This window comes from Erithacus rubecula (genome assembly GCF_903797595.1).
Source record: "Erithacus rubecula genome assembly, contig: SUPER_Z_unloc_1, whole genome shotgun sequence".
Taxonomy (NCBI): Eukaryota; Metazoa; Chordata; class Aves; order Passeriformes; family Muscicapidae; genus Erithacus; species Erithacus rubecula.
This window is the reverse complement of record NW_027635590.1, coordinates 4,279,100-4,404,163: the sequence shown is the minus strand read 5'-3', so window position 1 is coordinate 4,404,163 and position 125,064 is coordinate 4,279,100. Positions and strand designations below refer to the sequence as shown.

The 125,064-nt window shown below is 39.3% G+C and overlaps 3 protein-coding genes across 5 annotated transcripts; 1 reads left to right on the top strand and 2 right to left on the bottom strand.

Annotated features, from left to right (window-relative positions):
* Window positions 1-3,530: 3,530 nt before the first annotated feature.
* MOB3B (MOB kinase activator 3B) lies at window positions 3,531-84,055 on the bottom strand. Of its 3 annotated transcripts, none has more exons than XM_079330899.1 (5): window positions 83,926-84,055; window positions 73,172-73,316; window positions 45,839-46,447; window positions 18,766-18,968; window positions 3,531-7,614 (listed from the first exon to the last, which is right to left on the bottom strand). In XM_079330899.1, the coding sequence occupies exons 3-5, from the start codon at window positions 46,254-46,256 to the stop codon at window positions 7,585-7,587; spliced, it is 651 nt and encodes a 216-aa protein (XP_079187025.1). In that variant the 5' UTR covers window positions 46,257-46,447; window positions 73,172-73,316; window positions 83,926-84,055; the 3' UTR covers window positions 3,531-7,584. The 3 variants fall into 3 exon arrangements, with proteins under 3 accessions (XP_079187025.1, XP_079187026.1, XP_079187027.1); XM_079330901.1 differs by lacking the exon at window positions 3,531-7,614 and adding an exon at window positions 17,548-18,688; XM_079330900.1 differs by lacking the exons at window positions 73,172-73,316; window positions 83,926-84,055 and adding an exon at window positions 48,782-48,845.
* IFNK (interferon kappa) lies at window positions 75,675-78,901 on the top strand (the record flags this gene model as incomplete). Its single annotated transcript, XM_079330808.1, has 3 exons — window positions 75,675-75,808; window positions 77,382-78,052; window positions 78,890-78,901. The coding sequence occupies 2 exons, from the start codon at window positions 75,675-75,677 to the stop codon at window positions 78,046-78,048; spliced, it is 801 nt and encodes a 266-aa protein (XP_079186934.1). The 3' UTR covers window positions 78,049-78,052; window positions 78,890-78,901.
* A 20,827-nt stretch (window positions 84,056-104,882) lies between the features above and the next one.
* Window positions 104,883-120,269, bottom strand: C9orf72 (C9orf72-SMCR8 complex subunit). The gene is made up of 11 exons (XM_079330898.1): window positions 120,134-120,269; window positions 118,220-118,704; window positions 115,222-115,281; window positions 114,239-114,334; window positions 113,447-113,511; window positions 112,571-112,643; window positions 109,584-109,700; window positions 108,661-108,896; window positions 108,142-108,199; window positions 107,537-107,646; window positions 104,883-107,454 (listed from the first exon to the last, which is right to left on the bottom strand). The coding sequence occupies exons 2-11, from the start codon at window positions 118,661-118,663 to the stop codon at window positions 107,268-107,270; spliced, it is 1,446 nt and encodes a 481-aa protein (XP_079187024.1). The 5' UTR covers window positions 118,664-118,704; window positions 120,134-120,269; the 3' UTR covers window positions 104,883-107,267.
* Between the last annotated feature and the right edge of the window lie 4,795 nt (window positions 120,270-125,064).

Here is a 125,064-nt window from a genome sequence, read left to right as displayed (position 1 = left end):
GATCATGCACTGGTGATACTAAAAGTCTATTTTTTTGAGTCACCTCAGACTCATTCTTCAGTTCAACCTTCCTCCCATTTTTATACCTGTATGTCATGTCCAAGTAACTCTGAGGCAGTAACACAAACTGGGCAAGTCTGATTTAATTGCCATCTTAGAAGAAAATGACCAGTAGATTAGTTGATCAATGTGCTGCAAACACCACTACTAAAACAAGACACTACTCTTTGTGCAATTTTCTTTTTTCCATACTGGTTTTTTTTTCTGCTAGGAAAATCTAGCACAGGAATGATTAATAAAGTATGTCAGTGAAACCTGCTTATTTAAGGAAATCAGCTCTCCTTCTGTCTTAGTTTGAAATGCTAAGGAAGGCAGAAACCTCTCTTGAAATGGAAATGGAAAATGTAAACCCTTTCCTTCCAAATTATTATAATTTTGAAATTAAGGGGCTCTCAGGCAAAGATATGGGAATGTGAATAGCATTTTTTTACTAGGAAAATAAAAATATAATAATACAAAACAACAAAACACTGACAGAGTCAGAATAAAACCTGACACACTGTCAGTCAGGGTGTTGGAAACAGTCCCATTAAATGGTGGCTGCATCCTCCTGCAGTGGCAGGTGTGGTTCAGCTGAAGCAGTGCTCCTGTAGAAGGATGCAGTTTTCCTCCCAAGGTTTTGTGGTGATGACAATGGGCCTGGTCTTGCTCTGAGAATCCAGTGGAAAAAGGCTGCTCTGATATTCCAAATCTCAGATTTTATCTAGGTAGGAAATGCTTGGCTTCTCCCCCTGGGTGGAGCATCTCCCAATGGAATAATGTAATTTTATCACTTTTGCAGTGGGACTCGATGGCCCATTAACAGAAGATATATTCCTGGACAAAGGATGGGTCATGAAAGAGATAAACACTGCTCCACCTGGTTTCAATAGATGGTGATAGAATACATTCTTCTGGTTACATCTTTCATTGCAACCTATGACACCTTCCCAGGCACATGTACTCCCTCAGAAATTTTTTTATAAAATCATAGAACCATAGAATGATTTGGGTTGGAAGGAATCATAAATGTCACCTAGTTCCAACCCCTCTGCCATGGGCAAGGTCATCTCCCTTTAGAGTAGGTTTCCCAGAGCTCCAACCAGTCTCTCCTTGGGCAACCTGTTCCAGTGCCTCAGAAAGCTCATAGAACCTGCCTTCTTTCAGTTTAAAGTTATTATTCCTTATCCTATCACTCCAAGCCCTTATCAAAAGTTTTCTTGTAGGTGCCCTTTAGATATTGCATACTATCCTGTTTGAGGAGGACAATTGCTGTAGGATTACTTTGTCACAGTTGAAACATTATAAATGCCAAATTTCCTAACTGGTCTGATTTTGGCTTTATGTTGTTGTGGGTTTTTTGTTTGTTTGTTTGTTTTTAAATTTTCAATGGATGGAATGTGATTACACCAAGAAAACCCTACTGTTTATGCACCTCCCCTCCTAACCACTGCTACCCTTTGTGCCATATTTATTACTGAATGGTTAGTAATTAACTACAGTATTTCTTTTAGGGGTGTGAGTAATGTGTGGCTTTTACTGTGCCAGAATGGTTCCACTTCCCAAAATGCATGCACAGGTGGGTGACACCTTCAGATAACCTGTCAATTTGCTTGAACTGCTGTGACATATTAAACACAATCTAAGGTTTCAAACCATGAGTGCCATCTGTTCTGTGTCAGATCTACTTTTTTAATCAGGAAGATCTGCTTCACCCCATCACCTGCTGACTTTGCCTCACTTTTCTTTTATGCTCTCTTCAAGAAGAGAGCTATGAAGAGCAGTTTGGAATAGAAAAGGGATGCTTTGCCATCATACTGAGCAGCAGCAGGAGAAAACTCATCCCATTTATGGGATGACACAGCTGAGACAACTCGTGCAGGCAGCAAGGCATGTGGGCTGCAATAGCCAGTGTCATTTCTACCCCGCTCCGGCACTTCTCGGCTGATGCAGGGAGGTGCCTTGCTCAGCTGCCCAGCTTTCACTGCTGTATAGAATCGAGACAGAGAAAATTAAGGAGGCATGCAACAACGTTCTGTAGGAGGGTTTCCTACAGTGCTTTCTCCTGACAGAACAGTCACTTCTGGCCTCAACAAGGGGATTGCCAACGGCAGACTGAAGAGCCTCATCACTGCTGGACAGCACAGATAGGCTGCTGTGGTCACAGGCCCACCACACCACTGATCTGCAGGCACTGATGGCAGTGCCTAGTCCAATGCCACCCCCAGAGCAGGAGTTTCCTGTACATTGTGTCCTATTGCTTCTGCCATTGGATACCACTGAGAAAAGTCAAGTTTTCTTCCCTCATTAAATGTTTATACATAGCGATAATATCCCCCATTGGCATTCTACAGGATAAACAGTCGCATCTCTTTCACCCTTGCCTTGTGTGAGACATACTCTAGTCCATTCATCATCCTTGTGGCCCTTTTCTTCATTCCTCCAGTGCATACTGTCTCTTGTATTGATGCATTCAAGAGTGGACTTAGCACTCCAGGCATGTCACATTGGTGACAGAAGGACTGTGAAGGTGGTGCATTGGCAGTGATGGACTTCACTCACCTCTGAGTCCAGGGAGCTTGCCAGGGAATTCTGCTCTGTGGTATGAAAATCATATGCATTCTTCTTGCTGAAGAGTTAGATACCAAATAACTTCACAATACTTCTGCATTGTTATGGTAATTTTATTTATATTTGTATTTCATTGCTTCATCCATTAAGATTGGTTTGGAAAGTAAACTTTGCTTTTCTTTTAATGACTGCAATGGCTAATGTCAGTCTTCCCTTACACTTGAACAATTATTTAATAACAAACAGAACTAAAAAAGAGACAAACATGACAAATCATTAAAAAAATTAACATACCAAATAGAGCTGATGCATGGAGGAAGAAAAGGAATCAACTACTTATTTCTTTGAAAGATGCATTCCCCTTAAAAATTACCAAAATTAAAAAAAAAAAAAGTATTTTATGGGAAAGAGCAGGGAGTGTACACATGCATGTGCTGATGATTCCACATCCATATCCCCAAACGCATATACACACATATGTATATATATGCACACATGCACATAGACAGACCCACATGTATTAGACTGGAAAAGTAATATATATATATTTTCCTAGGAGAAAATTATTATAACTTTTAATTATATTAATTACATCTGTCTTTAAACTTACTAAAACATAGAACAGAATCTGTTTTTAAAAGCTCTAACAAATTCAGCTAAACCTTGGAAATCACTGCCTACTTAGCATAAAACATTTATAAAATCAACTTCGATAACTTTTTATTTAAATGTACACCATCACCATGTTCTTAGTGTTGATTTGGCTTGCTTGGCCTTTGGAATAGTCTCCATAATTATTAAAAACGTATTTTTAAAAATTTTCTACCAATATATAGAAAAATGTCTAAATACTGACCACTTGTCTATAGTGGGTGCCCCCAGTGTTATCCCCTTTCTAAAGCCCATAAAGAATGCTTTACTATAGAAATCATATTTTTATTTTGCATGCAGGGACTCCTGTTTTGCTGTCTTCCAGGTGCCTCCTGCTCTCTTGCTTTTGTTTTTCTGAAGAGATGATAAACAGCCAGCCCTTGATGGTCTCTCTTCAGAGGGCGTAGGTCAGAGGTGTAGCCCTTCTGCAGGCACAGAGGAAAGTGAGACAGCTACTTTTTGTAACAGCACTGTCCTTGGGGAAGCAAAAGGCATACTGAAAGGCTGGCTCCTAGGGCTCCCACCCAGAAAATGAAAAGCCTCAAGAACACGCAGAGAAGCTGAAAAGTGACAGGAAGCAGTAGCTTTTTGTGAGAGGGCTCCAAAATGTGTAATTTATTTAACCCAAGGGTGCTCAAAGATCCTTTTAGTCTGTTGTTAATAGAGACCTGCAAGAGTGGCTTCCCAACTACGAAGAGTATCCTTCTCTGTATCCTCTTCACAGATAAGGAATTTGTGATTACCAAGGACAATGTTCACCTATTAAGTTTCTGCATATATTGAATTGTTATCTGTAGGTCCCCTAAAGTTACATGTTACTTGTTTTCCTCCTCTTTCCCTGTCTTCTTCTTAATGAATACATTCATCAGGAGAATCAAGTAACTTGTTTGATGTAAATTTTGGTGCTTTAGGGCCTGAGCTCTTGGAGAAAACTAGTGAGTTTCATAAGTCTTCTGCTTCTCTCAAATCTGGTAGAAATCATCAATTTTGCTGTTGGGGATTAGTAAAAAAATCCCCACCCTTCAGAAGACCTTGGACTCCATTGTTCACAAAACCTAAAGGAAATTATGTTCAGATTTGTTTCATATTACAGTTGTCACTAATCTATGTTCACACAAAACTGAAGTTAATTACAAAATCTCTTATTACAGAGACAATCAATGGAAACTCTTAAGTCTTTAACCACTAAAGTCAAGTTTGGTGTCATAGGAACCTTTCACAGCCTTTCATTACTTGAGAGTAATGCTGAGTTTCAGTCAGTTGAAATGATTCCTCGATAAAGGCACTAAAAAGTGCCTTGAAGCTTAACACAACAGCATCCTTAAAGACAAATATCAGTGAAAAAAAGTTAGGCAAAAAAAGCAAAACCCGACTGAAAAACTAGAAGTGTGATTTAAAAAACCACAACAAAACACAAAAAATTCCAAACAATAGCCTCTTTTCTCCCTCTCCTCCCCCCACCTTTTCCAATCCCAGAACAATATGGAATGTGGGCATTATTAGAAACATACATAATAATAAGATCAAGTACAAAAAACATTAACAAGCAAAACAGGATTCTGTCTGTTTGTGGCTCTGGGCAAATTTACTGATTAAGCTGGAATCCTTGATCACAAGATTCAAGAGGAATCTGCCTTTTTGTCTCTATGGGAAAGAGTAAAATGATACATTTATGCAGTGATGCCACATTCCAAACATGCAAATTTGTTTATCAGCTATCATGGAGTGGGAGAGGAGAAACGGCCTGTAGTGTGTAATGGCCAGGTGGTGACTGAATAGCTGTGCTGCAGAAGCAAGAGCACCTGTTGGGAGATACTCAGCAGAAGGCCACGCCTTGTCATGTGGAGGAAGGAAACTCCATGTTCTTCCTAGCAGAATGAGCAACCAGAACAAGTACCCTTTTCTCTCCTTTGCAGCTCATTCATCTCCTGTGTAATAGCAAGCTTTTACCATTACAGGGATTTTGGCCAGCTCATACACAAATCCTCTAGGGTTCAACTCTGCATTTCACTCTTTTGCCTTATACAGTGTGCCATACTAGAAAATTAAACATACGGGTTTCTGGGGAAAAAACAGTTTAAAAGAAAAGAAAATCACTCTAACTGGTAAGTTTTGCATTCACAAAAAGGTAACAAAAAATTCTACCTAATCTTCAGACTGAGGTGCAGTGAATAGTCTCAAAACACCATACGGTAAGTAGTGTAATAAAATGAAGACTAAATTATGCATAAAACCCCATGTTTTTCTATTTGTGTAGTGATTTGATCTTTATGCACAAAATTCCACACCTTTGCATCTTTATGTTAATCTTTCAAATACAGTGCTGTCCATACTGAGAACATCACATGGCAACTGTCCACGGTGGCAGTGGAATTCAAGTGCGCTGCACCAGCTACAGATCCATCTCAAGCAGTGCCACAGCCCAGGCACTTTGGAGGAATTCAACAAACCCTTTATAAGCAGTTGGAATTGTAATTCCAGGCAGTCGCCAGCTACGTGAACCATGCCAAAGAATTTATATTTTTCATCTTCTTTAAAATGAGACAAGCGCAGGAGCAGCTGTGGCAAAGAATTCCAGAAGTTAGTTATATCCTGCAGAAGTGCCAGCAGAACAGAAATCATCTGCGTTCAAATCCCCAAAGAATTAACCTGATTACAAGGACTAACAAAGGAGGTAGGAACACTTAGGTCCATCCCCTTTAAAGCAAAGCATAATGCTGCTTGTGTAGAGATGCAGAAAAGCTCCCATCATAGGTACACACCAAATGTTCAACAGACAAAAGCACTTTTTTCCAGCAAGAATGTAATCACTGACATTTTACAAGCCATAATTTTAAGCAAGCAGGCAAGTAAATCAAAATGTGCTACAACATTGAGCTAGAAAATACTTGCTGTTATTCTTTAGTGTCTGCTACCCTTCTATTTCAAATGTTCCAATCACTGGAACTCCATGAGATTTTCTTCTGTTTCTGGCTCAGAATATGTAAACATACCTAAACTTATTTGAGGAGAAGGCAGCAACAAGGTTAAGCATGTACGCAGGAAAAAGTAACTTTTCACAATAACACAAGTGTGCAAAAGTCATTACAAGGCACAGAATACATAGATGTGCTCCACTTGATTCCCAAATATTCAGAACTATTTCACTTGTGATACCTCTGTTAAGTATCACTTTCATTTTTTAATTTTTTTTTTTTTTTAAGAAAGCCTCCTCAGGGCATATTTGGCGTAGAAGACTTAATTTTCTGTAATGGATCCTTCCAGATTGTTCATACACGGGTTAATTAACTTGGATTGAGTTCTAGAAAAAAATATTGTGTTAGCCCAGGGTAAAAAGCAAGTCACATGGCTGGGCACTGTTAAGCTGCAACAGAGACCTTCAATTAGTCCCTCCTGATCTAATATTTTTTACTACTCATCTTTATTGTATCTCCCTGAAAGTTACTAAAATTAAATTTATTTTCTCAGAAAAGATGAAATTTTAGGGTAATAGAGAGCAATCCTTTTTCCAGGGGGATAGAAGGATATGAAATTACCAGACAGATTGGTGTACTTCAGTATACTTCAGTAAATTATGACTGCAGCTGATTTTTTTACGTAATACAGAGATACTGAGAACATTTGATGCCAGTCACAGCATTAATTCAAAGAAAATACTTCAGCACTGCAGAGCTATATTTGGATCCCTGTTCATGCAGTTGAGATCAGAAACCCTTCCATTGTCGTTAAATTATGAGTCACAATGAAGCATAAACTGCCTTTTCAGCTGAAGGACGTGGCTGTCTTCCCGGAAACACAAGGCTTGCTGGCATTTGGGAATGGTGGCCAAGCCTTGGGTGGCCTGGAGCGGGGTAGGAGGCATTAAGGGCTAGGTCTTATTTGATTCCAGAACCTCTTAATAGTCTGCTGCAGTTAGGAAAGAAAGCACATACCAAGAAACAAAAGAAAAAGAAGGCAAGGTTGCAGATTTCATTTCAAAACAAGTAGTCTGGAGGTCAGCCCAGAGACCTGAATTTCAGTAAAGCTTTAGCAGCAGGGGCACTGTCTGCTGTTGTTTATGGCTGAAGAGATTCTTATCCCTGATAAAGGAGCTAGAACTGATAGGATTCCTCCATTTCCCAATATTCCATGTTGCTCAGATGAGGTTCCAAGCAGCATATTTAAGGTTAACAACATTGACACTGGAGAGAAGCAGTGGTGACAGTAACTGTGGCTCCCAACTTTCCTGCTTTCAGGGATTAACAAGCAGGCTCTGTCCATGACAGCTGTCATGTTCTTGAACTCTGCAGTAGGAAGGAAATTGGACTTCGCTTTTCTTCTTCTTTAGTGACACATCCTGCTTGTCATCTCTTTCTGTAAAACAAGAAGGGGAAATAAAACAAATGGCATTTGTGATAAGGTGTGCACAGGCCTCTTCACTGTTAATATTTCTGCAACTCTGCAAATTCATGTGGTTTTATATGGCACCCATGTTTCTACCCCTCTCTGTCACTTTCAAGGACAATTAACCTAACTGGCAAGTAAAATAAAGCATTTTGTCACTTCTGGCAGCTTTAATAATCTAGTAAATGCCTAGCCATGTCAGGTAAATGGTGCTACATCCCCCTGCCCAAAGAAATAAATCAACCGCAAATGCCAGAAACCTTTTAATTTAATGTAAGAAAAAGGATTCAAATCATTCTCATTGAACCTGCAGCCAGCAGGAGTCACAGATACACCTTCTCTGCCTAGTTATTTCTGCTTATCCACAGGCACAAAGGGCACAGGAACACAAACCCTGAGGACTTCTAGGATGGGGTTTTGGACCATTCACAGACTCCATTAGGAACTGGGGTTTGGGATCCATGTAGAATTTTATTTGATGTGATCTATAAGCACTCTGATACAAACTCTGGTAACTGGCTGCCCCATTCTATAAAACTTCATATATGCCAGCATATTTTCTGGAAAGGCATTATCTGACCAACAGCCATCCACGTATACCAGACCACACAGCATTTACCCTGGAAAATCAGTTGAGATTTACCAAGTTATCAGAAGTCCCTGAAAATTTTCTTAGTTTGATTGAATAATTTGCTTTAATTTATAAGGTCAGTAAGATCTACTGCAAACTGCTTCATGACAGTTTTGTAACTCTTACTCTGTGTTTAAATAGATTACTTTTCCATCTAGGATCCTACACATAAGCTTTCTCCTCCCTTTCCAAACTTTTAACTAGTTTTTCTTTCTTGTATATTTATCTTGCATTACTTGTTATTTTGTTGGCATGAGTGTAACATAATGGAATGTTGTCATTTATTATAAAGACAATGATAATTAGTACAGAAATTTATACAGTAATATGTGATCTCCATAGTGATATATACAGTAAGGTAAACTAGCAGTGGCTTCTCCTCTAATTTGTTAGAGATGACGAAACTGACTGTTCATAGCAAAATCTGCCTCCTTTTCTCCTTAAATGTTTTATGGCTTGGTTTTTTTTTTTCCCCATTAAATAGCTGTGATTAGGTTTATTTCATTAGAGCAACAAACACCAAATGCAGAACTAAATAAAATTCAGCACAGTGTTGGACAGCTTCCTACTGAAGATTAATTAGGTGTTAATGTGTTTCAAGGCAGTTTTTGTCTTTGGTGGCTCCTAATTTTGCACATACTCAGTGACTGAATGATCCTAGTTTACTTCCTATAATCACAACTGATAGACCTGTGAGGTAAAACACTGCAACTTCCTTCTGCAACTGCTGCTGAACAGTGATCTTCAGTCAGTCTGTATCATCTTACCCTGTTAGAAAAGCAGTCCAGGGAGTAATGTAGACCATATCAAAGCCATTGCAAACTGGGCCACCCTCCTTCAGACACACTAGGAGACAAACTGCAGTAGCATCAGAGGTGGAAGTCTAGATACGGATCAATGTGTCCAGGAAAAGGGCAGAGTAGGAACTTAGATGATCTATGCATAAGATGTAAATTAGAGGGCTTTAAACCAGTTCACCATGACAGCCATGAAGCACGAACTATCACGACATTTCTAATTTCTCTCTAGAGGCAGAATTAATTTTTTATAGAAATACAGTTTCTCCCAAAGCTTCTCCCTGCCTTAATTCTGGATTTTTTTAATTTTATTTTGGGTTATACAGTTACATCCACAGTCTTCTCCCTAGATCCTACTTCCTCACCCTGTGAGTAGAACATTGCTGCAAATGACTCTGTAACTTCTTCCCTGCAAGGCCTTCTCAACAGCTGCTTGGCTTCAGTTTTGGAAATCTCACCGAAGTTGTAAAGTCAGAAGAATGTTTAACCTTAAAAAACATGGACATCTCTGATGTATAGAAACATTCTCTGTATTGATCTATATTGTTACTGGTAAATGAAGGACACACAAGTACAGTCACATTGTATTCCTGCACATATGTGCTTGAGCTTTTACTGATTTCACCCAATGGCAGTTAATTAGATGCGCTCTAAAAAAAAGAAAAAAGCGCATGATTCCTGTGATAATGAGTTGGTGCAAGTTTTGTGGGAGTGATCCACTTTTACTTGTTATTTTCTTAGAGGAATTCACAAAACAACCTGGGCACCGTTTCTCAAAGAGGCTGATATCATTTGGACTCTGGCACAGAGGAAGTTATCTTCACTCAAAATGCTGGTGAGGAGGGGAAGGTCATGCCCTCAGTGTCCAATCCTGGCTGGGCGGCAGCACGAGACACGCTTCCTGCTGCAGAGCCTGCTGCTGAAGAAGCTGCTTACTGCCCCCTCTGAGATGCCTGCTTTTAAACATTAGCCACCCACTCTTCACAGAGCTTGCTGGCATATCTCTCACTGATTCTGATGGGCACCAGAGAATTTAGCACACAGTCCCTCCTCAACTTAACTCTGCAGAACAATCCCCCTCAAACCTCACCAAAGATCTGATCCTTAGTTATTCTGCTACTGCACAGCCTTAGGTGAGCACTGTCTTTAACAAAAAGCAGAATATTCTTCAGTCTCCTGAAGTCTTCTTGGGTTTTTGCTTCTCTGAAATGTCACTGTTCATTTTAAGCCGGGAAAGGTGTAGAAATATGCTCTTGACTAACAATTATCAATTAAAAACACATAAGAGTATTTCCCAAACATGGCAAATGACAAACAGCTATCAAGTGACTCTTCTGAAAAGGCAGGAAGACTGGAAATGCTCTCTGCCTTAAGGTACTGTGATACCCAGTCCCAGCTGGATATTGAATGAAATATAAAGGTTAGACAGACAAGGGAATCAGAAAATCGAATGCAGAGACACAGATAGGCATACATGAACACTTGAAAACATACTGAAAACTTTGAAAGTCCTTCTGTGCTTGTTAACAGAAACTCTCTATACCAGAGGTTTTGATAGCAGATGCACTTCTTCTTGGAAATTAATAACAAGACACTCCAGAGCATTATTCTGCATTGCTACATTCATACGTGTTCCTGCTTTCAATTCTGGATTACACAGTTAACCCAAAAAAATGAAAGCAATGAAGGTTTTTCAAATCCAAACCAGAAGCCCAGACCCATTGTATATGTTGAATATGCCCAAGACCAGTAACTGAGGAGAATTTAACACAGAACTCACTTCTAAGGAACACAAAGAGAAACATTCACTATTCTTTACCAAGTCATTGAAGTATTTACCTACTCTCTGGAATTAATGTAACAAGCCGCTCTGTAAGCATCAGGGATCTATCTGTTTTGCTAGTATTTTTGATTTCAGGGAAGGACACATTCCTGAATGTTTTTCAGGGAGTACCAACTTGATTTAAGAGATGAAGGGAAAAAAGAAATATTTCAAAAAGTAATCAATATTTACATCTGAAGAATGTCTGGTCCTCTCCCCTCCATAATACTCCATCATAAATTTCAGATGCATTCAGCACATAAATCTGCACCTAACTATTTTAATTTTTACTCTTCATTTCACCTTTAAATGCAGCAGGAGAAAAATGGAAAAAATGCAACATAGCCTGAAGTAGCTGAGGAAATCTCTTTTTAACATGACATATTTACCTGTGGTAAGATATTGATTGCATCTGAATGGATTACAAAAAGAATGGTTTTCTTCTAAGAAAATTTTGCTTCTATGCTTATGCAAGTATAATATGTATCTGTCAAAACACAAGGCTAAAACCCTTCAAACAAATATCACCATTGTACCTGTGTATAATAGAAGCCAGAGGCCCCTCCTGTGCCAAAGCTGAATAGAAAGTAGATGAAGTGAAAAAACAGTATAAACCTAGTACTCTATAAGAACACCAGAAAAAAATAATAAATGCAGTCATGACCTTCACTAAAACCAGCATTATTTTAGACTCAAATCTTCCTTCAGTGCCTGGGTCCCATCCTCACTTCCAGTTCTACAAGCTGAAGAAAAGCATGGCTTGACATTCACTCCCCTTAGCTCCTCCTGCTGCCAGTTAGCAAGCCTAAGGATGATGTGGGAACATCTTGTTCTAATCCTTTGACAACTGTTTTAAATGTAGTGAGGTTCTTCAATGCATATACAAGTGTGTCAGCAGAAAAGTGGACAGAAAAACGGCATTACCTGCTGATAGGCAGGGATACCTCGCCTGGAGACACCCATCAGCCTGGAAGATCTGACCAAGTGGCCAAGAGCAAGGACATGACAGCAGTGGACATCATGCCAACTCCACTTACCAATCTTATGGACTCCAAAGGGAGCCACTCATGTCTCCAAATACTTCAACTAAGAAAACCCCAAAACTATTGCCCAGCATTAACCACATTCTCACAGGTAAGGAACTTAGAATCTATTCAACCATCCTGTGAAGCAATGCACAGTGTTGGGCAGAAAGGCAATACACAAACAGGCCTCCCAGTTTATGGACCTGTAACAGTCCAATCCAACCTGATCTGAGTTCATGACTAGAAGGCTCTGCTGAGCAAACGCAAGCTTCACTGGGACACACCTTTCTCCTCCCTCCTCTCATGGACAGAAAGCAATCCACAGCCACAGGGAATGCTATATGCACACAGAGAGGCCCAGTGATGCACCAATGCAGACAGCTCACAGTCTTTTTGTAGTTCAAATAACAACTGCAGATGTAGATGAGAAAGATATGTTCTTCATAGCACAAATGACTATGACATCTGCAGCTTTTTCTTGTTGCTTTCTTCACAAACCTCTTAATAGTTAACAAATAATTAACACGTGGACAAAGTTCTTTGTATCCTGATGGCAAAGCTGTTGACAATGGGAAAAGCACCGATCAGGATGATCCTGTGCTACACAACTAATCTGTATTCTACCAAACTCTTGTTTCTTTCTTTCATTTTTTTAATGGACATTTTAGTTAGAACCATGCCTTGAATATTAATTTAGAAATTGTTCTCTCCAAAGTTTGTGCCAAAAAAAAAAACCCCAAAACAAACATATATTCTCTACTTCTTCAGTTGCCCCTCTCTCTGTATCCTGACTGAAAAAAAACCCCAACAGACTGGTAATTGCTGTCCAGTGGATACATTGATTTCTTTTGTTAGGTTTCGTGATGTCTTCCACTTGAATGAGTCTCAATTATCATGATGCACAGCATTACATAAATCTCTCAGACAATCTCTTTGGTCTGAGGGTAGTTATTTTGAAGCTAAGGACAGGCTGACAGTAATCCTATTTGGTTCATCCTAAATTTGTTTGGTGATGTTTGCAGGACACAGATAATACTCCTGTCTGCAAGTGTAAACCATTATCACTGATGACAAAGGTGTTCTGCAAGCAGGAACAGGATCAGGAAATTACCCTGCCAAATACACCTGTGAGTAGAGTTAGACCCAGACAGAGAACATGCACTTGGATGACTGACTTGCCTAAAATTGCCTAAAATATTCCAAGGAGATATTTTCACCTTCTGCAAGTTTTTGTCTTCTGTAACAATAAAATAAGTTTGAGTTTAGTGTACCTTACCCATTAAATGGACTTTTCACACTGAAGTAATGCAGAGTGAATAAGCAAACACTATAACTATATTTAGCATAAAATTTTGCATAACATTTATCAGGAGACATGTTAGTTCTATACTATGAACTACAATTTTGTTGCTTATTTTATTTTATACACTAACAGATCTAATTAAGTGGGACAATAAATATCTCTTTCCTCCTTTCTTTTGCAGAATTTCTAAGTTCCTGTGACATGAGATTTTTTTTCCTTTGTCAATTAGAAAAAGTGGATTAGCTGTTGCTCAGTTTTCTGGATCTTGTGGGTTTAGAGAGAAAAATAACAGTCCAATTCAACACTCAATAAAACTAATAGAGTCACTCAACAAGTATGGTTCAAATTAAGAAAACACATACTTTTAGTTAAGTAACATAGTTCTTCTGAAATTTCTTCTTAATACCATCTTCACAATTCTTTTATGACAGCTAGACTACTTGAGGGAGCTGTTAAGCTGTTTAGTGCTAAAGAAAGAAAATCATAGGCATGTTTATAACAGTTAACCAAAACTGCCCTAGGAAAGTCCTTCTGTCTTCAGTTCAGTGCAAGCAAAGCAGATGATGCTGTAGAAATAGTCACTAAAAATGTGTGCCAGAAATTATGTCTTCAGAAAATCCACCATGGCAGTGCACGCCAAGGCTTTGCTTTCTTCAAGCATCAGAGTTGAGAATTCTAGTTTTCAGAAATGTTAAGTCCTAGAGTACTAAATTTCCTTCTAATTTTCTGCAAGACATGGAAAAAGACAGCATTTATCTATAGCTAGTTTCTTCATATCTTAGTGATCAGATCCATTTCTTGAGAAATTCCCATTGCTTGTACAATATAAAGAAAATCCTGTTGGATATTAACACCATAACTGGACTGGGGGCAGGAAATGCTAGGTTGTTTGGGTTTTTTGGTTGTTTAGGTTTTTCTGCATTTCTGAAAGCAAGAAACACCTGTTTGCTAGCTGGCAGCAGTGACTGAACAAATCTGAACAAGATTAAACCTTATATGTTACCTGTCCAAAGCTTAAGCCATCCAGGCAGCACACACAACACACTGGAAGGATAAACAGCTGGAGGTATCTTTAAAACAGTCTTGTTATTACTGTTGTCTTGCTTCTTCTAAGTGAGATAACACAGGACACCTTGAAAAGATCTGAAGGGCAGTACTTTGATGGCACTGAGCAGCACTACAAAAGTAAACTGGGTAGCTATAAAGGAGAGTGACAACAAGAACACAGCAGCTATAATGAAATTAGTTGTCCTATACTCTTTAGTTAAAACTGTTCTCTGCTGGCAAGTAATTTGTATTTCAAACTCTACTGATTTTTTGATACCTTTGATACCTTTCATGAAGATTGTAAGCGGATATACAAAGATTATAGACCGGAAAAGTGCAAGTTTTCATTTTCACCATAAACACAAAAAATAACTAAGCAGAAAAGCAGCATTTTGGAAGAAAACTCCATTGAATTAAAAAGGAATACTTTTATTTTAAAATATATACTTGAAAATTTTGGCTGCATAAAAATATCTACTAATCATCCTGTTTCACTCAGCTTCATCTGAGAGCACCTGTGTCAAAATGGCAGCATTTTGCCATGTCTTGCTAAACCTGCTACAGCTGAGTTTTCAGCTGTGAGTGCTGTATGAAGCTAGTGCCTTAAGTGTTATGTTTATAGTATGTCTACTACATCTATGGCATTTCTGGCAATGAACTGCCTGATGAACAAACATTTTTTTGTCGTATAAACAAAGATGCAGCAAAACTGCTAATTATTTAGTAAAAAGACATAATTAGACCTATACCAGTAGTTAGTTTGGTTTCATGGACAGAGACAGAGTGACAAGAGTTACGGAGCTGGGGGACTGATATTTAGGAGGTCTATAACCTTGGAAAAACAAAAAAGCACAGCAGAGAAATTCTAGTGTTACCTGAACACTATATGACTACAGTACTGTTAATTGGTCCATCCTGAAACAGAGAGGAGACTTGGCAGACCTAGTGTGAAAAGAGACTTCTTGATTTGGTATCTTGACTTCCATGTTATAATGACTTTTATGCAGCTCCAAATATCAGATGATAGTGTTTTCAGAAACGGATCATGCTATATAGCTAATAGAAGCTTTTACGTTGAGAATAATGAGGCAAGAAAATACTAATGTCCTTGTTTATCCTGTAGATGAAGTCCATGCTCATGGAAGCAATTACCAGCTTCACCATTTTTACACATTCAGTTCCACTAATAGTTATCACTTCCAGCCCCAGTTGCTAATGTGGCTGATAGTCTCTGCATGAAAATGAAATCACCACTTCAAAAGTAAGCAGAACAGTGCACGTAAGCAATAGCTTTCTCTACTTTTTTCATTCAAATGTAATTACTATTTTTTCTTATGGAAAAAATGTTTATAAAAATTACTTTGAGAAAAAGCTCAGTGTTTCCATAGGATATGATTTATTAAAAAATTACTGAGAAGAATAAGCGAAGCAGATTACTGTATTCTGCTGTCTATTATCCCTGATCTCAGAAGAAAGTTTCACTACCATCAATAGTTTCCAGTTATTTGGGAATCTGCAGGAAAATGAACTGATTTGCACTGCTGTCAAACTGATATGGTTGGACTGAGGTTTCCCTCCCCCTAGCACCTTTAGTTTAAAGGCCTCCTCACCAGCTTGACAAGCTGATGGCTGAAGATGCTCTTCCCCTCCTCTGACTGATGGACCCATCTGCCCACACCAGGCCAGGTTCCTAAAAGCTTGCTCACTTAAGTCCTAAATACTGTAGATAGAGTTCATTGTCAGAGAAAAGGGATCACTGTAAGGAGGTATAGAGGGGCTATATTTGCCATAACTGTGCTAATGTTTGAACAACAAATTGACATGCTGAGGCAGCTGCATAAAGATTCTCACTAAAAAGTATATTTAGATGCTGCGTTTGACAAGCTGTCATCTACAAAGGCTGAGGGTGGAATGGAGGTAATAGACACCCCCATGCCCATGGTGTTTTGGCCATTGGAAGAGGCTCAGAAGTGAAGAATCGGAAGCGGGAAATAAAGCTGGCCACACAGGGAAATGGCACAAAACAACACATCTTAAAACTAAGTATGTTTCCCCATAACATTCCCATGGAGGCATACTTTAAAGGTCTTCTGAGAGCTCTCATGGTGCTGCCTTGTCTGTCTGTTGGTTGCAGAAAAGAAATCAGTTCTTTTTCCCTAAATTAATCAGTTGGACATGTGTTTTTTCCTCAGGACTCCCTATAGGGTCAGTGACCATGTTGGCTTCCTCTTTTGTCACCATATAAAATAACTCTATGGAAGACTCCAGAATCTGTCAAATTAACCTGCTGATGGATATGGGAAAATGACACATAGCATTTTAAACTATAACCACCTCTTTGACTGCAGAAAGGACAAGTTATGCAACTCCCAGATGGGAGGGAGAACCCTGTTTGAATTATTTGCTTCCTTTGATTTTATAACTGCTGCACTGGGTTGCAAAAGACTGATAAAATCTATTTTAAACATAGAGTATAAGTCCTACAGACAATATTATGATTCATCTGCTGCCAACTTCACCAATTATTCTCCCTTCTTAAAGTTCTGTTGATAAATCAGTCATCTTCCCATTTATTAAAGCAGTCTGTTTATTTAATCATCTCTTGGCTCGTTTTCTAATTAAGGGAGATAATGCAGGCTCGTTTCCTGTCAATGACGAACCTGGCAGTCCACAGGTTGAACTCAACTACCACATTAAAATTCAAGACTATTTGTATCCCTGCTTCGTTTGGCAATTCCCTTCCTTCTCCTTGCTCAGCTGAAGAGAAAAATACAGGCATTGTCTTTTTTTCTGCATTTCCACACTGCTCACACCCACCCAAGGGCAGGAAGAGGGAAGCAGGTAAAACATTTACTTGGGAGATGGTCAATCCCAGCAAAGTTAATAGTTATACTATGATCCCAAGAATAATTTTTTAAAGGAAGCAATACAGAAGGAAACCACACAACAATTGGAGCATATTCCTATCTTCCTATCATGCTCTGCTACTGGACGTGAGTAACCTCCACTCTGGCCCCAAAACTTCCTGTGTCAGCTTTGTGCAGGGGTATTGATACCCACTAACTGCAGCAGTAAAAGCATTAAACCATTTTTGTCCCCTCTCTATTCTAAAGCTCTTATAACTGACTTAAGATCACCTCTATTCCTATGCCTGAGATATTCTGGTTTGTATCTTGCCTATGATTCAAGTTCAGTATTTAATAGCTACAGGCTAACCTAGCATCACAAATCTGGCAGAAAAACTCTCTTTAGCAGCCTTCTATCTCTTAGGACATATTTATACAGCATATGCAGAAAAAAAAAAGATACATTTCAGCTTATCAATACATGCCAAATGACATGTCTTTCAGTGGGCCTTGCAAATTGCTGAAAACACGATGACACATTTTTGTCTTACTTCACAGACTCTCCTCCAATCAGTGCAAGTATATACAAGAACCACACCTGCAACAGCTCCAATTCCTGCAGAAATGCAGGCACACATCACTTTGCCACACTTTCAGAATTGTTGCATAATCAACTATGCTATACATGGCCTTGCAATATGCCTTTATGTGAAATAACTAAAGCATGACATGGTCCTGGGTACCCTTTCTAGGTGACACAGGGACTTGGACTACATGATATCCACATGTGCCAGCCAATACCTCAGCTGTCCTGTCATCCTGTGTAAAAAAAAAGAGAAAACATAAAACCCAGTGATTCTAATTGGCTGAACGATATAGTATATTTCAAATTCTGACCTAGGGAGAAATGTTCTCTTATCCCTTTGAAACGTGGCTAAATACCCACAGTGAGGATTTGAACTGCTTTCTGAATTCTCCTTTATTTTTCCTTCTCTGCTTGTACTTTTTTTATTTGTATTTGCAGCCATTTCTGGGGCCTTGCTTCTGGAAACAATTATTTTAATTTAAATCTATTTCAGTCCACAAGGAAGTGTCTGGTTTTGTTACACTGCTAATTATCTGAACCTCTGTCTCACTTTATCTATCTCACTTAGATTCAGAGTGTGCTCTGGATCAAACACGCTTAATACCTTCAATAACACCTATTTAAAGAATTAAAAAACCTCGAAGTTCACCTTTGCATAGACAACTGTTCCTTTTACATGCATTTAAATGACTGCTGTGAGTTATTGCCATGCTGTTACTGAGCAGTGAAAACAGACAAAATAAAACCATATATTTAATATACAGTACAGGAAGAAACAGAAGACAGAAACAGAAAACTTCTATTTTCAAATGCCAGGATTTTCCACCTTGTATTTTTCCATACAGCATACATTGCACTTTTTCTATAGAGCCTACTGAAGATTTTACAAATACTGCAGCAGAAGGAATGGGTCTATGCAGAGAGGCAGAGTTCATCCCTTTAGATTGTTTATGTAGAACAACTGACCTTGTTTCTCAAGGAAATTTACTGCAACAAGGATGAGAAAGTCGGGGTGAAGGGAGGAAGAAAATTTCCTAGAGCTTTTTCCCAGACCCCACACTTACCAAAGGCTCTAGTTCTTTGCGGTCTATGAGGTTGAGCTCTGTCACAAAATAATAAAAATGCTTGTAACAGGTGTTGACATGGGCCTCAGCCCCCATAAGGATGATACGGTCAAAGTGATGGATGTAGACATGAACGAACACACGAAAAAGCCGACAGAGTATCTTCTTGCAGATCTGGAGGAAGTTCTTTGGAAAGGGAACACCTGTGAATAGAGAAGGCAAGGTTGGCATAACCATCCTGTCATCCTCCCAAGACAAAAGCTTTATTGCCAAGTGTGAGGTTGCAACTGCAAACTAGGTCATGACTTCTTAGCCCTCCTTTCCAACCCGGAAGATTACTTTATGGTTACATTTATTTGACAGCTAGCACCAAAGATAGCCAAATACTTAAACAACTTTAATGGATCAAGACTGACAGGAACAAGCTGCTTTTTTCCCGTGTATAATTTAATGAATACATCTGGTATTGTAACATTCAGAAAGGCGATTTTCACCGCAGTGCACAACAGCCTATTCCTAATCCACATTAGTGGATTTACATCATGCAATAACTGTTCCTCAAAGTGATACATGCAGAGGACTTCCTAGAAGTAACACAGTCTTCCTGCTCATACTACTCAACAGTGGGATTTGACAGCATCAAATTTAATAACAAATTTGAAATAACTGACAGAAGGATCCCTTAAGCTTTCAATTTCCTCCTAGTTACAGACACCAATCTGATTGCTCCTTCAACAGAAAATCTTTTGAAGAGATACAGGAATGACTCGTTCAAAAAACGTTTAAAGTTACACTACTTTGCGGCTGGAGACTCCAACTGCAAAAGCACCATTTGCTAATAAACTGACAGGCATCAATAATAGGGCACAAATAATTTCTTCAGAACAGCTCTTCATTAAAGATTAATCTTGCATGGAGTTATGTGCAACTAAGGTGTCTCCAAAATCTTAAAGTTTCATCTTCTTCTAAGATTGTCTCTCAGACATAATGACTTTAGTCCCATGCTCACAAATCTATTTTTACTTTGCTTTGTTGCAGAGTCTGCTGATTTTTTAGTTATCTAATTCATGCTTTAGTTGGATTTGAACCACATAAATGCAACTAGTGCTTCTTAAAAAAAAAAAACCAAAAAAAACCACCTCACAGCCAAGCATTTCCATACTGCCTAAAAGCCCAGTTCATGCTCTGAACAAGAGAAACATTTATTATTGGCAGAAATTAACACTTCTGCAAGCTTTCTAGTTTTCAAACTTCAGTTTCCTGTTAAATATTGCTCAGCACTCATAAGAGTGGTGAATTAAGGGACAAAGTGCCCAGTTTCACTGAGGGTGATGTGAGGACATACAGAGAGAATTTCCATACCAAACCCAGATTTATCAACTACAGCTGTAACCAGTCTGCATCTGATCAATCTGATAAATATGCATCTTATTTTGGATTCTCTGACCGAAGAGTTACCAGGATATATCCATTGTGGATATGAACACTAGTGTGTCCATCAGCATGTGAGGAGTGAAACACACTGCAGAAGTATCCCTGAGTTGCTTCTACATTTGCCACTGCTGAGGTGCAGATAAAGTTGGGAAATGTCTTGAGTTTTTTTGGCCTGTACTGGGTTCACCAGATATTTTAAAATCCATTTGAAATAATTTTAAGTAGCTTGTAGAGATGCAGTGCTGCCCTTCTTATTCCTGATGTACAAACCAAGGATCAGAAAAATAGCTGCATCTATCAAAACACAGCTACTTTATCTTCTTAAGAAATACTTGCTTTTTTTCATCCATTAAAGTGCCAAAACTATTATGGAAGGTCACTGAGGAGAAGGCTTGAATGCTCAAGACATGAACGGAGACATGGTTAAATTATAGAAATGACAGTACATAGAGATGTCTTGGCAATGTCTAAATTGCAACTCCACACAATTAGCCAAGCACCTGGAATATAACAATTGTTATTTCCAAGGGCAAATAAACATAATCTATCAAAAACATAATAGGAACCCCATGTAGCTGCTCATGTACCAGGGGGACCACATTCACATTCCAGCCATCAGAGCATGGCTAAATTCAGAAATGGTTACAGCAGCAATCTGCTTTACTTTTCTGTAAAATATACCCACACCAGAAATTTAAAAATATACCCCGAAAAAAAAAGTCAAGACTTAAAAAAGAAGGAAGGGGAATAACTGGCACTTTTCACTACAAGCTGGTTTGCTGAACTTAGAGATGAATTCTTGAAAGCACTGTATTCTAATCCAGAACAGATATGTTCCAAAATGGAGAATAATTAGTTTTAGCTTCCAAGGGCTGACACATAATTCTTACTGAAGAATGTCAGTGTAATGAAGACATTCCTACTTCTGTATTAACTAACTAAAACAATCTGAATATACCAAGCTGAAAAATCCTTTAAATTCTCTTCAGGCTATGTTCCCACTTCACAGTTATAGGCAGTAAGTGCAAAAGCCACAGAGCACTGTTTGTGCTCCAAGAGAGGACTTTTATTTGACTGTTTTCTAGATGCATTACACAGTCAATTTGAGAACATATAAACAACATATTTAAAAAAATAGTTGGTATAGAACAACCTAGGATTCATAATAAACTTGCAGTATTTCCCCCTGCTCCTCATGTGAATCAAGATTTCAGACAAATTGTGTAGCTTCACTTGCTGTTGCAGAATTTCTCCTATTTTGTGAAAATAGGATTCTGATTCATTTACTCTTAAATAAACAGTGAAGCATTGCTGCTATCACAAGTATATAATTTGGGCACAGCAGAATTGGTAGTGGCTCTTTGATTTCTTTCTGATTCTAGTAAAACTGATTTACAAACTAACACAGTATCCTAAAGAGTTAAAAAGCATTTCCTAGTATCACTGAAAGCAACTGATAACTGTGTAGTGAGCTACCTACACTCCTCAGTCTTGAGGAATCTGTCAGCTTGTCTGTTTGTCCCTGGCACACAGAAGAGGCTCAAAATCTGGTCAGCCCCAAGGTACAAATGCATATATTGATGTGCCTGCAGCCCTATTTTGAACATACACCCTGCTGCTCTTTGTGCTCAAAATCAGATAAAAGAGAACAGATTCTGACCTCAATTACAATAGAATGAACTCAAAGTAATGCTATCAAAATTGAAAGAAATCAGAGCAAAATGATTCTAGATTTATATTCTGAGGTCAGAATTTGGCCTAATGTTTTGTTCCCATTGCAACTCTACAGTTATAAATAAATCAGCCACAGAACAGAGTAATTACAAGTGGCTCTTGGGACTGGACTAACTTATATTTAGACAATTTGATTTGTTAAGAAGCTTGTTCTCTGTCCTTCATCTCAGCCACAGCAGTTTTTGCCTTAAAATCATCAGAGTTGGAAGAGACTTACAAGATCATCCAGTCCAACAGTCCAACCCAGAACTACAACTGCAGTCCCTAAAACACTAAATCACACCACGATCACCAGACCCAGGTGCCTCTTGAACACTTCCAGGGATGGCAACTCCACCACAGGCAACCTATTCCAGTGCCTGACCACCTGGCAGTGAGGTTTTTTTTTTTTTTCTAATTACTGATCTGAGTTTCCCATCTCAGTTTAAGGCCATTTCCTTTTGTCCTCTCACTTCAGGCAAAGCAGGATCAACCAATCCCCACCTCCAGTCAGCTGGAACTTCTCCAGTTAACCAGGACTGCTGACAGATGACTGACAGGGGTTTGGCAAGTTCTTCTGCCAGTTCCCTCATTACTATGGGGTGGATCTCATCAAGTGCCACAGACTTGTGTCTAACTGGCAGAGCAGGTCACTAACCTCCTGGATTATTTGGACTTCACTCAGCTCCCTGTCCCTAACTCTAAGCTGTGGGGGCTGCATGTCCTGAGGACAACTGATCTTGATATTAAAGACCAAGACAAAAAAGGCATTAAGTACATCAGCCTTTTCCTCATCCTTTGTCACTACACTACCCTCTGTATTCAACAAGTGATGGAGACTCTCCTTAGTCCTCCTTTTCATGCCAATGTATTTATAGAAAGTTTTTTTCACTGTCCTTAGCTGGAAACCAAATCAAGTTCTAGCTGAGCTTTGGCCCTTCTAATCTCCTCCCTCCATGGCCTCACGGTATCCTGATAGTTCTGTGAAGTTACCTGGTCCTTCTTCCAGAAATAACAGGTTTCTTTTTTCCCTAAATTCTAGCTGAAGTTTTCTGTTTAACGAGGTCAGTCTTATTCCTGACAACTTGTCTTTCTACATGTGCCTGCTTCTGAATATTTAACAATTCCTTTCTAAAATACATCCAGCATTCCTGGACTACTTTCCTCTTCAGGGCTGAGTCTCAAGAGATTCTTGTCAGTCAATCTCCTAGACAGGCCAAAGTCTGCCTGCTGGAAGACGAAGGTGAAGGTGCTGCTGGTGCCCCTCCTGACTTCACCCAGTATTGAAAACTAACATTTCATGTTGCTATGCCCAAGACAGACACTGACGACCATATCACCCACTAGTCTTTCTTTGTTCACAGTCAACCAATCTAGCAGGGCACCTCCTCTAGTAGGCTCATTTACCAGTTGTGTGAGGAAGTTGTCTTCCACACACTTCAGGAACCTTCTAGACTGCTTTCTCTCTGGTATTTCCAGCAGACACTTGGCAAGTTTAAGTTACCCACAAGTACTATGGCTGGAGAACGAGAGACTTTTGCCAGTGCTTATAGAATGCCTCATCAGTCTGTTCATCCTGGCTGGGTGGTTTAACAGACTCCTGCCACCTGCCCTACTGATCTGTGCCCTGATCTTCACCTATAGGCATCAACCTTGTCATCTTCATCATCATCACTTTCAATACAATCAAAACACTCCCTAATGTACAGTGCTACCCCACCCCCTCTGCTGTTTTGCCCATCCTTTCTGAAGAGTTGATAGACATCTATTGCAGCACTCCAGTCATGGGAGGCATTCCGCCAAGTTTCCGTGATGGCAAATGCATCATAGCTGTCCTGCTCCACAGTGGTTTTCAGCTCCTCCTGTTTGTTATCCACACGCATTGGTGTAGATGCACTTCAGCTGGGCTGTCCATTGCAGCCCCAAAGCTGGAATTTCACCTTCAGGCTCATCTCTAAGAACCTGGCCTTATCCCGTTCCCCTTTCTAACCCAGTTAAAAGACTGACTGTATTACTACCCACAACGTGATCCTGTAGAGGCAATGTAAACGCATCAAACTAGACTGCTTAGTTATGGTTATTAAAAGACAAACAAAGATGTTCCTGAAATTTTTGAGCTAGCTGATTCTTTCTGAAAGAAGTATTTCTACAAGAGAAATGGCAGCCTTGATTCAGAGCTGTCATAATGGAAGAAAGTAACAAAAGGATTTTGGTAAACATTTTGGTTAAGCTGGTGTTCGAAGCCCTAGAATTCCCCAATATGTCCCAAGAAGGTCCAAGCAGCTTCTAAATGTTTTAGTCATACTGCATAAGTTCCTTTAATTCAGAATTACATATGCAATTGGGAAATAATACAGTGGGGCTTAGATAGGCATGGTATTAACCAGCAGCACACAGAGTGAATATGATTGTATACCTGTAGTTCTAAGGGGTCATACATGCCACTTCTGTACTTAGGGATGATGTACTCCTGCAGAAAAGCTGCACCCATGTGCTTTGGTGACATCACAGAATCAGAGAATTGCTAGGGTTGGCTGGCCCCAGCCTTTATGTTTTCAATTGGTACCTCCTTGCTTGTTAATACAAGGTCCAGCAACACACCTTTCCTCACTGGCTCCTCCGTGACTTGCATAAAAAAGTTATCTTCAGTAAATTGCAGGAACTTCTTAGAGTTTATTGGAGATAAAGACTCTGCTGGGCTGTATCGTCCCTTCAGCAATACCAGGGTGGTTGAACTCCCCCAGGAGAATCAGAGCCTGTGACCACAAGACTATTTTTAACAGCTCACAGAAAGCCTCATCAACTTCCTCCTTCTGATCATGGGCGACTGATGGGCGACTGTGCCCATCCCTCAATTCTTGCCCATAAATTGTCAGCTGGGTAGAGCTCCAGTCATGATTATGTGTCAGTATAACTAATCTGCCGTGGAAGATCCATTTTCACCATAATAACAAAATTAAGATTGTTGTATCACTGCATTTAAGCAAGTCTGTATGGCTTACAGATATATATATATGTATTTATATCTCTTCTAGGACAGAAAATATAGTCGCCATTTGGCAGTGTAACAACTTAGGAAGAGAAAAGAGAGCATATTAACACATTGATGAACATAAGGAAAAAGCATGTAAGTTTGTACAACACTGGAGATTGGCCAAGCTATCAGTAGAAAAGCATTTCTTCCTACTTGTAAATATTCATACAATACTTGTCATTGAACTGACAATTTCTGGGAAATTATGTGGTTTTGGCTTTCCAAGGTGAATGTAGCATAGCACAGCTTTTACTTTCCTTAATTCCTGATCTCTTCAGTAACAAAGATTCTGGTCGCCCATTAATTTCACGGGACACTGGAAAACACATGCTTTTCTAAGGGCCCTTCTCCAGAGGGGCTGCAAGAGGCAGCAAAATGAAACATTATCAGAAGCAGCAACCAGCACAGTGTTGGTGATGCACTAAGAACCAGACCTCTTGTCTGCACACAGATATTCCAGCAGTTAACAAAAAACACAGGCCCCACATCTGACAAAATTCAGCAAGACATTAACAAGCAGCTGTAGTTGACAAATTAATATCACAAAAGAAAACTTTGTTCTTAAGATTATTACTGTACTAAATTCATTTTCAGCAGGCCATTAGAAGAAATAGTCAGGCAACTTAACTCCTCCCACTGCAGCCCTCATGTCCTCTAATGCAATGTGTGCTGCCTTAGGAAGCTTGTATGTATATGAGAATATTCTCAGTGCATATCAAGAGATGATTCATAAAAGGAAAGCAATTTCAAATTATTCTGAAAAGGAACCAGAGTACACAGAACTTTACACTCAAAGGTGACAGCTCTTTCAAAGAAATTTCAGGTTATATCAGCAGATGCGCACACCACACACACACCACACACACACACAAATTCACACATAAGTAAGCAGGGAAGGCTGAAGAAAAGCTATCATTGACTGATAGCTTTTGGATTCAGCATAATTCCAAACCGGGAACAAAACCATATAAAGAGAATTTGAATATTTTTACTGCAGATGCTCCATAAGACCTGTGTATAGGCCAAAGATGCTTGAATTTACAAGGCACTCAAAATCTACTCCTGTGCAAAAAGAGCTACTATAATTTAAACAGATTATCCCACTATGTCATTAATAGATAAAACCTGACTCTTCAGATGCCATGGGGTCCATCTGGTACTTGGAAATCAAAGAAAGCTTAGCTTAATTTAATTGAAAATGAGTCTGGAAAATCAATAAGCAAAAGTATCTTACCTCTTTAAAAGAAAAAAACCTAAGCAGAATAATAGTATATTAATGTCATTAGCAAAGGACAGTTACAGAAACAATTTCAAAAGATGCAATAGCGTGACCTACACCAATGGCTTTTGTAAAATACAGTCACGGCTAAGTAAAATTTTGAAGAAAAATAAGTAAAATATACCAAATGCAGACCTGGATCAGAAGGTTTGGAAGAGAACAAATATAAGGGTTATTTTAAGACAAGGGTTATTTTAGCTAAAAAATAAGTTGATTTCTCTATCATCAAATTCAGCTGAAAAACAGAGGCACCCTAATTTAACTGGAGTAAATTTTTCTGGTCTAGGGGTTAATTACAGGGCTAATACAAACTGAGTTCTTCCCTAAGCGGGCATCCACCATCCAATTCTAAAGTAAGGCAACAGTAAGAAAGTTAATTGTTCCATTCCCTCCAGTAGCACCTCATTAAAATGAATGCTTGGATTTTTCTTGGATGATCAATTTCAGTGGTCTCTGAAGCTACACTGTACTCTGAAGAGTAAAATCTATTCCAGCTTTCTCTGGGTTCTTGCTTGTCATTCTTTTAGCTCACCCACTCATAACACCTTGGCCTGCTTGACTTTCTTTTGCAGGTATTCATTTGGCAGTTTAGCCATTTTCTGCTATTTCAACTTAGTGTTCAGGTGCATTGCATCACCAAGAATAATCTGCTGCCCTCAGTGTGTAACTTTCATAAACATGTCCTCCAACTTTCATGATCACAGAAAACTCCTAAAACTTTCCCACTGCCCTTTACTTTATTCCTTCGGGCAGTAAAGTTTCACCACACTCTTGGGAGTTAATGCTGTATATGGCCTTAGACTGAGATTGTCCATTGCCCTGAATCATGTGCTGCCTCTTACACATTCCCAACATCCACTGTAAGGCTTATCCAAAGAATCTTGTGTTTCTGTGATGCACATTGTCACCTGATCAAATCGTTAATAATTTCTGAAAATTTAAAAACTGTTCCAAGCTTTTCCTTTTTGACCACCAACATTAAAAAGTTTCATGCTTCTGTTTAAAAAAAGAAAAAAAAAAGGATGATGTTAAAAAGCAAGTGAAATAGAAATTGGAAGCTTTGTGGCTATCTCTCTTGGAATAACCATGTTAGAAATAAAATAATGTGGAGTTCAAATGTGGTATGCAGATGATAAGTTTAATAGGTATCTTTAAGCACCATTAGGTAGTTTTACAGCTTGTCCCTGGCCAACAAGGGGAAATAGGACATTAAAGATGCAGTACTAAGGAAGAGCCATCTGCCAAAGCCTGCAGGGGCTGACTGGCTGAATTAGTGGCTGGGGTCTGCAGCTGAGAGGTCTCACACTCATGTCTTTTTCTGTCTCAGTCAACAGAAATTAACAATTGGAAGTTTAAAAAAGAAAGCAGTGTCCATTCACTCTGGAAAGAAGTACCCCCTGGAAGACAAACTACTTGCCTTTTTGGGATCATATTCTGATCAACAGATTGTTAGTCAAAACTTTAGTCATTAGGTAACAGAATTGGTGGTGGAAGATAACAACTTCGAGTTCCTATCTTTATAAATCTAGAGCTATCTGAATAAATCTAGACCAGATTAATATATACATTATAGAGGAGAGTGCTGGGAATATATAGCAGCCAAGAAGAGAGAAAATATGAAGAAGAGAAAGATATCATTTGTTCTATTCTAGAAGAAAATATTATGAAGAAAAAGAAAAGCAAAAATAATCTGAAACTAGTAAGCCTGATCTTCAATATTCTAGTTTTTGTAGTCAGCCATTCTACAAAGAAGGCAATTTTCAGTTTTTAATAATTTAAAATTTATCTGTAATTTGATTCATAACCTATATTTCTATCCTATTTTTTCTCTTTGTTTACAGGGCATATCATCCACATTATTTTATTTTCTGAATACTTATTTTCTGAATAAGTAAGTGTGTATAAGTAGCTATACTCTGAGAGATTTTGCAGAAATGGATTTTGCTTGCCACACCTTCTGTTATCCCTCTCCAGAGCCACCTGCCAGTGTCTCCAGCAGCTGTCAGCTACACTGCCTCAAGGGGTTTAGGAAGAAGGAGGTTGACATCTACCAGATACAGCAGAGAACATTTTGGCAGGTCAGATTCAGGCTAGCTTGCCATCTAGGGTCATACCACAAATGCCATTTAAAATGTAGTTACATGCACATCAGGAATTGTAACACTTGTTCTAAGTGACGGCATTATAAATGTTGATGGAATGGTTAGAGGACTGCAATGAGGGGATGCAGGCTTTTAAGGAAAGAGAGGCAGGCACAGTGATGTGAGCATTTGAAATCCAAACAGGTCTGCCTTGGGACAGGACAGGAGTCAGAGAAGAGCTTCTGCATCAAGATTAGTGGGCAGACCAACATGGTGGGAATGTGCCATGGTTTTCCTACTCAGGAAAATGTTGGTAATGCCTTCTGCAAAAAAGTGGAAGTTTAAGAGTCACAGCCTTTGCTCCTCAAGGGAAGCCTTAACACCAGTAATATCTACTGGAAGGACAGTGCAGCAGGACTCAAGTAATCCAGGATAAATCTTGAGTGCACTGCAACCTCCAGGAACACACAGTGGAGGAGCCAAGAAGGAAAGGTACTCAGCCAAGTCTGATACTTAAAAAGATGGAAGAACTGTTGGGAAGCACAGCAGCTAGAGGCTGTCTTGGCTGCAGTGACTATAAAGTGGTGGAGGACAGATCCTAAAAGATGATAGGAAGCCAAAAAATTAAGACCACAGCCTTGGAGTACACAAAAAGCCATTTCCATCTCTTTGGGGGGTCTGCTTGGAAGAATGCCATGGGATAAAATCCTGTGGAGAAGAAGGTTCCAGTAGGACTGGATGATATGAAAGGATCACCTCCTGGAGCACAAGAAAGGTCTGTTCAGACAAGTATGAAATCAAGCAGGATAATCTTCCAGGAGGCCTGCATGAATGTGCAATGAGCATATCACTCCTAACAGGAGCTGAATCTTGGAAGGTACGTGAACAGCAACAATAAAGGATTTTACAAGAAAACAAACTGCAAAAGAAAAACAAAGGAAATTATTGGTCTGCTACTTAATGAATAATGCAAACTGGTGACAAATGACACAGAAAAGTGAGTGCCTTCTTAGGCTTAGTCCTTACTAATAAGACTGGCCTTTAGAAATCCAAGACCACAGGGAAAGTATGGAAAAAAGAATAATTACACTTTGTGGCGGAGAACGGACTTAGAGGAAGGTTAAGCATATTTGACATGCATAAATCCATGGGACCTGAAGGGATGCACCCAAAAGTGCTGAGGGAACTGTTACTGCAAGGCCACTCTTGATTCCCTTTGAAAGGTCATCTGGTTGAGGGATGTTCCTAGAAACCGGGAAAAAACAAAGACCACTTCTATCTTCAAGAAGGATGAGTTGGAAATGTGGGGAACTCCAGAGCCTCACCTAAGTCTCTGGGAAACTGTTGGGGGAAAATCTTCCTGAAACACGTTTTCAAATACATGAAGGACAAGATGTTTATTGAGAGCAATCAGCATGTATTTATGAGGGGAAAACACACTTGTCCCACCTGATGACTTTTACAATGAGGTCACAAGCTAGGCAGTTAACATGCGGGGATTAGCTGATGTTGTTTACTTGACTCCAGCACAGTCACTCTGTGTCTGCCATCACAGACAAGCTGACAAAGTGAGGGTTAGAAAATATGACAATGACAGGGATTGAAAATGGGCTGAGCTGCTGGGTCCAGAAAGTTGCTACCAGTGGCTTGAAATCCAGCTGGAGGCAAGTCAGTACCTGTGTATCTCAAGGCTCAATACTGGGGCCAATACTGTTTAACCTTTTCACTGATGACCTGGGATATTGGGTCAGGGTACACTCTCAGGAAGTTTACAGACGACACAAAGCTGGGAGGAATGACTGATAAATCACATGGGTGCAGTGCTGTTCAGAGGGACCCAAACAGATTGGAAAAATGGGCGAGAGAACTCTCATTAAGTTCAGCATGGGTAAATCCACAGTAATGCTCCTGGGGAGAAACAACTGAAGCACCAATACATTCTGGCAGCTGAGTAGCTGGAAAGCAGCAGCTTTGCTGAGGAAACATTTGGGTTCTGGCAGACCAAGCTGCCCATAGGTGAACAGTATGCTCTCAGAGTGAAAAAGGCCAATAGAATCCTCGGCTGCATTAGGAAGAATAACAGCAGCAGGTCAAAGGAGGTGATCCTTCCCTCTACTCAGCCCTGGTGAGGCTGCACCTGAATGCTTGGTCTTCAGTAGAAGAAAGGCATGGATTTAACTGAACAGTGTCAAGTGCAGGACCCCAGAGATACTGGCTGGAGTAACTAGAACATCTCTCATATGCAGTGAGGCTCAGAGGTAGGACTTTTCCCTTTGAAAATAGAACACACCAGGAATCTTATGTATGTGTGAGTACCTGATGAGAGAGAATGAAGATGAGAGGGCAGATTCTTCTCCATAGTCCAGCTGGCAGGACAAGAGAAAACTGGCACAAAATAAGACATGAAATACCACCAGGCCACAACAAAATGATTTTTTGCTCTGAAGGTGGTCAAGAACTGGAACAGGTTGCCCAGCAAGGTTGTGTAGTCTCCATCCATGGACTGAACAATCGGCTCTACATGGCCCTGTTTTGAGGTCTTTTCCAGCCCAAATTATTCTGTGACTCCCTAATTTTGTCCAGTACAGCCCCATATATGAGGATCAGTGCCAGAGAGCTCCGTGCCTCTGAGCTGTGGTAACACTGCACTCATAACCTTTAAGGAGCACCTTCATACCAGAGCTGCTAGGGTGTGATTTAAACATGATCACTTAGGAGTTGAGGAGGCCTGATCCATCAACCAACCTGGATTTGTACTATACAGCTCCCATCTGGACTTGTACGGCTATAGGAGTACTTAGGTACCAGACCTAGACCACATGCTACTGATTACAGGTATCTTGACAGGTTCACAGAACAATTCCCTCCCCAACAGCAGGAGAGGAATGGACACACTTGCACTTCCATCCAACAGCAGAGCCTAGAGACTGGAAACAGATTCAGAGATGCAGACAGCTTAGGTACATGCTCAACCAGGTACCTTGGTGAAGGCAGAATATGTCTGACACTGGACAGTTTGTTTTCTCATTGCTGGAAGAGCAAAAGCCAGTTATCACTGGAAACATTTGTAAATATCTATCTTGTAGCCATAAATTTATCAGGTTGACAGTTTACATTATTACAATGTGACACACAATAAGATTGAAAAGGACTTGTTTGGTTTGAAAATGTAATATTCCAAAAATCAAACTATTAAAAGAAATGGGGACTCTGAATTCTCTACAGGAACAGTGTTTTAATAAGACCTCTGTGGCCTCCATAGCTATATATCCCCATGATGCTGAAAGGAGCTACAGTTCATTAGCTGTTGCAATCTTCAGTGAGCTTTTATGTGTTTAACTGCAGGATAAAGCAAGAGTTGAAATAGCTCTCAAAAGCAGCTGTATTATTTTTCCATGATCTCTGTAACTGCCTGACACAGAACTTCTTGCCAAAGCAGAAATCCAGTTTTGTTGTCCCACACATAAGCAGGGTTTGGTGCACTACAGTAGTGCTGGTGTACATCAGAGGACCCCACCTGTTCAAGAAATTTTCTATGTCTTTAGGACAGTTTTGGCTAAGCAGTCACTCAGCCAAAGTGCTAAGTAGCACTAACTGCAAGTGCTGGAAGGAACTACTGTGGGTTTTTTCATTTATTTTTTGTTTTGGCCTACATACTCTGAAATACTTCCAATGACAGAAATCATTAGTTTAATGCTCCCAGTTATGCCATAAAGAACCAGCCTATCTTAAAAAGGGTTTATAAAAGATTAAGGTTTTAGATTCAAAAATCTCACTGAAAGTCAATGATATTTAGAGCCTGACTCGGCTTCCCCTATATTTATGAAATCAAGCCTGATGATAAAAAATACCAGAAATTGCACTACCAACAAAGCAGGATCCTGATACAATAAACACAGCTTTTTAAAATTAGTCCTATAAAAATACACATACAGAAAAGCCTGCTCAAAAAATTGAAGGAAGGTCCTGTTGTCACCAGGATTCACTTTGAGAATTAAAAGATTTTTACAGTTTATTTAAAGAGGAACCGTAAAGACATATTGCAAATGGAATAAAATGTTTTGCATGCTTTAACAGCTGAGGTCTTGTAATAGGACACATGCTAGAGCAAGTTTGGGCAGATGATAGGAGAGATGAACAAGGAAAACCTTCATTTTAGCTAAGGCTATATTCTCTGTGATAATTTTTGCATCTTGAATATATACATTGCTTGCTTTACAGTCAAACTTCTCAGCTCACACCCTAGCAGCTGAATCTTTAAAAGACATCCTCAGTGTCCTCTCCTATCTGTGGAGGCACAAACTACACAAACCCTAAACTTTATCACAATGCTGGTGGCAAATGTCCACATGAGTGAATAACCCTAATTTTTTGAGTCAATGAATTTCAGTGGTGTTTGGGTCTTTTCCTTCTTTTCTCTTTTTCTTCTGTTGGTTTCTCAGAAGACAATTCTATTACTATACCTTTCCTTTTTCTTTTTTTTTTTTTTTTTTTTTTTTTCTTTTCAATTTTCAGCTTCTTGACACCTTTTGCCATACCTTGGAACATCAACAAATGTTTGCAATCTCTGTGGCAAAAATATATCTTGTTAGTTAACTGATACTCAACCAGTGTCAGGTAAAATACAACCTTAGTACTAAACAAGCATTGCTTTTTGATCAAAAGTTTTGGGTCTGGATGCAACTGCTACCGTGACATAAAACGTTTTCAACATATGCCTGTCCAAAGACAATTTATCAACTGCTCTTTTCCTTGTCAGGAAAATTCAAAGACAGAAGTTCTCAATGCAGCCCAAAACAGTATAAAATTGAAATGCATAAAACGAAGAGTCATCATGAAGATAAGACAGTAAAATCATAATTTGTGAGATTTTCATCAGAAATCTTCTACCAGAATCTTCCGAGCCAGAGAATATTTTGACATCTCTGAGACACTATCTATCATGTGAATTTCTGGAAACTGGGAAATGGCATCTTTCCCTTTTCTTGCATTCTTCTCCAATGAACATGCCCTGTTTGGCTGAATGAACCCTTGCTCTGACCTTTACAGCCTTCCTTCAGCAGATTGTGTGTTTAAAAGCCAGGGATCTGGAATCAAATGTTCAAAGTAGTATAATCTTGTAGGTTCTGTGTAAAGCAACAGCTAGGTAAAATCTTTCAGTTTGATATTCAGTTTTAATTCCCCTAGAAACTGCGTAACTGTATTCTCCTAGAGGGCTAGAAACGCATGGGATTGGGAGTCTTTCTAAAGCCTTTCAGTTTACATTTTCTTTACTCTAAATGCATATACAGAGCAGGGAGTTTAAGAACAGATCAAAAGTACACTTGGCATCACTGACACTAGTACCAAGTGTTTATGAACCGTTTCTGGATCCACAATCAAACAACCATGCAAGTCAAGAAAAATAATTTTTACGTAGAATGTCCTACCTGAACAGCCACTTACATACTAAGCAGACTTCTTTGAGAACCTGAGATTTGGCCTTCAATTTGACAAGTGAAATAGTAACATTTATCATGCCTTACAGGGGTCTTGAACAACTACACGTCCTTAAAAAAACCCAAACAAAACCAAGCCCTAAAAATCCAGAAGAAAGGCAGTCATGGTAGACAACTAATTTTAAAGTATATAAATTCTAAACAGATGTATTTTTATAATGCCTAAATATTCATTGGCACTTTTCTAAAAGGTATGATGTCATCCAACATGTGGTTTGGATAGGTTTTTGCTGCTAAGTGCAATAGCCAGTTTCAGGGATTTGTCTATTACAGCACTAAGTTTTTTCTGTTAATTCTGGTTAGAGTCAATGCTGTACAAATAACAATCATTATTATTTCACTATGCTAATGTTGACAGTACACATTTATTGGTAAACTACAATGTTTCTCAGTTCACCTGAACATCAGCTTTTAAAAAGAAAAGATACCTCCTTCCATATCCAGATGAAAGGTTAGTCTATGAAAGACATGGTGTTCATTGCTCTCTTTTTTCCCCTCCAACTATTACTTGACTTTGATTATTCCCTTCTTGATTATCTCTGATTCCTGCTGATTACTCAGCAATCATCCTTTTGTTTCTAAATGAGCCAAAGTGCCACTGATTCACATTATGAGAAGAAAATACAAATTTCACTGTATATATTCAAGCATCTGAAATGGCACTGCCTTCCTGAAATTCCAAGACATGATTCACTGTGAGATGGAAAGAAATTAAAAATCCCCAATGTCAGCACTGTCAGTAAAGCATGTTTCACTCCATGGTGCTGCTGAGATGCTTGAGCATTTGTCATGTCTTTTCTAAACTTTGAGTTTCCTGCTCAGTCATACAAAACAGTCACTGAACAGGTATCACACATAAGCCCTATTCCAAGGATTCTAAGCATGACTCAGAGGATTTTCCAAGTGAAGCAGACCTCTGGAAAGGGAGACACATGAAACACAACAGAGATCTGCGTTTCTAGGAAATTCCTATAGCCATTTGCACATCAAGGACCCAACTGCCATGATAAATCATCTGCTGGACAGCATCTTGGGCGAGTCTTCAAGGAAAAGGGAACAATTTAGGCCTTGGCTTTCATGGTTTTTTTCCACTTGGAAACAATTATTTTAGGTTAAATGTGTAATCAAAAATGTGTAATGACTTGGGATTTCATATAAACAGTGTCAGGCACTAAAAATTATTTTTTATTTCCACGGCCAATAATATATGCACATGTAGTTTTGTTGCACTGTAACTGAAGAATTTGTGCTGTAAGGGTTGTTTATTCCTGTGACACAGAGCTTACAACTCAGCCCAAGAATGACTATCAGTCTGCAGAGCCTTTCTCTGGGGAGTCTGTCATTCATGTGAGTTCAGCGTAACAACAGTCACAGCTTAGGCACATGGAGCTTGCATTAAACATCAGGGTAGAAGAACTAAAGTTTATTGCTTCAGTATAGCTTGTGCAGACCTATCCACATGGCTTGCAGAAGGTAACAGAGAAGGCAACTGTTTACATAATTCCTTTGATGCATCAGATCTGTTTGTCAAGCACTTGTCCTCTCACAGATACATCTGTAAGATTGGCCTTTATCTTTTGGCCTTGAATGCCAAAAGGTATATGCAGGATGCACATTTTGTTTCCTGTTTCACTGCAAGCAGCTTCTGGAATGTGTTGGCTGATGGGTTTCAGTTAAAACTGCTCAGCTTACAGTCAGTTACAACGTAGAGAATGAAAGAGAAAAAAAATTAAATTCCAGATTCTGTTGTATATCTGTACAATTCCAGTCAAATAGAAAATAGATTTTTGTGGGGATAACAGCTCTGCACAGAGGTAACTTAAGGGCAGATTGGAGACTGTAGATGAAGGTCTACAGGGCTTAAAAACCATGACCTGTAAAGCTGTACACGTCCCATGAACAGTCACAGAATGGTTGTTTAAGGAGAAAGCAAGCAAGTCAAATATAAAGGCCTGCACCAGTGGACTGAGAAAACACAACTCACAATTATCAAGGACTCACCTCCAATTAACACTCGCCACCTACAGACATGCCTTATATTGGTCATATTTATAGAAGTGTTTGCATTGCAGCTCTGAAAAATCCAAGGTTTCTGCTTTGATTTTTCTGAGACACTGAAAAGGTACAAGAGCATTTTATGCTTTCTTGGATAGATCCATAGAAACAGGGAGGAACAACCTACCAAAGCTTCTACATTTTGTTTAGGTTTTCTCAAATCAGGCAGTTCCCCAGCACACAACAGGTTTCCTTGGTAGAACCAGAGCAAACAATTGCCCTATCAAAACATGAAGTATAAGCTGGCCAATATCCATTTTTGTTGAGTTGCTCTAGTGTTTTCAGTTACTTTATTTTCTACCACTCAGTGTGGATCTATGTATGTACTATGTGTGGATCTGTGTGTGGATGTATGTATGTATGTACTTCAGAAACTTTCCTGCTATTTACTTTTTGAAGTTTCCATTAGCTAGGATGCTGTAGAAAATATGTCTTGGGAGTATTACAGTACAACCAACTAATATGAACAGTTCTATGCTCAAAGCCCATTTTTGATAGGAAAACAAATATCTATTTGCTCATTACTGCAACATTAAATGAAGAAACACATTCTACAGCAGTGTCACTAGTATTTGAGTACACAGCACCAGATGTAAATCCTTTGTGGTGCTGATAGTTTGGCATCTATGACAAAGGTATGAGCAAGCTCTTCTTTCCATTGTGAACCAATGATGACTCGAACCTGCTTTCAAGAGTAATTCAGCTTTTCCTGAAAGTTGCACATAAACTTATATCTGTTTTATTTTAATGAATGGCTAAATTATTCCATCACAGTCTTGTGGAACATACATGGCAAGCCTTGGGCCCCCTTGCTAAGGACAAAGAGACAGTGAATAAGCAGGAGGTTTGCATGTACCATAGAAAAGTTTTCTAACAAAATGAACGTTGTCCTTAACAGTTCAAAGATTGACCATGGTGCGAGACTGATGTCTGTTTTTTCTTCTCCTCTACCTCCTAAGCAACCTTATATGTTAATGCTCAGGGTTGCACGCATTTATATTTTTCAAAAACAAAAAAGGCAACTGTTGTCCTTCCAACTTAAAGTTATCTGTTAAGGTCCCAGGCCTTTCACAACCCTTAATAAGGAATACACTAAAAGATACACAGCTATCTTTTTCAAGATCACATCATAGTCAAGATATCAAGTTATCTGCCTCAAAGTACTGAGTAGCTAAGAAACAGAGTACTTACAATCCTCTGCATGGTCTACATTGTGTTCCACATACCACAAAAATTGTGAATACAACACAGACCTAAAGGGAAGCCATTCAGAGTCTCTGAAATAAACTCTCTTCAGAATGACGCCCATCTTTTGGTATGGCCTTAACACATGCAAACACACTCATGAAGAAAAGAAATATGTAAGATGCAGTCATGTAGACAAGGACTAATCATGTCATGTGCAGCACTACCAATGAGTGTTCAGCTGAAAACACTGACAAAACTAGTATGATGAACAAGAACCTATTCTAGCAGAAACCATACTAAAAAGCTTTTCTCTGGAAATTATTTTTCTTCCTGTAATCTCTCGCTTTTTTTTCTGTGAGCATGTAAAGCTCCTTAAGGCAGAGAGAACTTCTGCAGAACTAGGCACAGAAATGTACTAATAGAGTTGTATTTTAATGGTAAACACACAAGTGACTTAATCACACTTATAAATAATAATAGTTTGGTGGTTTTTGGTGGCATTATCAGAATGAACAGTGTACTTACAAATGTTTCAGGTTATCTGAGTGTATAATCCTTGGCTTTGTGTCTACAGATAAAAAAATAATTAAATCCTTTAGGTTTGAAAAGATCCTTAAGATCAAGTTGAATTGTAAACCTAACACTGCCAAATCAATTACTAAGACGTGCCAGAGTGACTACATGACATCTACATGCCATTTAAATATCTCCAGACGACTCAACCACTTCTCTGGGCAGCCTGTTCCAATGCTTTTCATGGACAAATTTTTCCCAATATTCAATCAAAACTCCTCCTAGCACAACATGTGGCTATTTCCTCTTGTCCAGTCGCGCTCTGTCTGGGAGCAGAGGCTGACCCTTGCCTGGCTGCACTCTCCCATCAGGTGGCTGTAGAGAGCAATGCCCCTCTCCTTTTCTCCAGAGTTATCACTCCCAGCTCCCTCAGCCCTCCACATAAGGCCTATGCTCCAGACTCTTCACCAGCCTTGTCGCCCTTCTCTGAAATTGCTCTAGCACCCCAATGTCCTTCTTGCAGGGAGGGGCCCTGAACCAGGCACAGGACACAAGGTGGGCCACACCAGTGCCAAGTACAAGGAGAAGATCACTGCCCTGATCCTGCTGGCCACACCAGTTTGGATAAAAAGGCTCCCACATGGCTTTTAGCTGCACAATGCTTTTTTAATCCATGTATTTCTTCAAAAAAAGAAATGACATGAGAAGCTAATTTAAAAACAACTAATAAGCTTTCTCTCTCCCAAAGTTTCTTATTTTGATCTATTTACATACTGTAAGTGAATTTAGAAGGCAAAAAATCCTATTTGAAAGAGGATGGAGAAACTTAAAAATAGTATTGATGTTTCTGTCTGAAGCAAAGATTCTCTCCTGGATTTAGGCCTTCCAAAAGTTCCCTAAGAGCCAGCTAAGTGGCACTCTAGCCATTCAACAGTAAAGTCAAATTGAGATTGCAGTTTAAACAAATTAGGACTAAATTATTTTATTTTTATGCCTCTATGACCACACTTCATTGTGATAATTGTTACCATATATCTGGTGCAGCTGATGATGCCCTGTCCTAGATCTCTTCCCTTGTCCAGACTGTGCATAAAACATGCCCCGAAGTAGCAGTGTTGTCCTCAGAAGATTGACCTTAAGGATGAAAAAACATTTCTCAAAGTTTCCCATAATATTTCTATTTCCTATAATATTTCTCAGCTTAAACAACAACTTCAGTTTGGCAAAAATAAATAAGCAAAAAGTAGTCACTAAGAAAATTGATTCCTGTGAATCTTATTTTGTTTGTGTCCCAAACAATGAATCAGCAAAGTCATTATGGTATGTAAATTCTTCTCCTACACACATTCTGCCTTGCAGCTTGTGACAAAAAGTCTTTATTTATAAGGTTTCATATAAGAAGCTATTCTTCTTCTTCATCAGAGAAAGGAATTCACACACCACTGCAGAATGCAGAGTACTCAGTTCACAAAAATTCACTTTCCAAGGTAAAGCATGTTCAAGGTATCACATTTCCCACAATTTTTGAGCAAGGCACAAGCTCAACCCCAGCATGCCTATTTAAATATTGTAGACACTGGCTGTGCTGTGAAGGTGGGTAAAGAGAAGAGGTCATAAGTTCAGTTAGGGTAGAAGTTGTAGTCATGGCATTGCTGATTCTCTGAGAGATTAATTTAAGTAATGACAATGTGCTGGAAAGCTGAATCCCTCAAGAACAAGGAAGATGGCAGATATTGGACAGACCACCCTACTTCCCACATGGAATGCCACTTCTGGCAAGTGTTTGTACTTCTTTCTTCCTCCACAAACAGCATTGGACTGAGCAGAGGTACTGAAACCTCTGCAGAATCAGTTAGATCCCTCTGCTCTCAAGTTTTCCCTCCACCACCATTCATGCCACCACTTCAGCTGATTTATTTTTTCCTTCCCTCAAGTTTAAGAAGGGAAGAATGGAGGAAGAAAGCCCTGGAAACCTGCTTTTTAGTCTGCTAGCAAAAGTGCTTTTTAGCCATTAATGACTATCTTAATACTGAAAATACATCACACAAGGCATCAGACTCCTGGTACACATTCTCCAGGTGACACAGCATTCCTTCATACCACCAGTGCCAAATCCTTCTCATGGAAAAGCAGGGAGTACACTAATAGATTTGCACTTATTTTCTGCACATATTTTCTTCTATGCTCAGAACTAGACTGAAGAATGGGCTGATTTATATGATCTGGCAGAGGACCTTTATGTACCTCAAATGGTACACTTACCAACAGACCAAAGGGGTGCACTGAGGAAGGCATGTGGAAAGGTTAACAATGATATGACTTGGGGACTGTCTAAACTACTCCCAAGCTTCAGTCCCTATTCTTGTATAAGTAGAATACCTAAACTAATCAAATAATTTTAGATATCAGATACAAAAAGGGAATCAAATTCCTCCAAGACAATCAGTCAGCAAGAAAGTATTACAGTGCTAAGAAGACCAGATAGTTTAGCTTCTAAATTGCATCACCCACCATCCAGATGGACGTAATTCAACTTTCATCAATCTTTTGTGATGATGCTCCCAAAGCACACTAGGTTTGTGGGCTGGTTCATCTGCCAGCTTAGGTTACTTAGAATCACCTGTTAGATCCTGAACCACAGGGACAGAAAAAACGTGCAAGGAGGACGAAGCTCAGAAGTGTAATACAGTAGTAAAATATCTACCCAATGTTTTCCAAGCACATATATTTCAAGACACCAAACTCTCTAAGAGGATAGCTGTGCTGGTGCTGTAACATTCCTATAAGCATAGAATTTATAAAGTTTAATGACTGGATAAAAGCTATAGCCATAGAACAGTCTGTCTCACAGAATTTTCTTCATTTCATTGACACAAAGATTAATTCAAAGCTCTTGGCAGGCACATCCATGTTGAAGGAGTGATTAAGAAAGGGCAGCAACAGGGGTGAGCAGATAAGCTTTACAAAATAAGACACTTGTATAGACCAAATTCATCAATAGTGTGACTACTGAAAGATCAAGCTGAAAGGATTGTTTGAATTTTACATTAGTCTTCAGATGGTAGACTACAGCTCTATGCATCCAGCACTAGGTGACTGAATTACCAGTTCACAACCACTAATCTTACCCCTTACTTTGATCCTTGGCAAAGCTTTTCTTTAAAGAAGGAAACATACCAGCTACAGAGATTGTGTATTTTTATTGGGTTGGTGAAATGAAACAAAGGCAGCTCCTAGACAGTGCAATTACAACAGCTGCCAAAAAATAAAGAATAAATATATGCAGGAAATGCCAGCAAACACCACTTTGCCCACACTGTGGACACTTCCTCATACTTCAGAAGAGGAATAAGACAGATATAACTGTAAGAAAAGGTCAGTGATGTGAAACATACTACCCACATTTCTACAGGCTGTATTGTGAAGAGATCATTGCTCAGAAAAAGTAGCTGAGCATTGCCTGTTCACATCCACCTGTCATCTGTTCTTCTGCTGCTTCAGAGGACTGCCTCAAGCAGTAACCACTATTACTGGATAGAGATCCAGAAAAATTCCACCACAATACTGGTAGGAAACCATAAAAAAATTGAATCATGTCACAAGGGCCCTCTAGAATCTTGGTCTGCATTTTTAGGTGCATTGTGGTGACATGCTGGCTCCTTTCTTTGGAAGCAGCATCACATACATGCTCTGTGAAAAAAGTGAAGCTGCTACCTACCGAAATTTACTAATCAAACATGGAATGGCCTAAGTATTGATAAAGATACATTAATTTTTCAGCTGAAGTTCTAGGCTTTAAATATGTTGGTTTTTTTTTTTAATTTTGGTCACTCACAACTAGGCTATTTGATTACATTAATAACTTTTAAAATCCTCCTATACAAAACTTTAGCATAAAAGTAATGTTGTACTTTCTTTAAATGTCAAACTGTGGTTTCTTAAAGTGCTTAATCAGATTTTAATCAATTTAGCTCTTCTAGTTCCTTAGGCAGCCTGGCAGTGCTGAAATTGGAATTAAGAATCACAGAATAATAAAGGCTAGCACTGATTTTGGGAACCCTGCATTCCATCAGATCAGACTGCTCAGGGCTTTATTCTCCCTGGTCTTGGAAACGCTGAAGGATGGAGATGGCACAACCTGTGCTCTCTCTCAACTATTTACTTGCTTCATTAGGAAAAAAACTCATTATGTCAAGCCAGAAAAAAGTCTAATTTCTGTTCATTTCAGCAACATTTTCTATTGTTTGACCATCTTCTCATTTCAATTTCTGGACCTGATGAAGTAATCATGTGGTGATGTTATTTGGCATGTGTTATGCTGGAGTTCAGATTAGAATAAGTGACATAATGCCCTGTGGCCTTAAATATCTCATCTCTTTCCCAGTGACTCTTACAACAGAAAACACCTCAGCATTCCATTCACTGAAAATCCAAAGAAGACATAATTACTCTCATTTTAAGGCTGCAATGAGTACAGGAAAGAACATAAATTAAATTAATTCATAATGTTTGGGAATCATGATTTAAAGGGAGCACAGAAGAATAGAGCTGCTTTCTTTCTTAGCTCCTTTTTTTGACATTGCCAAAACTCATATGCTGAAAGCTGACAATCACAGCTCAAGAAAAAGTGCATCTGTTCCAAGGATCTACATCTTTCCACTCCAAAATATTTCTTCAGACTGTTTACTAAAAGCTGAGGAATATATTCCTTGAAAAATATTAAACAGTGAGACTAGGTATTAGTCCCTATGGAGCAGTTAGTGAAGAATTTACTCTAAAGCTAAATAAACCACAACCACATTACAAAAATTCATATTGGGGATGGATAGCTTCACTGTAGCGGCTGAGCAGGCATACAGACTCTCTTCTCTTCTATTACTGCATTCTCACCCACTGAGAACTGAGACAGATCTCTACGTGGTTACGTACAGAGCTTGTTTCCAGAGCTGTCAGCTTCTTAACCAACTTAAATAGATAAAGAAATTAATAATAATGGAAATAATATCAAGAATATAATAATGTCTGCAATCCTTTACAGACTGTGAGGCCATTTTACAAAAACAGTCCTTCAAGTTTTGCAATGCAAAGAATTGGTCTTGATATTCAGCAATTGCTTTTATCACCAGCACACAATTCTTGACAGCTCTGTTTCCATACCATGAGCTTCCTGTAAGTGTGAGAGTGGCTAAGGGAAGAGGCTCTTTACCAGAAAATGAATAAACCAGAAGGACAGGGGAAAGCAGAGAGGAAATACCAGACCACAGATTGACTGGTAAAAGGCCAGAGACCATTGTGCCAGTATAAATACTGACAAGGTTAAATACATCATTTATAACTATTTATAACTCAATGGCATTTGTGGGGTTTTTGTTTTTGTTTTTAAACCACAGAGGAACACCACCATCACAAAATGAAGCTCCCACCAAAAATGAAGATCCCACCAAACCTGGCTATCCCTACTCTGAAATTATTTCCCTTGAAACTAGTTCCTCAGTGAAAGCTGCACTTAATCACACAATCACAGCTCTTGAAATCCCTCTTGAGATAGTTTCCATCAGATATAGCAAATGAGAGAAGAAAAGTTTAATAGGATTAAGCCGAGAAAAAGTGCGTTCAGTGTTTCTGTGAACAGCTCTTACTAATATAATCTCATCATCAAACTTATTTGCTAATGGAAAAGTCATCCCAAATACCATCCCTGCACACGTATTTTTCTTCTCCAGAACTATTATGTTTAGAGTAGAAAGATTCAAAGCAATGAAGCTACTTCTAAGTTACAGCCACTCAACACTTTAAAACTGTTGTCCTGTTAGCAAGGTCGTACATAAGCCTGTTTTCTAAGTATATAGTCTTTCAATATTTATTTCAGCTGCTTTGAAGAACAAACAATTGTCATATCATGAATGGAAATAGAGATTGTAATTAGTACTATGCCTATGGTACATCTAACCAACGGCTGCTGCAGAACAGGCAGGAACATACAGTAACTAACACAATAATACAGGTTCCCTCTCTGATCACTTGTGAAATGCAGAACAGGTAACAATACATCTGCTCAGTGACTGCATTTCATTCAAAGCTTTATAAGACTACTCAATAGGTTGACAGGCAGTATCACATCCAAATATGGGACTGATGTGAAAATCAATCAAAAATATTCTTTTGAAAGGCAACTTATTCCAGGAACAGATCAAAGCTTCCCTCTGACTGTTTTGAGTCCCTAAGTAGGGACTTTCTCACATAAGAGATACTCAGAACACCAAAGTCAACATAGCATATGTCTGTTCCTGAAATGAAAGATCTAAAGCCTCCCAAACAATTTTATCAGCAGTTTCATACGAAAAGTGGCAAATCAAACAGATAATGAGAAGAATGCAGGAGGCCAGCACAATATCTGCAACAAAGGCTGAAGAGGAGGCGAGAATGGAATAGGGGTACAAGTGCTGCTCTAATATTGCTCTGAAGGTATCTGTAGAATCTCATTATGGGACTGTCCAATCATCTCAGTCTGTAATATGAATATGGCACAGTCCAACAGTCAATTCAGGCTGGGGCAAAGATTTTAATGAAATTGAGCTTTCCTGTTTGGACTTTTATCAGAGTCCAGCATCATTTTAGAGACCAGAAGTCTTTCCCCTTCTTCAGTTTCTTCATGTTCAGTTTAATCGACAACAGCAAAAGCTTCTGGGAGAGGAAGTAGACTGAGAATATTTACTGATTTCATTATTAGCTTACAATAGGTAAAGCATCAGGATAAAAGTTCCTTCAGAACTATCTTATTACAAATATAATGGGGGTGCATCTAGGGCAGAATGCTTGTGTGTTAGAGATTATAAATTGATTCAGTAAAACTCATCAGCACAAGAGTATGCTACCTGCTCCCCATATCTGTTGACAGACAACACCTTCCACATATGCAAACCACAAGAAAACAGAACAATATTGGAATACTCCAAGGTAAAATTTGGTATAACAAAAGCCTGTAGTAATACCAGTGGAAGCAAAATCACCTATTTCTCTGCACCTTCAGCCAATCTTCAACTCCAAAAACTATTTACCCTGAAGAAACAAAAAGCAACCAATGCTTGAGGAATAAAATAAAATTTTCACAACATAAAATATATGATACTATTTCCTCTGATATCCTCCTTCTTCTGGCTGTGTTGTCAAAGTCCAGATTAAAAATGTAATTAACACATCCTTTCTACCTGTTAGAGTAGCACAGAAAAGTGATAGAAACTATGAAACAAACCACAGGTTTGTCCAGATAAATAGCCATCAAGTCCAACAGTAAGGTATTTCAAAGGTCTGGAAACACTCATAGACACAGCCTCCTGATGTATCATCTACCAATTACTCACAGGCCCTAGCTGCCTATGAACTCCAAAATATTGGGTTGAGGTAATATAACATATAGCATTCTTCTTGTTTGTTACTCATCTGGGCCAACTAATATACTACTTGCATTTCTTACAGCAAACTCCCAGCTTTTCCATTTGAAAGCAGTAAATCAGGAGCCATTAATTAAAACTGCTAAAAATCATGCAAGTACATGACATTTTTAAGGTATAACTTCCTTTGTTGTTGTTGTTGTTGCACGCAGCCACAGCTAAAAGTTTATGTTGTCTACAGTACGCAATGCACTCTTCTGCTTTCAGCAAGGATACTTCAACCTACTTGTGCCACTCTTCGGAGAGAATATTATAAAAGGAAATTTGTGAAGCTGTTAAAGGCTCTCTCATCTGGACTGTCTGCTTAAACAATAGCAATGCTTATTAGTTATATGTAATAATACTGAAAACAATACTTTGGTGAGTAATTCACTTCACAGCTTGTGAGTTTTGGATGAGAAATCAAGAGAGGGTGGGAGGGCTAAGTTCACTGCATTCCTGACTCTCCACTGTTTTGTACATAGACGTACACACTAGGAAAGCACTCTGACTACTTTTGCTTTCCATCCATTCTGCATCTGTCTAAGTAGCTGGACAAAGTGCAAAGTCATAAATTTGATTTGCTTTCAAGAAGGTATTAATGCAATGTTGATCACCCTCAGTGATTAACCTGACAGGCTCATCAGGGACAAACACTTACGGATAACAAACACTATCATAGCTAGCAACCACAGTTAACATTTCATACACTGCATACTATTTCTGATCCCACCTCCTCCCCACCTGCCATTCAACAGCTTTAATGTTCCTAAATATGTGGGAAGAGAATATGCTTAGTACAAGAATGAAAGGCAGTTTACGCTTTAGGACTTCTTCCTTACACTTACCTACACTTGTAGGAAATATATCCTCATTGTTGATTTGGACCTCGATCCAGTCCATGAGAAGATTCATATACTGGGGTGCTGGCAATGCTGTGGGCTTCTTGTACTTCAAGTCATCCTGCCACCGGTACTCATACTTGGGGCCTCCAGACATCACTGGGCACGTCCTCTCCGTGCAGAACTCACAGACAGTTCCATAAATGAGGTTGATCCTATTGAAGAAGTCAACAACATGAACAGCCACCCAGTCATTCTGATCTTCTCCAATGGGCAGCTGCACAGCTGCTTTCAAGTCCACGCCTGAGTTGAGAGATGCTTGTGCTCGTTTGTGCAGTTCAAACCTCTGGGTTCCAGGTTCAAACTTGCGTTTTGGGCGGAAAGTCTTATCTTTATTAAAGACTTGCTTCAGTGCTATGGACATGTCTGCTAATCTTCTGCAGTGCAGCAGCTGGCAGGAAAGCACGTCTGAGATTTAATATAAGTATCTGAAAACAGCTGCTCTCTATCAGAAGCTTTCCAGGCCCTGCTCTTTTTCCCAGAGAAGCTTGTATCAACTTCAGAGCAATTTATTAGCTGTTCCTCTTGAAAGCCTCCCTCAAAGGCTTTATTTCCCTAAGGATATAAAAACAATACACATCAATGGCAAGCTCAAGTCTGGTTCTGTCAGTTTGCTACTGTTTTACCAGAATTTTCTAGCAATTATTAGCCTTAAAAAATGCCCAACCCCTAACGTGAAGATTTTTTTTTAAAGTGTCTTATTTTTTAAGTATTAAAAAATTAACTTCTCTGTTCTTTTTAAATATAGAGGCTCTTAAATTATAAAGATGGGAATTAAATAAATCTTGTATGATCTTCAAATTTCAAAACCAACTTTTTCACTTTGCTACATTTTTACAGTCACTGTGTAATATTCAAAATGTACATACAAGTTCAGTAGAAAAAATACTATGTGACAATTTAGAATTTTTCTCTAAGTGTTCCTAGAGCTACCAATGGGGCCTCTAAGCTTTTGCCATAGATTCAGTGCTCATCTCTGTGGGAAAAAGAAATCAGCAAGCAGAAATTATCCATATTTATTTTTTGTTTTAAATTAATGGGGTGTTTGCTTTTGCAAACCACACAGAACCTAGTAATAAGGATAAAGACGGTATTGCACATAAATAATTCCTGTTTCCCACAAAACTGTATGGACATTGCTACTTTTATTGACCCACCTTTAGAAATTCAGTAGTGAACTTAAGATTTAAACTGGATTGTGTAGAACTATTAATTGCGAAGCAGCCACTTTTTATAGCTCTACTCATCTTCTTTACAGAGGAATACTTGGCATTGTTCTTATGAAAGCAAGACTATGGATTTAGTGTTGTTCCATCTAACCTAAGCTGGCAATGGAATGGTTTCAACAGTGAGCTTGACTGAACAAATAAATTACAGCATTACAGTTTTTTGCTCTTTTATATATATACATGAAAATATTGTATTATCACTAAATGTATACACTTAAGAATGACAGGATAGATAGATACCATTTCAATTGGGCTTGTTTTTGTACTGAAGATGTTATTAATAAATTAGAGAACAAACATTTCATTCAGTGCAATACTTAAATAACACAACATGTTTTAAACCTACACAGCAATACAAAAATCCTCCCCTACCAGCGGTCAATTCTTACGGGATTATCTGTCTTCCACTGTTCTCCTTAACAGAAATCATGCTTATGAAAATTTTACTAGGCAGTGTGTGCCTAGAACTAAATTCTTCTTAAGACAGTTGCCTGAGGCTTTGTTGAGGGGCGAAAACAAAAAGAAAAAGGTGCTGCTTTCTTCTTAATAACCACAAGAATGCAACATCGACGTTAGCAAAGTGAAATTTGGTGTTCTAGACTCTGTGTCCACATAATAGGATGTAAGCACCATAAAAAATCCTGTGAAAGACTAGCATGCAGGCTAATTTGCTAGCAAGCAGCAGTCACACAGAATCAGCAGAGAAGTGCTTGCTTTAACTTTTCCTGATGGCATGATGGAGGGATATTCCAATTATGACCTTATAAACCATCATTCTTTTCCATATCTGCAAAATCCAAGAAGTTTTGCAATGAACTCCAGGGAGATCACTGTCATATCTGACATGCCCCATAAGTAATATTCAAAGACTGAGATCCTGAATATTCCAGTATAGAAATTCTTTCCCTGACAAAGAGACAGGGAAAGAAGACTTTAAGTAGCCTTGAAACAGTTAAGTGCTATTGGCAGGAAATAGCCAACTTTGCCCTACAATTTGTTGCTACTAAGATCCAAACTTACAGCTCTCAAATACTCTGTGGCAGCCATCTGTTTATTTAGAAGTCCTTAAAAATATAGGTGAGTACTGTGGCACAAACTTAGCCTGTGACTGACACACTTGGAGATGGCATGGAGCCAATGTCCCAGTTTGCAATAATAAGCAGGTTAAGTCCAGAATTTTATAGCTCAGGTAATTACTTTCTTCCCCACATTAATACACCTGGTACTCTTATGTGGTTTGACTCCCTTCATCATCTGCAAATATTCACCAGAGCATGGAAGGAGTTCTATTTAAAATAACAAGCTAAGCACCAAATAAAACTCATCTTCAAAAGAGACATTTTGAAGCACAGTACTCATGACAATTAAAGCTTCTTCAAGAAAAAAAGAACACGTATTTCATTTTCTATTAAATACACAAACAAAATTAATCACGTTAAATAATATTTCCCCCTCCTCTCCATATATTCAGGAAATCTTCATAAAATCAATTAATTCAGAGAAAATTCAACCAAAATATTCAGCAAACAACTCATTAGCTCAAGTCTTATGTTAGTGATGAAGGTCTTTGTTGAAGCACACACACATTCTAATCAAATTCACCTCAAACACTCATCCAGAAGATTACTGTGCAGCCAGATGAAACTGTTCTTTAACTCACCAGGGCAGAATCAGAACAAGCAAGAATTTCCTATATGTTTTGTGTCTGGAGAATATTCTGTTCAGTGTCCTGCAATAAAAGCCTAGGCTTTTATTTTTTCATCTTTCTGCAACTTTACAAAATACAAAAACACAAAGCTGGATCATATATCTCTGCTTAACTTCTCTTAAAAGATACAGCTCTGCTAAGAGCTTATTTTTTCCTTTTTTCTCTATTTGTAAATGTGACTGAAGGCTGTGCAATGCTAGGGGATGAATATACTTGCTTTCTCATGTATTCCCACATGCAGAATGCAGAATAGAAAAGTGTAAGACCTGACCTTCACAAAAATACTGCAGTGAATCAGCCCTATGAAGTAGGTTCTTGGTGGTATATGCTATCTAATTAACCACTGCCTTTACTCAAAAGCTAACAGAAATTAACAAAGAAATAGGAATTTAGGCTTTTCTAAACATTTACAAACATCCACTACTTCCTTGGAATAAAGAAGCTTTCCCCTTAGTCACAGGAGACAAAGGAACAGGCTCACCTATTTTCAGTAGAGATCAAACACAGATGTTTTAGGTTTGGATCCTTCAGAGGCTAATGGGAGAACTCTAGCCAAAGTTGTTGGGCTCTAAGAGAATCTTTTCTGCTTAGGCAATAAAGTGGCAGGTGTTAATGATAGGATGGGCCACTCCTTCGCTAGGCCTGAATCACTAATCCGTTGCAGGAACTCAATTGCTTTTAGACTTCCAACACTTCTTGCACTGTGTTTGAATCAACAGTCATGACAAAAGGTTTTTCATTTCATCCCAAACCACATACTGTTCATTAAAGCATATGGGGGAACTTAAAAATCAAAGCTTTTGCTTCGAAATTGCGTAACATTAGCAAGATGAAAACTCATCAAATAGCTTCAACAGCAAATAATAAACAAAATCTCACAATTTTAAAAGCACTAAGAATATAACTTGCCTTGCCAGTCATCACAATCACTTCTAGGACAATTTTCAACTTACAAGAATGAAAAATGCTTCAAATTTCATTATCTCAGTTGGTCTTGGGAGAATTGCTTCAAAGCTGAAACACTGTGAACAATGTGGTATGGGTCAGACTGAATCACAACTCCTTGAAACCTGTGGTACAGTTGCACCCATCCTCATTCCACATAAAACTAAACTTGCCTCTTGATAAGAGATATTTCGCAGTTTACTGTTACAGTAATTCCAACAGAACTGCTCCTGTATATACTTGCACCAAAAGTGATAGAAACTGCCTTCTAATCTTTTATAATGCTCTAACTACACAAAGGCATAAAGAATAACATTATCACTCATAGTATTTGGCTTAATAATAGACTGGAACAATGTCCTGCTTGTCCCTCTGAACTAAATGACTGTCCCACTCAGAGAGGTAATTCCTCCCAGTGATTCAGTTTCTCCTTGTTTTTTTTCAGAGCAATATATTTCTGAGACAGTCACCAACATCTCTTCCTGATGGACTATTTCACAGCATGTATAATGCAGCTAGGTGAATTCCCTTGTTGGCAGAGCCATGCCTGAGAATGGTAACAGATGTGGAGATGATCTCAGGACAACCAGATTTCATAAGCTTCACCCATGGCATCAGCACCACAGTGATGAATATTGTCCTCCAGTTCATGCACAGAGACAGAAACTTGGCCTAAAATCAGGCATACCAACATCTGGAAATAATAAACCAGTCATAACCATGCAGACACCATTAAAAACCACCCACAACAAACAACACACCGTGACCAGCATCATATCAGAGTCACTGAGTTAAAAGCATACTATATCATTTCCCCGAGTATTTTCCATTAAATCACAGGTAACAAGAATGTTAAATGGCACACTGTTTATAGGCACATACCTTTAATCATTATGTTCTAGGAAGAGCTACGCAAGCTTTAGAGGTCTGCTGGGAAGGTAGCTGATATAAATCCTGTTTTATTAAACCAAACAGTGAGGAAACATGACTTCTCTAACAAAAATCACACAGAAATGTCTATCCAGCGATACACAATATGAAAACCAACTCTGCATCAGCTGACTTCTACATTTTTATATTTTTCTTTTTAAAATCTTAGTCTCCATTCCTCATTCTTTCAGGAATGATACTGATTGAGTGGCAATTTCCTTTTCTCTAAAGCTGCTGGGATTACTTTCTGCTAGTAACTGCAATAACAACACTGCAGACTCAACACACAGAGGTGAATTAGAAAGAAGCCTTCTCACCATCAGAAACATTTTTGACATATAACAATATCCATTTATTTGACATGCAATTACTACCCTTTGCTTTGTCTGGGCATGGGGAAAAAAAAAAAAAGGAGCATGTAATTTTGCAAGACTAAAAAAAAAAAAACCACAGTTGTAAGCAATCACAGGAATCAGCACAGTGTTTCCATAACCAAAGTGTTAGGGGCCAATGGAGGAAATATAAATAATCTTCAATACTTTTCTAAGGTAAAAGACTGGAAAGGGAAAGCAAGATACAATGGATAGCTGTCTATAAAACTGTGTGCTTTAAAAATGAATGCAGCTATGCAATATGAGATAAACAGTGGCTAAATTGGATCAGCTTGAAATAAATTATGATTTATGATTCTGCAAAATTACTGAGGTTTTCATAAGGATAAAACTGAAAAATGATAATTGGCTAAAGAATATGATTAAGTAGGAATGGCTTGTGCTTTGTTCAGGGTACAATATATGACATTTGTAGTGATTTTTAGATTAATGCCCTTAAACATAGCATCGTATTTTCCATGAGATGAATTTAGGTAGAACTATTGCATTTATGTAGCCAAATACTTTATTTACAAATATTTAATTCTGATTCTTTCAACAAAGTTTATTTCTATACAGATGGAGAAGCCCTTCTTTCCTTTTAGGAAAATTGGTTATACAAAACAATTAGAAGGTGACTTGAATAGCAGTCATTTCTATGATGAAGAAGTGCATCAGCTGTTCAACAGCAGCAGAATCAGGTATGAGTGTCAAATCTTAGACAATAAGTGCTGCTTAATAATACAGATGAAGCATGTTTTTTCTTGATAGGGATAAATGTTTATGTTTTAACAGAGGACTGGCCACTCAACTCAAGTATATTTCTAGTGCCTTTTACAAGTCTTAAATCCAATTTATACCTTATCTGCAGTTCTGCAAATGTACACGGATCACCACAAATATACTCTAAGGACCCTGACATTTATTCACTACAAGATTATATTGGTTACAGGATCCATGGCATTCTAGTTAGGAATGTGGACCTCTTGTAGCATATAATTTAAGATAAACTGAAATAAGTATCTCTCAGTACTACAGTAAAGAAACTACAAAAAACACATGACTTAGATGACAGTGAAATTCAGCTTATGTTCCCCTGTTATCTAGGAATATGAGGTCTTGACCCATTACAGACTAATAGTCATGCAGGGGCATGTATGGCTACATCATTTTTCCAAAAACTCAGTCCTGCTTCCTTTTCTTTCATGTTCCTACCTTCTTGACATCTCCCCTATGATACTTGGCCCAGGCATTTATACATTCCCTTGCAGGGAGCTGTATGAGACCCACAAGTAAACTGTAATAATTTTTAAAAACATGGATTTTTTTATCCAAATTAGCTTCTCTGATCTTGTTTGGTCACACAGAACAGGGAAAGGACAACGTAAGAAAAGGTGGAAGGCAGAGGATGAGACAGATTGGACTAAAACCCATGGGAGTGGTTATTTAGCTATGGCCACTTAAGTGAATTACAGTGTTTGCCATGACAATTTCATACCTCCCAAATTTCAAGCAGATTGGGAACTCCCTCAGCTCAGGCAACTACTGACAGAGCGACAGATCACAGCAAAACATATAGTTCTGACATTCCCTTTGAATAGTTTTTTTTATTGCACACAGGTTTTTCCAGCTCTCTCTCTGGTTAGCAGGCTCTTTTATTGGTCTGAGCTGTTGGTAGCACACGTGCAAGCACAGAGAATCCTGTGCCACTATTCCTGAATCACTAAACCACATTCTCCAACTACACAACCAGACTCTGCTTTCAGTTATCAAGCCCCTGTTACCTGCTACATCCTTCCACTACCAGTAAAGTAAAGCCTCTACAGCTGCACATGCCTTGTTTCACCAGCTGCTGTTACAATCACTGCTCTGTACACAACTGACCATACTGTTGGACTGGGGGGGTCAGCTTACTAACTGCAGTTTGAACACCAATAGAACCAGCTCACTAACCCTGCTTCTGCCAAAATCTCTTGGTGTCTGTGGACAGAGACTTCACGACCACTCTGGATGGATGGCTTTCATAATAGGCATATTGCAGCATTTGCTGCAACAGAGAACAGTTATCCTTCATTCCTTAAAAATCAGTATACTAAGATCAGGTGGAAAGAGTAAGAGTACTTTAACAGCCTTGTAGAAGAAGAAGAAGAGGACACAAATTAAATTACATTTTGATTCTCTATTATAAAATAATGTTTGTTTCGCCCAGCTTGCTTAATTTCTGATTCCAAGCCACTCCTGAGGATGAAATGTTGACTAAGCTGTGCTCAGTGGGAGCTGTGATAATTAATTCAGAAAACAGAGCTAAATTTTTACTGTTACACTCTGAAAATTCCACTTTACAAAACAATAAGATGTCCGTATCAAACTGTGGTTGAACTTCAAAAATCTCCCTGTTCTGTTCAGCTTCAATCCTAAATCTACATTCTGGCTTTTTAAAATACTGGCACAACTGAGTAAACTCTGAAAGAGTTAAAGTCCTACCCTCTCCAACACTATTAGATCATCCACAATTTCCATATGAAAGCCTAAAACCAAGTCCACTCAATTCCATTGAAAAAATGCTGGTCAATTGATAAGACCTATAGGGAACAGAAAAACATGGACACACAAAAATGTGATCTGGGACCTCATGTCAGGGCCTTTCTGTACAAGGCCTATCTGCTAGAAGCCAGTAGCGTACATGCCCTAGAACTTCAAGGCCCTAGTCTGCATGCCCTGGCCAAACTCAAGTTTTATTTTTGGTCTAAATCTTAGCCTTAGGAAACCATGTATGTGTTCTGCTTTAAGAAAAATGTCTAAATCATATGTTCCATCTCAGTGACATTTCAATTAAAGCCACTCATTTTCTTGTCTAAGCAAAGCATGCAAAAACCCAGGGATACAATGGCAGAGTCAAGTTACAAACACTGTGCTGGCAGAGACAAATAGCTAAGGCTCCATGGTGAAAACAGCACTTCCCACAAGCAAACACACTGGAAACAAGATGTAAAAAGTTCGGCTGACACCCATTCAGACACATTAGCCTTAGTCTGGCTTCTCTTACCAAAGCACAGGTTAATGTGGCAGGATAGACAGCAGAGACACACTGTTGGTGACACAGTCCTAAGAAATTCATATCAGAGGCATTTTCCAAAGCAAGGATCTGCAAGGAGGCTAGGACATTCTTAGTTGGAGCACTGCATCCTTTCTTAACAAACACTGATAAATCTGAACATGAACATGATGATTTTCAGTTACAAAAAAACTGCCTTAACTCTGTGTTGCTAAGAAACAAAACTCACCTAAAATCATGTGGGAATCAGTGCAGCCCTTTGAATAAAAGGCAAATAACTCAAAAGTGATAATTTAATTGTGAACATCTTCCAATTATTTATACCATAAATCTCTAATCTTGTCCTGAAATGGACCTCCAGCAGCTGTAGGACCTAATCCATTAACTATAAAACACAGTTTTGCATGATTATCAGAAAAGCTCAGCATATGAAATAACTGCAGAAGTCTACTTTCCATGGTTTAGATCAAAGCACTCAGTATGGCAATACAGAGTGGCAGCTGATTATCACAAATCACTTGAGTAGGAAGGGACCCATCAGGATCATCAAGTCCAGTTCCTGGCTCTGCACAGGAGATACCCAAGAGTCACAGCATGACCCTGAAAGTACTGTCTAAACACTTCTTGAGGCCTTGGTGCTGTGACCACTTCCCTGGGGAGCCTGTTCCAGTGCAAAAACACCTTCTGGGTGAAGAACCTTCTGATATCCAATCCAGACCTCCCTTGACACAACTTCAGGCCATTCCCTCAGGTCCTGTCACTGTCACCACAGAGCAGGGATCAGTGCCTGCCCCTCCTGCTCCCCTCACAAGGAAGTTGTAACTGCAGTGAGGTCTCCCCTCAGTCTTCTCCAGGCTGAACAGACCAGGTGACCTCACTGTCCCTCACATGGCTTCCCCTCAAGGTCCTTCACCATCCCCATGCTCTCCTTTGGACACTCTCTAACAGCTCAATATCTTTTTTGTGTTGTGGCACCCAGACCTGTCCCAAACACTCAAAGCAAGGCTGCCCCAGCGCAGAGCAGAGCAGAACAATCCCTTCTCTCACCCGGCTGACGATGCTCTCTGCCGGATGCATCCCAGGAAAGACATTTTCAAACTTACATCAAGGAGACAAAAGCAAGGTATTTGTACGAGTTTCTTTTGAAGAAGAATTCACAGATTTATGATTTCATATTTTTATAGGTCAAGGGCATGGTGTAGTCATAACCTGCAATTTGGTAAGTGATGTGATGCTTCAGCAGCATGCAGTCACATGGCATAACCTCTGCAAGTGGTGGTGGGGTCAAAATTGTCTAGTTGCAGGATTTGTGCTTTCAAAATTCAAAGAAATAAATCATCCACAGTGTTGATTTCTATATTGGTCTTAACTCGCAGGACTGAACTGACTTGATGGTCAAAGAAATTTTTCTCTGCAGAATAATTCTGATCCCCACCATGCAACCTTGAGCACATTTGAAGTGACCATTTGGCCAAAGACCTACTACCATGCATAGGGGAAATAAGAGATTCTGCTAGATGGAAACAGAATAACTGCGGTGGAGCAACTATCTGCACTCCAGAGCTCTAAATCAGCAGTCTTGAAGGACTTGCTTGGAGGAAAAAACTTATTTTCCTTGCCACCCATGATATGTGAAATATGAAAGCAAGTAAACAAAGTCAGAGACATCATATATCAAAAAGCAATATTAGAAAGAACACATTATAACTACCCCCTCTGAGGAATGCCAGCCTCCCCTCCAATGACAATACAACTAACAGTTGCTGTAACAAGGATTTTTCACCAGGGGAGAGTTTAGGATAACAAAAATGTACTGCCCTTTAATGCAGTTTAGCAGATAGTAACCAGCCAGCATTGTATTGACAGCATAGCTCTGCACAGACCGTAGGAGCAATGCCCTAGCAGAATGCTCCAGGAAACAACTGTGGAATTGCCTTGTTCCCCCTACAAACTGAAAAGTAACTTCCCAGTTTATGACTCTGCTTTACCTTTCTAGTGAACTAAACTACTTTGAAAGACTTTTCTGCATCCTGCTTAACTTATGGTGTGCTTTAGAGGGAATTTAACAAAGCAAACAAAACTAGTTACAAACTGATCCAGAGTAATGTTTTTTATATAAATTTGTCCCTGGGGTAAAGTGCTTTATAGGCAGAAGTACATTATTTGATTACTCTTTATAGTTTGCCGTCAGAGCAACTGTCACATAGTATGATCTCTCCTTCTAACCAGGCACACAAAAAATTTACTATAACAGAGCTATAGCACTATAAGTAGATGAAAAATACCTTCACTGCAAGTTAAGGATCTTGTTTTTCAAACCAAGTTGCCCACAGCTGTGGCCAATACCCAATCCTACAAAAGATAAAGGAACAAAACTCATTATTCATACAGCATTCAAACATAACCAGCAAGAAGGGTTGAGTTCTTTCTCTTATGTCCATAGGAAGCAGTTTAGTCTGAAGCAAAATAAATTAGTGCTCCTTGTTATCTGTGTGGCTACAGCTGCCAGCACACAGAGAAAGCATAGCTGACTGGAAGCTGAGCTATGGAAGGTGCCATCTGCACTACAGCCTGGCAGTGCTCTGTTTAGCTCTAAACAAGTCAGTTGTCTCTTTTTAACAAAAATTGACCATAAAGTCAACTCCCATTTGAATGCAGGAGTTGTCAGATGGCTAAGCTTCCTCCTACAGAACTCATTTATGCAGCATGCTTCCTACATTATTTCCCAAACAATTTCTGACCAAGAAAAAGAAAAGCCTGGTAGCTTCTAATTTCTACTTGTATGTTTGTGTGCAGCACATGCTGTGACTCAACAGGAAGGTCTTTGTTCTTGGATCCCAATCAGAGTACACCATTAAAAACTTGTATTTGCACTCCAATTAAAAGGTCATTGGGGGGGTTCTGTGGCGATGTTTCTTCAGGAACCCTTGAAACCTTAAGGTCACAGAATAATTTTAATGGGAACTGCTAAAAGCATTGAAATTTTGGCACTTTCTAAGACAGATGCTGGAAAAATATCCTGCAAAAGAGGCTATCTTTTCAAAGGTACATCCAAACTAAAAGGTGATTACTGTGATTACAGCAGTGGAGGAATTCACTGCATCTTCAGTATATCACTAAACCATGCATTTAACCGACTCACGAGTAAGATTCCTATTCTCTCAAAGTAAGATTTTGTAAGACTGGCACACTCATATGACACTTAAAGACACCAGAAGCAGAGGTTGGTTTAAAGTAATCATAGCAAAAAATACCCCAAACCATCACCACTAAAACCAACAAAAAGCACCAAAACCAAACCAACAAAAAAACCCACCCATTCAAGACATTGTCTCCCCACTCCCCTTCCAAAGACATTTGTCTCCACCCTCCCCCCTCCAAAAAAACAAACAAAAACCCCAACCTGAAAAAAGTCCAAAAGCTAGAAGATCACCAAAAAGAGAAAACATGTGAGATCAGCAGGAAAAACCATCATAATGCTGGAGAAGTTGTTGAGGTAAACAGCCCACTATTTGCACTCCCTGCAGTCAGTCTGAGTCTTCAACTTCATTCTTTTATCAAGTCATCCCCAATCTGAGAATCTGAATACATGGCACTTTATTATGAGTTAATACTCTACAGGTGAAACACTGAGTTAAAGAAAAGCCAGGATGGCTTCAAAATACAACTTCTGCAGATAATTTGGAGAACCTTACATAAATAATAATTTATGCATTCAATTTAATTTTATTTAGATGTAGAAAAAGAGCAACAAAGAATATCCTCCCAAAACATCACTAATTGCTCGATTAGTGCCTGAGGTTTCTACATTATTGCAGTCCTCTCCTTACTTCTGTGCATTCTTCCAAGTGGGAAGCACTCGGATAGGTTTTTCACCCATTCATCCAGACCATGGCCTAGATGCATGCCCTCTCCCACAACATAACAGAAACAAGAGTATTTGTTGTATTGTTGAATGTCCCCATGCCCAGGTTCGTTTATCTCCTTCCCTCTCCTACTTCCTTCCAGAAACACACATTATTCAACACATAAAAATAGTGGTACTAGATCTTTTTTCACGATATATTTAGCACTTTTGCTACACAGCTGTATTCTATTTATTCTAACATTTTATTTTATCCATTAGAATTTGGTGGAATCTTAAACAACAGTGAGGATACTGATTAAATTCACACAGATTTTAGCACTTGTAATTTATTCCTGAATTGGCATAAACTCAAAAGCAACCTTAGATCTACTTCCCTCTAGGATGCTTTCATCATTCCAATTGCTACATAACAAATGATTAGGAAATTGCATTCCTACCTTGCTGTTCTTTATCCCATTTCAATTACATCTTTCGCCACTCATACATTCCATAGTTTTATGGTTTTGATTCAGTCCCAAATTATTTGAGTATACCCAGCTGTATCACACACAAGATCTGCTATTAGAGAGGCAGATGCCATCAGAATCTTTGAGGCAGCAATCAGCACATATCCCAAGAGTACTTCCAAATAATAATACACCTGTTCTTTGAAAAGAATGCCACCCAGCTGACTAAATAAGAAGAGTAAATCCCCATCCCATACAATAGGGACTGAAATCCAAATTTTTTTTAAAAAATGAGTGAGAATCCAGTATAAAAAGCCACAAAAACAAGTTTATAAGCATTCAGTTTTTTGAGCCACTGTCACTGCCCTGAAGATCATCACTCTGGTGTCAGCAAGTCTGGAAATTTCAGCTATGGGTATTTCTTTAGGAGCCACTGATAACACTTAAGTACCAAGGTGCAAAACATGGGAGGTATCTGCAGTTTTCATGATTACAGCCAACTGGATGGTAATGAATAGACACACTGCTTCACACACAGAAAATACACATCTCATTGATGCTCTAAGATCAGGGCAAATTCTGAAATGCTTTCCTCTATTGCTCTTTGCAAAGAACTTCTACACCTTCTACTCCTTTCTTCATTTCAAAACACCCTCTTCAATGCCTTAACATCTTTTTTTTTTTTGTGTGTCTTTCTTCTCTTCTTCACTCACCCAGAACTGCATCAGGCTTTGGTTTAAGCATCAGCTAAATGGCAGTTCTGAAGAATGACAGGCAGACACTGAAGCAAAGGCTGTTGGCCACACCCCACTTTGTCTCTATTGAGTTTCTAACCCTAGGTTCAACTATGGAAAAGAATGAGGCATATATACAAAGATAGTGCAAACCACCTACATTTGCTGTCCTTTACATAATCATGTTCAGACAGGTTCAATTATTAAATCATTGCATGTATGTGGGAGTACATGCAATTAGAGGATAATTCTTCTTGTGGACTTCCTGTTTTAACAACAGGACAATATACAAGTTAGACAGCCTGTAAGATCAGAACCTGTCATGCAATTCTTCACCTGCCTGTTCTAAAATAAAAGTACATTAGCTCAATTTAGGTCAGAGACATGCTATTGTGGCATACATGTGAATTCAAGGTAAAAATCACTACTCATTCTGTTATTCATTCTTTAATATACCTTCTTAAACTGGCATGAAAAATATAAGTGATATGTGAATTTACAGAACACTATAAAGGAACAAAATAAAATACAGGACAAGCTTCAGATATTGAATATACCAGTTATAACTGCAATGGAAAATCTACTATTGCCAGAAAATCAGAATTTTCCAAATTCTGCTAAGCATCATCATTCTTCTGTTTATTTCTGCTCCAACTTATTTATTTTATAACTAATATGGATACTGACACTGTATTTTTCACTACTTATTGAAACAAAAAAGGAGGCAAAACAACAAACAAAACTGCAATGTCCTAAATATGGAAAAGTAAAGACTTAACTTGCAATGCAAAAACACACTCAGATTCAAATATATGTCAATCACTGTACTGAACAGAAGTAGACAAATAAGGCTCACAGCAGCAAAATGATATCTATATTTCAACAAATGTAATTTTCAGAAGACCCATCTAATGGGTTAGAAGGGATTTACTTTATAAAGATACTGATAACTCTTGTGAATCAATAAAAATGTAAAGTAAGGGTGCTTCTGGAAATGTGTAGGCCCTATGCAAACCCTATCATTACCTTGGAATTACCTAGTGAAGCAGATTCCATCTACAGAGACTCATGCAGATGCAGCCATGTAGCTGTTCCATCCCAAAGAGATACTACAGGTGCCTTTCAATTCTATAGATTTCATCCAAAGCTTATAAATTTGATGTAATTTTAAAAAGTTTTTCAGGACACCCACCCATGGAAATAGAAAGGAAACCTTGACACAGGTACCCATCCAACACCCCTAAAGCCAAGTGACACAATACCTTGAAAAACTCCACAGAACAGATGTCATCTGTTGGACACATAAAACGTATCTACTGACAGCAGTCTTCGGATAAACTGACTCATATTTCATCTCCATGGCAGAGACACCATACCTAGACTGTGAAACTGCATACTCCATGCCTGAACTGTGCCTTTCACAAAAGAGATTTCAACATACAGCTGCTAAAGGGTAAGGGGTAACCTTATATGCTCGCTTCTGATCTCTCACATCCCTTTGTCATTAGAACTGTTAGATTAATTGCATGGTTTATTCCAGCATCAGACAGATGTTACAGAACAGCTTTACTGAAAAAAAGCAGGAAACCTTATGTCAAGCTTTATGCTTCTTGTCCGCTTAAGACTTCATAATATTTTGGTTTCTACAACATTATAATACGAATTAGTCTAGGGTGCAGATGGTGCACTGCTGTACTACTGTTCACAGGAGCATTAAAAGATGAGACTTTGATGGAACATATTTCAAAGTGCAGGCAGCAAGCCAAACAAGTGAATTGGTTCAACTGCACTTCTTTTTATGTGTGAAGGTATGATGAAATGGAGTGAGGAAAGGAGACATCTATGGGGAATGCAAGCAATCATCTTACTAACCCAGGCCCCAGTACTCCAGACAACTAAAAATGATCCCTACTATTATCCTACTGTCTATTTTTGAGTTGAAACACTAGTATGCACACAGAGATCTTCAGGAATAAACTCTGAGTATAAAGACAACTTATTTAGGTTATAAGTGCTTAAGGAACTAAGGTTAATAGGAATAAGAACTGAGGTAAGCTTTTTATCCCCAAGACAGAGGTAAAGAGAAGCACAGAATAACACAAAACTGTCTCATGAAGACTAAAACTTATGCCCTAGTTAACACCTGAAAGGAAAGCAGATGTCTTTTTTGTGTAAACATGTTCCCACACCTGATAAATTTCAAAAGAATCTTCTGTTTTTGTTTTTGCAGACTGTGTATCAGTCTTTTCTGCTATCATACCCATAACACATTCTGTCATATTTACAGATCTGCAAAAAATATTTACTAGCAGTGGAACATTTTTTTTCTGAGGAAAACTTGATGACTCTGTGGAATGTAAATAGTAACAGTCCCTTTTTTCCTACTTTTGTTTAAGGAAAAAAATAACTCTGGAAATACTTTACATGTCATTACCTGTCCTGAGATGTAATGGATGTTAAGGACTTCCTAACTATGATGCTTTAAGAAATAGTTCTAGATTTAGCATTTCAGAATTGCTCACAATTGCTTCTTTTTATAATAACATTCTAAACCAATCCCCTAATTATAATTTTACCATCTTCTTTCTACTGAACATAAGAGATAATAGACTAGGCTGCAGGGCAAACAAGGATATGACCTTCCAATATGAAAAATCATGGTAAAATGTATTTTAGGGGATCTGATTTTTTTTGTGGGCTTCCCATGAAGCGCTTTTGAAATAAATCTTGGAATTCAAGAGTCTGAGACATGTTTAAAAACATTCTTTTCATCAGATGAAGTATACCGGACCTTTGCACTTTGTACTTTCTACCTTCCTCTAGTTTAACTAATAAAACTAGTCTGACGTGTGGAAAAAGAAAATTAGCTTTGATAATCAAAAACTGAGCTTGTGGTGAATGTAGGACAAATGCCTGATGGTATTACTGCATCTATATAAAAACAATCATTAGGACATAATTAAATCCCACAATTTACAAATGAAAGGACAATATGAACGACAGAACAATGTAGTATCCATCAGCTTAATTTACTGCATTGCTCAACAAAAGTCCATATTATGAGCAGCTAATGGCCCTTCCTTAGAAATATAACGATTACAAAGAACAACTCAGCAGCTCTTTCTGGACTATTTGTCAAATTGAATAGGATAATAAACAATCGCACAAATTACAACAAATAAATGCATGAACAACCTCCTAACATCAGCCCCAGAAACTCTCAATTATCTATCAGTATGTTAATTCAGCAGGAAACCTTCATGAAGAACAGAAAGTAAGACAATTATGCTTCTGGACTGAAGTGGTCTAAAATGGACGAAATTCAGAAAAGATATAGGACTGAAAAAATTTTGCTTGTATGATTTGAAGGGACAATATTACTAGCCAGGTAGACAATTCCACAGTGAACACAGCCTGATCACCCAAGTCAAGTGACCCAGCCAGCATTGATGCTTCATTACTGCACCCCTAGGACACAAAAATGGATTGGCTTTCTGGGTACAGCTCAGTCCAGCCCATTTCTCAATGTGTCACTCCATTTTGCTCCTCAAATAATGAAAACTGGGGAAGCCTTCTGGCCCTTTGGAGCACACTAGTCCAGCAGTATGTTCCAGCTAATCAATGCTAATGTAAAGCATTGGTGGCTCTGACACAAATACTGTAGTCCAGCATGACCAAGTGCAGCTGCCACTGCCATGACTTGAACATAGCAAAAACTAAAGCTTTTATGCAAGCTATGTGGGTTATTTTCATAGCAAAGTACATATTTATTTCTTGTTGAATAAAGCATTGCATAGTGGTAAAATAAGGGGATTACAGAACCAAGGCAATTAGCAGCCTGAAATTATCTTATGTGGTCTGCACTTGCGCCATTACAGGCTCCTATCAATCATCTTATTTTCACTGTATTGAATATGCTGCTATGAGACACTAGGCACTAAATTCTAACCAGTTGAATTCAGACTCTCAAAGCTAAATTCTTTATCTAATAAATCATATATACTCCCTATTATGGTGTGGAGCTTTCTACTGTGGTGTAAAGAAACTTCTTATACCTACCTTACTTTTTCTTAGAAGACATTGAATTATAACCATCTATATTGGATTTCCATGGCCTGGTTTTGGAAATGGCAGGGGAAGGGAGGAAGGAAAGGGAAGGATTCTAGGATGGCTTTTGTGAGGAGATGCTGGGCACTTCTTCCATGTCTTAGAGAGCCAGTTTCCTGGTGGCTTCAAAGACAGATGTGCCTCTGGCCAAGGCTGGACCAATTAGAAATGCTGTGTGTTAACATATTTAGGAAGAAAAAAAACCAAAAAGGGTTTGTGCAGGGCCTGTAAGGGCTGTAAACGACTTGTAATTGTGACCAGAGAAGAGAAGACTGAGAACATGAGAGAGACAATGCTGCAGACACCAAGGTCAGTGGAGAAGGAGGGGCAGGAGGTGCTCCAGGCACTGGAGCCAAGATTCCCCCGTGGCCCTTGGTGCAGCCCATGGTGAAGCAGCTGTGTCCCTGCAGCCCATGGGGATCCATGGGGGATGCAGAGATCCACCCACAGCCCATGGGATCCATGGGGGATGCAGAGATCCACCCACAGCCCATGGGATCCATGGGGGATGCAGAGATCCACCCACAGCCCATGGGATCCATGGGGAATGCAGAGATCCACCCACAGCCCGTGGAGGAGTCCCATGCTGGAGCAGGTGGGTGCCTGGAGGAGGCTGTGACCCTGTGGGACACCTGTGGAGAGAGGGGCTCTGCTCCCAGGCTGGAGCAGCCTGTCCTTGGAGGCTGCACCCCGTGGAAGAGTGACCCACACCACAGCAGTTTTGGGAGGGGCTGGTGCCCGTGGGAGGGATTCAGATGCAGCAGGTGATGCTGCATGAGATGCACTGATGCCCATGAGATGGAGCTGCATCAGAGAAGTTCATGGAGAACTGTCTCCTGTGGAGCCCAGGGTGCAGCAGGGGAATGACTTGTCTCCCTGAGCAGCAGGAGAAGGCTCAGGTGATGAACTGACCATTTCTCCCCACCCTGTCTCCCTGTGCCATGGGGGTGAGAGGTAGAGCTGGAAAGAGGGAAAAGAGGGAAAGGTGGATGGAACATGTTGTTAAGGGCTCATTTTACTTCTCATTATCCCACTCTGGTTTTGTTAGTAATAAATTCAACACATATCTATAAGTTGAGCCTGTTTTGCACGTGACATTATTTGATGAGTGACCTCTTTCCTGGTCCTATTTCAATTCAAGAACCCTTGGCTGAATTTTCTCTCCTCTGTCCAGCTTTTGAAGGGAGTGATTGAGCAGCTTTGGTGTATAGCTGGCATCTGGCCAGGGCCAACACATGGCACCGTCTTTAAATCCTAACTACATTCCTATGTAAGAACATGAGTAGCACAGACTTTGGAAAACAGAAACGGTATTGGTAATGCACAGCTTTCTCTTAGGCCTTTATTTATTCATTCATTGTTAAAATGCTATTTACAGTATGATGCAGAATATAGTACATTGGAAGGAGGTAATCAGTTACTGAGGTTATCACCAGATACAGAGCTGACTCTGATGCCTCATGCCATGTGGATTCTGCAGTCTCTGGAGATTCTGCAGGACACCTACTGGATGAGAGGGAGAGCTGGGTTCCACAGGCATCTCCCAACTTGTGCTCCAGTTGTACTGCTAAGAGATTGATTATGAATAATTTGCAATTCTGCCTAAAAAAATGTGACCTGGGGATTGCATTTGGGTGATTGTATTTTGTAAAGGAGCACACACCAGAACTCAAGATTGCTTGAAGCAAAAAGAATGGAAGTTCTGCACCCTTCAGACTCCTCATAAAAGACAGAGAAGCTGCTTAGGTGTGCAGTCAGGAAAGAATGCAAAATCCCTTTACTTTCAAATAATTTTGCAAGTAAAAAACACTAAAGAAGAACACTAAGGGAGTTAAACCATATACCCCCTGTGCTGTACCCTACAGATAAGAGCCATGGAGTTAACTTTGATAATCCTTGTGGGTTCCTTCCAACTCAGGATACCCTGTGATTCTGTTTTTTCGCAGCTTATCTATTATTTTCCTCCATTCCTGGGGACAAAATCCTTCAGCAGAAGGCTTATCAGCCTTAGCACTTTCGTTGCAAGACAAGATTTCTTAAAATGTGAAATCAAGATTTTGTTCAGGGATTACAGTGGAATGCCAGCAATATCTTATGTACTATATGTTACACATCTGTATTCTTTCATTCCATGCATCCCAATGGAAGCACACTACCCTTGAAATCTGCCACATTTGATGACACTGCAGAAACCAGTACATTACTAATGCAAAGCACTAGAAAAACGTAGAAGAAATTACACTTTCGAGCATGTGATATACAGTCTAAGAAAAATTTTCTTTCTTTATAATTGTATAAAAGTCATTAATGTAAGTAAGTTGTGTTTGGTAGCTTTATCAGTACAATAAACAAAATAAATCAGATTATGAAAGCTACTTTAATAGTGAAAAATCAGGTTTTCTAATGATTCCTCTCTTTGCTACAAGATATAACCACAAAATTCTTATCAAAACCACTGTCTCATGTAAAAAATATTCTCCTCAAGTGCTTTGGCAACATCAGATGAAAGCAAGAAATATTGAGAGGAAGTCATTTGTCCAAGGTCATACACCATGCCAATAGCAGAACAAGGAAGGAAAGCACAGTTGCCTCATTTGGAGTTGCCATCTGTTCATAAAACTAGACTCCAAACACATTCTTTAAACAGATTTGGCCCCTCTGTTTAACTCAGCTTGAACATGCTCAACGAAACAAAAAATATCCCAATTTCCACTGGATAATGGAGTCCCTGGCATCTAATAAGTTCACAGTGGAAATGAAATGTCTGAACTTCAGGATGCCAGAAAAATGGATAGCACAAACTTGACATCTACACATACATTCTTTATTCATCAAGGGTTTTAAAGCTGTCCTTCAAATACTTTGAAATAAGCATTACAGTGAATGAGTTCATGGCTTCAGTGCATCAGAAGTTCCTATGTTCAGAAGATGCCCAAAACATTGATCTGACATGTGCAATCCTCTTCAGTTGCCTGTCATGTGTGGCTAAGCAATTTCAAAATGAGCATGGGCACCAATGACCAGTTACTAATGTCACAGGATTAAAACACTCGTGCCAATTCACCAATTCCAAAAGTGATATTCTCCCATATAGTCCAACTATAGTCTTTAGTCTTACTTAGTCTTACTTTAGTCTTTACTTAGCAAAGAATACGGGCTTAGGAACCTACCTAAGTTCTAGGTACTGTGCAAGCTTTTCCACAGACAGACTTCTGCAAAATTCTAAGTAACAAACAGGACAGTACCAGTGATTCTCACACTGGAGTCACAATCTACACAGCAAATGAACTGAGTATCACTGGATTCACTGAGGGTCTTCCAACAGGAAATTCGAACTGTTTCAGATACAGTGTGAAGGGGAAGTTGGACCAGATGTAGGACCCAGTGTGGTCCCTTCCAGCCTTACCCATTCTGTGATCCTGTGAGAATGGATGGTACTGTAGGCACTTCCATGAACACAGGAAAACAGATACAGTCATATTTTCATGGGGCTGCATGAGCTGTTCCCAACCTAGAATCCATCCTGTTACAGAGACCTATCTGATCACATTTTCCAGGCAAGGTTTATGAAAGCCTTCAGAACAACTTTGTTACTGGGTAATAGATTAACCACAGAGAGAAGTGTTACTGCAACCATTTAGTATCCTTTAGCCAAGATCAATAGCAAGGCTGGCTTTTAGAATTGCTGGTAATGTCTCTTCATATATGACCAGTCCCCCAGGGGAAACAAAGCTAATCTGAAACACTAACATTTGAGGGAGGAGCAGGACACAGATGCAAATGACACAATGAGATGTGTACACAAGAAAGAAAAAACAAACAAACACAAAAGCCCCAAACAAACAAAACAACAACTAAAAACCCCAACAAATAAGAGAAATTTGGCAGTTATTATGCCTGTTGTCAAATCAAGCTGATGTAAATATTCTTGGTTCCCACCTTATTTTACAGTTTTTCACAAAAGTCCACAGCAACAATTGACACTTGACACTTGACACTTGACTTGCTTAGACTTGCTTAGTTCTCTATGCATGCTATAACTTTTAAGAACTTTAAAGAGAGAATATTTAATTATCTCTCTATCACATTTTTTACTTAGATTTCTTAGAAAGAGCCTCCCAAAAAAACCCTCAAAAAAATCCCATCAAAGGAAACTCAGTCTTCCAGAGCACATAAAATTAGCAGCTGACTAAGGCTGAAAACAAGCCCACTGACCAACAAAGGAATCATAGAATAGCTTGGAATGGAATGGACCTTACAGACCAGTCAGTTCCAATCCTCCTACTATGGGGAGGAAACCTTCCACTAGATCATAAAGCCCCATCCAGCCTGGTCATGAACACCTCTAAGGATGGAGAGGTCCACAGCGTCTCTGGGCAATCTGTTCTACCTTCACAGTAAAGAGGTTTTTTTCTAGTATCTAGCTTAAACCAGCCTTTGTTTAGCTTCAGGGTATTCCCCCTTGTCCTATCACCACAGGCTTTTGTGCAAAGCCCCTCTCCAGCCTTCTTTTAAGTACTCCAGGTACTAGAAGGTGTTATAAGGTCTCCCTGGAGCCTCTTCCACTCCAGAATGAACAGCCCCAACTCTCAGCCTGTCTTCATAGGAAAGGTGCTCCAGCTGTGTGATTGACTTAGTGACCTTTCCTCTGAATTGCTCCAACAGGTCCACATCTTTCTTGTGTTGAGGCCCCCAGAGCTGGATGCAGTGTTCCAGGTGGGATCTCACCAGAGCAGAACAGAGCAGAGAGGAAGAATCAAACCCTTCACCGTATGCTGCTCTGGATGCAGCACAGGACATATCTGGTTTTCTGGGATGTAGGCACACACTGCCAGGTCATGTTGAGTTTTTTAGGCACAGACAGCCTTTAGTCCTTCTCTCTAGGGAAACTCAATCCATTTTTCATCCAGCTTGTATTTGTGCTTGGAACTGCCCTGACCGAGGTGCAGGACCTTACATTCGTCCCTTTTGAACTTCACGAGGTTCAGACAGTCGTCCCCCCCAATTCTCTGTCAAGTCCCCTCTGGATGATAGCCCTTCCCTCCAGTGTGTTGACTGCACCACTCAGCTCGTCAGTAAATGCTGAGGGTGCCCTCAATCCCACTGTCTTGAGTAACCAACAAAAATATTATTAAGTGGCTGTCCCAATACCAACCTCTGAGGAATGTCATTTATCACTTTCCACTTGGACCACAAGTTGTTGACCACAAGTCTTTAAGAGTCAGCCATATATTATTATTATATACAGCCAATTTTTTATCCACCAAGTGGTCCACCCACAAAATCACAGAATCTCAGAATATTTTGAGATGGAAGAGACCCACAAGACCCATCAAATCCAGGTCTTAAGTGAATGACCCACAGGGACTGAACCATGACCTTGCAGTTATTAGCACCATGCTCTACTCAACTGAACTAATCTCAGGGTCAAATCCAAGCCTCTCCAATTTAGAGAAAAGGATGATCTTTTTCTCTGCACAAGTCCAGGGAGGTAATGTCTGTTGCTTTTCTCTCATCCATCATTGTTGTAACACCACAGAAGGCTGGAAATTTGTTACACTATGTCCTCTGCCCTACCTTCTTTGACAAGGCACAAGGAAAAGGTGTGGTGAATAACAAGGAAACAAGCAAAAGGTGTTGGGAGAATAAAGTGAAAGAGCTCAGGAACCTCATTAGTTCATAAAATAAAATGTTAAAATCTATAAACATGCCTGGCACATATCATGTGGCACATTCACCTCACTATGACAGTGCAGTTCTGTATCACTATTTAGCTGATGGTCTCCTTACAGCCATTCTGCATTAAGACATTTCTTTAAGACAACTGAACTGTCATGCTGACATAAAAAAAAGATTTGTCAGCAATACAAAGATTTTCTCATCATATCAGAATAGTATTTGCCATCCACTCAACCTGAGTGACCACAAATTATCCATAATTTTTATTATGAAGATGATAAAAGGTACCTTACAGAATCACTGCAAACATGTACTGTGGAATAAAGTTATGTTTATGATGCTAATATGGAATAATATATAATGGAATAATATTGATGCACATTTGTAGTCTGTAAGAGTCATAGAGGCTAACATACAACACAAACTGACTTGTATCTGCCCTTAAGCCTTTAAGAAAGAGGTCTGTAGTACACATACAGTAGCCACGAGTCTCAGGTTAAATTGTTATGCTTTTTAGCTGTTTATTAGTTTGATTTTAGAAGGTTTTGTTCTGCTCCACATTCTGTAGCCAGTCTCACATCCAAGTGCTAGAGATGAAGAGCTGAGACACTTTGCAATACAGCTAACACTTCCCTCTGAGAATGACAGGATGAGACAAGATCACATGCGTTCTTCAAACTGCCTTCTACACAGCATAGGCTCCTCAACTCAGAGTTCCAGGTTTCTAGCCTCTCTTTTAAAAACAGATTCTGCACCCATACTAACAGACATGTTCTTCTGGTCTGGTCATCCCCATGAGCCACCTGTGAGCTTTATTCTGATCAGCCAGTTCAACATAGAAAAACAGGCAAGAAATTGTTGTCATTGCCATCATTCCTGCCTAGAGAAAGGAAAGGTGATTAGCTTTCCAGTCACACTATTTTTTCAAGTTGAAACAGTATTAAGGCCAAACAGGAGAGAAAAAGGACCAGCTCTTTGGGTAGGAGTTAACCATTAGATCAATTTGACTGCGTGCAATAAAACTTCACTCAAAGCTTGGGATCATTCATGTCCTGATAGAGGCTTGTTCCCAGGAGTAATTTGGCTGATCAAGATCTGTTAAAATACATTCAGTGTGAAACACTTCCTCTGCAGTTGGGGGAAAACAAGTCAGTGGACTTTCCCCATCACACTGATTGGATTCTGTGATTCAGGCCTAAGGATTTTCCAGAGGAAAATTAAAATGATGGATGCACTCTTCCCAGAAACAAAAACACTGCTCAGCAGGAAAACTAAGCAAATCTAGTCTGGCATTTTGGTTTCTTAGTTAACCACCAGACGTCTCAACTTAACTAGACCAGAACTATCTCTTGAAGTGAGAAAGTATTAGGAACTTTTTATCTCCTATTAGTGGAGTAGTGTCTTCACTCTTTCACTAGCTGCCAAGATGTCCTTCTTACAGACAGTTGAACAATAACATTAATCTAACTGTTTATGACAACTGATTGCAGACAGATGAGAACATTAGTCACAAAAAACTAATCCAAAGAGTCGGACAATGGAGCCAGATGGAAATTCCTTTGGAAAGTCAAACAGTCCCTCATCCAGAAAAATGCTTAGAAATTGAGTTTATTGGGAGGGCATAATGCTCTTCAGGTCACAATAGAGAAGTGTTTTGACCAGCTGCTATTTAAACATGATCAGTCCTTTTTATCCCTCTATTTTCACATGCTTTTTCCTTCCCAAACAATCCAGTTCTATTTCTCTCCCTGCCTTTGGTTTCTCCCCTGAGCATCCCATAATAAGTCCTCTGTAATCCTGAAACAGTCTTCCTCTCTGTACTGTAATCATCCATCTCTGGGCAGCAAAACCAGGAAGTCTGTGAGGTGCTCCAGGACTGACTCACGTTGATGCATTTCTCTCTCATGCCATGGGGATGAGGCTGCCCTAGGACAATGCTGGAAGGGGTTCTTCCTCAAAATCTGTACATTGTGTCTCTGCCTGCCATTGTCCCTTGTGCTGCTCCGGGTTTGAGGAGATGGGATCCAGTGATGGGGCTGGGAGCAGCTGCAAAAAGGGTTACTAAGGCTCCTCCACACCTGCCAATGTTTCTCTGCACTACCTTGTGGAGCACAGGCAAGTTTTTATCACTATTACTTCTTAAGCAAGAAAAAGAGGGCAATGCTGAGGGAAACAGACAATACGGGAGCTAAAGGAGCATCTCTCTCAGAATTTAGGGCTGTCCAAAATCAAAACTGGTTTTCAGGCCTCAGCCTATTTTTTTTCTGTTTTTTTCAGCATTGTTCAAAATGGTTTCTGTAGACAATCTTGACAAAGAGCATGGGTAAAACTGTGTAACACTCCCAAGACATGTAGGACTAGCTATATCTACTTTGTAAAGAAAGATGTAGTTAAAATACAGGAAAACAAAGAAACTCTGAACCTAGGCAAATTCATTTAGGTGAATTCAGATCTGGGATCTCAGTTCCATTCAGCTGACTCTTAGTCCTTTTTACTAGACCTTCAGCTTTATGCTCTGGGTTTTCTTTTCAGCTCCCACCTGAGCTATAAAACATTCATATCAACATCTGCTTTGGCAAAAAATGGGATCCTCAGTTCTTTAACCTTCACTGAAACATGACAGGCTATGTGAGCATAACTACAATACATGTTGATGCTCACATTTGTTACAGACATACAAAATCTGTGACAGAGAGATTTTTAAAGTTATTATTATGTTGTTATTGTTGAGAAAAACAAACCACAAAAGGAAGCAACCAAAAACCCAAACCCAACAACTTTATTCTATCTCACTAGACAAAAAATCAGTTCTTTCAGCAACTCTTGGTTCATCCATCAGACTTCAGAGAAGTGTTTAGGAGGCAAAAACACAATGAAATGCAAAATCCTGAAGCACTGAAACCTAAGCACAGATGCATAGCTTCTGTCTTATTCAAGTCACTCTTCTTATTCCCACAGGAAAAGTATTTCCTAATTTACAGGAAGAGATAAGGAAAGGGCCAGTGTGAGGTGGTTGGTCACAGGGTAGATGGCTTGCACTACAAGGTAGAATGTGTGTATCTCTGTTTTCAGGGAAGAAGAGTTCTGATTTAGAAGATGATAATCTCTATGTGGGTCCTCAGATGTCTTCAAATTAGGGAGGTTATGCATAATATTAGGTAGACACAACTCAACTACTCTGAGAAGCAAATGTCCTGACTTGTCCCTAGATAAGCTGCACAAAGCCAACAGGTATCTGATCCCAAACCCTGACCTGAAGATTCTTACACAGTATATTCTCTCCTTTATTACTTACAATCATTTCATACTGCTTAATCTCCCCTTGAAATTTTAATTTTTTTTCACAACAATTAAATATTTCATGGGTCTTCTATGAAATGACAATGGAAGGAAAAGAGGGATGACAGTGGATAAAAAGAATACAACCACTGAACAGTGAAGCAGATCCACCTTGTCATGCAGCACTAAGCTGTTTCTCATGTTGTGTTAACAGATGAAAGGACTGGTTTACTTGATTTAAGTCCATGTTCCATTTAATGCAAAAGATCCATACACATGTACACCAAATTAAAATTAAAATGACATCTGGGGCAAATCAACTCACTAAATCTACCACATCCCTCCTGATTCTCTGTCCAGTCTTTCAAACACAAATCAGTCTTTCAAACACAAATCCATCCCTACCACAAATTTAATTAATAAACTAACTTCTCTGAAGACCTCTGAGTTCAGATAATTTGTGACAACACTACAATATAATTGCAGCCTTAGCATCAGCAGAAGCAAAAAAAGGCTAATTGTGGGAGAGTTCCTATATTACTAGGATACCACTGAAGTAATTCACTGGTTTGCTAAAGAAACTGCTTACCAATAGCACTCTTCCACTCTGTCAGATTATAAGAGGCTTTTCCTTTAACAAAATACTTTCTTATCTCAAGGTTATTGTGAAATTCCTTCACTGCTTGCATCTGTCATGGTTTAACCCCAGCTGGTAACCAAGAACCACACAGCCACTTGCTCACTCCTCCCCCTTCCCCAGTGGGAAGGAAAATCTGAAAGTAAAATATATAGGTTTAAATAAAAACAGTTTAATAAGTGACACAAAATGTGGTATCATCATGACAATGATAAACAACAACAACCACAAAAATTGATAAAGAGGAATAAAACTCAGAAAAGGAAAGTGATGCACAATACAGTTGCTCACCACCCACTGGCCAGCAGCAGATCTGCAGCTCCTGCACAGCTTCCCTCAGTTTATATACTGGGTATGATGTTCTAAGGTGTGGAAGATACCTTTGACCAATTCAGGTCAGCTGTCCTGGCTGGGCTCCCTTCCAGCTTCTTGCGCACTTGCTCACTGACAGAGCACAGGAAACAACAGTCCTGATGGCAACAGACAAGTGATTAGTGTTTTATCAGTACTACCCTCCTGCTGAATCTAAAACACAGTATGCAATTGGGAAAAAACTAACCCCATCCCAGACAAAATCAGGACATCAAATATTTCCAAGCTTATACATTTTCCATGTTCTTTTTCAAATATTCCTGTAATTATGTAGACTGTATAACATAAAGGTAAAATTACTTTGGTTCACACTTTTATAATTGGCAATTCATACAGATTCCCACAACAACAGAAGCAAATCTTCCTGCTAAATACTTAGTAATTTTTGCTTATCTTAATGTTCAACTCAGTCTTGCTTTTCAACCACCAGTGACTTCCGACATTGTGATTACAGGACCTAATTCAAAAGGCTAGCACCACACTAGAGGAAGTCAGTGATACACAAGAAACATGGCACTTTGTTAATGAGTATTCATAAATCAACCAAGCATTTCAATTTCAAGCCACAGTGCTTATGTGTCACTTTTTTAGAACTGTCATTATCAAAGGCTCAGATTGATTCAGAAATTCACAATTCATCCAGTGGTGGCAATCTGCAGTTCTACAACCTGGCCCAAAGACCTGGTAGTCAGAGAAGTACATCAGCCAGACCCTAGGAGAAAAATTTCAGCATTGCACCAGCTGGAGTAGTCCTGAAGATAGGACGTTTTGCTCAACACAAATTAATTCAGTCTCCTTGAGACCTTGTTTTCATAGGAGTGACGTCCAGGTATTAGAAAGATTAATTACTTGCCCATCAAACAGTCTTGTTAAGGTTTAAGGCTTATCATGCTTCAGTCATCACAGACCTAACAGGACGTTAGCAGAGCAGGGGGAGAAGGATGCACCACTGAGAGTAGACACAAAGAATGCAGAATTTATAGACTACAAGGTCATTTGGCAGAATTCCCAAGATAAAGAAGTGAAAAAGCCAACACTTCAACTGGGTAAAGGGTAACTCTGGCAAGGAAAAACAATGTCCGCAGACTCAAGAAACCCTCTAACTGTAAGAAGATAAAGACTGAGCAAGCAGACTAAGAAGCAAGGGAAAAATTTAACCAAGAGAAGTCAGAATACTAATTAATATCACACTTATGTAACTTTTAACAAATGAACATTAATCTCTTTGTTTGCTAAAATGTAGAAATAGTAAAACGTTTTGATAGTCTGTGTGCTGGGTTTGTGGGTTTGCCACCTAGCATGCCCTTCTGTGCAGAACTGTAAATAAATCCAAGTATCTCAGCTCAGTGCATGGACCAGCCTCTTGCATTAACAGGTGAAAGAATTAATTTTAAGAAACAATCTTGGTGACCCAAATGGGAGCTGTAAAGCCTAACCTTGTCTGTTTAAGGAAAATCAGCAAAGGCAGCAAAGGAGAATCAGATCAGATAGGATTTGGATCAGTTTGATTAGAGACTCCATCAAATCCTCTCCAGCATCAAGCTGGTGAGCAACTCAAAGGTACAACACTCCAGAGGTATTTGAACAAGGGCAAAAGTGGTGTGGATTTCTGGACTGCTGAGTATCAAATTTCATTGTGTTGTAACTTATCAGTGTGACCAGTCCTGGGATGACCAGTGGGATTAGTAGTTGAAAACTTCAAGCTCTGTGTAAATTGGGTAAGGAGGTTTTGGAACAGTGACCGTCACCGTACACAACAAAATCAGTGCATGAAAGAGGGGAGGTATCCTCCTATCTTTTCTGACACAAGGTCATAGCAATGTTTAACTAAGAACAGGGGATCAGAACCGGGAAATAAATGCATGCCTAGGTTTTAAAATTGTTACATGCAGAACTGTGTAATGGGAGAGAGTGCTTTTCCTTTCTCTGACAACAAGGAGTTGGAGCAGAGAGTAAAAAATAGTTTGTGCAAGCGGTCTGGAACTAGGGATAAAGGAATTGGACAACTAAGTATTGGCAAACTAGCCCGCAATTATACCCTATAGCTCTTGGGGTTTTATTTTGAAAAGCTGGAGTAAGCTAGGGAAGATCCAATGACTAAAGATAAAATGCATACATATTGTAAGCAGTGGTGGGCACCTTATAAATTGAAGAATGGGGAAAATGGATTTTTGTGGTTTTATTTTGGAGTTGGTGTTTTGTTGCTGACTTGGTAAATGGGATCAGTTTTGGTTCATGTTGATGCTTCTATGATATTGGAGAGAGACCCAGGTATTCAGAAAAAGTGTATGTTGGGAGGAGATATGCTGATGTCATGCACTAAGGAGAAAGAGAAAAAGGCAAAGATCATGTGTTGCAGAGGGGATAAGGCAGAAGATTTGTGTTATATGGTCTTTTGACATCATCTAACATAGGAGAGGGGATGGATGAAGAGAATATGGATCAAAATAAAGAGCATATGGGAAGTAAGAATTTTAGTCCTGTTGCTGGCCAGACTCAGGGAAATAATCAACCAGTAAAACAGGCATTTAAAAAACAAGTAAAAGGACCTGCCAGGTTTTATAGAGGTCCTTTTTTCATATTCCATATTTTTTAAATTGGAAGTGATCTGTTCATTTGTATTGAGAGAATCTAGAAGGAATATATCATCTTTTGGAAACTGTTAATTTTAGGTTACCCTAACTGGGGGCATACTTAGGCTAGATTGATGACCATGTTACTGTGGAAAGAGACTGGCATTACAAAGGTGAGAGAAACAAGCAGAGGACCTGAGGCCTGAAACACCCCTACATTCCCTGCAGAATTCCACTTTTGGCCTGAAGGCAGTAGGGGCAGTAAGGGTCATTGAAAAGAAGGAAATATTATGATGCTGGAGAATTTTTTACAATGAGTGAGGGTACCAGGGGAAAATATCAAGAAATCCCCAGGAGACCTTCTAGTTCCAGTAAAATCAGAGAAGCAATAAATTCTTTATATATTCAGTATTTTTTATATTAATATATTTTTTATACATTACAGATAGGAAAACTATCTGTAACAACTAAGTAAAGTTACAGCACTGATGCAACTTAGAGTGGCCAATTGGAGGTACTGACTCATGAGTTTCTATATGCCAGAATGTTCCTGCCCTTTGTAGGATGAGATTTATTATGCAAGTTAAACGCTTGAGTCAGAAAGCTCTATATATCTCACAAGAAAAGGCACAGAAGGCTCAAATCTGTTTACTAATGACCCAGACCTCAAAGGAACAAGAGTCAGAAGGAGAAGGATTTAAGAGCAATAAACCAAATAACTGTGGACAAATACTTATTTGACTGGTTCAGATTTAAAATATGATTTCTTTTGCATTTCAGTGGATGAGCAGAGCCCGACACTCTCACACAACAGATGAAAGAACCCACTTCAGGACAAAAGGAGGATGCTTCAGAACAAGAGTTTTATTTCTTCTGAAATGGAAGGAATTCCTCTTTTCTTTTTTTTTTTTTTTTTTCTCTTTTTTTAAATGCAAAATCTAAAAACTGAGGCTGATTCATCAAGCGGTAGAATAGAACAAAGCTTCTCCAAAGAGTAAACTATCAGAGGTTTTGGAGAAAAAGGCACCCATCTTAAGAGTTGTATATACTTTTTTTTGGCCAATATAGTCTTAGGGGCAACATGTGCCCCTAGTTAGTCAATGCTTTTGTCAACAACAAGGTTATTTTGCTAATAAAACTGAAGCTGTTGCCCAAACAAAACAATTTTTCCTACTAAAAAGACATTTTTTCGTAAATTAATAAAATTACATCTTGTTTTGATCACATATCTGTTAGCCAGGGATGTGATTATTTTTCACTGTCTTTGCCAACTTAAGCATAAAAGTAAAATTTCTCAAGCAGGACTGCCTGTTTCAGTAAGAATGAAAGAAGATGACATGCTCTTACCACATTCTAACTTGCTAACCTGTCAATATCCTCTGAATCACCAGATTGGCTGATTTACTAATTTTTCAATTAAATACAGCCAAAGCAGAAATGAGCAAAACCTTTGCAACTTTGTGAGACTGAAATAAACAGCAAACTTTGGCAGGATCATAGTTGTTAGAAAGAGCAACTCCCACACAGTGAGTAATACCCAGATGAAATAAATTCAGAGATGTGAAAGGAAAGCAAGTGAGCAAGACAAGACAACCAAGGAACTGCAAGCTTGCCGATCTGCAGAAAGGAAAAGGAAATTGCGCTGACTGCTTCATCACCACGACCATCATGGTTCAGAGAAATTTACTGCAAATTAGCATTATACTGGCATTGTATATCAAAATCTCACGTTCAGTTTGTCTTTTCCAAGGAAACAAAGTGAACTACCATATCATGAACTTTCTGTGGAAAATGGGTGGTTATTTTCCTCAGCAATGTCTCAGCGAAATAACTGATTTCAGATTCCCCATGGAGATTACCAAGGTCACACAGAAGAACATCAAAAGGATCACCTATGAGTTCCTTCAACAGATCTTCCAACTATTTAGCAAAAACCTGCCTGTTGATGTTTGGAATACAAGCAAAATTGAGAACTTCCAAAATGGAATTCATCATCAGATTGAAGAACTGGAGACATGTTTGTCAGAAGAACAACCAAAAGCAAGCAGTTTTCAAACATGGATCCTAAAAAGCTCAACATACAGCATAAAAAATTACTTTCAAAGAATCACCAATTTCCTAAAAGATAAGCAATACAGCCATTGCTCCTGGGAAGCAGTTCAAATGGAATTGAGAACAAGTAATATAATTTTGGACAGTCTTTTGAAAAAAAAAACTACATAAAGAGGTAAAATCTTCTATTTATTTTTTTTAAATAATACAATATTTTCCCCCTTCTTGATAAGTTTTTATTTCCACGTTTTAATAATTTTCAAATTGAGAGTTGGGGCTTGTTTTCAAAAAGCATTCAGTGCTCTAAGTTAAACATGTAGAGTACACAAATGAAAGGGCACTTGATATTAGTGCTTCTGTAGAAGGTCTTTAAAAATACAAATGAATATTGCTCCTGTATTGTCTCTGCACTATTAAACTATTTATAAAAAGGTTTTGTGGTCTTTCCACATAAAACAACAGTTGCTTTAGAACCTGAAAAATTTGCATAAATTACTGCATGCATAGATTTTTGCATTACTTCACTAACTTGGGAAAAAAGTACAAGATACAGACAGGCATATGGAAGACAAACCTTCCAGTAGTCTTAGAAATGATGAAAATCTTAAATTACAGAACAGTTGAGAATTTAATATGACCAAGACATTTTTAAACTCAAAAAATATTGACAAATAGTCCTCCCAACCAAAAAAAGAAAAGTCAATTAAAGCTTTCATCTTTATTTTGCAAGTTTAATTGTCTCCATAGTGTATGGATATATCTATCTATCTATCTAGATAGATAGATAGATACACACACACAGATTTATATATAACTTTCTAAACAGCATATTGAATAACTACAGTATAGGTTTTCAGGATATGTCAATTCACAACACTATGTAAAATATGTATGCATTCAATGTGCTTCAAGTTCATAACCAGACAAAAATAATCTGAAAATAACTACTGTATGAACACAGATATTAACAAATTTCTTCCGTTTCTCTTGTTTCTTTCTTTCCTTCATTCAGACAGAACCAAGCAAGACTTCAAGTTATCATCTTCATCAATTTAGCTGTTATTCAAGACATTTTAAATACCCTGTGATCTCCCTATACATTAGAAAATTGAACAACTTCTGACATGTTTTTTTCCACCTCAGATTTCATACATTTCATTCCAGAGTATCTCACTTCTCATGTACTTTTATTATAACTGGAATGTGTAAAATTTGAACGTAAGAAGAAAAGAGTTAAAACATGTCCATGACTTCTGGAACTGGGGAATAAAATATGATTATTTTGACCAAAAAAATTAATGTACTGTTACCATTATCTAAGGACAGAATCTCAACATTTTGCTAAGAAGTTTGAGGGCTGGACTGTAACTCGGGTTGCATTCCTTTCCTTTATTCAAATAAAATGTGTATCTAAAAATCCCTCCCCACTCTAGGGGAAAAACAAACAGACAAAAAAACCCCAGCTTACTCTGCGTGCAGCTATTGTAATGGATTGGTACAATTCATTATTCCAGGAATGCAACAATAAGGTATTTACAACTACTTAATTTTAGGCATCCAAATTAGACACTGGGCTAGTGAGATCAGGCCCAGCCACCCCCCTCTCACATGCTCCTGCTTTACAGAAACAGGGGAGAAAGAATGGGTTTCAGACTCCTGAATGTACTCCTGTTTTAAATCACCAACAGCAGAGCTCAGTTCTTAACTGGTTGTATAGGGAACATAAGAGTTTGGCATATAGATAATGTAACATTCCCAGCTTCATTAGTCAGTCTCTCCTTTATTAATTTAAACACTTTGCAGCCATGTTGACACTGAAGTGATGTTTGATGTCTGTAAAATACATTCAAGTACACTAAATTCTGGTTGGCTTTTTTTTTTTTTTTTTTTTTTTTTTAAATTTGCTGCTTTTATTGTGTGGTTGCTGAGGGGAATTAATGTATCAGGCAAGACAATGTAAGGTTGTAGTAATGATAATTTGGGGTATCCTAACTGATATCAGCTAAGCATTTATAGAGAACACAGCTGTTTAAGAACTGGCTATGTAAAAATCTGTGCTTTTAGAAGTTGAACTTAACTGTATCTTATAGTAGAAAAAAGAAATAAAGAAATAACTGTAACTAATATTATTTTCACATTTCTATACCTGGAATTCAGTATTAACCCTCTTGAGGAAAAAATATGCAACTTTCTACTCTTGTGCAAAGAGTTGCATTTTCTGAAACCCAATATGGTCTTCTACTATTTGAAGTTAAATAACTAAGTCTTGACATTTTTGTCTCTACATGAGTAAGGAAAATGAACTATTCTTAACTACTGCTGTTACATTTAACTCTTACAATTATACTTTTTGTAACTTTTTAACACTGCTGTAACTGTAGACCAAAAGAAACAAAACCACTCCTGTTTGCTCAGGTTTTTTTAGAGTATTTGCTTTGATATATGTGTGAATAGACATCACTTAAATCTATATCTTAATCAAGCACTCTAATATCATGCCAGTGGGTACAAGAACAAAGGAGAGGGTGGGATACACTAAAGTAAAAATAGTGCAATAGGACAAAGTGAAAATAATATTCTATGATTTATAGAATTAGTAACAATTCCAAAGCCACTTAAAATTTCTTCTAAGGAAAAAAAAAAAACAAAACCAAACAACTACATTTCAAGATCCTCTTGATTTTTTTCCTGGTTAAAAAAGAAAAAGTGAAAGTTCATATTCTGCAGAGAAGCATCATCTGAAATGACTGCTGCTTGTATTTATAGTATATTGTACTGATCAATGAAAGGCTGGATTAATTTGACATATAGACAGTAGTGAGCTGGAAAATATAAACTGCAATTTGATGAAGATGAAGAACTGAAATAAAGAATGAACAACAAAAGGGCAAGAAACCAGCTCCCAGTGACACTTTTCCAGTTCTAGCACACTGGAAGAATCACCCAAGTGAAGGCCTGATATCAGGGCTCATGAAGCTGCCTTAAACACCTGTTTAGCACCCTCTCTAGTTACTGATTCAGAAACTGCACTTTTCTATCTCCTAGAATTTGCTTTAAAACTTTAGAGTGACATATTTTTATTTTTTTCTATATCTGAATAGTAGTAAATGCTAAATTACAAAAACAAAAATACAACATACAAAACTAACATTCACTACAGTGGAAAGAAGGTTATTTGTAAGGCAGAAGTGGTCATCTACTACCAACCAACTGAATATACTGCATGCTACTATCCACATAATTTACTAAAGTCTTTCTAGATTAAAAACCTACACCTTTTGTCAGCATAAGGGCATGTTGAATCTTCAAAATATTTTTTTTTTTTTAATTTTACTGTATTGGTGAGGTAAGCAAATGCCCTCAACAGCAGAAGCAGTGACAAGAGATTTCCTAGATCAAACAGTTCTTAGAAACTCTTGGCCAAAGAGCCCCAGGCTCTTGAAAAGTGTGTTCCCATTAAGCTACTTGATTAGGCTGAGTTCCCTTTTATTTCCAGGGTAAATCAAACAATGATGATGGTTCACAAAACAGAATGACCAGTTTTACATCCTTTCTTCCTCCCTCTCCCTCTTTCCAATCTCACATCCTTGTCTTGCTTTAATAGTTGTTGAACTGTTTCCTGAGCCCATCAGACCAACAGGAAATTATCCAAAATACCCAAACAAAATCCATACTTTTTAAAAAAAGTATAGATTTAAAAATCAGAGAAGAACACCCACTGCATATGAGAACCAGCACAAAAGAGAAAGGGGAGTGGCAGCAAGACTGGGTAACAAAAACAGTGAGCAGAACCTCATCTGCTTTTCTTGTCTGGTCCAAATGTCTGTAAAAGAACCTCTTAGTTGCTTCATGTATAACTGATCTTCAGCCATAACTGCAGTTCCTTTGCATTTCTCCTTTAACATACTAATATGCAAATATCCCATCACCAGAACACCTTAGTGGAATATTACAGTGTAGTTTCTCTGGAAATAAATTTACTTCTACAGTACTTAGCTTGAAATTCCAGTTATATCTTACTTATCTTAGGTTTCTCTCTCCATCTTTTCTGGACAGTTCTTGCCTAAGCCCGTGGCTCAGAAGATGCTCACAAGACACTCATTTATCTGTCGAAGCTACTGAAGCATCCAATCCAAAGATAATACCTTAAAACAGAAGAATGAAATTAACATTGTTTTGTCTACAAAAATTCCATCTGAAATCTAAGTTTACCTAAATAGTGAAAAAGACTAAATATTAAACAAAGGCAAGTACCATGTTTGTCCTGCAATGTTGTTAAACAGCTGCCATTCCAAATGACTCTATTCCTTTTTCTCAAGGACTAGGACCTCTCTGCTTCTCTCAGTCTCTGTTCCAAAACAGAAGTACCTTCCCCAGGGGCTTAACAATGCCAAGTACTTTGCTGGCAGTTAATAAAGAATATTTTTCAAGAGAGAAACACCAGCAAAGAAACTGAAGTTATCTGGTCCAGTCCCAAGTCTCACATCACTCACTAATGCATTCTAAGCAGCATCAGCTACTACACCAACACAACAGCAAACTGCATAAAATCATCATTGCAAGAGGCTTGATGCCAAGAAACATCCTGCCATTCTGCACCCACCTCCTTTTCTCTTTAGCACTTTCTGGAATTCAGTATTGCTTGACTGTACCCTACCTTGTGCTCCTTTTTTTTTTACCCTACAACCCTCTTTCAGATGTGCATATTATCTGTTTAATAACCACCCATTTCCTCCTTGTGGTTTTCTTTTGTTTGTTTTTTGGTTTTTTTATGTTTGGGTTTTTTCACTTGCTGGGGTTTTTTTGTTTTGTTTTCAAGTAATCCTCTTTTCTGTGCCCCATGGAGCATGGAAGCACAACAGTCACAATTATTGGTCCACTCAGAAATTTACAAATTTTTAATAACATGCTTTGCTATAGAAAGAGGGAAACAGGCATTCCTCTACCTACTGCAGTGCAACCACCCCATAAATTCTCCAGTTAGGTATGTCCATAACATTGTCTCACAAGTATCCCCCATTTAATACAAATTATATCTTCATGTAAAATACAACAAAAAGGCTTGGAGAGCAGAAGCAGTCTTGATGCCTATTGAAGAAATTGTTGAAATTTAAGCAAGGGTGGAGGGTCCTCAAACACATTTATCCTTTTGACAATCATACGGCAATTCAATCAAAAATATTTTATTTATGAAAACTGTTCACAACCAGTCCCAGAACATGCTGATTTGACCATCAAATGGGAGCAAGAAGGCGTCTACATTTTCAAATGCCAGCTGGCATTAGTCCTGCCAGAAGCCAGATGACCTGCAGGGTCAATCAGCTTCAAGCAGGACACTCCGGGAGCCTCTGCCTGCGCTGGCACTGCAGTTCTCTTTTAAGCCAACAGCAGGTACCTCTAGGGCGTGCGAGTCCTTGCACCGGCAGCAACTCCTGTCCCCATCACAAGCGCTGGGTCAGCCTCTGAGAGGCTGGCTGTCAGCTTGTCACACTGGGATTGCAAGGATTTCAAACGCTCTGCTCCACTAGGGAGCAAGGAGCTAAACACAAACCATTTATCCTTGAGCAACCTTGCAAACTAAGAGCAAAATCCAGCACCCTGAGCCTGTGTCTCCACAGTTAACAGATCTGGCAGAGCAGCTCCACGGCACGTTTCTTGAGACACTAACTTCGCCCACAACATTAAAGAAAGTGCAGAAAAACTGCCATTTTTTAAGAGGTTGTGTCTCAGCGTTTACCACGGAAGACGACAAGCTCCCGGCTGAGTCTCCCATCGCTGTGCTCAGCACGGTCACAACAGGACCAGCGCCGTTCCTCGCCCCCTGGCAGCGGCGCAGAGAGAGCCCGGCACCGGCCCGGCCCGGGCACCCGCCGAGCGCCACAGGCCAGGGAGCCCACGGCTCCCGGCAGACCCGAGCCGGCTCCCGCAGCTCTGGAGGAAGCACGCAGCGACCTACCTCTGAGAGACGGGATGGGGAAAAGGGAAACCAACAAACCAAAAAAAAAAAAAAAAAAAAAAAGAGAAAGAGAAGTACTTGGTAAAGCGCACCTTAGCGCGGGCTGCAGCCCAGCCGCTGCTGCTCGGAGCGAAGCGCGCCCGCCAGCACCGTCCCGTCCCCGGCAGCGCCCACCACCTGTCGTTCCGGCCGGGAGCAGCGGCAGCTCCGTCCCCGCCCGGCTGCCGCGGAGCAGGAGCCCCTCCCCGCGGGGCGGGCACCGGCCAGGCCCCGGCACGGCAGTCCCCGCGGGCTCGGGCCAGGGGCAGGGCTGTCGCCTCCGCTTGGACCGAGTGGGGCGGGTGAGCGGCTGCTGTGGCGCGAACGCGTCCAGCTGACGGCGGGAAGTTTGTGGGCGGCGGGACCCATCCATCCCATCTCGCGTGCGCCGCCCTGACCCTTCACAGCCGCCCCTGCCTTACCTCCCGCCCCTCTGGGCGCCCCGCCGCACCTCCAGGTGCCTTCCTCGCCTGAGGGCCGGGAAAAGAACTCGACTGCCTAGCTTGGCTTCGGCTCGGCTCGGCTCGGCTCGGCTCGGCTCGGCTCGGCTCGGCGCGGCGCGGCTCGGCTCGGCTCGGCTCGGCTCGGCGCGGCTCGGCTCGGCTCGGCTCGGCTCGGCGCGGCTCGGCTCGGCTCGGCTCGGCTCGGTGCCCGTCGCTCCCGGGTGCCACCCGAGCCGCCCCCGGGCGCCCGCGTGGCCCTGCCGCGGCCGAGGGCGCCCCCTGTCGGGGGTTGTGCCCCTGCCTGTGCATGGGTGTCACATCCCCGCACCACACTGACCATCCACCTACCACACTGACCATCCCCATCGCCAGCCCACACTGACCATCCCCGCACCACACTGACCATCCCCGCACCACACTGACCATCCCCATCGCCAGCCCACACTGACCATCCCCAGCTCATACTGACCATCCCCGTACCACACTGACCATCTCCAGCCCACACTGACCATGCCCAGCCCACACTGACCATCCCCAGCCCACACTGACCATCCCTGTACCACACTGACCATCCCCATCGCCAGCCCACACTGACCATCCCCAGCTCATACTGACCATCTCCAGCCCACACTGACCATCCCCGCACCACACTGACCATCCACCTACCACACTGACCATCCACCTACCACACTGACCATCCCCAGCCCACACTGACCATCTCCAGCCCACACTGACCATGCCCAGCCCACACTGACCATCCCCGTACCACACTGACCATCTCCAGCCCACACTGACCATCCCCAGCCCACACTGACCATCTCCAGCCCACACTGACCATCTCCAGCCCACACTGACCATCCCCGTACCACACTGACCATCTCCAGCCCACACTGACCATCCCCAGCCCACACTGACCATCCCCAGCCCACACTGACCATCCCCATCCCCAGCCCACACTGACCATCCCCAGCCCACCCTGCACAGCACACACTGCCCCAGCCCCAGCACACAAGCCTGATTGCACACTGCCCCAGCCCCGGCCTGAGGGTCAGCTCGTGTCTCGTTGAATCATAGCACATCCTCAGTTGGGAGAGACTTGTCAGGATCATCAAGTCCAACTTCCAGTCCTGCACAGGACACTCCCTTGAGTCACAGCAGGTACCTGAGACCATTGTCCAAATCCTTCTGTCAGTGCTGTGACCACTTCCCTTGGGAGGCCATTCCAGTGCCCAGTCACCCCTTGGGTGAAGAACTTTCTCCTCATACCCAGCCTAACCCTCCCCTGACACAACTTCAGGCCATTCCCTCAGGTCCTGTCCCTGTCACACAGAGCAGGGATCAGTGCCTGCCCCTCCTGCTCCCCTCACAAGAAGTTGTAATTGCAGTGAGATCTCCCCTCAGTCTCCTCCAGCCTGAACAGACCAAGTGACCTCAGCCACTTCTCATATGGTTTCCCCTTAAGGCCCTTCACCATCTTCATGATCCTTCTTTACACCCTCTCTAATGGCTTTATACCTTCTATTATGCCATCCAAAAGTGCCCACTGGATTCAAAATGAGGCTGCCCCAGTGCAGAGCAGAGCAGGACATATTCTTCCCACTGTTTCTAGGAAGAAACTAATCCCATGCCATACCAGTGCAGCAGCAGGGAAAACTTAACTTCAGTTTAGGCAACGAATGTGAAACTTTGACCAGTCATTGAACCTGTAGCAATAGCAGGAAAAACCTTGGCCTCATTACCCTCTCTCACAGAGCTCCTTGCAGACATAGTGCTCTGAAGGAGTTTGCCCTCCATAGCATGTGGGGATAGTTGATGTGGTAGTCATCAGCATAGACCATGGACCACAGTCCCTTACATGTTTGCCGGACAGAATAAACAACAGTATCCATGTTACTGTTTTATGAACAAATGAGATTTTTGGTTTATCTAACTCATGCCATTTAGGAGTAAGTTGATACAGAGCCGTGTGTATAGCACTACCCACCTTCACAGTTACATTGAACTGATTGTCTCAGTAGGGAAAGAATCCAACAATAACACACATTCTCTCAGCTGACTATATATATATATATATACACACAGCCTGGAAAAAAGTTCTTTCTTTTTCATGCCTACAAAGATTTCTTACACCTTTCCATCTGACCTATCTTTTCCACAGACAAAAAAGATGCAGAAGGTGGGAGGGAAGAGAGAAAATTACAGCAGAGACCCATTTCACTGAAATTCAACTAAAAGTTAGGTGGTTATAAGGCAAACTCTCTGTTTTTAAGTGGAAAAAATTCAAACCCATCAACAACGCTGAATTAATCTGGGAAATCTTGGTTTCACTGAGCGAACAAAACCCAAATTCCCCTCTTTTCAAGAGACCCACAAGGATACAGCCTGACTAAGATGCAAGACAAGTAATCATGCAAAATTGAAGGTGTTCTGTGGACAAGAGCAGTGTGGCAAACATCGACCAAGAACTCCCCACTTGACAGGTTTGCAGAAAATAGCAGTATATCAACCAGCAACTGGAGCTACTGTGCCCCCTTTCCTGCTGTGAAAGACAAGGAAGGTGAATCCTTGCCCTGCTGTGGATCCTGAGTGTACTGCCACAGAAGGGCCCAGCTTCTCTCTCTCCTCAAAGTGGAGATGAAGCGACCTAGCAGCTTCCATGTGCTAGAGCCAAAGCAGAACCTCAGGCGGCCTGAGAGAAGGACTGAGTCTGTGTCCTCTTAGATGAGAGCTTGGATTAGCAACTACTGGCTGCCAGACCAGAGAAGAAAAGGTGGATGGTTGCCTAAGAATCTGCCATGTTGTGACTGAGGCGGGAGATTGGTTTGCTTGGAAGGAAATACTCCATTGTGACTGATTAACTTCTATTTCCAAACACTTGCAAATAAAGATAAAAATGTAACCCTTGCACCTTCACAAACGCTGTAATAAAAGCCTGAAAAGTGACTCTATTTGAAACAATTTTCTAGTTTTTGTGAGGCTACCATTAGATGTTTCTCACAAAGATATCGGAACAAATAGCACTAGAAATAATCTTTTTTCTGTAGCAGAAATAGAACTGCTTTTTTATATCATTTCCAATTGCCTGCTTTCAGGCAGTGAGTCAGGGTTTTTTCTGCCCTGCAGCCAGGTTTGATATTGACATTACTGTGTTCAATATCTATCTGTAGAAAATTAGAGACAATAAAATATGCATACAGAGAGTTTGTGAGATCAGAGCCCTAAGAAGGAGTAGATTAAAAAAGAGAAACTGTCAAACCCAAAATTTCCTAAGGTATTTGGGAAGACCCGAACATAATACCAGGACAATGCCAGGTTAAAAACCAGTGACACACTAAAATAATTTTCAGACAAGCTCCCTGGACAACTGGACACGTAAAACAAGTTACTGTCTTCCCATTATTCCCAGAAAGTTAAAAATTTGCGTCCCCCTAAATGCTCCATGGGAAGTTGTTCCAAAAAATGCAGTAGGTTTAGTCGACAAGATCCATTTTGTTATATACACTCAAACAGGGACAGACAGTGCTTTTGAGGACAGCATTTTCTTTTCTGTAATTTATAATAATTAAAGCATATCAAGAACCTGCTAACTTTGCTATTTTTAGTGACAAAAGAAGAGCTCAGAAAGGACAAACTGTAGACACAATACTTCTCCTGAACTTCAATCCACAATCTCTTTATTTTCTAGCCATCAGAAATTGCTGGAGTGCTTTAAAACACATCAAGGACATCTGCCTTTCTGGACAGAAAGATGCCTGCCTCTCCATTCTCTCTAGTCATGTTGCACTCTGGATCATTGCCATGGCTACATTCACCAGCATTTTTGATGGAAGCTGCTCCTTTGCTGCTGGGAGAGAAGCCAGAAACCAGGGCTGTGAACCCAGTCAGTCAATTTACTTCAACTGAATTTAACCAGGAATCAATTTAATAATCTATGCCCTATTATTCTAAGCTCATGCAGCAAAGATGTCAAAAGTCAAGGATCTTCCATCTTTCTACCACTGAAAATAAACAGTTCAAGGAAAAAAAAAAAAAGTACGTCTTCAGATTAATTGTTGTCAATACAAGGAATCTCAAATCTAATTTAATTAAACATTAAATGGTTGAGAGCTGCTTAGTCTCTGTCACTGTTAGGAATACAGGATGGAGAATTATACAGATTAGACAAATCACATTTGTACAAACAAGTTGAACTAGCAAGAACAACATGTTATGATGTTGCTGTTTAGTGGTATGTGTGCTTGGATGCTCTGAAAGAACCAAAATTTTTAAGTGGAACTTACAAGGATTATTTTCCTGTGGCTCTTCTCTGCCTGTTTTTTGTATTGTTTTGGGGTTTCATGCCTGATAGCACTAAATTCATATTGTCTCCTTGGTGGACGACCAAGTTCTCGTACATCTATTTTTCTACCCCGGTATATATTTGCATAGGATTTGCTGGAACATACATTTTTTATATTTTTATCCCTTAACTGATTTTACAAAAAAGGCTAGCAAAATCAAAGTTGAACTGGGGACAATGAGAAGAATACAAACATATATGTAACCGAGATGTCATCATAAACTCTGTTTTCTTGGGAAAGCAGGATAAAATTAGAGCCTGCTTCATCCTCCTTCCTTTTTCAAGTGGCCAGTTTATGGTTTTGACTTGAGTCTACAAGAAATTGCTGTGGCTTTGTTAAAACCAATTTAAACTTAAAGACAATTTTTACTAAAAACTTCAAAGTACAGAATTTTTACTCCATTCTACATCAACATGACTGTTTTCATTTTATGTGAAAGCTCTGAATCAGCTCTTCAGTCCACGTGCTGGCACCAGACTGGCCTCTGTCTGTTGCAATGCCCACCTGGACTCAGCAGGGCCAGATACACAAAGCACACAGCAATGGTTAGAAGGCATTTACTACCTCAGCCCTTTAGGTACCCTTTGTGTCTGTAGAGGATATGTCCATGTTGAAGAGAGTTTTCCTTTTTCATCACCAGCATGACTTAGCTTCTCTGTGTTATTTGTAGAAAAATGATAGATGTAAAAAATTGAAAGCAGACAAAAAATTCAACACATGCAGACCATGAAATTCTGAATAGGTTCAAGCCACAATGTATGCAAAGCTAAATACACTTTCTGTGGCATTTTACCTCCTTGCATTCTTCCAGTTGTGCCGGAGGGCACTTCACATCAGTATACATCATGCTTGACCCACAATTTTAACAGGTCTTTGCTGTTCACACCTTCACTGTGTGTGGTACTGAGCATTAAGTTCTGACTTAACTCCACCTTTCTACACAGTGAAGGCCTGTTTTCACAAAGACATATTTGACACAAGAGTGCTCTTTCACACTATAGCAGATCCTTCACACCATATGGTATGCTTGAAATTTCTATGTTTGGCACAGACCTAGCACAGTTGTTTCTCAGATAGTTCTGGAAACATGCAGAGTGGTGACCAGCCCAGGCAAAGCCACAACAGGCAGGCAGATTGGCTGTGAACAGCTGTGACTGCACTGCTGAAGTGTGCTGAAGGCAGGATGATGCTGAAGTTGCTGAGGGAGTGTCTGAAGTACAGTGATGAAAGAACTGTTCTCTTGGGAGCTGGTACCACCACGATACGGAATGCACCTGCTGCAAAAACAAATGTGTCTTCCACACATTCATTGCTAGCTTAATTTCTAGTTCCTAATAACCCTCTAAGGATGACCAGAACAACTTGGACCTGAAGGCATGGTCTCTATCTCCCATTCACATGGGACAAGTAGACAATTTATCTTCCTTTCCACACACATGTACTCTTGTGATTACAGATAGAAAGAGACAGTTTCTGTCCTACAACAAGAAGATGCAGATTTTTCTCTTTTTCTTTCTTTTTTCTTCTGTTTTAGTTTGTTTGCAGTTTGGCTTTTCTTTTTCAATTTAAGATTCATTTTTCTGCAATTTGGAGATGTTTCAGTAAACACAATATGGTGGCACACAACAGTGGTGAATATAATGTTATAAAAAGCACTGTAAGATTTGTTTTGTTATTCTTTTGATTGACTTATGGAGACACAAATGGCACCTGTATAATGACTACTCCTTAGAATCAGACTTCACCATTCACAGAACTGCCAAGAGGCAGATAATGAGGAGGGAAGGTTGAAGAATTCTGAGTAAAGCTATTGGATGGCCCCACAACAGCTTTATTAGACTTGAAATCCTTTTTTTGTTGATGTTGGCCAGAGATTATGATGATCCTGTCAAAAGCCTATTATTTGGTTCAGTGATTCAGAAAGACAGCTATTCCCTCTGCTGATTGTCCTCATAATTATAGCTGCCCATACAAAAATATATTGCCAGCAACTGAGTGGCATCAGCAAGAACATTTGGTGGCCTTGTTGTGGTGCCAGAGGCCTAAGCATTTTTTGTTGCATGTGTGCTATTGGTTGTCTGCCTTTATTCCAGCTCAGTCACAAATGCCTCAAGAGCTCATTATGGGTCTGGGCTGAAAATTTTATGAGGAGAGAAGGAAAACATTTATCCAAGGTCTGACAATGGCACTCACCTGTGGGTTGGGTGGTCAGAGGCAGCTACTGCTGCCACAGGGTCTCATGGAAGGAGTCATATTTTGCTGGAAAAGCAGGTGAATGCCAGCAAAATGAATTTGCTGGTGGTTTCATGAGTGAAAGAGGAACTCTGCTGAGGTCAAAAGATCAGCATGAATCATCTTGTTTCCATTGCTACTGCCTGTTTCTGCTCATCTGTGGGGTATTCTCACAGCTTTCTGTGGCTGAAAACTAAAGGAGAGAGGCAGAGACCTGTGTATTTCTACAGTAATGAAATCTCTTGCTTGTCAAACAGTGTGAATGATGCTAAAATTAAGGAGAAAACACTTAGGAGTACCTAGAGGGAAAAGGCAACTTGAGCCCAAATTAGTAGCCTCCCTTTTGCATTAAGATAACTTTCCTAGAACTCTGCAAAGCAAAGTATAATTCCTATGCCAGAAATAAGTATCATCCTCCAGATTTTATTGTGAAGTGGAAACAAGTTTTATCCAATTTTAGCAGCATGAACCAGGAAAATCTTCTGCTTCTAGAATGAAAATATTGTATGTTTTATATGAAGGTGACCAAGAGTGGAACTCAGTGCCCTTTGTCCCTCTGAGATTAGAGAATTGCTTGCTATTCCTACCTGCAAAAAGTAAACAGCAAACTTCAATCACTGTTTCCTCTGACTCAAACACTGCTCCAGGTTTCTTTCAGGACAATGGTTAGGCTCTTTAAACTTACTGCTGCTCTTATAATGACATAATCTCTTTAGGATTTTTTTTTCTGCAAAAATTTGTAGATTAGAAAGTGCTATAATCTTAGTGTATTTTGACAAAATCTAAGTCCCCTCCTTATAGTTTTTCAAGGTTTGTTTGTTTGGTTTGCTTTTGTGAAGGTTTCTTTGGTGGTTTTTTTTGGTTGGTTTTTTTGTGTGTTTGTTTGTTTGCTTGTTTGCTTGTTTGTTTTAAATCTTTTGTTCCTCTCTCCTGTCAATAGAAGAAAGAAGGCTTTTCTGGAACTAATGCCATAAAGAATTTAATCTCCTCCTGGGATTGCTATAGCATGAATGTAATATGAAGGGGCCTGGGACTCTGTCAGGTCCACAAGGCACACACTGGTTCAGTTTTGGCTCCACTAAGAGCTATTTGATGAAGGATTTTGTTTTCAACCACTCAAGGAACATTACAGAAAAGACATGGCCAAAACCAGCTTTCCCTAATGATCCCATATAGTTGAAGGGCACATCTCCAACAAGTGAAAATCATTATAACCTTTAGAGCACCAGACAGCACAGTCTGCATGCTTGGTTAGCCTGAGAACACCAGCTGAACTAATGAACTAACTCCCTGCACAGTGGAACTTTCTCCCTCAACCCTTGCTGGCAGTGTTTTGAAAGAGAACATAATGCACAGCAACCTCTTCAGGAGAGGAAGCAAAGAGATCTCCAGGTTTCATCAAATACCAAACAAGCTTATATTGTCACCTAGCCTACTCACCAGCATTTGCTACAGTAGGAAATGAATAAGAGAAATGTTCTGTCTAACACAGGACACACACAGGTGAAAGAAAGATGTAGCTACAGTACTATGGAGAGACAAGAGGAGTATCACCCAGAATCCAGCCTAACTCCTTCCTGGTGTGCAAGAGCTATTCAAAATACATTGCTAAGCATGGCTACTACTAGATCTGCCTACAAGTTTCCTCCTGATCTATTTTCCCTCCACTCTCAGAAGCCCTCCATGGAACTTCTAAGCTCCTGTTTAAAGCTGCCACAATTCTCCTCCATCTGTGCTTACAGCAGATCATCAAAGGATCATATGCAGAGTACTGCAAACTGCTCCCTTCACCCCAGTTCCCAGTGATCCTACTATTTATTAAAGAAGCTATATCCCTTCTGAATAACTTTTCAGGAAAAAAGCAATACAGTCCATGTTGTATTAGTTTGGCCTGCCATTATGGGGCAAATATTTTAGGAAAGGAATAAAAATATGAAAACAGTGCAGAATCTTTAAATATTTCAACAACATTTTGAAGGGAGGCCCATAATGAACTGATGTCTGCCATGCTTTGTCACTAACTTCTTGACAATATATAAGGGGCACAGAAAAGTTAATAGTGTCTCTTGCATGACATGTTGGGAATGAAACATCAGAACAGTATGGGTATGATCATACACTTTAAAATATATCCCTCTCCACAATGATAAGTATTTTTGCTTAGCACATAGTCTTACCTGATGAGCGCTGACATAGAATTTTAAAACTTTCCAGAAAGATGTACCAGCAACTGGAGAAGCTGTGGATTAATGTTTCAGATTCTGTCTGGCCTATACCCTTTCTAGCCTTAATCTCTCCTTCTATTTAATGACATCATTTGAACACCAAAACTAATTTGGAAGCAGGGAGCTCACTTAAGTGGGACTTTGTGACAGGAGAGCATTACACTGCTGCTCAGACAGCTGCACTGGCTGCCTGGAAGTCCCCAAGGAAAATTCAAAGCTTTCAAGGCCCTAATTGTTTTGGATCTGGTTATTTTATGATCAGAAGAGGCACTCAACATTGAGAAACCTTGATATAGAAGAGAAGTGGATGGCAAGAGCACTTGAATATTCAGGTCTGTTCTTCCCCAGATTGAACTCCCACATGTGTTATTAAAGCCTATTTTCCAGTCTGACAACTGGGAGAGGAAAGGCAGAAGCTTTTTGCAGCATATAATTAGGTTAGGAGCTCAGTGCAATAGCATCAGCTGGAAGAATATATAGATGATGATGAAATCCTGTAATTTTGAACATTATTATTAATTAGGAAGACTATGCAGTCCTTGGAAAGGCATTTCTGGTGTTTACATCTTGTAAAACATACCTAAATAAAATACACTCTCAGAAGTTATTCTCTGCAGACTCCCCAAATCCAGAATGCTGAAATAAATTTGGATTCAGAATATCAACAGAGACCATGGAGCACATTGCAATCTATTTAATTCACTCTTTTATCTAAAGATAACCCTACTGCCTTCCATACAAGGACAGTTGTGTTATAAGCTAAAGCATGGACAAAGTATTCAGTGACAGACATGCACTTGCTTGAACAGCCACAAGATGAGTGGTCTGATGTCCCCAGGAAGGGCTCAGACATTCTGCAAATTGAGAAGAAAATATGGAAGTTCTTTCTTTACTGGCTACCTGGCTCTTTCTTTGGCCCTGGAGGCTGCAGCCTCAGTGTGCTTCAGTTTTCAGCAGGGATGTGCTGACTAACCTCACGTGCACTGTCCACCAGGGCACAGCAGCGTTTTTTTCTCAGCACTCTGTTTCACTGAGTGGATATATAGGAACTTCCAGATGAACACAATAACATTTCATTTACATGCAGCAATATCATCTGGGTCTTACAAGTTTTGCAATGTTATCACAGCCACAGCAATTGAAGGAAAGGCACAGGCTCAGTACTGCCTTTAAAAGTATACAAGATATTCTTCATAAACTAAAGGATTCAGGTAAATGCAACTTCACAAAATTAACATTTTTCAAGGTGACAGTCTCCTTCAAATGACACTAAAGATTTACTAGATAATAGAGGCAGATTCATAGTCTAAAATCTCATCTTAAAGCATTACTTCCTTTCTTAAAATTCATATTCTAGCTTTAGTAAGAGTCACATCTCTTAGAGCACCAATTTCTTGACCACTGGTAGAATATGATGTACTTACTCATTAAAGAGCAGGTAGTAGCACATCTCATCACGTCCCCACACTGTGGAAATGTGAACTGATTCATCATAAGATAAAATTAGACATTACAGCTGGTCAAAAAGACTAATGGCAGGGAGTGGAGAATGTATTTCAAAATACAGAACTAGTCTAAACATTCCTGTGGATTATCTGCAGTGGTAAAATTTGCATAGGAAATATAATTCTCTGCTGAGCAGCAGAGGGTCCAAATAAATGAAATAAAATGTGCATAAATGGGTCCTGCCTATATGCAGAAATATTCTTGGTATAACTCCAGTGGGATTCTACAGCCTGGGCATGAAACCATGTCCAGACACTTTCTTTTGTTTTCAGGATGACTATGTTATGAATATGTATGTAAATGCATTCCCAGACTATATAAACTAATCACTGTTTGATATTCAGATGGCTGAAAAACCTTTTACAACAGCCTAATGGAAGGACTTCATATCACAATGAATGTAAAAGGAAAGTGAAGAATAAAACTCAAATTGCAGTTTCCAGTCCCTTTTTGCACCTCACTTGGAAAATCTGTGCACACTATTCTGTCCTTGCTGATGGTGTAATACCTGTAAAGTAATATAGAGGTTGCAATTATTCTTTAATTCCTTCTGTCCATAGGTAGATGACACAAAAAGGCAATTCTTTCTGTCATTGGTAGCTCTCAATGGTCTCTGAGTCAGACCTTATACTCTGGAAAAAAATTGAAACCAAAGAGAAAAAATATCTGTCTGAAGTGTCTCCTTGTGTTTAAATTCCCCACACATTTTTCATCACACATATTTGTATTGGGTTTTTAGTATACTAATGCAAGATGTTTCTCTTCCTGTTATCATGGATTATAATCTCAGAGTTTTAGATTCCAGTATGGGACCAGCAGTTCAGTTCCATCATAATTTTCAGATTTAGGCATGATTCCCTGAGCCTATGTGACCCTGCTACATTCAAGCAGATGTGTCTTTTTAATCCACTCAAACCATGCATTCAGAAAGGTATTCTTGTCCCCTGAAGATCTTGACACAGGCTAGCTCATGACAAAACATTATTTACAGGTATATCTCCAAAGTAAAGAGACAAAAGAGATACCTGATTAACCCTGAAGATAATGCCAATTCACAAACTAGGATCAAGCCTGTAAAACACCACCTCCAACTCCTACATGGAAGGAGAAACCAAAGGAAGAGCTGAATCCTTGTCTGAAAATATTGGAATTACTCTTGAACTGCATCAGATAATAATTTTTCCTTGTATATTTTTCCAGGATTATGTAATTCTGGGGTGTTTCAGATTTTACACATTAATTACTTGAAGTGGGAAATGATTCCATCAGGATTGCTCCACTCCAACTAGTTCTGTGATCATTGTTTCTGAATGGGGTCTAAGAGTATGGTAAATTGCATGTAAAAACATGCAAGATTTCAGAATGCCTGAGATTAAAGAAGAGAGAAATTTTAGTTGTTCAGTTTGTCTCTTTAGAAAGTGAGACTACCATTTATATGGGATGTAGCATACTTTGTAAATAACAAATTACAAAAATGTAACAAAGTCCTTGCAAGTTTTGAAATGAAAGAGTAAAATGCCTGTGAGAAGTTAATTCCATTACAACTTTCACATTTCAGCATTTACTGTGACAGACAATGAAGGGCAAACAAAATAATCTTAAATAAGGCATTATTTATTATTTATGCAACAGAATTGCTCAAAAGAAATCAGAAATCCCTTGCATTTCAGTTATTAATTGAGGTTTACCTTTTTTCTTCCTCTCGTGATGTGGATTGTTTTGCTTTTGTTTTTGTTTTTGGTTTTTTTTTGGTTTGTTTTTGTTTTTGTTTTTGTTTGCAGTTGTTTTATGAAAAACTGTTACAAATTATTTACAGTTCTCACTCTTTCTAAGTACCTTATTGAAAACAAGTCGTATGGCATATTTCCAGGAAGGTAATTAGTATAAGCCTTCCTTACTTTTTCTTTACTTTCTGATACCACTTCTGCTGCCATTTCCCTTTCCCTTTTTTATGAAAACAATTAGCCCCAGAAAAGGGAACAGAGAAGCTTGCCATCAGAAATATACATGTCACCTCCCATCAGGAAGATTCCAGAGTTATGGAGTGAGCTGCACAGCCAGCAAAAAAGTTCTATGTATAACAGAGAGACTAAACTGCAAGACAGAGCAGGGAAAGACTTAGGCTGCAGGCTGGGCTTTTTTGCCTTCCCTAACTGACTAAAGATCAGCATTGTGGAAATGCCACTGTGATTTGTAACTGGTTTGGGGTATCCAAATGAGCAATCCTGTCAGAAGCTGATCATGAATGCCTGCATCACTAAGGCTGTGAGATATTGCAGAAACACATTGCACAGCAAAGCCTTGTCTTACTGACAAGCCATAACTTGGTGAAAATTGACTTTGGGACATTTCTCTGCTTGGGGCAAAACCTAGCTGTTTAAGTAAGTAAAATTTTCTACTTTCATGAATTTTTGTCACCCTTTAAGCCAGAACAGTTATCATACAGACCCCCCCAAAATTAACAGCAAATATAATATCTCCTTCAGAGGAATTGCTTAATAAAGCAAACCAGTACTAAAACCTATCAGACCCTGAATAATTCCTTTGGACCATGTCTATCTGGCTTCAAGTTGCTTACCACAATCACTTAGTACTGATAAATGAGGTACAAACTTCATCATCTTTTATCTCTGCAGCTGCCTATGAATAAAGTAATTTGTAATCAACAGAGCAGTCTTTTAACAAGAGAAATAAAGTTAAAAATCCAGAGCATCAAAAAGCTGTCTAAAGCTTGGACTATCCAGACAACTGTACAGTCATCGGAGCTGCTTTTTCCAGGTATGTTCAGCAGATGAAGCTAAAGCCCTTAGATGCTGCCACAATATATGCAATTTTAGCAAATAATAAACTAATATTTTAGCAATATTAGCTACTTCCAGCACATGGTAGATGACATTTAGCTCTCTCCTGCCTCAAAAATCAGGGAAACACATAGATCTTGCCCTTGGTTTTCTTCTTTTCCCTCACCTACAATCTCCCCCTGCCCAGAGACAAGCAAAGTTCAAACATGAAATACTAAAAATTTCCTAGTTCCAAAGTCTGTCCTAAGTCAGCAAAATCTGCATGGTTTAACATAGTCTCAAACACTCTAAGAACCAGATGGGTCTTGCTCTTTTTGGAAAAGTAACAATGCTGTTTAAAATAATGGCTTTATTTTTCTCCAGCCGTTGGCAAGATCTGACATGCAGAATAGTCAGCATTCAGCCATTTCTGCCCACAAGCAAGTGTGAGATGGCTCCAAGATGCCTCGCTTCTCTGTACTGCAGGATTTTTTTAATGAGAAGCCAAACTCCTAATAATTGGAGATGCTGCAACACAAAAAGCCCTGGGAAAGGGATCTTGTGAAAAGTAGAAGGGAATTAAGTTGGAAACACAAGCTATGGCAATGAAAATAATAACAATTTTCTTTCTGTATACTCTTTCAGACAAATGGTGAAAAACTTAAACCTTACTAAGTTTTTCCACAACCTTATGCTCACAGCTGATGCCAATAGAGTATCTCAGTCGATTTCAACTCCCTCTGGAAGAGGTCATATGTCCTTGCAGGCATTTCAATGTATTATAATAGTTTTAAAAATTAACCTTATAATAAAGCATGTACTGAAATATTTCCTGAGGCATGTTCCTGCTTGTCTTTTCTGATGCATGCTGCTTGAATTCTCTGCTGATAATAAAAAACTTTGCCTACATTTAGTGATTAGTTGAAAGGGAGGAGAAAGAAGGAAGGAATTGGATAAATGCATTTCAGAAGTCTTCTACAAGAAGAAAGAAAAGTACTGTAATCCAAACCAGACACGGTGAGAAAAATAAAAGCACATAAATATGTTCATTCTAATATCTATTAGATAGGGCTGTGTCCTGTGAGTGCTTATGCTGGCTTTCATCTCAGTGCTGTGGCTGTCACACACAGCTTTTACAGCCTCCCTTTGCACCCCCTGAGCACTGGGCTCCCCACTACACAACTGATGGTCTCCTGCTGCTTTGCTCTTGCCTGCATCCTTTCATTCCCTTTCTTTCCTGTCAAGAAAGCTTGACTCAATTTCTCTGACCTCCATGGATGGGTTTTCTTCCTCCCCACTTGGGAAGAATTTCCTAAAAGCCTAAGCATTCCAAGTCCTCCTCCTTCCACCAAAATCCTTCGTTTGCACTGGGGTAAATTACACCCTTTCAGCACAGTCATAAGCATGCAGTTTGTTTTTGCTGTGTCATTGGCCTGTTCTTCTCAGCTTCTTCCTCAAAATATTCTGTGAATTCTTTGCAAACAGAGAGCATTTGAAATCCTGCTGTCTGCTCCTTGATTGTTTCAGTCACAGGCTCCACTGACTGCAGTAAAGCTGTTTCCAGCAGCTGCCTGCAGATAGACAGGAGGTCTCTGTGCACTGAGCAGGGCAGAGGATGGCTTTGTGATCCCTGCTACCCAAGTTAGCTAAAAGCCTTCTTTTCTCAACTCAGAGAATTGATCTTTCATTGCAGAGCAGAATAACACTGGTTTGTTTTGAAGGAAAATATAGCCTTGTTTGGGTTTAAAAGCAGAAATGTTTTCAATTTCTGCACAATCAGGCTCTTTGGAGTTCAGACAAATGGTCTCAAGTGAAAAAATTCTTAATTCTTCCTTATTTCAACTGTTTTAAGGCTGTGGTGAGATTTCTCTCTTTATAGTAAAAACCTCTCTTTCTCTCACTGAGCTGTAAAATAAAAGGCAGAATTTGAATAACAGAGACTGGTGGGAGGTGACCGGAGTTCTCATCCTGCTCCTTGTCCTTGAGTAAATCATGTTTTGTCTGGGACTCAGAGCAGCAAATTGTTGCGTCTCGGATTCTCTCTTCATTCTCCTCCAAAATAACTTATCTGTTTTCCTCTCTACCAAACTCCACCATTTCTTTCCCCTTTTCTCATTTTTAAGGTCATTTAATAGTCGTTCATAGTGTCTGAAAATCGGAGCAGGCCTGGGAAGCTCAGCAGGAGCACCTGCTCTGCCTCTCCCACAGAGGGCACCGGCAGCTTTCAGAAATGGGGCTGAAACTGGTTCAAAACTGCTCCTCAGGTTTTCTCTGTGGTTGCAGCCTGTGGATTCAGCACCACTCCAGTAGCTATTAGCTGTCTGAGTCCTGCCTCAAAAACTGCTGCAGTTTCCAAACATTAGCTTTTATTGAAGGGTTGTATTGATCCAAAACACACACTTTTTTGGCATTTATCCCAATGAGATGTTTCTGTAGTATATGACATTACTGAGCATGAGAAATTAACAAAACCAAGGAACAGTTTTGTATCCAGCTTGTAAATGTGCATTCCCAAAAAAAATTACCAGCAGAGAAAAATCACAAAAAAACCACATTAAAACAAGTGAAACAGCCTCCACCAACATAATTCTCCACACGAACACTATAATTTATGCATACACTCTATTAGGAAAACTCTATAATTAAAAAAAATTAGATACACTAATGTGTGATGCCATAGATTTGGCTACCTTTTATTGGTAATAAGCACATTTACAAGCTGACACTTCTCTGGAACTAATTAAAGACATCACATTGCCACCACATCCATGAGAACAGTCAAACAGACAGACATTTATTTTCACATGTGACAGAGTGGTAGGTTTGCTCATAAAATGGACAAAGAAATCTATTGATATATATAGAAAGATGTGATTGAAAATTCAGTGATCAGTTTGAAAAGAGACATGCTGAAAGTTAATGGAGTCTATTAGCTAAGAATGTTTTTTAATGTTAATTTTTTTTTTCTTAAATGCTTTATCAGAGGGTGACTGGAATATTTTATTTTATTTTTGTCCTATCTTCACAGCTTACACTTTATTTGTATATCTTTTATATCTATGTGAAAATCTTGCCTGAAATACAAATACCTATAAATACAGTTCAGCCCAATGCTCAGTCATGCTGCAACTATCCTAAAAAATGTTCCGAAAGAGAGCTGTTTTTTTTGTGGAGAACTTTAGAGAAGGTGAAAGGATCTAAAATACAACTCACAATTTATAGAGCTACCATGGAACTATTAGCTGGCATCAAAGAGTAACTTTATTTGATGGAGTCACAAGAAGTCAAACATCCATGACTGCACTACAAGCAAGACATGCTGGCATCATGCAGCTCCCTGAGCCATCACCAAAACCGTGTTTTGTGAAATGCTCCCTGTTGTCTCAGGCTCTTATGTCTTATAAGGAACCTTGTTAGTGACTATGTTTCTCTGTCCTGGAGGTCCTGGCACTGAAAGCTCAGCTTCTTGCACTTCTGCAGCTTACAAACCTTTTGGCCTCAGAATACCAAAGGTCCTTTGGGACATGTAGCACCACAGCAGCCAAGGTCCTATGGGAGACCTGTGACAGACCATAGCAGAAGTGTGAAAAACAAGTTCCTCTGCTTCTTTGGTATGTAAACTGTTGGTGTGTATAGGGAGAACCTGCTCATGCTCAGTAGGAATTAGCCAGGGGGTAATTCAATGGAGGGTAAAGTCAAGTAATTATGTCTAGGAATAAGTCCAACCAGGCTGAGGTGAACAATGGCAGGAGAGCTTTGAGTGAAAAGCCACTCACACTGAGCTTTACTGCTGGTAAAGTTACATATGTCCAGTATGGCCAAAAAGCCACATATGCCCAGGGTTGCCTAAATGACAATATCAGAAATACCACATTTGTGTGTTGGTGTAGCAAAACCAGGACCAATGGCAAAAAATAATCAGGTGTGGGGCGCTGAGAGGAGCTCAGAGGAGTCAGATACAAAGGTAACAAAAATGTCAGCTTAATGTATGAAAAAATGAGGAGTAAAATGGAGTCAGATAAAGAAAAAAAAGGAAGGTGAATCCCCTAGCAGCATTAATGCCTGCAGATAGTAATGTTGACCTGCATGCCCCCACCCACTGGAAAGCTAAAGGGACCCTCCTTGGACAACCCATCATGTGGATGGTGTTCATTAGATGTGGTGTGGGAGGAAATCACTTTTTACCTTTGCACCTCCATGCTAACAAAGGTGTAATGTGATGGCAATTGCATGGTTTTAGGGTTCCTTGGACTTCAAACCTATAATTAACAGTGTCACAGTCAAGCCTAGTACCCTCTATTGGTATTGAATTACAACATCTGATTGCCTAGATCACGGAGAACTTTGCTGTCCTACACATTTCCTTCTAGTGTGATCATTATTCAAAAACACGTTAATCACGTTTTAATCAGCTACCACTCAAGTCTCCAGCCTGAAGGGAAAGTGTCAGACTTTGGCAGTTATGATGCTAAAAGCAAACTGAACCCAAAATGATCTTCAGCCTGCCAGCACACAGTTCTCTGCCAAAAACTGGTATGAAGTTAATTAGTCATTACTTATTATCCAGGTCCCTTGTGCTACTAAAAACCCCCCAAATGCCAGAAGGTCACTCTTTCAGATGCAAGGTTATCAGAAACTATTTTCAAATACTGCTGTTACAGAGGCAGAGAATGCAAGGAAGTGACTGCTCCTCCACTGAAGAGGCAGCTGGAGACAGACAGAAATCTCAGCAAGGACAAACTGCTGTGCATTTCTGTGGATGAATGTTGAAGGCCAAAACTGCAGTTTCATCAGTCAGCTACACGACTAAACACTTTGGCAAAAAATATTGAATTACTCTATGTATAGGCTGCAGTACTAAATTTCAATATTCCCTGACCTCTAATTTCTTACATTCCTTCTTCCACTGAAAACAAAAAGTCTGTCCATTAATCATATTTAATTGAAGTGGTATGACACTCTCTTGTACTATAATGATACCATTATACCAATGAGACCATTTTATAAATGGAAGAGACTGGCATTGAACTCAGTTTCATCCATTAGCTTTTGGCTGTTGTACATTTTCAAACATTTTGGCTTTGCCTTTGAGAATCACGCTTTTACTTTGAAATTCTACCAAAAATATCTTAATTAGTTTTAATTACTCACCCTTGCTTAGATACGTACATGTCTCTATCTTAAGTCTTTGTTTCCTTGCTATAGAGAGATATTTCTACAAAAAGTTCTGATAAACCCCCATCTTTCAGTTAGAGAACATTCTCCCATTAATTTTAACATGTGCACTAGACCCTATAGATAAACTATTCCTGATATCTGTATTTTCTTTTTGGGATTTATGTACTAGCATGCCTCTAGTTTCACTGGTGAACCTAGGGCCACCCCATTTTGGAATGAAGTTCTAGTCAGAACAGACCAGACAATTCTATGATTGATGTTGACAGGAGTTGGCCTGGTCCAAACAGGGTGCTGGACCCTGACCCTCCAGAGGCGAGTGCCCACCAGTTTTCTCTGGCATAAGGAACACTGGCTGCAGCCTGCCTGCCAGACCAGATCTCTTCCTGCCCAGGGCAGGGTTGCCCTTTTCTGCTGCCCCAAGGACATGGGGAACCCATCCCTTCCCTCCCACCCACCCCAGTCCCTATGGACAGCTGCCCTGCCCTCCTGCATGTTGAACAGTGATCCCTGATTTGGCACCACCTGCAAACCTGAAGTCCTTGGTCACCTTCTCAGGTCATGGATAGAGAAATTGCATAAGAGAAGCCCCAGGGGAGACCCTTTGGTGCCAAAGGCACCAGCCTCCAGTCAGCTATGACCCAGTGGCCATCACATCTGTACCCAAACACCCAACCAAGTATATACTGCTGCTGGGGGCACACATGCCCACCCTAACACCAACTTGGCTACAAGGAGATAGTGGGAGGGTGCTGGAAGCCTTGCTGAAATCAACTTGTTACATCGCATTCTCTACATCCTCACATTGTCATTTTATCACAAAATACAATGAGGTGGATGAAGCATTATTCACTTTGTCAGTCTGTGCTGGTAACTCCCAATCACCTTCTCCCTGTGGTAAGGCACAAGGTCTAAGAGGACACGTGCCATGATTTTGTTTGATACCTGGGTAAAACCGGTCAACCCGCATTTCCTCAGTGTTTTGGCTCTTTTCCAGTTGTCAAAGGCCTCCTCCATCTATGTGACAATAAAGATAGAAGTACCTAATTACCAGTTGCCATTCTATGTTAAGTATTTTCTCTTTCCTCTGTTATTTCGCTTTTGAAAGCTGCCCAATGCTAATCAAACAATGCTAATCAAGCAATGCAGGGTACCTCTATTATTTTATTTAGAATAGAAGCCAGATTTACTCGATGGCTGTTGTCAGGAACTTCATCCTTTACTTTATACTTCTGAACTTTAATTGAAAGTCTTCTGTGTGAAACTTTTGGACATGCATATGAACAGCATGGCTTTGAGAAGTGAGATAATTACTTCCTATGACTGAAATATCATATGAACAACCTTGCAAGTAAGGACATGCTGCTCTGGAGCTTCCTTAGTGTTTTGCCCAGGTAGGAAGTGTAACAGGAGCTACACATCAGGACACAGGTAAACAAGACAACCATATTCTACTCTTGTGCAAAAGCCTACTCTGCATACTAATGAGAACAGTCTGTGCCTCCTCCCTGCTGAAGAGGACAAAGTACTTGCTTTGTAGGCTCTGATTAGACAACAGGGTGAGCACCATACCAGTTTGTCCTGATGCTCTGGATCGCATTCCTTTGTGCTCAGAGGTCTGAGAATAGGAAGAGAAAGCTTTTTAACGCCTTTTGCCAGGATAGAACTGAGTGCAGAGGTCCTGGCATTCCACATTGGTGTAACAAACTGCCATTTTAGAGATACAAACATCACCAAAATGCCTAATCTGCTCTAGAATAAAACTGGCATTACAACATACTGGTATATAGACAGGGAATATTAATATTGTCTGTGGTTCTAACAAGTAAGATATTCCAGTGGATGCTAGTAAAAAGTGCTACCTTTTTAGGTGTGCAAAGACCAGGAATAATGTGCTACTAAAAATGCTTGAAAACACGACATCCTTTTCAAATCTAGCTGAAAGAAATAAACTTGCCATTTTCTTTTAAATATAAGGAAATAAAGTCCTGAAGAACGGTATTCAGTGATTGCTAGGTAAAACACTCCTTACCTCTCACCTATGGGATTAAAGCTTTTTAAAATTCATAATTGAGTACATCAGAGACATAGCAAGTCCCACTGGTCTCAGCTTTAAATGACTTAAGTCCTTAACACAAAAGAAGGGCCTAAATAATTTGTGACTTTCATCAGTGACAGCAGCATCCAAGCATAACTCAATTTAATAAGAAGGAACCAAGGCTTCTTCTTTAATTCAAAGCTGAAAAGATAATGATGCTTCTAGCTATAGAGAAGAAATTCTATGAAAAAAAATCAGCAACAATTAAAAGTCCAAAAATTGTGCATGAATTTTATTATGTTGTTTCCTGAGCTAGATTTACAACACAACATGCAGATGCATTTAACAATGTACTTCACTATACATTCTGCATTTGTGACAGCTGTGCAACAAAAATAGCAATTTAATTTCCAGTTTTTAGTAACTTCAAAAAGTAACAGAATCTTAAGTAAACAAAAGCTTCACTGTTAGTAGTGCCAGTGTTGAGTTTCCAATGCTTATCAAACTGAAAGGATTAATTTCAGCAGCAGATTAAAAGCTCTTCTATTTTGACACAACTTCTGCATTAGAAGTTTTGGCAGTGTTTGTTACATTTCTTTCATTATTTAGACATAACAGTAACAACTTAGGCACATTCATGCTCTAATGTCTTGATTGAAAACACAGAAGGGAACAGTAGAGGTAGAATGACAAACAATCGTAGCACAAGTAACTTATGTAATTCTGACAACTTCCTATGATGAATCACTAAGCTTACTGCAAAAGTTCAATATGCATCTACAAAAGATGCAGCAAAAAGATGGCTGCACAAAATGTCAGTTCTTTTGCAACCAGGTAACACTGATGGTGCAAACTCACAAAAATGGTGTGCAGATGGGGCTCAACTTCACATATTTTAGAGGCTCAAAACATTTGACTGAGAATCTCTGTCTTTCAGGAAACGCAAGCAAATTTTGGGCATCTAAATAAAGGACAGTATTTCTTTTAAAAATCTGAGTATTAGACATTTCAGGAAAAGCTGTGAATCTAACTTCCAACTTTTCTGCCACACTGCATGAAAATAGTACTAAAAAGCTGTCTTGAAAACAGAAACCTATTTACAAAGGAGAGCTATAAACAAGGTAAGCAACAAAGCAGCCATGGCTTCTCCAATCAGTACAACTGTTTCACTTTTCCAATGAATATTAAGTTGACTTTATGCTGAAACAAAACACAAATAAATTCCTATACTTGTTCAAAAAGAGCAGAGATACAACAACATGCAGTATGGATATACCTGATTTCTGGGTAAAAAAAAAAAAAGTCTGGATTCACCTGACACCACACTGCTCAACATGCTACTGAGAACGAAAGGTTGAGACATACTAACAGAAAATGCGTTCTGATTTTCAAGCTAAGTTGGAGATATTCTAAGATGAACTAAGAAGATAGGTAAGGTTAATGACTGGAGTTAACTTATTAAAATGCTAATCACATTAGTTCATAGTCATGCACATTTTCAAATTAAGGATTACTAAATATATTAATGGTGATGTAAATGAAAAAAAATTGTTTTATCTTTTAGCTTGGCTATCACCTTGATGTTCTTCGGAAGCATCGAATATTTTAATCTGAATATTTTGTCAAGCATTGAACACAATCTGCCCAGGAAGTAGTGAAATCACTGTCCCTGGAAGAGTTCAAAAATGTGCAGATGTGGCACTTAGGAACAAGATTTATTGGTGGACCTGGCAGTTCTGGATTAATGGTTGGACTCAATGATTTTGAATTTATTTTCCATTCTAAATTATTCTATGAGCCTCATTGAAACTGACAGTGCAAATACCAGTGGTAGTTTACATACAGAAAGACTGACAATTGCTGTGGAATGACAAGAGTACTGTTTTATGTTTTGAATGACCTCAGTTAGCTGATCATTGACCACTCTATACAGGACAGGCCAGAAATATAAGATAAGAATATCCTGCTTGGCACTTACATGCACAAAGATTCTTGAGAAATACTTAATTCCCATGTGCAACGTGCTGCTATTTATGCTGCAAATAATCAATGATCTGCATCCAGAAATAGCACTTTGTAGTATATTAAAAATTCCAAGTATGTTTAAATGCTCTAAAGGAAGGACATTAGTGTTAAAAGAAGCAGATAAGTAAAAGCCATATTTAAGATTTGCACCACGTACATAAGAACAACAGTTTTAAAAACTGAAACCCTTGGAAGGTGTCTTTTCTGCAACCTCCACAGTTAGAGAGGACATGTGTACTATTTTCTGCGGTAACACTGAAAATACTGACACAGCAGAACAGGGAAAATCGGACACACATCGGAAAGAAGTCTCTAGGCAATAAAAATTTAAAATACTTCCTTTTATCATACACCAAAACATATTCACATTTATCCACTAAGCCAATATGGCCAAGGACCCTCTGGTAACATTTACAATTAAAAAATACACACAGAAGAGACCGATTAATTAAAATCATGCTTATCTAGCTAAGCTGAAATTCCCCCTTACAAGACCCCCACTTGAGACACACCTCAATGTTACTGTATTCCTATGCTTCATCCTCAGTCCTCAATGCTTGTCACCAGTGTGGGGGTCACACTGACACATTTTGTGCTATGAAGGACTGCAATATCGGATGCAGGGAAGACTTTAAAATGTCATGAGCATGTCACGTTCCTGTACACTAGTGTAGAACGGCCTCCCAAAGATAAAGGAGTGTAGACCTGGTTTAATCTTCTCTGCCAAAGCCATTATTATGTTAAGATCGCCCTCTGCTGTCAAGTCAAGATCGATCTTTAAGCTTCGAAGAGACTTAAAAGGCTTTTTGCCTTTTTGCCTGCAAAGAAATAAAAACATGTGTTTAAAAAAAGAACAAAAGAAGCTTTTCGAAATTTGCTTTCCATTATCTGTTCACTTACGTGTCATCCTCTATGTACTTTATTAAAGTTAAGGCTTTCCTGTGAAGGACAAGAAGGAATTGTGCAAGGAAAGTACTCCTTAGAGACAAGCCAGGCTTCAGGTGAAAGATCTGTCAAAAATTAAGAATATTAGGCAGACATGGAAATTCAAGAATCATTTCAGGAATTTAGAAAATAAAGAAACATTGCATACATACGTAACATCCCCTTAATTATAGCACAGCAGGCAAATAACAGCAGATTTGTATACAGTCAGCATGCTTTCTATGTTTTCTATCTGCTCAGACACAATAAATGAAGCTGTATTACAATTCTGTTTGGATAATTATCTGAAATTATTCCCAGTCAGGCAGTTTTCTTCAATACTGTAGTTGTAGACACTATTGCACAGTAATAGAAAATGTACCTTCTTCTTCACACTTAAGCAGGAGTTTCAATTTTATATCTATATTTTTCCTTCTACTTATGTAGAGAAGAATCATAACATCAGTATGAAGAAAAGCTACCAAACCATTAAATTATGTATTTTTATTAAATTATCTGGTACTAGGGGTTGGAGTACTGGACTGTATTTCTTTTTTTTTTCTGAAAAAAGCAAAAATTACCTGATCCAGGAAGGCTTTTACTAACGTATCTCTATGCACAATATCTTGAAAGACATTTCTATAGAAAAGAAAACAAACAAATGTGAGTTAAAGTCAGTAAGAGAAATTAATCTATGAGTTGAGCACAGCAGTAGCATTACTGGTTGAAATTAAAAGTGAATTTAAAATTGCAGTGAATTGCAACTCTGGTATTTTTAAAGATAACACAGAATTTTGAAGTACTCAGATGAAATGAACTAAAACCATGAAGAAAGCCAGTGGGCTCTGTCAAATACCCTTAGCTTTATTATACCCCTAATTAAAACAGGCAATCAAATTAACATGACATGGTCAGAATTATCACTGAAAATTAATTTCAATAATACCACATGTTAACCAAACTACTGAAGAACCTGGCAAATAAGTACCAGAACCGAAGTTTTTTTGTTTTTAAGAAGCTCCATGTATTTTATTCACAAGTAGGCTCTGTACTTTACACTCCTATCCCAAATCAAGTAACCTTGTGAGAAGAATACATACAAATCAGGTGTGAAACTCTCATCTGTGTGGATAATATGATCTTGAGACATTTCTTCATCTGAATTAGCTCTCCAAAATGCTGTCAGCTCAGATCTCATGTATCGTCGCTGGTTATAGATGTGTTCGTGACACGGGGGCATCTGCTTCACTGTATTGACATCCACATCTATATGTGTAGTAGGGTACGGGGCGTACATTACTTGACGGAAGGGCAACACAAAACTTCCTGTTGCATCCTGTTTTAGTGGGGAAAAAAAACTTATTTGAGTTAAAAACACAAAGCTGTACTGGGAAAAAACATTAAAACATCCTGCCTTCACTTTATATGTACTGTATCACACTATGTTTATATGTATTTTGTTTGGGAAAACTGGCGGTTGTATTGCAGTAATAAGTCCTCGATACTGGATGATTTCCTTAACAAAAAGCTGAAAACAGGTACTGAGGTGACCTGCATATTAAAATACTGCATCTCCTGGTTTGTGAGCCCATTAGCATTACAGTATTATAGGTATCTGGTAAGTTCATGAGGCATTATTTTTATATTCATCTTCACACACTGCAACAGACTGTTTAAAGTACTTGGAAACTCCAGGCCTGATGTGACTTTCTCGGTTTTGTTAAAACACAAAAGCTTTAATGCCTTTTGGAATTCTAGCCCCAGGGAGACAAAAGTACATTACTATAGTACCTCAAAGTACAGGAACAATCCTGAAGAAAAAGATGTGTCACAGAAAAGATTGCCTTGGAATTTTAACATGAAGGTAGCTCCAAAGAAAGTTACAGTGACAGAAAAGATGACATCAAGGGAAGATGACACGTTTTTTAATGTGAATGTGCATATGTGCATATCAAATGCAAAAACATACACTGAAGAATGTACTTAAACTACAGAAAAATAGAACTCTCCTAAGCATACTTACTTTGAGTAAGCCTTGAACAAAAAGTCCTGACTCATATTTGAAAGAGGATTCACTTCTACAGAGTCTGGAACACTTCCGCTCAGATGGTGTGAGAAACAGGCACAATGTCCTCACAATCTGCATTAAAAAGAGCAATTTTGAAAAACTGAAATATAAGGAAGTCAGTCTGACTGGACTATATTAGGCATTTCAAATTATGAACAAAACAGTTCACCACCCTTATCAGAAAAGTCAAAACTTTATAAAATGCCACTGAACAGTGACATGCTTACTTTTAGTTATTTTTTAATTACAACTTCTTGTCAACTTCTTGTAAAATTATGAAACATTTTTGCAACCAAGTCTGTTTCTTATCCAATTATGTAGAACAAATCACTTTTGTCTTTCACATCTTTCTTTTAATAAGTATGAATTACTGTGATTGCTTTACTAGCCTTTTAGGCCTCTTATTTTATTCATTCCATATTGAAATATTAGTTACTGTCTAAAATCAGGAACAGTCAATTTTGTAAGTAAGCATCCATACTTATTTCCTCAGCAATTTCTTTAAACACTCTACTGTAATGAACACAGGTACTTCATCACCCATCTTCAAACTTCTGGGCTGAAATAGCTACCAGTAATCACTCCGAATACAACATATATTCCATTCTGCTCATCTTTCAGTCTTAACCTGTGATGTCCTATCTGTGCCTGTAAGATATTTGAAAAGGCTCTGCCCTTGCACAATGTGTTCCTGCAGTACCTAAAACAATGACAACATAATTTCTGACTGATGTTTTTAGTCACAATATACCACAAGTGTTTTTTTTTTATTTTGAGGAAAGCTGAAGTATGCTATTAAGAAAGCAGTTACTTCAGAAGAGTTGTACCGTGACACAAGGAGCATGCTGCTGATAAGAATGTGTGCAGAATTAATTTATGAAATTTACCCTAGATGGATCTTGAGGCTCACATTCTTTTTTTCCTATACTGTTTTTTCCTATACTGTCTAGCTGTATTATTTTACATATTCATAACAATTTAAATGCTGTCTGATTAAAACTTTTTTATTAACTATTTAATGATCCATAAGCTTTTTTATAACTACTTAAGCTTCCAACATTTCCTTTTGTATTATATATAGCATAAGTGTGTACATATATAGCATTTCTCTTTAACCTACAACTAATCTATCAAATAACTTAATTGTGTGTAAATAATATATCTCTGAAACAATACATATTAACTATGGTTAGCAGTGATTTCAGCTAAAATCTGAGAATTCTCTTTTCTCTAGTTTGTCTGCTGCTGCTTGTGGGCATCCACATTTACTTTGATTTAATCAGAGGTCCTTTATAACTGCTGGAAATACACATGAAACAATTCATTCTCTCTGTCCCTATTTTTATAAACCATAACAAACTATTTTAAAACACAGGTTTACTAAAGGTACCTTTACATTAAAAAAAAAAAAAACTTTTATATTTCATTAGGGTAAGAAGTCCTCTATGCTATAAGATCTATGATATATAGTATGTACAGTCTAAAAGTAAGATATAATACATTCAGTAGGCCCACTGTTCATCATTTTTTAATTTCACATACAAGAAATAGATACAGGTTCCACAAAACACAAGCAGCTCATGACACAGAAGCATGTTACTGCTCAGTGCAGGAAAAATTATGGAGACACTAACTGTTTAAGAGCATACAGACAATACTCAAGGACATGGGTTTGTCTGTATACTCACCACTGCCAGTGTTTCCCAGGGCTCAGCTCTGGGCTTGGTCCTGTTCAACATCTTTACTGATGATCTGGATGTGGGGATTGAGTGCACCCTCAGCCAGTTTGCAAGCTGGCCAGGAGTGCTGATCTGCTCAAGGGCAGAAGGCTCTGTAGAGAGACCTGGCCAGACTCGACCAATGGGCCAAGGACAAACAGCATGAGGTGCAAAAAGGCCAAGTGCTGGGCTCTGCCCTTGGGTTACAACAACCCCATGCTGCACTACAGGCTGGGGGCAGAGTAGCTTAAGAGCTGTTCAGCAGAAAGGAACCTGGGAGTGCTGGCTGACAGCCAGCTTTAAACGAGCCAGCAGTGTGCCCAGGTAGCCAAAAAGGCCAATTCTGGCAATGCTGTGGCCAGCAGGACCATGGCAGCAACTGTACCCCGTACTTGGTTCTTATGAGGCCACAGCTCAAACCTTATTTTTACTTTAGGGCCTCTTGCTTCAAAAAGGATACCGAAGTGCTGGAGTGTGTCCAGAGAAGGGCAACAAGGGTCATGAAAGGATTAGAAAACATGTCTTAAGAGGAATGGCTATTTAGTCTTGAGAAGAGGCAGCTCAGGTGACCTCATCACTCTCAACAATTCCCTGAAAGGAGGGTGCAGTGAGGTGAAAACTGATCTCTCCTGCTGTGCCTGCAGTGAGAGGACAAGAGAAAATGGTCTCAAAATGAGACAGGGGAGATTCACATTAATTGTGATTAAAAAAATTCAGCTGTCAGGCACTGTAATACGTTGCCCAGGGAGGTGGTGGAGTCCCCATACATGGAGGTGTTTAAGAGGCATCTGGATCTTGTGCTGAGTGATGTGGTTGAGTGGTTTAGGGGTTATAGTGGCAGTGCCAAGGTGGATGGTTGGACTGGATGACCGTAAAGGTCTCTTGCAACTTTGATCATTCTGTGATTCTATGATATAACTGAAATGGGCAAGTCAGTCAGGTCTTTTCGACTTGTGCATTTTAGCTAAATAACCTAATTTTAAAAGCTCAGACTCATTTACTCCTCATTTATGTACTATATCAGTTAAATACAATGGTTTTCTTATAGTTATCAGAATACAACCGAAAGGCCATTTTCTGGCAAAACTATCTTCTGCTAGACCAGTCAGCCAGACAGCAGTATTCCTTCTTCTTCAGCCTCAAGCATGTTTTTAGCTTAACTTTGTTCCAAGTAACATTCCTAATAATCACCATTTAAGTTCAGTCTATTAGAAAGAATGTTACCTTATTAACTTTTTCTGCACTGCTTCCTACGACTACAGAACAACCACAGGTCTGCAGGTGTGAACTAATTGCACTGCAAGTAAAACCAGACATAGGTTAATACATTTAATCAGATTTTTCAAATTAAACAATTATCACCTTCACAAGGAGAATAAACTGCTTCAAGCATAAATATAGACTACACATCCATAACCATAGGACTTTAAACAGCAGCATAGCTTACTGCTGAAATCCAAAAGTTGAACAGTTTCTTCAGTATTGGAAGCACATGTGAAGGTGTATAAATAGATGTCACCAGGCACTACATACATGAATGCAGTTATGCAGGAAATACAATGACAGATAACAGGGCAGCAGTTAAAACCTATGAAATACACTATCCCACAGGAATAGACCAAGCTACTCTCAAGTTCAACTGCTTCTAATTAAAAATTAAAAACAGGAAAAAGTGAAACACACAACTCAACATTAAGCATGCCACATGCTATACCATTAATGACTCTTAGAGTTTATGCACAACCCAGTTTTTTTGCTATTTCAAAAACTTCAGACTTTGACTTAGAGTCTTATAAAATTAAATGTAGGTAATCAAAGAAAAATTTGATAGAAATTCTATTATCAAACAAATGATCCTGTGACAACAGAGTCTACAGAGATGCAGCTATTAGCCCAGAACCATTCTTCTAAAATGACAGAAACTTTTATAACATTTTATTGACAAAAATCTGAAAAAGCCAAATACATGTCACTGCTCCCCCTTCTATAAAGAAATCTATTCAAATCCATGTTCACATGCGCATGCAGATAGATACATTTAGATGTATACACAAGTTTAAATCATTTTACTACAGCATAAATCAAAAGTTAATTTCATACTTGAGGAGAAAGCCTTCATGGCAACTATCCCCAATGTCATCATCATTTAGCACTGTGTCACTTATCTGAAATGCAAGTAAATATAAACAAAAGTTAGACAAGAATCTGATCACCTTCCAATTAATTGATTTTCGCTTTGATACATGGGAACTGTTTGGAAACTAAGTTAAGTTGTAAGGCTTCCCCAAGAAGCGTAATCTTAAAAAGAACTGACTTCATACAAAAAACTTTGATAATGAGAAAGTCACTCTATTATTAAGTTTCATCGGTCAAAAGTCAGGTTTCCTAGTGTTTTGGGTCTTTTCTGTAAAAAATGTTCCAGAATACTTTAAATTAGTGCATGTCATATTACTTCTTATTCTTCCATGAGAACATTGTAACACACTGAAACAGGTATCAACATCAAATCCATTAACTTGAATATTACTTTTGGTTCACATCAAAATGCCTTTCCACTCGTACAATGACATCACCCTATGCAGCCAATTTTGCCAAGTGATGAATATAAAAATATACTGCCACTCCTTTCACCACTTAGGAAAACTTGATGTGAAGCAACAAAAGTATATTTTTATAAATAAAAAATAAGTAAAACAAAAATAAATAAATAAAAAGATATATAAATAAATAATAATAAAAAAAATAAAATAAGTAAAAGCATATAAGAATTTAGGAAAATGGGCATTTTCCATGGCAAAGTGAGTACCAAAGTAAAGGACCAAAGCTATGTTATACCCAGAGGGAGAAAGTAACTTTTTAAAAATTCAGAATACAAATAAAACAAGAACTTACATCTATTTCTTCTGGAACACTGTGTGATTTCATAGATGAAAGGAGTTCCATTACAGGAATGACTTCTCCTGTCAGCATTGGAATGATGCTCTGACCCTGCACAATAAATAAGATGCTTGAAGTAAAAGCACAATGGGCAGTATTAGAAATTACTACTAACATGAAATTAAAGTATTACATGCAAAACATCCTAACTTTCTATTGCATGGAAGGGTAGAATGAGCAGAAATTTATGCACAGACTTCTTTAGCTTTGCTCAGCAATAATTATGAACTGGAAACATATTTAGCTTCACAACATAATGCCTAAAATGTATTTCTGGGTCTTATGCTAATTTTCAGCATCAATTTTGATTGGCCTAGACAATAAGTATTCAATGTGAGATTACTTGATCACACTATATAATGTGCAATCACTGTTAAACATTTTACGTTCAAGTCTGATGTTCTAACAACTGGAAACCAAAATCAGACATATTACTTATTAACATACAAAAAAATTTTCCCACTTATCTATCACAAGAAAATGAAGCCACAATCTTACATTCAGAGTTTCAAAAATCAAATTCTTTTCACAGTCACATCCATTAAGTTTCCAAGCACATTTCAACATGATAGGCACTGTATGCCTCTACAATTCTAAAAGGTGACCTAACCTAATGGAAAAACAACCTTGACAGGAGGCTGGCATGACTCTATGGAAGCTGCTACCTTTACGGAACTTCAGGTTAATAAGTTTCCTTTTCTGAAAGGAAATATTCTTCAACTTTATCCCTGAAGTGATTAAATATATTTTCCTCCAATTTGACCAGTTTCCATCATCCTATCTTCAGAAACTTTGCCTACTGTGCACGTCACATCATTAGCCAGTCCAATGCATCCTGCTGGATTCCAAAAATAAGAAGCAATACCAACTTCCACAGTCATCTGATGCAGTCAAATGGTTTTGCAATGGTGTGCCATATGCCACCAGATGGCCCTTACCTGATCCTCCATTCTTTCTGTGCCCTCCAAGACAATCTTCTGGAAATGTTCTTGCCTCTCCTGAGCAAGAGAAGCAGTTAAATATAAATGCTCTGGTATTTGTCCATGTGTGTATGCATGCATGCATACATACACACATACATGTCACTCAGTACAGTTTCTTCCCTGCAGAGTCACACTTCTTATATTCAAATTTTGATGTTCAACTATTTTTCTTTTACAGAGTTGATGTTAGGAGGAAGTGATGTCATGCAACACAGATATTAGTTCCCTGCTCTACCCCTCCACTGCACATCTCTCATGAGTGGGCAGGAGAAAAAGAGTTTGATGAAAATATCAAAACATTTTCTTCACTGCAGATCACAAAATTGCCACAGGATCAGATTATGGTGAAGAATTTCACTTTTATGTATGGATTTTTATTTTCAAATGTATACTGTATGGATTGAGGATTCCTGATGCAAAAGAGAAAAGTAAGACCTCAGAATGAGAAAAAATATTTGACTGGAGAGAGTAGGAAACAAAACTTTTTCTCCCCTCCCCATCTCTTGAGGCACTTACAAGTCTTCAAAACACTGTCTTATAACCAAGTACAGGAGACACAAAACACAAGGTACTAGAGGCTGAACAAAGCTCTGAAAACAGACTCAGCAGCAGCTGAATAGCAAACTCCATTTAAAATGAACTTACAATGAAATAAAGTTATTATTCACAAACAGAATTTGGTGTTAATTTCTGGAGCATCAATACAGGTGACAAAAAATAGCAGATGCTGGGAGAACTAATGATATCTTTTGCTAAATGCTGGCAGGTTATTGCGTTTTTATTGGTTACTCATTAGTTTCCTCATAGTTACTCATTAGTTTTTAACCTACTCAGAGTTAATCAACTTCAAGTGTGAAGAGATTGCAAGAGGGTTTTTTTGAGCAGATGAATAGGGAATAAACTAGAGTAGTTTGTCCTTAAACAGCAAAACTTTTCTAACCATTTAAACGAAGCATCAATACTAGAACAAGGCAGATTCCTTCAGGGCACCTCCACCCTTCAGTCAGAGAAGGAAGATATCCTTGACAATCATTTAAAAAAACCTCAGTCTTCTTGAAGATAAGCCTGAACAAATGGTGTAAGCCACTTCTTTTCAGAAATAAGACAGTTCAAAATTATTAGATAAATATACAGAACATCAATTGCAGAAGGTGAAAGGGCTTTATAATCCATATTGATGATTTGCTCAGAGCTGCTTGTCTTTTTTTTGCCAGGCAGAACACTGCTCCATGCTTCTCCTGATTCTGAAGTTCAGAAGGCTTCTTCTCATCTCAAGTCTAGCTTGAAACATTGTCTGGCGCTACTCAGAACTATTGACAGCTTATATTCAAACTAACAGAACATTCAGAACAGATACACAGCACCTTTCAGATAGGACTTGATAATTTTTTTCTTTGCTGTCTGTAACCATAGCTGCTAAACTAAAATGCAAGATACAGAAAGAAGCAGTTTTAATTCATTATCAGTGTCATGATTATTCTGCAACTCATGCCCAACTTTTAATCTATGCTTTCCAAGCAGTTTCCTCTCTCCTAAATAAGACTGAAGAACTGCAGATATATGCGGGGATCTGTGTTCTCCCACAAAAAAAGAAGAAAAAAAAAAGATAATAAATGTCTGTTTCAGAATTCAGAATGTATCACTGTCTCAGCTAATTCAACTGACCGACCTGCTCAAAGAAAAATTTTTTTGTCATTCTCAATGCTGCTTGAAGGTTACTTCTAATGTGAAAACATATTGGTATGGAGCAGTACGTAAAAACTGAGAAAATGTGTTGTAAAAATGGATAATTCCTCTCTGAGCACTTACATTAGAAGTCAGTACACAGGACACTAAATGAAAAATGCAGTGTAATCAGGAACATGAGACACCATTCACTAACATCAAAACCACTAACATCTAGCAGGGTTTTAGAAGACTAGATAAGGAATTAAATATTTGTGTTTCCACTATATTGAGAAAGAACTTTATGTACTATCATTCCTCTGAAAAGTAAACCCCAGAAAGTAAGAAAAGCCTGTGTTTCAGAAAGCACGACCAGCCATCATCAGGTAATACAGCAAAAAGGAAATACCACCGCAAAAATAATATCAGCTCCTTATTTCTGTAATTAATACAGATAAGAGCACTCAAAGATAAGTTTGAAGTATGTTGACTACAGGTCTCAGAACATACCAGACAAACGTGCATCACCATATACATTACAGTTGATGTGCACTCTACTGCTCTAAACCAGCGTGGACCCCATGAAGACAACAAAAAAATTAATTTTTACCATTAGACTGTTACTTAGTTTCAAGAAAAATACATAAAAGATTTCACTTAATAAGGAAATATCCATGAGTTAGCCAAAGGTCACAGTTTCAACGCCTAAGAAAAATTCATCGTGTTTTCCTTTTTGAGCTTCAGGAGTAGAAACATTTTAACTAATGCAGATGTACTTTTGTAGATCTCCCTTTTAGTTCTACACAGTTTAAGTCCTGACAAACCATTTGTTAACACCCTATTTTTTAAAAACAAATCTGCAACAGCAATGAAAAGATGAATTGAATCAGTTCCCTTTAATGGACCTCAACAAGGAAAACAATTATTTGAAACACAGTAAATCTACAATTTAACCTAATTTAAATACACAAATTAACACAAAAGCAACAATTTATATGAAATTCAGAGAGATGAAGAACACCGTGACTTTGTACAGGAAACTTCTTTCAACTACACAGTCTTGTAGAGGCTATATAATATCACCAGGATAATCCCATGGCTAAAAATCCCAGCTTTGAATTTGCTGACATAAAAATTTGGTAATTTTTAACCTTCAAAACTCTACGGAGACCAGCCTTTTCTGAGTTTGTGTCTCTGGACTCCACACAACAGATATCATAGCATCTTAATTTTTGCTTCTGCACAAGACAATCTAACAATTACTTTAAGCAATGAACAATAAACTTACCTTATGCATCCATATCCTTCCTTTCCTTATAATATGCGTTAATCTATCCACGCATACTCTGTGAAGTGGCAAGTAGAAACCAAGTTCACTTTGTGGAAGTATAATTGATAGTCCATACGTGCTTCTGTCTCCGTTCCAGTTTCCATCAAAGATTAATGACACAATGATTACCCTTTTTTCGGCCAAAACAAAGAACTTCACGTCTATTGCACCACTTTCTGCATTCCGAAGTATTTCTCCGTTCAGGGTGTGGTTAGCAAGAAAAGTTATTTCACCGTCACTGAGAAGTACCTGTTCTGTCTTTGGAGCCCAGATATGCCGCACTCGGGGGCCAAGGATATTGTCCCAGTAAGCAAAAGTGGCAGCTAATAACGGTGACTCGCCATTCAAAGAGATCTCTGTCTTAGCAACTGCAGGAGATGGTGGTGGACAAAGAGCTGACATGTCTGCTTCTCTCTCTCGTCTAACCAGAATGCTTACATCACCTAAAAAAAAAAAAACAAACAAGTTTCGTAGGAAAAAAAAAAGATAGGTCAGCCACCATAACTATTTCCTCTTCTTTTTACATAGGCAGGTAGTGATAGGACTTTTTTTAAACCAAGACAGGAAATATTTAGATTAGATGTCAGGAAGAAGTTCTGTACTGTGACAGTGGTGATGCACTGGAACAAGTTGCCCAGAGAAGTAAATGCCCAGTCCCTAAAAATTCTCAAGGCCAGGCTGGATGGAGTACTTGATCAACTTGATTTAGTGGGATGGCATGCCTGCCCAGAGTAGGGCGTCTTTAAGGTCCCTTCCAACCAAAGCCTTTCCACAGTTCTTTTCCTACCAAATGACACTTCCAAGAGGCAACCTTCACCCGCGGTTTCATCACAGACTTCATTCAGGAAAGAGATTTGTACATATACATATGTATGTTTCACACAACAAAGTGGCACAGTTTTACAGTCATTAGTCAGACCCAAATGCCCTTTACTCATTAGAGAAGTACGCTGAACCTGCGTAACATACACCTTGTGCATGAAAACTGGCACGACAAATGGATCCTTTACATCACACGCAGGGTGTTATGATACAAGACAAGTGCTCAGCACTTTACAGAGCGTATTGACGGGGAATTTCGTATCTTGTGTGGACACAATTCCTGAACATTTTCCTTAGCAGTTTCCACTAACTCTACGGCTTCCCCATTCTGCAGAAGATAACAGGAAGTTCCATCTTCCCTAAAAGTTACGCTAAAGTCACAGGAGGATATGAAATTAAAAAAAAAATTGCGAACAAATTCAACCAAGGACAGAAAACTATAACTGCTAGAACCCACTCATATTGAGGAAAACCTCTCATGGGCAGTTGGCAACTCTCCTTTCCGCACGCAGTACTCCACACGACAGCAGCAGGGAATCCCACAGGGGACCAACGGAGCAGGAACACAGCTCATTACCGCAGCCAGAGCTCTGTATCTGAACTTGTTTTTCCTTTTTTATTTATCACCTCACAACGTAAGTGTAAAACCTCTTTCGCTCCGGCTCCTTCTCAGGAGGCAGCCGGTGCCCCGCCCAAGCGCCAGCAGGGACGCCAAGGCCATCTGACTCGGCCATCTGACACCGTGACTTTACGATTTTTAGGGAAGACACGGCGCCAGCCACTCTCGCTGACTCCCTGAACCCACGGGCTGTCCAGAGGATTTCACCACCGCCTCTCCAAACGCGCGGCCACTGCCACCTCGGCGGCGGCACCTCCGCGCTCCCGGCACGGATCAGGTCCGTGTCGCACCGTCCAGGTCAGGTCTGAACCTGTCGGGAAGGCGGCGGAGAGACAGCTGCGGCAGCTGCTCATTCCCCCACAAAGCGGAGGGATCGCTAACAACGCCCGGCACTAACACAACCCACGGCCCCGGCCCCGCGCCCGCCTCACCTCGGCTCCGGCCGCTGCCCCGCGCCTGCGCCGGCCCGCCCCTGCCGCACAGCGCGGGCTGCGCAGGCGCGGCACCGCCCCGGGAGGAGCGGCCGTGCCCCTGTGACCGCCCCGGGAGGAGCGGCCGTGCCGGGGTGTCCGCCCCGGGAGGAGCGGCCGGGCCGGGGTGTCCGCCCCAAGCCGAGCCGTGGGCGGCCGTGCCTGTGTATCCCTGGTCGCGGGTGTGGGTCGGATCTGGCGGGTCATAGGGAAGGAAACAGGCCCGACATAGTGTAGTTTGGGGAGGTAGCCAAAAGACGAAACTGTATTGTGCCGGCAGCATCCGGCACGGTTTGTGGAGGGGCTTTTAGGCCTAAAAGAAGAAGTTGGTAATGACAGAATTGGGCTGGTTGGTGGACACATCAATAAGAGCTGCAGTGCGAGCAGTTCTTTTTCCCCTGACAGAGAATACAGAAACCTAATGCTGCACATCTGCACAGAAATTAGAGGGTATGCAACACAGAGAAGATGGAAACCAGCTCAAGTGACAACACAAGTGACTTCACACTTTAGAGGAGGGAGAAAAAGGGAGGCAAAAAGGGAAAAAATAAAAAAAAAATTACATTACATAAATAAATAAATAAATAAAAGAAATAAAATACAATGGAATTCAGTTGCTCAGCTTGGTGGAGTATGAACAGGCAAACATATTACCTAGCTGTCTTACTTCAGTAAAACCATGCATGCATTCAGGGCAGGCTTGCATCACTTCATTAAACTGATGTTGAAGAAAGCTAATTTTGCTGTAATGAAATTCCTTTTCAGGCAGAGCAGATTACCAGAAAATTAATGTCCAAGGTAAAAGAGAGCAAATGGGAAGGGTTGGTTGAGGTTTTAAGAGACAGGAGCACTCAGTGGTAGTACAGGTATCAGTGCTGAGATTATGCACACATGAGCAACATGAAGGCAGAATGATGTGCCTTTCCTCAGTACTTCTGGTTGACGGTTTTAAGGCTTTTTTGCATCCACATTAGAACCAGTAAAGCGTGCTTGTGCTGTCACTGCATGTTCATTGAGTCTCTTTCTGCTAGTTTTAACTTAACACTGGCTTTAGCAAATACTAGGGCCCATGCAAATTTGAGCTTGACCTGTGAATATAAAGTGATTACGCAGAACTTTTGGTACTGATTCTCACTGCCCCTCACCAGTTTTTTGTACCTGAGTGGTGCTGTCCCAGACTGAGGTCATTATGTTAGTACTTGGCTGATCACAAAATGGGTCAGATTGGAAGGGACCACAGTGGGTCAGCTGGTTCAACCTCCATGCTCAAGCAGGGTTGTCCCAAAGTACATGGCACAGGAAGAATTGTGTCCAGATGGTTTCTGAATATCTCCAGTGGGAGAGAATCCACAACCTCTGGGCAGCCGGTTTGAGTGCGATCACTAAATGCACAGGCATGACAGTGTTAGAGACCCATTAGTTCAGAAAGTGGCTGGAGATTCTAGAGCCACTCAGTTGAAGTTAACAATTTTCAAATAGAATTAAGATATACAGAATTTTGCACTGCTGAGGCATTTCATTCTAAGGAGACTCCCTCTCCCCACCCCCAGACCCTCTATGATTCTTACACACATGAAAAGAGTGATTTGATACCCTGAAGAAGTGTTACATCTTCAAGCCTTCATGACTGGTAAAATTGCTACAAAACGTCTGTTAAATGGGTGGCAGGGGGAAGCACGTATATGACAGAATAGCTTGTAAAAAATAGCTGTGTTGGAGCTCAGGGAACACTGGTCTTCCTCTGAACAGATGTCACCAACTTTACACAGCAGCACTTCAACTTTGTACAGGCTGGGGAGGCAGATATGGATACAGTTAGTAAAGATAGTTACCTCTTTCTTGACTGCTGAAATCAAACTGACGGCTCCTCTTCAGCTGCCAGAAATGTAAAAGATTGAAAACTAAAATCAATGTCTTAAAACATGCCTACCATCAATTAGAAACATGTAAAAAAAAATGGTGATGCTGTTTTATTTATGGTGGATCAGTGGTCATGTGAGTTCCAGGTGTTTTCTTTCATGTGAGTTCATCTGTTTTCTTGATTCCAGAGTTGTTTTTAAATCATAGCAAGACAGGATCAGCTATATTAACCACTAGAGTAGTTTTGACTTGGCACAAATAATAGGCATGTGGAGTCCACACTATATTGCTGTGTCATCAGTTAGAAATAAATAAATAAATAAATTACAAAACTGAAGAAAAGGAGAATTCATCCCTAGGATATAACCAGCTGTGTTGTTTTATTCTAACACTCTTGATGGAGACTGCTGTCTCAGTAAGATAATAAATTATGTGAAAGAAAACATGCAATTATCCATGAAGAGTTTAGCTGGAAAGTGGATACAGACATGATATTTTTGATAAATAAGAGATAAGGTCATGTTGTATGTATATCTCTCAGATACAGTTTGTAAAACCAAGTTTCTTGTAGCAATAAGATCTTAACTAAAGGTGGTTTTCATTAACCAAGCTCCGGTGGTGAGTGTATTTTTCAAATAAAGGCATTGTTCAGATGCAGTTACACAGCAGACTTCTATGAATTCTAAATTTACAAACCTGTTGAAAACATCTGGTCTTATCTGGTCTGACTTCTTTCCAACTCCAGATGAGTATTCCCCCTTTCCTTTTTCTGCTATATTAAGTGTTTGTGTGATGATACAAGTTAGCTCCATTGCAGATCAGTCTTACCAGTCTAAAAGCCAATTTCTGTTTTGTTTGGGTATGTGGGCAGGCAAACCTAACCTTGGGAATAATGTTGCACAGAAGCAACCATATGTCATTATATCCTATTGACCTTCTAACAATGAAACAAAATTGGTTGTAACCCAAGACCATATTTTAAAATTGGTGATGTGTATTTTGGGAAATTTTCAAGTCTGAAAGAATCTGGGAAAACAACTTCAACAGAAAACTTATGAAATACATATTACAAAGGAAGAAGGCCAGAGAATCTATAGCAGCACTGCTTCTAGGGCCACAACACAAACCACTTCCTCTTCATTTTCACTTCTTTGTGGAGGTTTACTTCTCTTATTGAGGAAAACTTGTACATGTATTAATGAAAATCTGTGTGGGCAAACTGTATTTAAAGATGGTAGATAGCCCCTGTCATCTATTCTGCAGTTTGCCATGGATATGCTGATTGCCACCAGCAAGAGATTTTAAGGAGGAATCTCGTTCTTTTCTCCAAAGCTTATGAAAATGGCCTAGTACTACTCTGTTAGGGTAGTTATATATGGGAGATGTTTTAAAATCTTCTACGTGAGTGCATTAGCCTTTATATGTACCATTGAGTACGGGAATGTAAAGTACTCTCATGGACCTTCCAGCTACCATAAAAGACCATCTTGAATTTTGGGTACCAAACAGGCCAATCACTGAGCAGACTGTGCTAAAAGAAAGCATATCTTTCATAGTCAGGTATGGCTGCAGAGGATACATCAGGAAGTGTGATGTTTGATGGACACTTTTCTATTGTGCATGTACTAATGCTTTATTTGATTAAGAAGGGAAGTCAGAAAAGCCAGTAAATACTTAAATTTTTGAAGTCCAAAGATTTTCATATTAAAATTGAAAATAGAGACTTCAGTTCGTGCCTGTTTTTAATCAAAAATCACACCTTTTGCAATACCTTGCACAGCTATTTTCATGGATTCATAGCATTTCCACACTCTCCAACCTAAAAACTTTTGAGACATGGCCATTTCTGTACTTGAAGGTCTTTTTCCACTTTCAACAGAATATTGAAGCACATGCCTTTTAAAAACACTGATTTTCCACTTCATTATTTCCAATGTCATTTCCACTTGAAAGGAGGTCACTGCTTTCAACAGCATGTCCCTCACTGCTGCCTGAGATGTTACTGTACCATGCTACATGCAAGGAATACCTATTGCTTCAGGAGGAAGCATGTAATGTATTGCAGAATTTCTGTCATGTTCTTTCAAAACGTATTAGTGTACACTCTTGAATAGCATGGCAAGATCCTGGTTCTATTTTATCTTTGGAATGGGTCAGACACTTGCTGGATAGTCAGCAGAAACTGGTTGGTAGCTGATTAACAAGCCAAACATAGGTAAAAGATCTTCCAAAGTAGTACCTTTGGTTAATACTCAGAGGTTTCTGCAGGGAAAATTTTAGGAAGTTTCTGAAGTCAGTATCTGTGCTGAAGAAAAGCAGCAGGGTTCTGATGTCACTGCTATTCTGGTTCAGCTTTACTAGGTCTTCTTGGTGTCACCAAAGGAAATTGCTGCAAATCCGAAGTTCTATAAGACTTCATGTTATCTAGAGGTCAAGGAAGGACAGACAGGTTTCCTCAGGAGTCACTGAAAATCAGTACCAAACCTGAAAGCAGCCAGTAGGTTTCTCCTAGTGTAGTGCAGTTTATGACCCAGTGCTAAAATTGCTTTTATGTCAGCCAAGGTTGCAGCTGTCACCAAAAGCAGACAATTGTGCTGAATTCTTCGTAATTGCAATTTTCTCCAGTCAGTCAACTTGATTAAATTGCCAACTGTTACACATCCCCTTTACAGTGTTTTTACAATAAGAAGCCATTTGCTTTTCAGTTGTTACTTTGGCTATGCCTATATATTCTTAGTATCACAACACATCAAAGCAATATACAGAGCTGGCATAACCATCTTTTGAGAGCATATCTGTGCTTCACACAGGATGACCACACTCATGGAATAATGAACCCCAGGGTGCAGCTGTTTCAATTTCGCCTGTTTCAGCCCTGCAGCCCAGACCACCAAGCCACTGAGGAAGCCTCCTGCAAGGTCCCATAGGCACATACCAGTGGGGCTTCCCTCCTCTGTGTCCTTCACAGAAGGGGGGTACAAGTGCCCAGCAGTGCCCTGCAGTGAGGCTGCTCTGTCTGCCCAGCATCAGCA

Coding starts and splice junctions, on each gene's coding strand:
- MOB3B (XM_079330899.1), bottom strand. CDS start 46,256: ATGTCCATAGCACTGAAGCAAGTCTTTAATAAAGATAAGACTTTCCGC. Junction 18,969..45,838: donor TATATTTCCTACAAGTGTAG/GTAAGTGTAAGG, acceptor CTCTATTCACAG/GTGTTCCCTTTCCAAAGAAC. Junction 7,615..18,765: donor GCAAAGAACTAGAGCCTTTG/GTAAGTGTGGGG, acceptor CTTGTTTTACAG/AAAGAGATGACAAGCAGGAT.
- C9orf72 (XM_079330898.1), bottom strand. CDS start 118,663: ATGTCAGCTCTTTGTCCACCACCATCTCCTGCAGTTGCTAAGACAGAG. Junction 115,282..118,219: donor GAAGGATATGGATGCATAAG/GTAAGTTTATTG, acceptor TCTCTTGCTCAG/GAGAGGCAAGAACATTTCCA. Junction 108,200..108,660: donor GAGAGTTTCACACCTGATTT/GTATGTATTCTT, acceptor TCTTTTCTATAG/AAATGTCTTTCAAGATATTG.